The sequence below is a fragment of the Gobio gobio genome (assembly GCF_949357685.1).
Source record: "Gobio gobio genome assembly, chromosome: 23".
NCBI lineage: Eukaryota > Metazoa > Chordata > Actinopteri > Cypriniformes > Gobionidae > Gobio > Gobio gobio.
The window spans coordinates 27,495,309-27,639,487 of NC_137119.1; the positions used below are offsets into that span (position 1 = coordinate 27,495,309).

General features: G+C 38.9%; 2 long non-coding RNA genes across 2 annotated transcripts; both read right to left on the minus strand.

The window, feature by feature from the left end:
• Nucleotides 1-4,046: 4,046 nt before the first annotated feature.
• Nucleotides 4,047-6,452, minus strand: LOC307120068. Its single transcript, XR_013815742.1, has 3 exons — nt 6,329-6,452; nt 5,552-5,601; nt 4,047-4,149 (listed from the first exon to the last, which is right to left on the minus strand). It is a non-coding gene; the product is annotated as an uncharacterized lncRNA (long non-coding RNA).
• A 5,312-nt stretch (nt 6,453-11,764) lies between these two features.
• Nucleotides 11,765-85,078, minus strand: LOC307120067. Its single transcript, XR_013815741.1, has 5 exons — nt 84,939-85,078; nt 84,656-84,799; nt 78,416-78,509; nt 77,711-77,781; nt 11,765-11,893 (listed from the first exon to the last, which is right to left on the minus strand). It is a non-coding gene; the product is annotated as an uncharacterized lncRNA (long non-coding RNA).
• Nucleotides 85,079-144,179: the final 59,101 nt, after the last annotated feature.

Consider the following 144,179-nt stretch of genomic DNA (forward strand, 5'->3'; position numbering starts at 1 on the left):
ACTAAATTTGCCAGAGGAAAGTTGAAGTTAAGAGAATCAAGAAAGGCGAGCTTTGAGCTCTCTAATGTTATTCAAATATACTGACCCAAGTGCAGAAAAAAATCCTCTCTTGTTCCAGTCAAGGACATTATCAGGTCTTTCGTTTTTACATTCAATGCAATTTTGAGGTTGAATGATATTTTGCATGGGTATTGAAGGCAGACTAAAGGAACGCTTTAAGATAAGTGTTATTGGAGTCAGAGGGAATTTGAATGGACAGTTCATGGCATTGCAAAGACATTGATTGGACAATTTTCGTCTGAAATGCTTATGGTTGACTCCTTACATGTACCCCAAAATGGATCTGATCACAGTATCAGTCTCAGTGCAGTCATCTGTCCAAATGAGAGGAGGCACAGCAACACGGACTGGACCCTGCATCCAAATATGCATACTTCCCTGCTATACAGTATATACAAAGCATCATGTCAAATTAGTAGGAATTACAGACCCAAATCAAATCCATTATAAATGTGCATTCACTTAAAATAAAAATAAAACGAACTATCCATAATGATGTCTCCCTGACAAGCTTAAGGCCTCTGAGTGGAATGAACTGGCAATATTCAAACACAGATAGGAATTGAAAAAGGAACATTTCTTCAAATTAATGCCAGAGCCCTTTGAAACATGGAGGGTTTTTTTTGCAAAAGAAAGTGAAAGAAAGAAGAAAAACAGCACTGCTTATCTTTTAGTTTTGATTTAGGCTGAAACTCTCCGGAGGTGTAGTCAATCCCCATGATAACCAAGTATGAATCCTGATCTTCACAGCATAATTGCAGCTTTTGAGGAGTGAAACATGAGAGAATACAACACTGTTAGACATTTTATTGTATTTTTGCGGTAACTTACTGGCAGCACTATTGCCAGTAAGTTACTGTAATTGCCCCTTTACAGTAGCTTACCTGTAAATGTGTTTTACAGTATGATGCCCTTACCGTAATTTAATTTTACAGTATGATGCCCTTACCGCAATTTAATTTTACAGTATGATGCCCTTACCGTAATTTAATTTTACAGTATGATGCCCTTACCGCAATTTAATTTTACAGTATGATGCCCTTACCGCAATTTATTTTTACAGTATAATATTTTTTACAGTAATTTTACTGTAATTTATTTTACTTTTTATTTTACAAAATATGCATGTTAATATGTTATTACTTTATTTTGAATATTTTACATGAATGCAATAAAATAAATAATACATTTAATAAATTCCAAATAAGAGACTTGAGTCCATGTACATCAGTATATTTTTTATTCACCGTCACAATCAATTACAAAAAACAGAAAAAAAATAGAGAACTGAATTCATTACAACAAATCAAAGCAGAGATCATGACGATATGGCAACAAAAAATATGAACAAAATACCCCAGCTGGTCTTGGCTGGCCTCCCTACTGGTAAACTACTGATGGCTGATCTGAAACAAAACAGAGGGAAAATGTGTGAGAAATGGTTTATCTCATCTAAATTTGTTCATGGACAGATGAGGTAACAACTTGTGCAACAGCAGTTATTCATAGTTATACTTGTTATATTATTATTATTCATAGTTATACTTATATTATATATCTCTATCCCGAGGACAAGCGTGTGCGCTCTGGAGATTATCATGTGAAACGCAACAATACCCAATCAGAAAGCAAGCTGCTGACGGAAGACACCTCCCTCCAGCTCACGCTGGAACATGTAAAGGCCATGTTCACACCATCTCCATTACTTCATCTAAACATTTTCCTTTCCCCCCCCCCCCGCAAATTTTCTTTAAAAAGCATTCCATACACTATCAGGGTATATACAGAACTTCTTAAGTTGAATTTAATACCTTTTACTACCTTTTTTAATACCTTCAAAATATTTTTTAATACCAGCGCGACTTCAAGCTGCAACTATAGTAGCGTAAATGAAATATCTTTCCAAATGGAATAACATATTGCATCACAATGTAACGAGGTCATTATAACTTAACATCAGCTGCCCACAGAGATGAGAATAGAAATAAAGACAGAAGTGGAAGGAGACATCTTCTTCATAGTTCATGCAGTGTACAGAGCAATTTTCACGGCGCAATATAGATTTTTTTTCTTTTTCGTTTTAAATCATGAAGGCGAGTCAGTGGATATCACACAAAAACGTAATGTGTGCGAGAGTCGGTGAAGTCTCAAACCTGGTCAATTATTCACTACTGAAAGTGAACGTAAAATCTGACAAGCTTTCGGCGCATATTCTCACAGAGACAAGAGATATCTCTTTATTTATATAAATCTGCTTTAACATATGCTGATAACGTATAGCCTATAACTGTCTGAATTTATATTCTTAATATTTCTCTTTTGGCCCATATTGTGAAACAAATTAAAAGAGAAGTATAGGCCCATTTCGTGTTAAACAAGTTTTTTTTTAAATAAAGCTGCTCTTACTTTCTGATAATACTGATATTATTGTAGTGTTCTGACATATTATAGACTGATAATCATTTTAATTATAGGCCTATAATTCCTTGTTTAATTGTGCAAAATGTATTTAAATAATGAGGAGTAAGCTAATCTATCTATTCTTTTATTATGCAACATGTCGGTTGTGCATTGATGCATTATGAAATTATCACGGGAGCAAATTAAATGTATTATCAATTTAATAATAAAAGTAGGCCTACCCTAATAATAATAATAATCATTTATATACATAAATAGTAAATGCTAAATCTTCACTCATACAGTGAGCAGACAAGTCGCGCTCGACGATCCGAGCCATGGTGTGAGCATATAAACCGTGAGCTTTGGCTTTACATCGCATGCGATCTACTCGTACAGTGTGAGTAGATAACCTTGCTGAAATCGCACAGAAATCGCACAGTGTAAGCCAAGCTTTAAGCAACTTGCATATTTCGAAACAGCTCTTCAATGCCATAGATTCAAATTTAAAGAGTGGTGTTTAGTTGCAAGGTCTAAACACCACAGCACCTCAGCTCGCAATGTAGCGGTGGTGATAGGGCATAGCGTCTGCTGTCTGACGCCTGTCACGCACCTGTTGATGATGCTGCTAGACTAACGTTAGGCTACTGGCAGTGGTTTGAATCGGGAGAGCAGTCGGGGTTGAGGGCAAAGCAGTGGAGGTTGAGGTCGTTGATGCATCTGTAAAGCAGAACATTGATATGGGAAGCTGCTCGCTACGTCCGCGCATCCTAGCTTGGTGACTATTTGATTACATATGCGATTTGACGCCATTCACCCCCACCCAGGTTATATTAATTGTCTTCTTGCAGACGTGGCAATAAGCCTCGTGGCTGTTGCAAACTACTGGCCTAAGCCAGTCTTTAAATCGTGAGTCCTCCAGCCAGAGGTCCGAAAACTTGCATTTCCCCATGCTTTAATTACTGAATGGAAGCGAGCTCGCGTACATGTTTGTCAGCAAGCCAGCCGCGGACCCAGTTTGTTTCAGCGCGCGCGAACGAACACCACCTCACACGATATCGCGCAGGTCCTACTCTAAACATATAAATAAATCCACGCGAATTTTAGAAAAAAAAGGCCAAATTGACAAATTTATCTAAAAAAAATTGGGCTCGAAAATTTAATACCTCGTCAGATGACGTTTAGTACTTTTTACTACTTTTTAATGCCCTTAATTTTGGCTAATTTCATTTACTACCTTTTACAACCCCGCGGACACCCTGACTATAAGAGCAATTTCATGATATGATATACTTCATATCACCTGTGGTGTGGTAGGCAAACGTCACCTCCTGCTCAACTGACATCTTATGCTGCCTTCACGTGCTATAGGAATTACTGAACTAGTTTCCTAGTTAAAAAATTGGACATGAACGCCCTCTCAAGTCAAAATCTGAATGTGATGAGCTCGTAATCACAACTTCAGAAGTGGGAAGTAGGAAATTTCTAGCACATGAAGGCAGCATAAGACGAGGTTGGCTGAAAATTAAAAGATAAAAGTCTCTCAGAAATTGCAAATAATTAAATACTTGCACCTGTACATACTTGCATGATTAGTTTTTAGTTCAGGTTTTAGTTGTAGTCCAGCTTTGTCCGTTTCTCTGTCTATTCCTCAGTCTCTCTGTTTTCTGGTCACTGGTTGGATATGATCTGCATATAAAATAATGTATACATATTTTGGTAACACTTTACAATAAGGTTGTATTAGTTAACATTAGTTAAAGGGTTAGTTCACCCAAAAATGAAAATTCTGTCATTAATTACTCACCCTCATGTCGTTGGACACCCGTAAGACCTCCGTTCATATTCGGAACACAAATGAAGATATTTTTGTTGAAAGCTGATGGCTGAGAAAGGCTTCAGATAGGCCTCCATTGGCATTCAGTACATTGACACTTCCAAGATCCATGAAAGGCACTTAAAACATCGTTACAAAGTCTATCTCACCACAGTGACTCTACAATAATTTTACGATGTGACGACAATAGTTTTTGTGCGCAAAAAAAATCTAAATAACATCTTTATCCAACTTGTTCTCGACTTCCGTGTGTGCCTCCACGACGCATGCGCGAGAATATGACGCAGATCCGGCGTTCGGACATATGACCCAGAAGCGATTTGTTTACGAGCAGAGGAAGACGCGCGTGTCTAAGCTGTTGGATTCTACATTGATCGTGCTTTAGGTCTCGGCGTAGTTCTCAAAATGGGGCTTAAGTGTGCATTTCATGGATTCCCGAACGCCGGATCTGCGTCATATTCTCGCGCATGCGTCGTGGAGGCACACACGGAAGTCGAGAACAAGTTGGATAAAGGTGTTATTTTGATTTTTTTTTGCGCACAAAAACTATTGTCGTCGCATCGTAAAATTATTGTAGAGCCACTGTGGTGAGATGGACTTTGTAACAACGTTTTAAGTGCCTTTCATGGATCTTGGAAGTGTCAATGTACTGAATGCCAATGGAGGCCTGTCTGAAGCCTTTCTCAGCCATCAGCTTTCAACTAAAATATCTTCATTTGTGTTCTGAAGATGAACGGAGGTCTTACGGGTCTCCAACGACATGAGGGTGAGTAATTAATGACAGAATTTTCATTTTTGGGTGAACTAACCCTTTAATGCATTAGTTAACATGAACTAACCATGAACAACACCTCTGTTCAGCATTAGTTAATCTTTGTTAACGTTAGTTCATAAAAATCCAGCTGTTCATATTAGTTCACAGTGCATTAACTAATGTTAGCAAGATTTTAATAATGCATTAGTAAATGTTGAAATTAACATTAACAAAGATAAATAAATGCTTTATAAGTGCAGTTCATTATTAGTTAATGTTAACTAATGTAGTTAACTAATGAACCGTATTGTAAAGTGTTACACAAATTTTTAAGTGCATACAATGAATCATTTTTAATTACTTTGTCATGTTATGCAGTGACATATCCCACATGAGACTAAACAGTCACAACAAGATAACAAATAGATGCCAAGTAGGAAATGCAGGCAAATGCATTAAAAGACGTTAATCACATAATGTTAGTCAAAATATATACTTACAAAGCCAAAGATGCTCAGTGCTGTGGCTCTTTCTGGGGTGTTGTTAGCTCCTGTTGACACAAGAGAGAAAAATAAGAAATTTTCATTAATGTTTATTGACTATAATGGTGCCTAAATGTTATGCACATGATAATTCACAGATATAGGATGACTGCTAGATTGACCACTTACACAATCAAATGACTATCAACACTGAAAAAAGAGAGAAGACAATAATAGAGCCTTCAGTGGCATGTAAAAATGAATTCATATGAAATAATATAATAAATAAGAAGCCACAATGAACATACTTGAACTAATTATTATTTTACTTGAATATATATTAATCCTCTGGTGTATACACTGGCGTAAATGTTCTATTTTCGAGAGAGAGAGAGAGAGAGAGAGAGAGAGAGAGAGAGAGAGGGCGCGCGAGACAGCCTTTGACACCGCTAACGTTACTTCAAATGGCGTCACACACATTTAACTGTCAACGAAAATATGTAACTATAACTGGCCGTGAAAAGACGGAAACCATTGTTCGCGTAAATACAACATTTGGTACATAATGTACAATGCAGGTAACAGTTAGTCAATTGTATGCAAATTTAATGGGTTATGAAAGCGGTTCTTGAGGAAAATGAACAGTTCCCCGAGACTGTCATATACGTTAGTAATAGCAATTCGATATTATTATTTACTTTCTTCATATATGTAGCTATATTTAATGGATATTGGTTTACGTTTTAAAAGTATCAAAGACATTTGTGACAAATTTGTCAAATAAAAACTTCTTACCTCAGGAAAGCTCGCAGCTGGTGTCTGGCGATCCGATCCACAGGCAGGGACGTCCGTTATGCGCGCACTCGACACAAACCTCATTTGCGCGGGCTTGGCACGCGAGTAAACAATTTAAATTGTGTGAGGTGTAAGCAAAGTTTATAAATATATTTTTTAAACATTTAAAAATTACATTTATATCACCACACTTGTACTGGTATTACTCTGGCATTAAAATAATAATAAATAAAATAAAATTACGGATCATGAGATATAAAATGCTAACAGTAGGTGTGTGTGTGTAGCCTACCGTTAGCATTTTATATCTCATGATCCGTCATTTTATTTTGCAACGTACAGTTATAGCCGAAAAATAAACAAGTAATGAAACTTCACTTTGCCCTCAGCCTAAACGATTTGCCAGGGAACAAATTATAGATCCATGAGAGCAAATATGGGCCGTTAAATCTCCACAAGACTAATTATAGCTGGAGACGCCACAGAGACATCAGAGCCAGCGGCAGACGTCAGAAGGGCTAGCCGAGGAAAGTCTACTCTCGCCGGGTAAACAAGCGCTGAACGCCGCTGACTCACTGGAGCTCACATCTCCGAAAACACCAGATAAAATGTTAAAATAGGCACTCTTCTTATAAATAAACCACAGATTTGAGCTTTAAACAACTACATTACCGACTAAAAAAGTCTTAAAACTACGTTTTGTCACACATTAACAGTTTTAACACAAAAAGACGTGTAAACACAGCCCATGTCAGTCATTTCTCAACGAGAAGAGCCGCTGGCAGAAGCTCCTCCTATGAGGCGAATTCGAAATACATTTATAACACTAATACTTTACTCTATTTATTCTATACTCTATTTTTTCCTCTTTTTGAAAGTTGTGAAATCACTATTGTGGAGTTTTTCTTTTGCTATTTGAGCAAATGGGCACACAAAAAATATATAATTATTGTATTCTCTCATTCACCGCTATAAAATTAAACCCAACTATGACGACTTCCGCTCTGAGAAACCCGAAAATGTGAAAAGGGTAGGAGAAAATACTAAATATAAAAATTACTTCTTTGTCTCCCACAAAGAACTAATTTTACATCCTTCCATCCACATGTTTTTATTTAACTTTTAAACATCCAGTGTGTGTGTGTGTTTGTGTGTATTCTTTGTTTACAGTAGCACTACTGCTTTTACGTAAACAGTAAAATACTGCAAATTCCCATATACAGTAAGTTACTGTAAATTTCATTAAAAATACCCACAATGCAGTGCATATTACAGTAGCTAACCGTAAATAATATAAATGGTATTTTACTGGGCTTTTTTGCGGTAAGTAACTGTAAAATTGCGGTAAAGTCTAACAGTGAACGCTAACACCAACTTTTTATTTCTAACTTTTCCTACAGTGTACGAATCCCTGGATCTCTTATGAGTAAAGAAAGCTAAGCTATAATTATTGAAAAGCTAAGCTTGAAGTTACAGCTATTTTCGGGCACAGCTTTTTGCTGATGCCTAACTTGGCGGCGCTCGTTTTGAAAAGGGCGTGTTTGGTTAAAAATAAAAACGGTGCTTTTCCTTCTCATGAAGTTGGGAAGGAAATTGTCATTTAATTAAATGGTCTATAAAAACAACCGTTCGACTCATTTTGCAGCACATTACGTCATATACAAAGCATGAGGCCATAATTGTGTGAGAAAGGCCTTTTTGGACTAACAGGTCCTTTTATGAAAACGAGATGGTGCCCAAAATTGAGCCCGATAGCTCCTGCAGGGCTCTCAATGGTAAACAGCTCAAAACAGCTACGCCTCCTTCACCGCCTGGCACAGAGCAGAAAAACCCTACAAGCACGCCCCACCCCCGGGATAAACAAGTCTTTAGGTCAAGTCTAAAGCGGCTCGGATGCATTCCTGCCTGTTATTAATAAGGTTTTGGAGGATACCGCTACAGCTCGCGAATACTCAACCGAAGTGCCTGGCCTTCCACGTGTCGTAGCTGCGTGGTGGAGGCACTCTAACCCCTTTTAATTGCCCTAGAGGTGGGACGGGTTACAGAGGGCCATGCCTGGTGAAAATAATGCATTATTTATTCCGATCTGCCTGCTCCTCTATGAGCGTGCATCAGGGCTAATAGATTAATGAGGTCACATTAACATTTCTCTCACAGCCCGGAACAAGATGGCTGTTGATGGAAATTAGATTAAGCCGGGCTAGATTAAGCACATTTACTTCAATACAATCTCAGGTACTTTCTACTAACACTATATAATGGCATCGCAGCACGCATATAATGCGTATCCCATTACAAGCTGCATTTAAAAAATCAAATAAAACTATGTAATTTTTGGGCAAAAAGTAAGAAACACTCACCAAATGCATCATTACAGGCCCGCACGTCCGTTGTTTAAGGCATTAAGGTAATTTAACAATGTCAAGAGGAAAGTGTAATGGCCATGATGGATTTTTGTTTTTCTCATGGTCTATGGCTGATAATATTTTTATAGTCTTTTTCTTGTGTACTTAAGCCATTAAAGACTCCAAATGTAAGAAAATTGTCTGTCAATTTGTCAGTTATTTGCTCACTAAATGTTGTAGCACTTACTGTCATTTGTGGTGATCAATACTTAATAAATTAGGATGTTCACCTCAGTTTAAGACACGGATGTACAGCACCTTCTCGGGCCCCGAGGGGCCTGGACTGATGGAAGCTTCTCACTAATGTAGCCAAAGTGAGCCCTTTCTGTAAATTGCTTTTGTAAATTCAGTTGAGCTGAAATACAACTCAACCTCGACTTTCATTAAACGGCATGTTGAAAGTCAGAGAAAGCAAGAAAAAGCAAGGGGCGGAGGAAGAGGCTGGAAGACGTTTGCGTGCCGCCACTGAGTACAGTAATGCATCGAAGATTGTATTCTGTCCAAAACAATCCCATTTACAATATTGAATTATCAGGCAGAACGTCAATGATCGTAGTCACAGAGAAACACGCTCCCTATGTCCAATCCAATTAAATACGTTTGTTAAATAATATAATGATTGCTTTAACCATTCTCTCACTTACAGTCCATTCATTATGAATACTAAAAATGCCATTGTACAGTACTTGGGGAAAAGGTTACGGGGACCGATAGAATTAATTGTCCTGCTGAAGAAAAATGTCATGGGAACAATTAGATTTTTGTGATGCCCGATTCCTCCTCCCCAGCCAGTTAGTGGCATGGCGTTTTAATTTGTAACCCGACATGATAATATGCTGTTAGTGGGTAAAAGCGGCAAATATATTTCATATTGATTAAAAGAGCTAATGTTTCTCTGTGAGAAAAAGCTGCTTTATGCAGGTGTGGGTGCAACTGTGATTCATAATTACCCCAAATACCATCAGGTATAAATACTGAAGATTCAGACCAACTACTTTAACAGGCCTGTGTGCCTCAGCTTATTGACATGGATGGATGGATGGATGGATGGATGGATGGATGGATGGATGGATGGATGGATGGATGGATGGATGGATGGATGGATGGATGGGTAGAGGACAAACGGACGGACGACAGGTTATTAACATGGGTGGATGGATGATGGATAGATAAAGGATAGACGGACAGACAGGTTATTGACATGGATGGATGGATGGATAGATAGAGGATAGACAGACAGACAGGTTATTGACATGGATGGATGGATGGATGGATGGATGGATGGATGGATGGATGGGTAGAGGATTGACGGACAGACAGGTTATTGACATGGATGGATGGATTGATAGATAGATAGAGGATACACGAACAGAGAGGTTATTGACATGGATGGATGGATGGAGGGGTGGATAGATGGATGGTTGAATGGATGGATAGATACAGGACAGACGGACAGACAGACAGTTTATTGACATGGATGGATGGATGCATTGATGGATAGAGGATAGACGAACAGACAGGTTATTGACATGGATGGATGGATAGATGGATAGATATAGGGCAGATGGACTGACAGACAGGTTATTGACATGGATGGATGGATAGATAGATAGACGAACAGACAGGTAATTGATATGGATGGATGGATGGATGGAGGGGTGGATGGATGGATGGATGGATGGATACAAGACAGACAGATGGACAGACAGGTTATTTACATGGATGGATGGATGGATACAGGACAGACAGATGGACAGACAGGTTATTTACATGGATGGATGGATGGATAGAGGATAGATGAACAGACAGGTTATTGACATGGATGGATAGATATAGGACAGATGGACGGACAGACAGGTTATTGACATGGATGGATGGATAGAGGACAGACAGACGGACAGACAGGTTATTGTCCAGTCAATGAGCATGTGCACATCCCAGGACACTGCCTGTTTCTATGGCAACTGGAGCTTCTAACAGCAACTGCAGTGACGCGATGACTTTACCAATTGCCGATTGGCTCTTTTATTTAGAACAGTAGTTCTCAAAGTGTGTTACGAGTACCACTAGTGGTACTCAGGCTGCCTCTAGTGGTACGCAGAGGACTCACTTTATTAATTGAATTAATAATCTTTATTTAATTATTTTATTTACCTGTATGTAAGCACAGTGCAGTGTTAATGTACAAACTGTATTTACAATGTTAAAGTGGCTGACAACAATACAGATTCTTTAGGAATAAACTGCCTAGTTTTTTAACTGTGCAGAGCTGTAGCTGAATAGTTAGGCGTACTACTACTGTATTTTAATATTGGTCATTATGGTGGTACTTAGAGAGCCAAATATTTTCTGAGGTGTTACTTGGTATAAAAAGTTTGAGAACCACTGATTTAGAAGATGGTACTTATTTCACCATATTGTATTGCATTTTGACATTCTGTCTTCGCTTGTATGAATTATTACATTTTGATAGAGTGTGTTGACATTCATGCCACAGTGGAATGACTAACAAAAATACTGTAAGTTCAAATTAATTTTCAGCATCAAATTGATACACCATAAATGTATGGCCAATGCTGAATATTTAATATATATATTTTTATGTCATTTCTGTGAATATTGGTGTGGCTTATAATGTTGTGATATTCAGAGCTTCAGTGAACTGATCTCTACATGTCCTACATAAGAAAAGTGTGTGTTTTGCGGTACTTTGTCTTTTATGCCAACTAGATACAAAATCACAGCGCTTAATTAAATGGTGTTAGAGTTAAATTCGATAATGGTGCAGAGAGAAACCAAATAACATGAAAGTCACAAGATGCTCTACAGGTCAAAGTTTACAATTTTCATCGTAACACCATTTGGAAGTAATCAGAAACCTGCGTTGTCACATAACCCTGTGAATAAGGTGTCAGCGAGCTCCTTCCCTAGAAAAAAATAAATAAATAAAGCGTTGCTCCAGCAGATAAAATGTGTTCAAATTACAAAAGGAAAGGATGGAAAAATAACTCCAATTTACACTCATTTTCACCTTTTGTTGCAAGTTTTCTGTCGTGGGATTGGCTCGGCCGGGGAGAGGAGGCTATTCTCCGGGGAATGGGGCGTGTGTGCGGCAGGACAATGGACCGAGGCTCACACCAGGCCCGACGCGTCGCACCTGCTGAGAGAATAAATGACACACTTCGTTCTCTGCCGTTGTCTGGCTGGCATTTCACACACGCTCCAAATTCATCACCTTTGTCTTCAAAACAAAGGCAAAAGAAGAAGAAAAAAGGAGAAATTGCCTGGTCTGAGGTGAGCTTAAGGAAATATTTCCAGAGCCGGAGAGGGACAATAACCTTTTGTGTGCTTTGTGCTAGTACATAGACAAAAAGCCTCAAATACAAACTCGCCTTTCTCTGTTTGATGGAGGGAGAGAAGATCTAACTCCATCAGAGATGTTTTATGAAGCTTTGTATTAGAGATGACTCGCAAAGGCCTAGCGGTACACGTTTCTGGATGGCAGGTCTATTAATACTCTTCCAAGTTGTGATTGGAAATTAAGCTGGATGGACGTTTCCCAAAGGTCTTGTAGGAAACAGACAGCAGGTTGGATAGCATCTCATGAATCTGTGTACGAATCCGCTGGCTGCAATAATCAGACAGTGAGAAGTGGGGACTTTATGTGTGGAAGACAGTCAATTAAATGGGAAGCAGGACTAAAGAGGAGTGATTATGACCTGACCTTTAGCAGTGCATTAAAACCCCCAGCAGCTGAGATCTTGAGAATGAGGTGTCATCTCTGAGCAAGCCAATGAATGCAGACCAATAAAACTCGCTCGCTTGTACGAGGAGCAAAAATTATGTCCAAATATACACAGCCATTTATGTACAAACAATCCTACTAACTGGTTTATGCAAGCAAAAGCGAGCTGCACACGCAAATGTCAGGCTTTAACACACTCCTCGCTTAACCTGCAGTCACATCTTGTATCTCAAGAATCGTTTGTTACTCCACTACAAATTTAGTGCCTTTAATTCTTTCTAAAAGCCTTTTTACCAGCTGCAATTGTAATATTAAAAGTGTGCTAATACATGATGACCCACAATTCTCTGTGGTGATTCACTTTTGTAGATAATTTGAAAGTAATTCAAAAGTGTTTTCTGACATTTTCTTAAACTTAGGATAAATCATATTATAATCAGCTATGGATGGCTATATTTTTGCCATAGAGAATTTTTTTTATTTTTTTTATTCTATATTTCATTTAAAGGTCCCATGGCATGAAATTTTCATTTTATGAGGTATTTCAACATTAATATGAGTTCCCCTAGCCTGAATATTGTCCCCAAGTGTATAGAAATGTTGATCGGTGTAAAACCGAGTTCTGGCTGTCTTTCTCTGCCTTTGAGAAAATGACAGGCCAGACGAGCCAATCCTGAAGTCTCCTGGTTTGACGTCCAAGCAGGAACGGTAACCTCCCTTTCCTCCACCCAGAGAATCTGGCACGCCCTTGCAAGTGCTCGAGAGATCATTACTTGTGAACGAGTGAACGCTGGCAGTTTCTCAGTGTTTGGATGTACAAATGAAAACAGAAGTCTTTCTTCAATTCCTTCTGATCTGTGATCATTAATTTTTTATGTGTAGCTAATTATTTATTATTCGTGCACACACTGCGGCTTCTCTCCCGACAGAAAGGTGTTTTCTATCTTGTGAGTCAGTGTTTTTGTTCGTCCTCGTCGCGTCTATCTGTTCTTAAATGTGCATACAGTCTTTTCTGCTCAACACCAGCAGAGTCACATCTGTAGAGATAAACCTCACACACGCCGAAGCTCGGCCTTCAACATCCCCGACCCCCAGTACTGCATCTGGCCCACAGCGGAGGAACCAAACGCGGCGTGAGATTAAGCAGAAGGAGGGTAAGCGTGAGCATATCTGGGCTAGGCTAGCCAGCTTTCCCCACAATAAACTGGATTACATTCGATTACTGCTGCTGTGTCTTTGTTTGCGCTGTGTAACGTTACTCAATGCGCGTCACTGATGCTTTTCATATGATTGGAACATATCTAGAAATAATGCTATACTCAACACTTACTAACTCGTTCATCTCGCTGTAATGGTACATTGCATGTGTTGCAAAGTTGGTAGAATAATGATGAAGACGGACTCGGCGTGACTGGGACTCGTGTTTATTCAGAACTCTCAGATAGAAACACAATAAACTCGCGCTGACAGACAGCGCTCTCATAACTCAGTAGTTACTATAAATAACTTTGTTAGCAATCGCTCCGTCTCCGTGATGTCCGGTTTGCGAACGAATCATTCTTTTGAATCGGTTCTTTTTAGTGAACCGAACCAGTTCACCAAATCGGACTGAATCGTTCTAAACGGTTCGCGTCTCGAGTCAGCGCTGATCCACATGAGTGACAGTCCCTCCGACTAGAAATAAACGAATAACCTGAAGTATATGCTAGTACCTACAACAGTTCACCCTGAACTGAGACATGCTGAGAGAACTGATGAGAAGTGAACACAGGTCCATCCGTCTCTCTGGCAGACTCGTGCCTGCTCGTGCCTGCTCGTGCCTCATTAAACCACGCCCCCTCCGCTCATTTAAAATGCAAAGATGTCAGCCAATCACAACAGTGGGCGTTTTTACTGAAGTCTCACAGCAGACACGCCTCTTGAAGCAGGGCATTCAGCCACAGGGCAAACAGCAGTATAGAAAAAAATGCCTTTTATTTCAAAATTATGACATTTTATGATGTAAAAATCATACTAACAATATAAGTACACCTCAGGAAACACTATAAAATAATAGAAAAATGCCATGCCATGGGACCTTTAAACCTTCAAATGCCAAAACTTCAAGGGCCAAGAAAATACAATTCAATACATTTTGGGCAAATAAATATAATAAAAATAATGACAGGTGAAGTGAATAACACAGATTATCTCTTCATCATGTCACCTGTTAGTGGGTGGGATATATTAGGCAGCAAGTGAACATTTTGTCCTCAAAGTTGATGTGTTAGAAACAGAAAAAATGGGCAAGTGTAAGGATTTGAGCGAGTTTGACAAGGGCCAAATTGTGATGGCTAGACGACTCGGTCAGAGCATCTCCAAAACTGCAGCTCTTGTGGGGTGTTCCCGGTCTGCAGTGGTCAGTATCTATCAAAAGTGGCCCAAGGAAGGAAAAGTGGTGAACCAGCGACAGGCAAACTGTAGCTCAAATCGCTCAAGAAGTTAATGCCGGTTCTGATAGAAAGGTGTCAGAATACATAGTGCATCGCTGAACACAAAAGAAGATATTTTGAAGAACGTTTGTAACCAAGCAGACTTTTTTTAAATTCATCAGTATTTTTTCCCTACTATGGTAGTCAATGGTTGCTCTATCAGCTTGGTTACACACAATCTTCAAAATATCATCTTTTGTGTTCAGCAGAACAAAGAAACTCATACAGGTTTGGAACAACATGAGGGTGAGTAAATGATGACAGAATTTTCATTTTTGGGTGAACTATCCCTTTAATTCATGAAACTAAAACTTTTGATTCTTTCATAGACTATTAACAAAGCAAACCATTTAAAAGTCATCAATAGCATGTCTGCATAATCCAAATGTTGTGTCTGGCTTTGTAATAGGCCCATTTGCACTGAGGAGTAATGGCTCCATCTGTTAACACGTTGCAATTTTGTTGATTCATGAGCATATTCAGGTTAAAGCAAGTGATTAAGAGATCATGCATAATTTAGGATAGAACAACTTTCGCATTGCCATATATTGTATTTGAATTAAAAATTTGGCTTTCATATGGTATAAATCTTTAATATCAGTTTATCACTCCCCTTGGTTCTTAAGCAGTATACATTAACTTGTGTATTAAGCTTTTGTGTATTTTACATTTCAAGTAATGTTTTAAACTCCTTTTGTTCCCCATCTCTCTGTATTTTTGGGAACTCCTGCATTGCACAGAGAAGCTTCCTCATCCGCTGCCTCAAACAGGAGGTTTAAAACCAGCCTAATCCCTCAAAATGGTGCTCTAATTTCATAATCCCCCCCAGGAAAGTAATTTAGAACTGGCTCCAAATTTACAGAAATAAAAATGGGAAATTAATGCTCCAATGCATGGGTGGCTCTTACATTTTCTTCTTCTTTTTATTTGAAATTGTAGCAAAATTCTCGATCATCCTCAGGAGACATCCTCTCCTATCGCAAAAAGAGCTGATTAGCAGGATATTGTAATGCAGATAACAGCCTCTTCTCTGGTATTAAGCCTGAGGTTTTGTAGCTGGGGTTCTGTCTGTGAGTGGTGTTCCCCAGTGTATATATATATACACTTTTGGTTTCATCTGATCTCAATGCATATTGCTAAACTCAGAGGATTGTGGCGATTTAGCAGTCTATTTTGTGGGAACCTGGAAGTGGTCTGTCTTTGTGTTGGAAATACCTGGAATTGGTTGAAGAGGTTTAGGTTTTGTGCAAAATTCAGAATTGAAGAAGAATTGAACTGGCCACAACTCATGGGAAGTTGCATTGGAATTACAGGAAGAGGAATTCTGGGTAATGAAGTTTACCTCCACACCCTGGCTCAAAAAATTATTCATACATTATCCATCCAGCCATCCTGTAAAAAGAAGTTCAAAAAGTCCGGAAGATGATTGCTTCAAGTTTTTGAGTTCTGTAACTTATCGGAAAAAAAAATGCTGTCTCAGCCTTTTATTAAACATAATATAATAAATAATATAATGCATAATAAGTTATGTTAACCTAGCAATTAACATTACATTAAAATGAAAACCACCAAATTTGTGAGATCTCGCCATTTTAAGTTGCTCCTACTAAATAGCCTAAAAGTTGACACATTTTCTTGACTTTTTTTGTCTGACAAAATAGATTTTTTTATAGTGCATCATTCTAACAGTAATTATTCATTAAACTTCAAAACTTTTAATTTGTTTTCAAATGTTCGATCAAGGCTTTATCAAGGCAAAATTTTAAGTTTTGATGAACTTAGCTTTTAGTAAAAATTATAACATTTTCTGAATTTCAGTGAACTCTAATTCTACTTCCTTAAAGGGTTAGTTCACCCAAAAATGAAAATTCTGTCATTAATTACTTACCCTCATGTCGTTCGACACCCGTAAGACCTCCGTTGATCTTCAGAACACAAATGAAGATATTTTAGTTGAAATCTGATGGCTCTGAAAGGCCTCCATTGGCACAATGCACGGTACACTCTCAAGACCCTTAAAAGGTACTAAAGACGTCGTTACGAAGTCCATCTCACTACAGTGGTTCTACAATAACTTTATGAAGAGGCGAGAATAGTTTTTGTGCGCAAAAAAACCCTAAATAACGACTTATATAGTGATGACGATTTCAAAACACGCCATCATGAAGCTTCGAAGCGTTATGAATCAGCGAGTCTATTCAGCAGTTTGGATCGCCAAATTTCAGCAGTTTGGCGGTTTGACACGCGATCCGAATCATGATTCGACTCACTGATTCATTACGCTTCGAAGCTTCATGATGCCGTGTTTTGAAATCGTCATCACTATATAAGTCGTTATTTAGGGTTTTTTTGCGCACAAAAACTATTCTCGCCTCTTCTTAAAGTTATTGTAGAACCACTGTAGTGAGATGGACTTTGTAACGACATCTTTAGTACCTTTTAAGGGTCTTGAGAGTGTACCGTGCATTGTGCCAATGGAGGCCTTTCAGAGCCATCAGATTTCAACTAAAATATCTTAATTTGTGTTCTGAAGATGAACGGAGGTCTTACGGGTGTCGAACGACATGAGGGTAAGTAATTAACGACAGAATTTTCATTTTTGGGTGAACTAACCCTTTAAAATTGCAATTTTTCTCAAATGAGCCATTTTATTGAATTGCACTTAAAAGACTTGTTTTTGCTACCTTAATTCAAATTAAATTCAATGTTGCAAACAGAATTGAATTTAAAAGGCTCACTTAATTCAATTCTGAATGGCACACAACCCAACAAGCAATTTTGCTTTTAAAAGATGTCTAATAGGCATCCAAACACAGCTCTGACCTCAAGGCTAAAACAAGGCAAAATTTGGGCTGTCGTCTAAAAAATATTAAAAACTATTAAAATTTAATAGACGTCTAACCATAGCCCAAAAATAGACTAGTCATCAATTTCAAAGAAATTAAACCAAACACCTTGTAATCACTGTTTACTTTGCTTACATGATGGAATATCATACAGTTATTTTGGCAAAAATGACGTAACCAAATTCAAGGTTATTTTGCTAGAAGTGGGTTACTCATTGTCTATTGTTAACTGAGACAGTGAAATGACTGGGAAACCTGTTGAGGGTAGAGGTTCTTGGGGTTCACAGTGGTTTGGTGGTGGAGATAAATGGTTCACAACTGGATGAAGAACAAGGAAATGCACAAGAGAAAACTGAAAAGAATGTATACGTTCTCAATTTCTATTTTAAATTCATAGCTAGTATAGTTGAGGTTTCGCCCTTCCACACATTGTTGCTAAAGAAGGTGCGTGTCTGATTGGTGAATGTTGTGAAGTCCTGTCTTGATAGAGGAGGTAATCAGTGGCGTAGTCACTTGCCTTATTAGGTGGAATAATGGAGCTAAACGTCTGTATTAACACATCACATCGCTCTCGCCATCACAGCAGTCAATGATATATAAAAACCATTTATAATTATCCCCCTGCAATGAACTGTCATCAGCCCGTTTGGTATGAAGAGGAAATCTCATTTCCCTCAAATCACATTCATAGGCAGGGACTGGCAGGTAGCAGAGGAAATGCTGAGTGGGTTTTCCACAGGGGGAAAAAGACAAGGTCCAGGAGACCCAGCACAGAGAAGATAGCAAAAATATTATGCTAATGCCTCCACAGTGGGCTAATCACCACGACCCTGAATTAAAAGGCCAGATAATTAATTCCAGAGTACTAGGTTATCTACTTGGGCTATTGTCTCCACAAGAGAAAAGGAGAAAGGATTCATCCCTTTGTCTGTGTTTAACAAGACAGATAAGGTAGGCCTGAACTTGCCTGGCTTGGGCTGCTGGAAATTAGAGCATGGATGTGTAAAAAGAGGTTCCTTTTTATTGCAAAGATGAAAAAAAAAGGCAAACTGACCTCCTTACGATGTCCTTCTACATCCAGAAAAGAAACCGCGACTGACTTGTTTGGGCAGGAAGGGCAGCTGAAGTCCTCCTGAGAAGTGTGATATTGTGTGGTACTTTATTTATCTTGTCCTTCTGGCTTGACACAGCTTCTACTTTTCCAGGACAGATCTAATTTAAAGGATATGCGAAGGTCTTTTCGCTGGCCCGTAGGTGAATAATGTGAAATATTGGTAGCCAGACAAGAGTCACGTGTGGCCACACAAAAGAACTAATATGATTTACTGAGCTCATTTCCTGCTTTTCGGCCATATTTGAGGGAAAAAAAGAAGAAAAATTACAGGAAACAACAAGGGAATATCTCTTGCATGACCACCACAACTCAATATGTCTGAAGTATATGTGTTAAATACTATAGGCTGTGGCTCTAAAGCCTCTGGTTTAACATCATAATCATTCCTTAGCAACTTTTACAAGATGCAGATATGTAAATAACTGCTTCTACAACTTTATTAGTATTTTAAGGCATTATAAGCTTGATGAAGGCGTATAAAGCAGGCATCTTAAGTATGCTTCCTTTTTTTATACTTCTGGAACCGTTCCGGTACTGTTGCGCTCTATCCCAAATGAGAAATTACGTACTATACACTATGCACTACTCAAAAAAAAAAAAAAAGGTTCTATATGGCACCAAAAATGGTTCTTGGCTCGTAATCATAGGGGAAACTTTTTTAGTGCTACATAGCACCAATTTAGCACCTTAGTCAAAGAACCGGTGAAGAACCTCTGAAGAACCACTGAAGCACCAAAATTGGTGCTATATAGCACTAAAAAAGGTTCCCCTATGATTACGAGCCAAGAGCCATTTTTGGTGCCACATAGAACCTTTTTTTTAGAGTGTACATATATGTACTTTACTGTCTTGTCTATGAATTTTATAAGGTTATTTTGTCATCCAAAATCTGGGTCTGATAGCCTCTCCCCTTGTGCTATGTAAGAGACCATTAAGGGCAGGGTTGCCAGGTCTCTGCAACAAAAGTAGTCCAGTGGCCAGTCAAAAGTAGCCTTAAAATATCCCAATGCGATTTTGTCCATTGGGCGGCTGAATTTTCCACTGTGTTGGAGCTCCAAAATCATACGGGGGTGGAAATCAATACCCGCAGTAACACCGATTAAGGGCCAGCTTTACTAAACAGGGCAAATTAGCGCGAGATCACAATAAAAAAAAAAAGCGCTGATGGGAGTGGAAAGTTCTGTGCGTGATCTCCTGACATCATACAAATGAAAGAACACAGACGCAGCCGGATAATTTCCTAAATGACCAACGCAATCTACCAAGAGCAGCGAAAATTAGCGTCTGGTTTAAAACACTTTTTTTGGGGTGGTAAATAATACCAGTAAATTGACTAGACACCTTTACGTGATTCATATAATACTCTTCACCCATACATTTTGCGCCTGCAAGGGAAACTCCTAAAAATGCATTTGCAATAAGGTCAGCCGCAAAAAAACATTTTCAATGCAAATTTTTTACTACATATCTTCAGTAAATCCTGACAGTAGGCAATGGCAAAAGAGGGTTTGCGCTAGCACAAGCTGTTAGTAAATCTGGGATGCGTTCCGCGTACAATGACGTAACTCACTGCTGAACTACCATAGTACGATGCATCGTTGAAGAAATCAACTAGCTAGTCACGACTGTTTCCCAAAATGTCGCAAATCTGTTGTTCAACCACGTTGGTTAATGATGTCACGCAGGTGGTGGAGTAATAACTGTTTTTAATGAATTATTTTGGGATCGAATTCATGCTAGTTTTTTGCTGTAAATTCTGGACATGGCACCAGAGGACTTATTCTTATTTTTCTCAGTTATTTTGTTTTATTTCCAGATTCAAATAGGCTCGTTCTTACGTACTAGAGCACGTCCGCTCATGCGCTCTCTTCAAAAAAGGAGCTCTTGACAAACTAAAAGACATAAATGACATTTGTATGTATTCGAAATAAGAGATATAGATTGTACTAAAGGTCAGCTTGCTTATTTTGCTCAAGATAAGGATTTATTAAGTCCACATGTCATGCAAGCAAAAAACTATGCTTCTAACCACAGGTCGAGAGCAGTTTTTCCAACCATGCAAGTTTGCGATGCCGTTTGCGAATGTTCGTTCAAACTATGGTTTCGGGAAACACCGGCAGGTTGAACTTTGTTGATAACGACGGAACTTGCGACCATAGTTGGCTAACGATGCTTTTGGGAAACGCACCCCTGGTTAGTAAAGTGTGTAAAATTCCATTATTCGTTTTTTCGGTTAAATAAGTGCATCATTCTGGTATTTTAAAGGTGCTGTAAGTAAGTTTTTGACTGTACTAAAGCATAAAAATACCACAATATGTTTGCATTTAGGAAACATGCTGAGTTCACATACTCGTTTCTTTGTTACAATGCTACAGCCAGTTATTCTGCTTTGAAATGTGCGTTCTGTGTCGGAATGTCTGTTTTTGTTTTGGTCTGTGCGAAACCGCACATTGCCAATTGCCTCAACATCCATCTAAAAATCTCTATGAACGGAAGCACATTAAACGTGGATACATCAACTTACAGTGTGTAAGTCTCCTAGCCTTCCCTTGTCAGTTGCACTCGTTCCTGTTGCGTGTCCTAAAACCGGCAACCTGCGTGAGCGTCAAGTCTGAGGGGGCGGGGGCAAAAAATATTTTGAATTTTGACTGGAGTACTCATTTCAACCACTAGCTGTCATTCTTATAAACAGTACCTTTAAAGGGTAACTTAAGTGATTTAGCATTAAGCTTTGTATTTAAACTGGGTCATTTATGCAGTAGAAATGTGAAATTATTTTTGAATTTGGTGCCTTCTAGACTGAGAAAAGACAGAAAAAGTATTTTTGTCTCATGTTGATGAAAGACAACAACTCCCAGAATGCACTTGCTTCGCTGCCCTACGAGGCCACTCCATACACCGTCGTTTTGATCTTCATAGTAATACAATAATTTTGTTCAGTTAGGGAATAAACACTACAATTAAAAACTGAACGTGTCTTTTCAATAAAGTGTGAGTGAGCTGAACGAAAGTCACGTCACAGATGCAGCAGTGTCAGATTTCCTTCATCACGAAGAGCTGAGGTAACGTTAAGCGCCAGTCTGGCATGTTTTCAGATCGCATATGGAAGCTAAACTATCACAGGAATTCATTGAAAAGTTGAAACACTCACTTTACTCTGCACCGCGCTCCGTTATTATGATTGTCCGTGCGGCCGTCTGTGTCTTGGCGTGAGATCTCTCCCCTATGGGCGGGTTGATAACATGCGGAACAGCTCCATCTAGAGGCTGTAGTTTTAGCCTCTGGCCAAAAAATCCTCAGAAGACGCAAAATGACGATATTTGCGTCATCGGAGGAATTTTTCCAGAAATAAAATGCATAATTCTCTCGTCTCAGGGGGATATGAGGGGGGAAAGTACCATAATTTGAATATACTACGGGGTTTATACTTATACAAAGCCAAATGCTAAATCACTGAAGTTACCCTTTAAGTGCATTACTACTCTCACTATGACAAAATGGCACAGAGTAGTGCATAAGTACAAATTGTGATGCACCTTATTAAAGTATAGTTCTGTTAGCTTAACATGCTACTATCAATCTCCATTGAAATCAACTTGTTATGCCATGTGGAACTGCTACCTATGTAAAGTGTTCAAAATCAGTAACTTATGAGGTTCCATGAGAGTTAAGCTGCCGCCCTAGAAGTAAGCTGAGACCGCTTGCTAGATTTTTCCCACCGAGCTAACCTGACACAGTGTTCATATTAAGTGTTTAGCAGACTAACCGGATCAGTCACTGTCACTTTTATATCTACATTTTCAATGCAACAACACCTAGAAGTGCGTACTGATACAAAAAGAGCATTGTACGACTTTATAGTACTTAGATCTGCTTTTTTCCATACACAATCCTTGCTATAGAACCAGCAGCATTGTTTCTACCAAAGCCAGGCTTCAACAGGACCAGCTGCAGTTTGAAGTCCTTTTTCTTGGACAGGCTGTTAGTGGAGAACCTCTGCGCAATCCCATAATCCACTGTCCACGCTCTGTCAAATGCAAACCTGCCTGCGCCTCCCCAGCAGTGCCGTGGCGAGGTGAATTATTCATCTGTGCCACGGGGTGAGGAGTCAAATAAGCCCATTTTGTCAGCAGTGGGCAGTGGAGTTGATGAGAGCAGAAGCAGAGGCTGCTGGGAAAGGGGTGACCATCTCTGCCTGAGCTGTCGCTTCTGTTACCTCAACCAACAGGATGAGAGGGAGAGAGAGAAAAAGAAATGTAATGAGAGCAAGTCTCATGCATTATTCAGCAGTAGGACGTCTCACAAAGAAATATAGAAACACTGGGCAGATTTTTGACAAGGCAGGTCTGCAATCATGCACACCGCACTCCCAGAGGAAATGTGATAACTCTGGTCAGGAGCAGAGAGAGAAAGAGGGAAGGAAGAGTGAGGGGTGGAGGGGCATGTGAATGCTGGCCTCTACTGAGAAATGCTGAAGGCTTTTCAAATGAAGTGGAATTTACCTAAGCGTCGTGCGAAGCTTAGCAGCATCAGACTCACTGTTTACACCTGTTAATGTTGCTTAGCAGGCATTTACTTTGAAGTATCAGGCCCCGTATCCTGTAGTGGGAGAAATCCTGGGTTCAGAGTGTTTTTAACAGGTATAAAAACATAATATGTCAGGCGGGATGTGTATTACCTGACAAATTTACATATGTTAAGTGTAGCAAATGTAGGGCGATACATCTGCCTACAGTAAAGCGGATTAAAGGCTGAAGTGTTTGGCACCATAAACGCTCAACTAAATGAAATTTGCCGAAAAATTAATGCGTTCATTGTAAAGGTTGACTGTCAGAGAGAGGAAAACCGGGAGAGGAAAAGAAAACTGACACATGAAATAACTGTCGGGATGGAAGGGAAACAGCAAACAAAGAGAAAGGAATGAGATAATAAGCACAAGTTTTATAAATAGAACAAAGCAGGTGAAATTTTGACGTTTTAAATGATTACTGGCATAATCACATCCGGAGTTCTGTTGCTCTTCATTTGCAAACTGATATCCATTTCACATAATATTTAAAATATTATCCACAGACATCACCAGGGACAGTGAATATCCCATTGAGTTGTACATTTAAATTGACAATTTAAAACATTTATTAGACATTGCAAACTACTGCAGGGTCTACTTTGAAAGTGTAACTTGACAAGCTACTCATAAATTAAAGTAGTCAACCGTTTGAAAGTAGCTAGGCTACGTGCTACTAACAAAGTATGAAAACATATTGTATATAACCATAAATACATAAAACAATAAATATCTCAATGGTGCTTAGTGTAACTTGATTTCAATTTACACTGAATACCAGCACGAAAAATACAAAACACCATTTTTGTTTAACTTATAACTTTTTACTAAATATATTATTTTGAATTTTTTTTGTAATAATTATAATAATTCTCTCTAATCTCTAAAAAAGGCATAAAATGTGGTGCATAAATACAGCCACTCAAATAAATCAGTGAATCATTTTTAAACAGATCAGAAACCATCTGAATTCATTGATTCGAAAAAAAAATTTAAGTTTACAACTTCATTTTAAAAGTGACCTCGTATGCCTATTTTCACAAGATGTAAAATAAGTCTCTGGTGTCGCCAGAGTGTGTATGTGAAGTTTCAGCTCAAAATACCCCACAGATAATTTATTATAGCATGTCAAATATCCCCTATTTGGGTGTGAGCAAAAACACGCGGTTTTGTGTGTGTCCCTTTAAATGCAAATGAGCTGCTGCTCCTGGCCCCCTTTCATCTCGTCCCTTGCAACAGCAAAACTGGAGAATGTCATGGAGCCAAAATATCCGAAATTGTTTAAGGTGCTGTATGTACGTTTATGACAGTACTAAAGCATAAAATTACCATAATATGTTTGCAGATATTTAGGATACATGCTGAGTTCACATACTCGCTTCTCTGAAAAACAATGCTAAAGTCAGTTATTATACTTTGAAATGTGCGTTCCGTGGTGGGATGTCTGTTTTTGTTTTGGTCTGTGTGACCCCGCCCACTGACAATTTACCCAATAGTATTTCAACACACTGGGTTGCCAGTTAGCGGAAAAAAACAGCCATGAAATCCAGCAAACGCACTGGGTCAGAGATTGCAGATTCTACCAGACATAGAAAAAGTGGCAACCCACGAGTCTGAGGGGGCGAGAGAAACACCTCTCTAATATTTAGAATTTGGAGTGCAGTACCCATTTCAACCACTAACGGTTAATATTACATACTGGACCTTTAAGCCTTACATGTTCGAACCGCAATCGGACACTGATGGTTACAACTACAACAGGTTCATTTAAAAGAACCATCTAAACAAATGAATTCACTAAATTGAAATGTTCAATTCCAAATAAAAATGTTTAGTTTAAAGGCACAGTACGTCATTTTCGCTGCTAGAGGTCGCTTATTCAAAACAAAGCAAACAAAGTTATTGAGCGTGGATTCATGGGAGTTGTTGTTTTCGTCTCCACAGCTGATGGAAAGGAATCCAACAAACTCGGGCAGAAATCATGTTCATGGATGAGCTAATGTATTCATTTTGAATGAGGCCAATGGAACGAATGCTAATGAAAGACACCTGCGATACACACCGGTTTCGAGGCCAGTGGAGCTTTTATTATGGACTGCAGTCTGCCTTTTCCACTCTTTTCGTTGCGTATGTGGGGTAGCGCAGCGCAGTTTTTCATGGTTAAAATAAAAACAACCAGACTAAATACATTTGAGTGTGTTGAAATGTTTTAACGTTACTCCTTGCGTTCGCTCAGTGACTGGTGTGAGAGACGTGTTGCACTTTGCAGTAATCTAGATCGATATTAGAATATCATATTAAAAAACTGGATGACTTGTGTTGATAAAAGACATGCAATTAATTTTAAAATATATTTTATGATGGAGAAAGCTCTCTCTGATTATGCTATGCTAGCCACGTGACAAAATTGTCTCTGATGGTAAAAACATGGTACTCGTGGTAGATCAAGAAAACAAGCGATTCAAACAATAAGACTAATAGTACTGAGCTATATAACAATGATTATTTTCTGTTGATAAATGTATTCAAACAGTTGCTCGTCTGTCTAATAAAACAATATATTAATGTGTCTTTGGTCATTCCATGGTTTCTACGAAAGTAAAACTGTAAATCGAGGGAAATGCTGACACAAGGACACGATCCGTGTCCTAGTTAAAATGGCTGAGTTCGCTGGATTTAAACACTGTTGGAAACGTTTAGGATAATGTAAGGACACACAAGTCAACAAAACTTCTGTTTTAAAAACAGCTGAGCCAATTCAGCTAGGTTGTAGAATCATTACTTCTACTTAGCCACTCCCCAACTAAAAAGAAGCTGGCTTGGCTTGAGCTCTGTTCTGATCGGCTTACACTGATAGTTTTTCACACAACAGGTTACATAGTCAAAAAAGAGAAGGGAGCAACATGCTTTAATAAAAATGGGAACACTTTAAATTCATAGTGCCTGTGATATCCTCCCACGGATGACTATGAATGTGATTTAAACTCAGACGTAATGAAAATGTCAGCATTTTGCCTGCTTTTTCCCTCCCCAATGTTGACAAATAATACAAACATATCACCTGTTCCTCTAATGCAAAAAAAAACCAACCCAATGCATCAAAGTGCCATTAGGATTTTCATATTGCTTGGATTATTTAAAGCGTCTCACAGAACGGAAGCGTTCACTCTGTACAACACTGTAACCTCAGACACTAACAAACCGAATGCTCAGTTCTTTCGAATTCTTTACCCTTCTATCTTTCTATCAATCCTCCCAGTTGGATTGTGTTGACTGAATGGAATTCTCTCTTTCTCTCTCTCCTCTCTCTCCTCTCTCTCTCTCTCTCTCTCTCTCTCTCTCTCTCTCAGGCAGTGATATATGGCTGTAGGCAAGGGCTGAGATGAAGTGGAGAAAAGTAAATACTAATGCAATTATTCCAGCCAAAGTGTCTTATTGATATATAGGGTGCTTTAATCCTCTTTATATCAGTGCTTTCTATATTACAGAAAAAGTGTGAATGTAGTAATAAACATATAGCATTTTAAATATCTCTGCTTCCTCATTTATTTGCTATTATAGTGAAGAAGAGATGCGTTACATTTAATTATATCTGTTTTCTACTTTAGTCCACCAGTAAAAGATAACTGTTTTGGCCAGACAAATAAAGATTCAGTATATATTTCAGATTTAAAGAGAAAAATGTATTAAAAAAGAAAAGCATCATTTTCTAGCAATGTGAATCAGATAAATACAGTATGTTTTTTTAAAGCAAAAATAATAATTTGTATAATTATTATTTTTTTACTACAACTCTCAATTAAGGTCATTATGTTTAAATTTAAATAGCTGTCTCTTATATTTTGCATGCATCCGTTACTACATGATTTTTCCACATGACAAAAATGTTTTACATTTTGACACCCAGGAACTTTATTTTGAGCCTTTTTACAGCCTGATGGGATGACAAGCACATAATCTCAGGTCATCACAATTTTATTTTATTTTTTTGGTAACAGGTTTTAACAAAACACATAGGGCCCTATTTTAACGATCTGAAACGCAAGTGTCAAAACGCGAAGCGCAAGTAACTTTGTGGGCGGGTCTCGGCGCTGTTGCTATTTTCCCGGCGGGATAAATGGCTCTTGCGCCCGGCGCAAATCTAAAATGGGTTGGTCTGAAGTAGCTTCATTATTCATAGGTGTGGTTTGGGCGTAACGTGAATAAACCAATCCGAGCGTCATCCAACATTCCCTTTAAAAGCAGGTGCGCAAGTTCCATTATGGATTGCTATTATTATGGCGTATTTACCAGGCGCACGCCAGGAGCGGTTCACAGCCGAGGAGACTGATGTTCTTGTAAGAGCAGTGAAAGACAGAGAAGTGAAGTTGTAATGTTGTACATTATGGTAAAGGTGATTTCACAGTCTTTTTTTTTCAGTCTTTCAGTTTTTTCAGTTTTTCAGTCGATTTTTGTTCCTGGTTCTTGACGGACAAACCAATTTGTCAGATGTCCTTATATACATATATGTCTTGCCACTATTGGGCAAACAGGTCTTATCCTTAATTATTACAATTAGCCTGAATCATTTGTAAGCTAGATTTATGCCTATTTTTTCACATCTTCGTGGCACACCACAATGATTTCCGTCATCTCATGTGTTAATATTTTTTTAGTGTAACAATTTATGATTTGCAAAAATAACTGTTGCATCTGTGTAGATTACATGAGCAAAGTGTATGCGCGTTGTGCACGCTATACATTATGGTCAAGCATGCCCCCTTAAAATAGCATAATGAACAACGCGCAACGCGCCACTGACTTTAGACTAGGTTTTTTCTGGTCAGTGGCGCAATTGTTTAATGGAACAGCAAAATAGCACCAGGGATTGTTTGCGCCAGAACACGCCTCCTTTTTTGCGCTGAACCGCCCAGGGAGCGCAAGTTCATTCACTAGTTTAGCGACGTGCTTCTGTGGAGGGAAAAGCGTGCTTTGCGCGGGTGCAAAATAGGAATGACACATGCGTCGGTGTACAAAGTCAATTGCGCTGGGTGCAAGATAGGGCCCATACAATTATAAAATGAATAGAAAATGAAATATCCCATATAATATTTATTTGGATTCCAGACGATAATTTAATGAAGAACATCATAAAAAAAAAAAAAACACTATAAAAAAAACTGTCCATTTGTTGAATACACTAATTTCTGATGATCTTTATCTGAAGAACGTCTTTTTCTGGACACCATTCACTGACCATTTGTTAAACACCAAAAGAATCTGCATTCATTCAGAATCAAGTTCATTCATAATTGCAGTCCGAGTCCAAGCCTGAGTCCAAGTCCAAGTATACCCCAAACCTAAAGGGATAGTTCACCCAAAAATGTTCACCAATACCCCATAATTTACTCACCCTCAAACCATCCTAGGTGTATATGGCATTCTTCTTTCAGACGAATACAATCTGAGTTATATTTAAAAATGTCCGGGCTAATCCAAGCTTTAACGGGATTAAATGGCAGTCCAAAATTTGAAGCCCCAAAAGTGCATCCATGGCTCCAGGGGGTTAATAAAGGTCTTCTGAAGCGAAGCGATGCATTTGTGTAAGAAAAATATCGATATTTAACACAAAGTAAAATATCTAGCTTGTGCCAGTCCGCCTTCCGTATACAACTTACGTTACAAAAAACGTAACTGATGTTGCAAGTGTTTTGAACTGCGAGAGGTGTTACTTCACCAATAGACCATAAAAAATATCTTAATTTTTTATAAAATATATTTTATTCTTAAATATATAACTAATTAAAAGGCTTCAACACCTAACAATTCATCACGCACAGAAACCTTGCACACGGAGTCCGATATGTATTAATTAATCAGTTGCGGAAAAATTCACAAAACAAATCAAATGGAGTCTTCAAGCAGTGAGGAGGATTTTGTTTTCCTTTCTCTTCTTAAAAAGAGAAAAGGAGAGATTGCGTAGAGAGGAAGGAGAGTTCCACCTCCTTATCAAAGAGCTGCAAGATTATCCCGAGTGATTCAAAGTTTACTTTAGGATTGGCTCAGTTTGATGCTTTGCAATAGCAATACTGGAGCCACATAATATTATATATTGACACTTTGTTTGTCAAACAAGGCTTTGAGCTGCGAAACGAAGTGGATCAACTTGTCAGACGCAATTCTGGATTTTGGCGTTCGCCTCTCAAAATGCTTGCTACGGATGTGAAAAACGCAGAAAATCAAACCCAATCCGATTTTTTTTTATGACGGACAACAGTTTCGGAGGCAACGTGATTGACTTTCATTTGTATACACCAGGGATGCAACAATACAGTTAGTCCACGGTTCAATACATACCACTGATGGTGTTCGGTTCGGTTCTGACTCAAAAATGTAAATTCTGCCATCGATTACTCAAGCTCAAGTTGTTTTTGTAACGTACTGCTCTGAGACAGAAGGTAGAAGATCCAAATGCAGCTTTATTAAAGGGTAATCCACACTCATAGTCAACAAACAGGCAAGAGGTCATAACATGTAATCAGTCCAATAAGGCAAACAAGACAAGAGAGACAGGCAAACGGGTAATCCACGGAACAGGCAAGAAATCCAAAACCAAGAGACATGAAACCAGGGAGAATGCTCAGAAATGCAGTTTAGACAAACAAGACTTTGCAGTGAATGACAGAGTGAACATGGTTTATATAGGCTGGGGTAAAGGGGTAATGAGGTGATGAGACACAGGTGCAAACAATGAGTGATGATGAGTCCGGGCAAAGGATATTGGGTAATGTAGTTTGTGATGGAGTGACAGTCTGGGGTGGAGTGCCCTCAGGTGGTAATCAGGGGCACTCTCACTGGTGATTGTGACATAGCCCCCCTCCAGGCCCTCTTCCGCTACAGTTTAGGAGCGTCTGGAAGCCGCTCCTAAACTGTAGCGGAAGAGGGCCTGGAGACTCAGGCAGAGCAGGCAGCCAGGACGGAACAGGCTGAACAGATGACCAGGCTGGTGCAGACAGAGCAGGCGGCCAGGGTGGCGAAGGCGGCCAGGGCGGAACAGGCCAGGCAGATGACCAGGCTGGCGTAGGTATAGCAGGCGGCCAGGGTGGAGCAGACGACCACCACAGCAGCACAGACGAGGTTGAAGACCCCCACGGCGGAGTAGACGACCATCAGAGCAGCACAGACGGTCTTGAAGCCCATGGCGGCGCAGATGACCACCACAGCAGCGCAGACTGTCTTGAAGCCCATGGTGGAGCAGACGACACCACAGCAGCACAGACTGTCTTGAAGCCCATGGCGGATCAGACGACCATCACAGCAGCGCAGACCGTCTTGAAGCCCATGACAGAACAGACGACCATCACAGCAGCGCAGACAGTCTTGAAGCCCATGGCGGAGCGCTCTCGGGGCTCGTGACAGGAGGCGGCGGAGCCCTCCCTGGGCTCGTGACAGGAGGTGGTGGAGCCCTCTTTGGACTCAGGACACGGGCCAGAGCCCTCTCTGGACGCTGGTCAGTGGCTAGAGCCATTTCTGGATGCTGGTCAGTGGCTGTAGCCGTCTCTGGACGCTGGTCAGTGGCTGGAGCCGTCTCTGGACGCTGGTCAGTGGCTGGAGCCGTCTCTGGACGCTGGTCAGTGGCTGGAGCGTCTCTGGACGCTGGTCAGTGGCTGGAGAGCAGTGTGCGGCCCAAACACACAAAATGGCCATTGCTGTGACGTGGAGAAGAGGACAAGAGAGCAACCTCTGAGATGGATGGCACGGGCACCAGAAGGCTTGAGAGAACCGAGGCCTGTAGGCCAGATGGTGCAGATCTAGGGATGCCGCTTGCACGCACCGACGTCAGCGGTGTGTCCTCCAAGCTGGATGCCAGTCTCACTTGCATTGGGACCACCTTACTGGTTTCATGTTCAGCGTTCATGACAACCTGGAACTCTGCCTTGGTGTCCAAGGCAACTGAAGACTCTGGCATAGCATCCATGGTAGCTGAAGGTTCTGCCATGGCAACAATCTTGCCTGAAGACACTGGTGTGGCGGCCATCTTGTGAGCAGGTTCAGGCGGAGAAACCACAGGAAAGGAAGGTGCAGAAAACATGGGACTAGCAATCATCAGCACTGACATGGTGAAAACTGTGATGGACCAAGCTCTGCAGGCTTTGAAGCTTGATGCACAGTGCTTCCCCCTCTACTTCCCCAATAGTGTAGGAGAACCCACTTAAAAACAGTGCAAAGAACTTCGAGGAGCTTTGTGAATTAATATGTCCTTGAGAAGAGGGTTAAGCCCATAACAGAAAAAGTCAGCACAGAAAGCACAGTCTGGTAAATCAGAATCATTAGCAATGACCAGGAACCTCTGAATGTGTTCTTCAAGTGTGTGGTTACCTTGGCGCATACGGACTATTTCAACTGCTGGATCCATATTGGCGAAGTCTTCTGTAACGTACTGCTCTGAGACAGAAGGTAGAAGATCCAAATGCAGCTTTATTAAAGGTTAATCCACACTCGTAGTCACAGGCAAGAGGTCATAACATGTAATCAGTCCAATAAGGCAAACAAGACAAGAGAGACAGGCAAACGGGTAATCCACGGAACAGGCAAGAAATCCAAAACCAAGAGACATGAAACCAGGGAGAATGCTCAGAAATGCAGTCTAGACAAACAAGACTTCGCAGTGAATGACAGAGTGGTAATCAGGGGCACTCTCACTGGTGATTGTGACAATTTTACACCTGAATAAAGTTCTTTCTTCCATTGGACATAAAATATATTTTGAAGAATGTTGGAAAACAAACAGTTGCTGGTCCCCATTGTAGGAAATAATAATATGGAAGTCAAGGGCTACCATCAATTGTCTGGTATTCAACTGTCTGGGTTCAACTGAAGAAATGAATACAGGTTTGGAACAACATTAGAGTGAGTAAATAATGACATTATTTTAGAGGTGAACTTTCCCTTTAAGGACTAGCGGCAGCATGTTCACTAGCACTGCTGTCAATTTAAGACCTGCACGCATCTAATATACAGACACACGCCGATTTAACCTTCACTTTATAAATAACCGACTGTGTTTATGTTAACCTTGTGTGAATTTGACAGTATTAGAGCAGTAAGACGACTACTTAGTCCAGTAATCGCGTGTTTGACAGGCTTTTAGTGCGCACGCTCAGAAAAGCGCATGTTAAAACAGTGCATAAGCACGCGAATGAAATGTTTAACCGGCAAGGCTTTAAAACGCATGCAAATAATGACATTTCGTGATTGTGAGTATAACTCTACTACTAACGTGTGATGTGAATGTATGTTGCGTTGTTCAGTATATTGGGATGGAGGCAAATGATAGAATGTGTACTGTAGTACTACGATATTTTTTTCAAAAGCAGATTTTGGTGACATTTTAATCGTCCACAATCAAAAATCATGATATCGCATACCCCACCCACACCACAGATTTGAAAGATGATGGTGCGTGCTGCAGCCTCACTACACCGCTCTGTTAAAGTGTGAAATCTGACACCAGCAAGCGTGGCTAAACACCCTCTAACTTTAGTGCACAGTGATTGGATATTTGCTCATATCAGGGCGTAGACTCACAGGCACACTCAAACAGAGCCAATTCAGAGAGAAATACAAATAATTAATTAAAAGCAAAACCACGAAAAAACGCAATTCACAAGCGCGTATTGAACCGTGAATGCCGTACCGAACGGTTTTTCAGATGTTTCTAATGTGAATGAGCGGTTCCCAATGAGGAAGGAACAAGGCATAAGAGTGAAAATCTTACTCTACTTGATGAATTAAAATGTAAAAATGTATTCAAATATTCTATTTTCACAATGTTCCGATATTGTTTCATTAAAGTTTATAATTATTCTATAAATGTTAACATGTTCTTTAACATTTTTTAACAATTCTTTAAAATTCTCCCCCTCCCCCCTTTGCATTTTTCACAAATCCCACCCTGCATATTAATATACTCTACTAATATGACAGTGTAAGAAAAAAAAGGAATTCATGAATAAGAAAAAAAAAACAGTTTCAGGTGTACTCATAGATATCAGTCCTGAAGCAACTAATGTGAAACAGATTTCAGCTGTTTCTCATTCGAAGGACACAAATGCAGACTTAAGAGGGCCTACATCTCATGAAGTCACAGATGCACAAAAACAACAAAAAAGGAGCAGAGTGCAGTTTTAATAGCCAGTTCATAATTAGCAATCATAACATTGAACATTAGATGCTTTTAGAGACCGTCTTCAGGTCAAGCTCTGTTGTTTTCTTTAAGAACACGGCAATGAAGCGAATTAAATTAGATTGAATAAATGATGAGCTGAAAGTAGGTCAAGGGCTCTTCAGTAAACAAAACTGTAACTGAGTTATGAAGAAGGCGACTGATCTTGCAAAACCCCTCTATTTTGTATAATGTATACGTCCATCTTTCAAAACATGTTTAAGAGAGGGCCCTGAGAAGATCAAATCATAGGCAGGTCAAATACTGTTGTTACATGTATGCGTTTATAAAGGAAGACAAGATGGATCCTTGATTAAGTGTACTTGAATGCTTTTCAAAGAGGCCTCGTCAGTGTATCTGGTGAGGAAAAACTCCACATGTAAGAGCAAAAAAAGTTCAGTGATCCATAAAACTTCTCCTCTCCTTAGGCTTGCTCACTCTCTCTGTTTTTTTTTTTTTGAGTGAAGGGAATGTAATCTTAATGAAATGACCCTTTAAAGTGAGCGTGTGCCCTCACCTGATAAGTTATTCCTGACTCGCTTTTAAGCTGCTGTCAAACAATTTCCCTTGAAACTCTGCTTTGTTTTTTGGGGGGGCTTTGAGTGAACTCCCACCGGAGGAGGAAAGCAGTGTGCTGACACTGTACGGGAGGTGCGGGGAGACATCACGCAGCTGACAGAGCTTTAATTGAAATGACAGATTATTTTAATGTGTAGGAAAGTCATTAAAACTTGCACAGCATAGCAGCATCCATTATCCGTGCTGAAAATAGCTCAGCTTCTCAAACAGCTCGGTAAATATGCTAAAGTTGTAAAATAAGACTGGATCAGACTGCTTTGTCAGTCACTCCTTGCGTATCTGGGTAAATCAGCAGAGGGAGACGCTGAGAAATGCCCACATAAAAAAGTTCAGGAGACTGATTCAAAATGATGGTGGCAAGAACTTGATAAACTCTGTTATGCATAAGGTCTTAAAAGTCTCATATGGCAGTTTTAAGACTAGTGGTCGACCAAGTTTTGGAGACAAAGGTGGTGATTATTGATTTTGTTGACAGACCTAAATAAACAATTTAACATTTTAATTGTCTAAAAATATATAGCGTTTAAAAGTGTAGGGTCAGTAAAGGTTTTTTTTTTTTGGTAGATTTATCAGTTTCCACAAAAATATTAAATAGCTCAGCTGTTTTCAACATTAAAAGGAATTACACTGAGGGTGATCTATTGTAACTTGTAACTATAATTCCCATCCCTGTCCACTTTGTGGCGAGTGCGCTCTTGCTGACTATAAGTTACTGGTCAACGAAAGGCTTTTCTGAGTTGAAACACTGATTGAGCGATTATATGAGAGACATGATATGGATTTCGGTAAGTTGGAGTGCATCGTTCAGCATACTTTCTGATGTTCCTTCATGTTTATTTCGGTCTTTAACATAGTAAAGAGGAAGGGATTATCACGTTCACGTTCACTTTCACTTCGCTTGAACTGAGGTGATCTCTCGTGTGACATTAAAGAGCACCAAAACGGTATTTATTGTTTGAATTTTGTCATAAAATGGACAGAATTTGAAAGCTGAGACTTTGTTTTATATCAAAAGTATCAAAGCGTTTGCGATTTATTAGACAAACATTCATGATGAAACCTGAAGTGACTCAACTTTCTCTTCATAAATAAATAACGGAGTGTCTATTTACATCAAGTGCTAATAGGGTGCCCTGTTGACAAGCACTATTTACACTAGCTCCGCCCAACAATACCTGGTTGGGCCACACATGATTAAAAAAGATGCATGTGATCTAAATGTCTTCATTGGTGTAGTCAGTAGATTGTAAGGCTCATGGATCTAGGTTTTGACGCGATCGACCCGGGTTCGAATCCCCCTTTTGCAGAGCTCACTCTTTTTTTTCTTTTTTTTTACATAAAAATATATGCTTTAGTAGTAGACTAGATCCAGTCTTTGGCTTGCAACTACAAATGTCTGCGTTTTGCTCATAGACTGTAAAAAAGGTGAACAACGCACCTTCACTCTCTTCCATTGTAGAGGAGTGAAGCCGCCAAAGTGTCCAAATAAGGCGCTGACATCTTGGAGCCTGAGTCTGCGCAGTAGTGAGCATGAAGTGGAGCCGCAGTATCAAGGCCCCGCCAACACTCCCGCAGAATCCGTTAGTACAGTTTATTGCAGAACAACTCGTTATGTCAGCGTGAAATAAATAGTTATGGAAATGTAGAAATTCAAGTTGAAGCTCCAATCTCTTCCCGAAAATGGTGCCTCAGTGACTACTTCGTCACTTGAACCTGATAAAAACTACCTAAAATTACCATCTTTGGAAAAAACATTTTAAGTGTAATTTGATTGTTTAGTTTGTCTCGCATCCCGTTAGATTACATGGAGAGGGTGTGGCTTATGGGATATACTGCATACAGCCACCTGGGGGCGATCAAAACCTTTTGGCTTCACTTTTCAGGACTTGTGCGGCATACTTGGTCGAAAGTCTTCGACGACGGTACACTATAAATATATATTTTTTGCATTCTGATTCTGACATCCAAGGGCACAAGACATTTTTTTCTCTTATTCTGTGGATTTTGTCAATTTTTCTTGTTACCACTGTTTTTCTGCCACCACAATGCGAGCAAAGCTGCAAATCGTGACGTCGACACCAAATTGGTCTATACTGTTAAAATGAGGTCCTAACTCTCTGTGGTCATTAATAATCCCAGGATGTCCTTCGAAAAAGAGTAGGGGTGTAACCCCGGCATCCTGGCCAAATTTGTCCATTGGCTTCTGTCCATCATGGCCTCCTAATCATCCCCATTTACTGAATGGCTTCATCACTCTGTCTCCTCTCCACTAATAAGCTGGTGTGTGGTGGGTGTTCTAGCGCATATGGCTGCCGTCGCATCATCCAGGTGTATGCTGCACATTGGTGGTGGTTGAGAAGATTCCCCCCATTCCATGTAAAGCGCTATGAGTGCAGAAATAAGCACTATAAAAATGTATGAATGAGCACCAAGTAAGTATATTGGAACGATTTCTGAAGGATCGAGATACTGAAGACTGTTGAAAAAGCCTTCACACAATCGTATTGGTCAGCGTTTTGTGCACCATGAAGGATGTCCAAATAATGTATCTAGAAATCTCTAAAATGTGAACCGACAATTGATTCGCTTTAATATGGGACTAATTGCAGCAGACATGCGTAAATCAAGGTTTTAAGTGCAATCGGAGGCTGTTAGACAAGCAGCACCATAAAGCAGTTTGTGTTTCCAACCTGAGGACAAATGAATTGTAGATTAGAATTCAGCAGAAGCCCTAAACGCCAAAGCTCATTTAAATGATCTACTGGGAAACATTAAGTGTGATGACTGCAGTAACAATTGATCTAAACGAGCAAGGAAATGCGTTTGATTTATTTCAGTTGTTACCTGTTACTGGCGCTGGGGCTCTAATTTTTGTTTAGTTGTACCACACGTTTCTTACAGAGAGGTATGTATTTCTCAGGCGTGTTGATTTGTCTTTTATTATCGGGCACCGAAAAGATGACACGCTTAGAATTGAGCCACCATGCCAGCATTTCGCCCACCGTCCTTCAACCCTGTGCTCTGATGGACATTCAGGGTTGATTTTTGATCGGGGAATTGCTTTCCCGACAGCATCTCAATCTCTCTCTTAATTTAGGATTCCTTAAACAATCCCGCGGTGCAGCCTGGTGAATTATAGACACGCGGCGGCTGCGGCTGCATTTTGATCAACTGATAGGAAATTCCATTTTCGGCTGCGCAGTGTCTCTAAGCTCTCCACGCGGCTGCTTAAGACTATAAGCACCAGTGAGGGACTCACAATTTGGAGCTTATTTTCCTAGACTCCCATTGTCATTCAGCGGAGGTAAATATTTAAAGAGGGTATTGAGCAGAGCACGGCGTACTCTGGGACATGGCAGCAATGTATATGGAGGAGAGCGTTTTATTAAGAGCAATGGCAGTCATATTAAAGTAAAGAATGTCTGACATGGGCAGGAAATTGCCAGTATATGACACAATTCCTCAATATACGGCAGTCAGCTGTACTGTAATTTTCCAGGACAGATGACAGAGGCAGAAAATCCATCTAAAACAGCTGATTATAGTCTGCAGGCACATTCGACTTGATAATTATGCCGACCGTGAGGATTCTGACAGGGCTTGGGATATTTTCATTCTGATTTCCAAATTTGCGAATATTTGCAGGGAACTTGTGTTGTATAATCAAGAGAACAAATGCTATTCAAGGCAGCCATTTTCACCTTTAAGAGCTTTTGCTATTCAACCTCGACTCGTAGGTATATTTACCTTTCTACAACATGTAATCAAACAGGCACTGACATTAGCAACGGCCTTAATGTAAGTTAAAAGGCTGATCTGCCTCGGTTCTCACGGGCGTATGTTGGTCTGTACTTCAAATGGTGGTTGATGCACTTGCCCTGTTTATATAGTGTTCTCAAAGCAGCGATCCAATAAAAACAAACCGTATCCTGTACACTCGCCCAGGTTTTGCTGCTATTGGCATAATTCTTATCTTAGTGCAATCATTTCGGCTATAAGCTTGCATTCTCTTCCTATTTTTTTCTATTCATCTCTTCCTGCCCCTGCTGTTCCCTTCCTTAGGGCTTTGACTGTAGCTATTTTAAATCTATTTTATTCCAATAGTTATTTTTCTACCAATGGCTTACATTATCACAGATCACTCAAATTGTCTACAGTGACCAGTCTTCAAAAAATAAAATTGTAATAATCTATTTTCAGGCTTGAAAGACCAAAAAACTTTCCAAATATTTCCAGGCCCTATTGATTCCTAAAGGGTTTTGTGCCACATATGGTTCATGTAATACACACAATCCTGTTTAATTGAATGTAATTTGAGATGTTTCCACATTAAGGATTCAATTCAGCAGTCATATTCTGATAAAGAATGCATAATTGAAATATTACAGTTTTTAAAATACAAATTAATGGCCCTGCATGTTCCCAGTGTCTTCTTATGCCATTACAGATAAAAAAAAGTAGCAAGAAATAATGTATTTAATTAATATTCAAGCTGAGATAAACACATCCATGAGACTAAAATCACTAGAGCTGTAATGATCATTTCAGTTCATGGTCTGAAGCAAAATGGGATATAATTACAAACACTCATAATCCACTCTCATTCCCCAACGCAACACACTTAACACACGTCACAGTTTCAGACAATGGCTGTTCAACCTATCTTGATGTAAATGATCACAAATGATTTACATCTGTAAAACACTAAATGCAATAACATACTTTGTTTCATGAATAAACAATGTGGATTTGAAAGGGAACAGTGAACTATTATGGTGAATAGCTGTAATGTGTCAGAGAGAGGTTGAGGCTGTGATTGAGAATGATTTTAATGGTGACTATTATCCCTCTGCACATGCAATAATATGAGAGCTGTCATACCTTTTATCAAGATACTCCAGTGAACAAACAACATTTCTCATGTTTAATCTATTTACAGTAATGCGCTTTTTATCAGGATGTTTAATGTTTACCATTTCTTATGACCAAATCAATCCGGGGAGTAATAAAGAAAATGAAATGCGTTTAATCTGAGATATGGAATGTGTTTAATTCAAATGCAAAAAAATGCTGTCCATACACACCGAGTTCATGCAGAGCTCTTTGTGCCAGAGTTCCCCCCCTGTATTTATATGCCAATAGAGGGCAGCAGATGAGAGAGAGACAGAGATGACAGACAACGACAGCTGAGAAACGTGTTCTTCGCGTTTGGGTTTTGACATGAACGCTCTATTGTTACAGTAAGATAATACATCCCAACATGCAAATCCCTTTGCATTAACCAGCAATAAAAATGTCAGATTAGGATATTTTGTAGCATATTCAGGATCCACTCCTCTGCTCTCATGCCAGTACCCCGGCACACCTAAAGCCTATGTTTATTTGATGTTGAGCTATTAACTGAAGACATATCATCTTTAAAGTCTATCAATCGATTACAAATGTTATGGTTACATGATATGCATATTAATTAAACATCATAATGAGCACATTACTGTAAATAATTGTTTGTTGAATATCTTAATAAAAGGCATTCAGCCCTCATATTATTGCAAGTGCAGAGGGATAAGCATCACTTTTATATTACTGCTGTCAAATCGATTAATGAATAAATTGTGACACACATATATGTGTGTGCACTCACACATATATGTACAGGCATGTATAGGCACATCTATATATACACAAACACACATTTATTGATTAATCGCGATTAATCGATTTAACAGCACACTCACATATATACATATACATATACATATACATATACATATACACATACACACATACACACATACACATATACACATATACACATATACACATACACATACACATACACATACACATACACATACATATATACATATATACATTATATATATATATATATATATATATATATATATATATATATATATATATATATATATATATATGGCTAGATTCGAACCATGCCAGCTCAATTTCGGAGAACTCATACTGACCACCGGTTACTACACTCTAAATTGGAAGCCTTGCATTTAACCAAATACAGATAATAAACATCCACACTGAAAATTAACAACAGAGCCTCTCTGTGAACTGAAAATTCAGAGGGTGTAACATTATCAAACACAATTCTGCTCTCTTTGATCAAATTCCAAAATGGACGCCTCTTCCCCTGCACCCCGAGCGCGCTGTGACGGAGGCCATTTGTTAAAATGAAGTGAAACGTCCAAATCGAGATAATGACACGAGACAGACGGGCAGCGAGGAAGCCGTCTGAGAACATTATGGATTCAACCCCCACCCATTGGCGTGCTCTTCCTCGAAAAATGATAAAAACAAACAGGAAATTACTTGGTGCGAGCATTTTGACTGAAGAACGCACTTGTGTACGTAGGTGCTGTCTGTACAACGACAACGTGACGGTTCCACTCTATTTTTGAGAGAGAAAAAAATCACCAGTTGTCGCTCCTGTCTGAATCTCGGCGATCTGTCAGAAATCCCAAAGTATAGCTGCAAGTCTTTTTCCACCCCACTTACATAATTTACATAATTTCATGCATATTTTATACCAATGCATTACATCTTTTAGTATTGGTCACATTTCATTTGAGGCCTTTGTAATAATGTAGAATTTGTTTTAATGAATTATTCCGTTGCTACACAACCAGAGAGGCATTTCAAGTGCGTGTTAAGCAAATGCTACATCTCAGAATTATTCCGAGGAAAGAAGTGAGCATGCACATGATGTTCTTTATTAAAAATGCAATATTACATGCATGTGTTGCCATTATCATAATTACTATTTCATAAGTTGCTGTAATTAAGTCTTACAGGCAGACAGAATATGAAGATACACTTTAGCCCCTGCCCTGCCAACTCTACCTGCCCCACTTTAGGCAGTGAAAGCTGACCTACAGTGACGCACACACATACAGTACGAACAAAAGCACCACCCTAGCTTATATTAGAACAGCTTGCACTAATCCCCAATGGAAAATGATTCCTACCGAGCCAATTAAAATTAGCAGAAACACTGGGTGCATCCTCTTGAAATCTGACAGTTGCGCTGGGTTTGGAAAAGAAGAAAAAAAGAAGGTGAAGAAAAAAGGAAGGCAAAATACTAGAAAATGATGTTAAAAGTCATAGAAGCCCGAGGCTAACAAACTTTTCATTGCCCCCCTCCCTTCTTTTGGCACTTATCTCTCCTCCAATACTTTGCCCATCTAAATAGCTAACGATCTTTCCTGGCACGCTCGCGTCTGCGCTTAACGCAGCCCATGTGAAAGATGACAGGGAGGGGGGAGACGGGGGACGATGGGGGGGGGGGGGGCAATTGCAGCGTCTGTGGTCAGGCGCCCTGCCAGCGCAAACCGCTATTCCCCCATTCGACTGGCGGCACAAGTGCACCTTATTCAGAACCTACATATCCCCGGCTATTACGGCCTGGAACCCCGCCAAGCCAAACTTCTCAAGCATGCCAGAATCTAATGCCCTTTTTGATATGTGGCGGAAAAACCACCGAGGGCTTCTGCAGGGTCCACTAAATTCTTATCATTCGCTCTTCTTCGCGCCCTATACCCGCCTACATTCATATGGAGATGTCTATACGGCTGCTATCATGAACCTTAAACATGCAGGAAGCATACATTATCAAAAACAGGCTGGAAATGGAGGAAGAAGATAGAGAAGTACGTTGGCTTGATGAAATGGAAATGGATGGGGGACCTGATTGGCCCTCAGATAACTTCTGTCCGCTCCAGATGGAGTTCTCAGTTAGGCCCTGTCATCTCTCCTGCTCGGTCTTGTTTTGATGGAGCTGTCTAAATGAACTCATTTATTTTTTTCACCTGAATGCTCTAGTCGCTACTACAACGGGAAGACATGTACTGAGGGGGGGTCACAGTCAATTTGACTGCAGACCACTCTAATAGTCTACATAGATGAACTTAGCCATTCTAAAAGGTAGGAGCTTCTGTGCACACACCGGGGAAAATCTGTTTGATATTCGGTTAGACTGAGGGCCCGGGTGTTAGCTATCATCTCCTGTGAGCATCTGATAGAGAGATCGAGAAGATGAGATGGTTATCGGACTGTTTTCTCGCCCAGGAAGCAAGGGAGAGCAAGATTATCCCAGATATGGTTTTTAAACGGCAATGCGACCAAACAGTGAATTCATTTAACGCTAAAGTACATTTACTTACTGCAATGCATGCATTATAAGGCCATGCATAAATAATGCAAAAGCACAGAGATCACAAGATAGGTTACAGGACTTACTCTGACGACAAACATGAATTAATATACATTTTATATTTTTCTTAAACTGGGAGTACAGAGCGGAGAAAAGTAAAGGGATTTGTGGACATGGTTAGTTTCTTTTCATAATCTGCCTATTAGCACTAAACTGTGAAATTCACAAACCCATGACAGGGCCACTGTTACTGGCAAACTCACAGGGCTGTGGTTCGACTTCCCTAGAGAACGCTTTCTCTAACTGTCTCTCTCCTGTCTGATAAATCCATTTGAACGTCCCCAGCCACATTACAATGATAGAGCGGGAGAGTACGCGCAGATATTGCGTTAATAGGTGTGAAATTTTTATTGCAAGAGCAAGAGATGCCTTTATTGGTGCAAACTTTCAAAGATACATGTTTGATTTTAATTCTGCACACTGTCATTCTGGATTGCGCTGCTTGTCATTAATGGAGAGGGGATGCCAGGGCATGTAATTACATTTGTAAACACAAGACACTTTGACGGCACAACTTTGATGAGTTTACTGCCCTAATTTGGCCAGAGTTTCATCAGCTTGTGCTGATCTTCATAATAGACAATAGAGAAAATGTGAGAGAGAAACAGTGACAGAGAGTGTTTATGGATCTGACTGTACTACACAATTAGCTTCATTTACTGAAAGGATGAAAATCAATACATAAACTAAATGGACAAATTAAATAGTACATTTTTCACCATTTTCTAGTGGTTAAAATATGTATATATATTAGTGCTGTCAAACGATTAAAATATTTAATCGCGATTAATCGCATTAATGTCATAGTTAACTCACAATTAATCACAATTAATCGCACATTTTTATTTATTCTAAATGTCCCTTGATTTCTTTTTGTCCCATTATTTTTTCTTATTTTAATGCTCTTATCAACATAGAAAAGTGGATCGGCTTGCTTTGTTCAAATGTTTGTTTTATTGAAAACAACATTGGCATACTTTAGTGTTCGATTTCACACCAACATTCTCACTTGGAGCAAATAATCTCACACAATGTAACACTGCCCATCAATAAAAGGGTGAAACAAATACTTTGTTGCACAAACAGCCCCTTCAACAGCCCTTTCTAAGGGATCAAAACAGGGTGATACAAAATAAAATTACAAAGTGCACATGCAAGGTAAACTAGGACTCCGCCTATAGTGCAGTTAAACCAGGGGTCGCCAACTAGTGAACTCCGGTCCGAATCCGGACCGCGAGATGCGTCCATCCGGACCGCGAAGCCTTTTGACATAATGAAACAGTTAACGTTGCAATGCTCACTGTTACTACGTTCAGACCCAGACGCGCGGTCAAGCATGCAGTGAAGAAGAGACTGATGGTGCGCTCACACCGGACGCGAATGACGCGACATGCACACCGCTTAATTCGCGCCGCAGAATGTCTATTTGCGTCTTTGCATTGACTTAAATCACTCGCGCAAAACGCTTCATTCGCGTCTGGTGTGTAGGCTACGCACCATCAGAGCAGAAAGCAGCGCTCAAGACAAGCACTTTTAGTTGAAGACCCCTGAGTTAAACCATGGCTTAATACGTTTCTCATTTCGGCGTCTCACGCTTGCCATCCACGTCTACTCTTTTAATGGCCCAAACGAGTGCGGGCAGCCGCAGCGTGCCTGATGTTTTGTTTCCGGTCTAGCTACATCCGGAGTGGTGTTGTAGTTTTTCTAACGTTACTAGTTGTTGCAACAGCATGTGAAAAAACTACAAAGTTTGTTAGACCAAAAAGAACGTTAATCTCGCGATAAAAAAATTGACGCCGTTAAAATAGGTTTGCGTTAACGCCGTTAATAACGCGTTTAACTGACAGCACTAATATATATATATATTGTATATATTATACGTTATATATATTATATATATTATATGTATGTATATATATATATATATACATACAGTATATAATGAATGTATATAGAGCGATCAGTAATATACGTGCATCAATGAGCCTTGGCCGCCCATGACCCTGTTACCGGTTCACCACTGTACCTTCCTTGGACCACTTTTGATAGATACTGACCACTGCAGCCTGGGAACACGCCACAAGAGCTGCAGTTTTGGAGATGCTCTGACCCAGTCGTCTAGCCATCACAATTTGGCCCTTGTCAAACTCGCTCAAATCCTTACACTTGCCCATTTTTCCTGCTTCTAACACATCAACTTTGAGGACAAAATGTTCCCTTGCGGCCGAATATATCCCGCCCACTAACAGGTGCCGTGATGAAGAGAGAATCAGTGTTATTCCCTTCACCTGTCAGTGGTCATAATGTTATGCATGATCGGTGTATGTGTCTGTGTGCAGAAATTATGAATCCATTATTTTCAGATTTTATTCCTGAATTCAAATATGCTATTAGAACGCAATCTTGCCCAACATTTTTGCCGATTTCGGTCTTTGTCAAATACATAGAAACTGCACTGCAAGTCTAGCATTCAGTTTTTAAAATCGGTACTTTTGCACATCCCTGCCACATATGCATGAATATATCCTCACATTTCCCCTCCTTTAAGCAAAGCAATTAGACTACAGTCAGCGCATGGACTCAAGGCTAGATTAATTTCTCCACACTGATAACAAAACACCCCTGTCCTAAGATGTCATTAGCTAAAAAATTGAATTATATGATTTTTCTAATATGGAGAATGAAGTGCTCACTGATCTTCATTCATCAGGTTCCATCTCCAATGAGTGGGCTCGGGGGAGATTTCCTCATTCAGTGGGAATCTTTCAAGGTTGAATAAAAGAAATGGTGGTGGGTCCCTGAGAGAGGGAAGTGATCATCATTTTCACCTTCAACTTCTCTTTGATGTGGCAGAGTCAATTTTTAATCAGCTACCATCGGGCCTGGCTTCATTTCTCCTTACAAAGTCCTATTACTCCCCACTTTCTGGGAGGAGGTGATAAGGACAATGCTCTCCTCTCTCCCTCCGTAGAGCTTCACGTATGATGAGTCCCTTTGGAGAGGCTTGATAAAAAAGAGGGGACTGAGCTAGTAAGGATAAAGGTCACCTCTCTTTCAGGATTAACCCTTTGCATCCCACTCCGGCTAACAGGCGAAGAGGATCTTGCAGGAGCCTGGGGAACTCGGGGGTTAACGCACCCTCAATGGGCCGGACCCAGCAGCCGAATCCGCCTCGATCGCAGATGCTGATTGTCAGCCGTTGTTTAAATGAGCTTGATCTTGACATGTGATCACGCTGAGCGTTCAGGTTCAACTGAGTAAGAGAAGGTGAAAAGAGCCCACCAATCCCCTGCCCCCAAAGGGCAGCTGTGACCTAGGCAGGGTCATGGAGTGGTTTTACATTTCTCCCCTGCCTCTCTTCACTAATCAGGACTAGTTAGGCTTCTCCATGCATGATTCTTTGTCTGGAAATGAGCGCAGACCATGACCCTGCATACAAGTTCACATTCAGATACCATAAAGCTGCAGTTGGTAATCAGCATAGAGTGGCCCAATCTAAGCTCAGCGTGGCCCAGACAGACATCTCTCCACCATCATTTACAGTCCAATCAGGTGCATATACCCTGCATCTGTCTGCCTTTTCTCCTTTCAATCTTAAAAAGCCAATTTAACGAGTGCTGCTCAGGTTAGGCTGGCCAATACCTATAATGTTTAACTTCTGTTATTTCCTACAGAGGCATATTGCCACTTGTTGTTCGACTATAATATTTAAAACTACTCTTTACAGACATTTTCTTTTCTTTTTTTCTGATGAAACAGGAAATTTGGGCTGGACACACTTTTTGCTACTTCTAATCATAGCAGGTGGTATTAGGAGAATCGCTTGGAAGACATTCAGATTCTAAAGAGCATTTGATTTAACAAAAACCTGTCCTGTGTTACAGAAAGACAGTACATCTGAAATGCATATATCTGCTAAAATGCCATCATTCAGGAGTGCACTACTGTAGCATATCGATAGCCTCAAATCGAACATAGCTTAAAAACAAAAACCTGAAATATATATATATAACACAACACCAAAATAGCCAGCCTATTAGACAGACAGAGAGCAAGAGTGCAAGAGAAAGATAAAACGAAAAAGGGCAAAAATAAAAGTGTACAGTGGGTGTTCTTGAATGCAACACAGATCTGTCATGATGAATTCAGACTCCTACGACTGTGGAAATATCTCTCGCACAAGCACACAGCTGGTTTGATGATTCCCCTAAATGTCTGTCATTGGTAAAAGAGCAGAAATGTAAGGCCAAGCTGGTGTGCCCATCGCCCATGTTCCTCGTCTTAACGTCATTCGAAACAGCCGAGTTCAAGGTGAGAAAATGAACACATGTGTAATGCATTTGCGTGTGCGTATGGCATGAAGGCCCCGGAGTTATTTTCATTTCCAATGGTGAAATAAAATAATGCACCATAATCTCATGGGTAATTGTCAACATCCCTGGCTGGAGAGGGCTCCCACAGTTTGCGTAGAGAAAAAAAAAAAAGCTAATTTTGGGAGGGACGAAAGTACTGCATGGCAATATTTTCACGGTACCATCATTTTCCAGAGGACCACACGCACTACGACCACATCTTCATTAACTCAAATTATAGCAGGAAGTCAGGGAGGAGACGATACGGTCTCATTTTTTTCTTTTAATAAAAAGCGCTCGCTATGTTGAAAATGAGAACTTATGTTCGAGAGCGGTTTTTTGAGGCGGGACGAGGGCAAAATTAATCCCCCTGCTAGGCTAAAATGAGTTAAAAACACATCAAAAGCCAGCTTAACCTTAGAAACCCTCATCGGGTTTTAAACAACAACAAATGATGATTCCACACCATTGTTTCCAAGAGACTCTTTCTTCCCGGTACTTTTGGCTTTGGCTTGGAATCTTAAAAGCCTGTGGTTTTATTTTTAATGACTATGCCATGGATGTGAGGCTGAGATGTGTGTGCATGCATTAAAAAGGAGTATTTTTAACTGTGACATTGCAAATGACTAATACCACTAACAAGCCATGTCTTCCCTCATTAAAATGTATAATCCTTGGGTTAAAAAAAAAAAAATCAGTTGGTTAATGTTGCTTCGCCTCTTGCGGATGAGAGTGAATGCCACACTAAGAGTCCTGCATCTCCAAACAGTCCCTCATTAACACAGTGAAACGGCTTCTTTTCTTCACAGAAGGGCCATTTCAAAGAGCAGTCTTAAAAGTCTATTTGTTTAGCCAACAGAGCCTGGTCCTTTTCAGTTTTTTGCCTATTATTTATTCCATGGCATTCACTAACATTCGAGACATATTTATACTTAAGGGTGTCTATATGCATGTATGTGTGTGAGTGACAGTGAAAGAGAAAAGGAGAGATTGTGGAGTATAGCAGTTCATTGAATGATCAAACAGAAAAGCAATCAGCTGTTTTCATGAGATGCAGGAACTTATAAATCGCTATGTTTTTATGCCTCCTGTAAATACAGCAAGGTTTTTAAATAATGACAACAAAACTACAAGCTATACATGTTTAGTGGTGCTTGCTACAACAAAACATCATTACCGTTGCACGTTCTTACAGTTAGAGACCAGTTATAGTCCGTAACTTTGTGTTAAAGCCCCCTTGCAGGCAATAATTTCCCTTTAAATTCATCATTGATAATCAAAAGGACATATTTAAACGTTTTTGTTTTTTTAATTTCTTCATGCCTTAAAATAACTTTTGGAATGTATGGAAGCTTGTTTCCGCCACAGAATAAAAAAGAAAAAGATAATTGCGACTTTTTATCCCACACTTTTTTTCATACAATGTGAGATATAAACTCGCAATTGCAAGATAACATCAGAATTGCGTGATATAAAGTTTCAATTCGGACTTTTTTTCTTGCAATTGTGACATCATGACAATTTGTGTTTATATCTCCCAATTCTGGCTTCTTTTCTCAGAATTGTGAGATATAAAATCGCAATTGCAAGTTAAAAAGTCAAATTCTGAGGGAAAAACGTCAGAATTGCGTGTTTATATCACGCTGTTTTGATAAAAAAATATGTAAACTTGCAATTGCGAGGAAAAAAAAATAGTGAGATAAAAAGTCGCAATTACCTTTTTTAATGTAATTCTAAAAATAGTCCCCACATCCACTTAATCACACTTGGAAATTGGGGATGGGCTCTTTTAACTTGGGCAGTAAGCAAACACCCTAGCAACCACTCAGAACACCATAGCACCCGCATAGCAATGTGATGAAAACCACAAACAACTGAATACTAATCACCCAGAAAACCCACATTTCTGCATAGCAACACCCTAGCAACAGCATATATAGCAATACACAGCAGAGTTTTGTTATGCTGAAAACATAAAGGATCACATTTGTTTTATCGTCTCATTCTTTATGAGATAAAGAAGTTTAAAAAAAAACACAACATCCCAAGGCAACACATTAATAATATAACAGCATTTTGTATGAAAAAGACTTGCCAAACAATACTGCAGACAATGGTCTTCACACACATGGCATAACTGTAAATGATCATATCTATGCTAATCAACCACTGCCATCTTCATTAAAAAGGAAAGGGAGTTTTAAGCAAAAGAAAAGAAATTGGCCAGCCATGGTGGCAACAAACTGCCCCAAAATAACAATGTATTATTAACATGCACAGTGCAGGCAAAGGGTGAATCATCCCTTTGCTTATTTATGAGTAGAATCACTAGGCGCAGATGAGAGCTCATTTTCTCAGTAAAATATATGGCCTCAGACCCCTGACTGCAGTGCACACAAGCATCCGCACATACAGGAAATCATACCTTTTACAACTACTAGAACTTCTACATGAACAAAAACTATATATATATATAGTCCTTGTACTGTTTAATCAAAATGTCATAACTGTACCTTCCGGTAAAAACGACATCTGTAATCATTTTGGGAAGGGGGTCGGCATAAACCTCGAACCCTTCAAGCTTGCATACTAAATATCCAATTAACAACCGAAGCATAGGTCCCTGCGCTTTTTTTTTTTTTTTCGCCGATGTTACACTTGGATGTATATCAAAATGCAGAATAAATTCCTCTGCTTAATCTTGGCTTAAATCCACTCGACAACCTATTAACGAATATACACGTTTATAGTTTTACCAAACTCTAAAACAATTATCAGGCAAGATTTTTAAAAATACTTATCAAGTAAATTAACTGGAAAATTTTGGGGCCTCTAAATATTGTTACTGACAATGGGGGACCTCGGAGTCAAAGAACGACAGCTTTAACATTGTTCCACTGTATACATTGTCTCAACATCCTTTTTCATTCTCACTTCCTTTCATTTTCCTTCCTCTCCTATTGATACAGCAACATGGGATCATTTTCTCCAGGCTGTGGATATTTAAAGGTCATAAGGGTGTTCTTAAAGGTACAGTACCTGAATCAGGTTCTGATTCATTTGGGTCACTTCATGGAGAGGTCACAGCACACTCTGCATGTCTGAGAGCTTTCTCACAGGTGTGTCAACAGCTCGTTTCTGGTTCCAGGAGGCCGCGTTCAGATGAGGTGCAACGTTTCTCTCTCTTCTCGTACGTGGTGGCAGGTCAGAGCCGAGTGTAACTGGGGTGGGTGTGAAGGCTCATGGGAAAGGAGAGAGAAGGGTGAGATAGAGAGTTGTGCACTGCCTGCTAACAGCTGCCATTCCAGCTGTGTTGTAGACTTCTCTCCTACTCCAGCTTCCTGTTCTTCTGGTTACTTTTGCTGCACAGCTGCATGGACATGCACCGGCTCCTCGTTACCTACACTGTTTATGGAATTATAGCACATTTGGTCTAATTAAGCACACAGTGTGTGTTTATGCATGTCAGAATCCACTAAAGGGAACAAGGCAATATTTACACAAGCCTCTGCCTGCCTGGGGCACAGCGGCTCGCCTGTGAATATTTGGGGCACGTGTTGATCGTGTTCCACAAAATTGCACGGGGCACATAATGAAAATTGCAACGCTGTTGCTTTGCTTCATCGATTTGTTGATCAACCTCCGACAGAACTTGACATTCATAGCTAGACAGAGTGCTTGGAGGGGGCAACGGTTCCAAACATGTTGGAGTAAACATGCATGGCATTTAGGAGCCATTAATCGGCAACCATTATGCCACGGGTACATTTCTCACGGCTGGTTTCACGCATAAGGCTTTGGAAATGCAAATGGGATATATAATCTGTTTTCTTGGTCGTGTTTTGTTTGGTATGAATGCATAGACATGAGATAATGTGCAATTTTCACATGAAAATGACCAATTTAAGAGATTAGAGCTGTTAATTTACAGCCGATTTCCAGCGTGAACCATGAAACAAAACAAATAATAGCCTCCAAACGTGATTAGAGAATCACTTCATAGAAAACACTGACAAGCCTTTGATATGGCCTTCTGAGTGGCAATAAACCATCCTAGTAGAACAAGTTATAATACAAAGATGTGACAACAACACAAAGCAGTCTGAACACAAGATTCAGACTGTCTACTAAATTAATGAATTTGAAATATTTTTTAGATATAATACTTGTTGTTGAGCTTGAATGCTAATTAAAGAATGTTCTGGGTTTAATACAACTATTGGTGTCTTAAAGGTCCTGTTTTTCGTGTTTTTTTGAAGCTTTGATTGTGTTTACAGTGTGCAATATAACACATATTCATGTTTCGCGTGTAAAAAAACAGTATTTTTCACACAATTTACTTATCTGTATACCGCTGTTTTCACTGTCCTCAAAACGGCTTGAAAGATTTTCCTGTTCTATGAAGTCCCTCCTTCAGAAATACGTAACGAGTTCTGATTGTGCCAGCGGTTCCCGTGTTGTGATTGGACAGCAGCTTGCAGAGCGCACGTTACCGGAAAGGTCACGCCTCTCACCATAACGGGGATGCATGCGCTCAATGATCTCTAAGTACAGCGTCCCTGGGAAAGCCAAACAAAGGTGACTTGACTCCGGGATGAAAATAACAGCGTCTCGACGACATGGCAACAAACAAACTATACGAACGCAACCGAACGCAACACTTCCTATTCTCCACGCGGGAGCAACAAGACCACGCCCCCTTTTCGCGCGTTCTTGTGGGCGGAGGTTAGTCGACATACTGCTCTACTGACGTAATTAAAGTAGGAAATACCAGGATGTAGTCCTAACCAGCCGTTCGCTGTAGGCTTTGAAAGGGAACTTCTGTTAAATAAAATATCTCGCTTGGCATTGAACTTTGAGCATTATAATTTTACAGGTATTATAAATGCTCTAACAGCAACATTACACACTAACTAAAGTTTGAAAAATGGGATCACGAAGAACAGGACCTTTAATGTCAATTACCAATATTTTACTTGTCCTTCAGGGGGATTTTTTTATACGTTTTTACTACTTGTAAAGTTCAAGACTGGTATCAGACAATTGTGATAGAATTGAATATTAATTTTGTCTGTGCAAAGGTACACTACCATTCAAAAGTCGGGTGTCGGTAAAATCTTGAGTCTTGAGCATCAATTTTATTAAAAATGTTTTAAACCTCATCCTTCCCTTGGATCATTTTGATCCAAAATAAATAATTGAGAGTTCATCGGAGTGGTCCAAGACACTTTTGTCGCACTTGAACCACGAATGCAAAATTTTTTTTTACTGGATTCAAGGAGTTTTGTAGCCTGATGCTATCATACTCAATTCTAGTCAGAATATGAGTCTGAAACTGCTCCATTGGGCTGTGATTATGAGGCGTGTTTCAACCAAACAAGGAAAGACCTCAATTGGATATACCTACAACCAATCTGTGTAAAAAAAACGCGGTCTCTGTAGTCAGCACAAGCTCCACAAACGGCAAAAAAAAAAAACTTGGGCAGTCTGGACAACGAAACATAATAAACAGTGCTCCAGCCAATAACCGACAAGAATGATTTGGGGGTGGAGGTTTGGGGTTAGTGCGCGTGCACATGAAGGAGGGTGTGTAGAAGAGAGAAGCATAAAGAGGGAAGTTCGAATTATATGATTTTGATATGGTCGACACACGACCAAAGAGACAACGTTCTGATGAACAACTTGCAACGAAAAGGGAAAAGGAGAAGGAACGCGCAAAGTCCCGAATTTACATTCGGAAAAGCCTTCGAAAGGTGGCGAGAACTCCGGCGGCAGAAGGGCTTCCAATCAGGAAGCACGGAGGGGAGGAGGAGGAGGGAGGGTCTAGCTAGCCTCTGTTTTGTTTGACAACACTTCGAATGTCAACAAGAAGTTACTCCACCCAGGATCGCTTAGAACACCTTTAAGGATACACGGAGTACTTACCAACACGATCATCATTTTTGAAAGAAATAGTAAAGGTGAATGCATATACGACCAAGTTCTCCATCTAGGATTAGAATGAATTCAACCCAAGCGGTCTTTGGTGACGTGAATGATTACATTACTGTTGATCATCATTCCATCATCGTATTAAGCCCGCCCAGACAATTTGATTGGTCGCAACAGCTCTGGTTTGGGCATAGTTGCTCCACAACGGATCAAGTCCAGACTGAATTTCCCGAACTCAAATGTTGTGGGCGGGGCTAGGTTCGGTTGGTATCCAGGCTAGGAGTTTTGAGGTTGAATTTTTAAAAAGTAACAAATCCTTCCCTCACGGGTCAATTTGACCCCTGTAGGAATGAATGGAATGGGTAGAATGCTTCAGTACACATAAAAAACTGCTCAAAATTCTTACTATAAATGCTAAAACTACCAAACAATGATTTTAGAAATGTCTACATGTGTTTATGAAAGCATGCTGAAGAGAAACTCACTTTAGGACCCAGCGGAACAGCTTATTTGCTCCATATAGAGCTATAAGGTCATCTAGAGATCATATTATCTTTTTCCACAAGAGGTCAGCAAAGACACCCAATGTAAGATATTTTGCGCTGATTTTGAAATGAAGTTGAAAGAATGTGAAGAATGTAATTAAATAACTATGTATTTATTTATTGGTTAAATCTAGTAATTTAAAGCTAAAAATAAATAAAAAAATAACCAAAAAACTTGCTTTTAAAAAAAGAAAAAATATTATCAGAATGAAATAAAATAAGCTTTCTGGACAAAGAAAAAAATAAGTATAATTTTAGTGCTTCGGGTCATTTTGACCCATGAGGGAAGGAAAGGCCATTTCACACCAAAAGTGCAGCTCAAACAAACCTTTCAGCTGTTTTTCCATTCCGGATCACAGAAGAATAGGCAAAAAAGAACACAAATGTGATGTTTATCTAAAGTAATTTTTGCCTATTCATAGTTTTCATGTGTTGTCACACGCTTATAGGAACGCCCACCTGGAGGGCAAAACAAGGCAAGGCTCCATTGCCCGCTAGTCATTTTCACCAGGTTTGTAGTCAGTATTAATGCGGTAAGACAGTGATATTAAAATACCAAATTCAATATACACCTTATTGATGTTGCATACTTTGTACATGAAAGCAGACGAACACAGAATATTAGTGCAACACAAGGTTTCTCGTTAGGTGTTTTCCCCATCGAAACCCATTATAAAGAAAACACGTTGCGTTCATATTCTTGCCTCATCTACTCGCCTGTATATAGTATGCATCATCAAAAAGGTGTAAACTGAATTTGATCTTTTAATATCACTGTTTTAGTACATTACAGCACTTTAAGGGTGGGTTGCACTAATGATTCTTTAGCCTGTCTTCAGTTCACCTCCGTCTGCTGCTTGATCAGCTCTATAGCGGTTTTACTGCGTAATTAATCTGTGTTTAAAATGAAGTGGTGCAACGACTCGATTTAAAATAAAACCCATATCAACAAATCCGTTAAACTTTGCTTAATTTAATCCTTATTGGTGCAACTCACCCTATAGTGTTTTTCACGTTAAGCGTTTTAAAAACGTCCTGCTGTTTTCAGAGATTGAAATACTGCAGCAGGTGCTGTATATGGATCGTAAGTGCCCAAAACGTGCATCTTGTTCACATATTTTTGTTTTAAGATGGAAATTTGACAGGCTTGTGCTGCCGTTCTATGGAGTTCTATGGCGGTTTTACCCTCCAAGGCTCCGCGACAGTCACGTGACTGAAAACTATGGATTGGTATGGTTGAATTGGATCATCGAATGTGAGCAGCAAAGACATTGGTTAACAAAATTAGATTAAATACATAAAATATATTTGGATTTTTATAAATTAGTTATTGTGAGTTTGTGGTCACTGTTTTTTCCCCCCTTTTTGAGGAATACTGAATCTGTTTTTTTGTGCAAGTGAGATGAGTAAATGCATGATCACATTTAGTCTAGAACTACAATAACCATACACAGCGCACACAACGCCTATGCACTTACTCTCGATTTCTCTCAACACAGGGACAAGAGAGCTGTCAATCAATAAATTTAAAAGTAATCTGTTACTAGTTACTTGAAAAAAAGTAATCCGATTACGTAACTCGCGTTATTTGTAATGCATTACCCCCCAACACTGGCAGGCTCTTCCACTTTTTTTTCTGTAAATGATTCTTCGGGCATGATTATAGCTATAAATACAGGACGAGCAATGTAAGAGACATAGAGATATGCTCTCCTCTTCTAATCAAAGATCTGAGACGATAATCTGTTGATACTGCAGGTGCATTATTCTCACACTGCGATTATGCCCATCAAATTATGGCCTCTCATCACAAACTTCATTTGCACTTCAGAGGTTATCTATCTAATCAGATGTCCTGGGGATGCTGTGATTACAAGCCTATCTAACAGTAATCAATAGAGTGGCCACCAGTGGATGGTTGACAGTTTGTGAAGTATAATCATACGCAGGTCTCATCTGCATAATTCCTCTCATTCTGGACATGGTTTGATCAGCTCGTACTTTTTATTACATGCTAAACAACTGATTATACATAAGGGTTTCTCCCACAAGGAATGTTAATGAATTAACTTGATGACCCATCTTAAGGAATATCTCATTAACTGTGCATTCAAGAGTTCAAGAGAACGTTTTCACATAATTATACAACAGCTAATGACATTCTCAAATATTAACCCAGGTCTATAAAGAGGCAGAGGTCTTTCCCCTGATTAACTAACCTTGTTAGGTGTCATTTTCCACATCAAGGTGGAAATGAGCGATGAAAAAAGACAGATTGGCTTCGCGTACCACAGGGAATGTCTGACATGTATGACACCAGCCACTCGCAAAAAATAGCTCATTCAATTTTTTTCATCGAGTATAAGAAAATACAGGTGACATTCAATTACTCATGATTTTCTTGGACAGGCTGGGTTCAATTAAAAAAAGTTAACAAGATATAGATTTGTATGAACTTTGGTTCTCGGGAAGCTTCCCGTGCCAGTGCTGTCATAGCAAATACACTATTAATTTAATTCCATGCAGGCCTAATCACTGAAGTATAAACAGAGGGAAAAAACACTGATGGATCATAGTCAGTCAACAGTATGATATTTTTGGCCGTAACTGCATTCAATCTAGCTCATTTCATTCATAAAAGGATGTGAATTATGGGCTGTTATGAATAGAGAGTGCAGAAATTAGAAATCAAATCCTGTCTGACTTTATTCTTGCCCTGCAATCTATGCAGATTAGACAGGGGCAATTTAGTCGCAGCTGCCATGCTCATTTTCCTGCCATTACACTGGAATGAAGTAAGACATTCCATTATTATTTAGAGCAGGAACGACGGCTAGGGGAAGTTGCTGAAAATTACGCTTTTTTTTTTTTGGCCTGACTTAGTGCGGTGCGGTCATTACTTCAAACATCTTAGTTTAAATCAATATCAGTAATGATTCATTCTTTTGATTAAGAGGCAACTCCATCTGTAGGTGTCAGGTAATTACCGCGATGACCTGTAATGAGAATATTTCACAAGACTCCCACTTCCACTTTTCCTTTCTATCTACTCTCGCTCTTTTGCAGCTGTAATTACCTCCTGTTCTGTTGAGAGCTGTCCACAGTTATCAGTCACTGACACTGGACTCGGGGCAGGGCTGCAGTGGCGAGAGATGCGGGGTCCTACTGTACCTGATCCAAACCTCATTAGACACATCAACTGATGCCGAGACAGTGGATCAGACAACAATCAGGAGGATTTTAAAGCCCTTAGGGAGAAGGGAAATTTCAGGTGATGCCTTTACAACAACTTCCATAAAGGGTTTTTTCTTAAAAGAATAACCAAACTCAGACCCCCAACAGATGAATCCAGTTCTCTTTGCATTCACACAATTCCTGGTCTAAAAAGTGAGCTCAGATCTTATTTTGCTTCATTCTTTAAAAATTTATTTTATTTATTTGATGTATTTCTTTTTTATTCATTAACAATATAATAATAACAATAATAATAATACACATTATTATAAACAAATTATTATTAAAAAAAATTCTGAACCCAGTTTGTTTTGCATTCACACTGTTCCTGGACTTAAAAGTGGTTTCAGATCTTTTTGCTCCATTCTTCATTTATTGTATTGGTTTTTGAAACCCAGATTAATATTTTATATTTTTTTAATTATATGATTTTTTTTAAATTAATTAATTTAAAACAACAAGAAAAATAATTATTATATAAATAATAATACATATTATAAATAAATTCTTAAAAATAAATCATAAGCATAATAATAATAGTAACATAATATTTAATTTAAAAATTATTATTATTAAAAACAAAATGAGATCAGTTCGGTTTTTAATAAATTACAAATAAATCATAAATACATAATAATAATAATAGAAACATCATTTTTAACTTATAAATGATTTATTTATTATTATTATTAATAATAATAATAATAATAATAAAAACATCCGTTTTTGTATTTGCACTATTCCTGGACTTAAACATGGGCTTAGATCTCATTTTGCTCCATTGTTCATTTACTGTAATGGATTTTTTAAATGTTTTTTTGTATTCATTTATTCATTAAAAAAATTTAATTATTATTATTATTATTATATAAATAATAAATATAAATAAATGATTATAAATAAATCGTAAATATAAAATAATAAAAAATAATAGTAACTTAATATCACACTTTTAAATTATTAATATTATTAAAAACATAATGCTCCAAGATCAGTTCACTTTAAAAGGGTCTGAGTTCATTCACTCTGCAAAATGGTACAAAATCTGTCAAAGGGACAGTACCCGTTAAAAAGGTTCTAATATGTACCTTTGAGGTACTAATATGCACACTTCTGATGTTTTGAAAGGGTACCTCTCGAGTGACAGCTTTTGTACCTTGTTTTCTGAGAGTGTAATTTGGAACATTTACATAAAAAGCCAGATTTCTTACTTTCAGACCTCTGAAATGAACCAAGTGTGAAACATATTATAATATTGTATAAAAAACAAGTATTTAATCTACTTTAACAGCAATCCATAAGCATATATGACTAGTACATGGCATGTTAAGATAAGAAGGCATTTAATGTTTTAGAGCAGCATTGTGAAGTATTTTCACCCTTCTTTTTCAAAGTCTCAGCATGGCATGAGGAACATAAACATTTTATCTCTATCAAAAGGGAAACCTAAATGGGAAATGTCACACTTTTACTTACTCCTGATAAGATTCCTTCTCTTTTCCTTCTTGGGCCTTTGCCATTTATCTGAGGAAATGAAACAGCTTTTAACAGTTTTTTTTTTTTTTTTCTCAAGTGGATGTCTTTCATGGATTTGAAATCAGACAGCAGGGTGGACTCACGGCGGGCCGAGTGACTTCACCTGCTAGTTAAGACAGGAACAGCTCTCACGCTGGGTCGTGTGGGCTTTGTCAGGAAGACCAAGAGAGTTTCTTTGTGAAAAAGGAGTTTCATCTACTGCCTTTAAAGGTTTTTGAACTGCAGTTTGGCATTAAGGGCGAAATGGCATTGCTAAAGTGCTCAGCTGTGCTATCAACTGTTCGCAAGGGGAATGGATTTAGTTACATGTGCACCAGAGCAACCTACACATCAGTGTTACCATCATCATCATAAAGAGCTCCGAGGCCTTTGCAACATACCTGTCTGCAAACTTTAACGGCTTCCATATTGGATTTCAGCTCTGATGGAACCTCTTCAATTTGACTGAAGTTACAGGCAACTAGATTATCATCCTGAATCCTGTACACGAGAGAGAAATGAAACCAACAAGGCCATCAAAATTGCTGAGGAGCTCTGTTAAGGCTTTCAGACAAAAAGCATTATTAAGACCAAGGATTTAGGACAAGACATGATAGGAGGAAAATAGCTTCTTTTAATCAAAATACAACAAGATCATTCTTTAAAGTCCCCCTGTAGTCAATAATTGTATCCCTTAAAGCTACACTGTGTGATATTTTCCCCCATCTAGTGGTGAAAAGGTATATGACCATCCAGTGAACTTTAGTTTCTGTTCCTCTCAATTCCGATTTCGTTTCAACTCCTACGGTGGCCGATTTAGTCCAAGATTAACATGGCTTCCAGTTCGACCTCGTCCACATTCGACACGGTGCCTGTGGGATATTCTGTGCCCAGTGGGATGGTTGGAACTCAACTGGCCTAATTATTCGGCTAGAAAGAACTGCAGCTAATCCAGAGTGAACTTTGATGCTAGTAATGTTTATTCAGTCATCCAATTGCAAGGCATAAACAGGTTTGCGTGGATATGTATGTAGCAAATTAGCTCTATATGAAATATTAATAATAAATAATAACTGGTTATAATTTATTATGAATATTTGGATTAGTTAATATAATTAATCTACTGTCGTAAATTAATTTTACAACCAATGAACCTATTTGTCCCATGAACACTCGGGATCAATTGTTTATTAACTCTAAGAAATGTACATTCCGGGGCATGGGAAATGTCTTTCTTAATTTACGATACTACTAAGAGCAGTAACCAAGATCGAAATGATTAGTGACTCCAGTTATGAGCTTGAGACACGGACAACTTTATGTGTAACATGAAAAAGATTTTATTAACTAGTCTAAACACTTAAACTACTCTAACATACACACACATACATGCATACAGTTTACCAAGGGAAAAAGAGCTGAAGCAGAATACAGGGAAGCAAGAAGTTACAGCATTGTCTGAAATTCAGCAGATCAACAGCCTTGAGCAAACCATCAGTTTAGTTCTAAAATGCCCTTCTTTAAAAGGGGTAAGGATACTTAATGTATCAAATAATGAGACTAAGTTTGATACTTGCATGTCTCGCCCATTTGAATTAAACTGTCCTGATGCAATTTGTTGAGGCTCCAGTTGATCCTTGCTGATGTGGTCTTGATGAGAGAGAACCAGTGGTAGTCAGTGTATCTTTGGTGAATGGAAAGACAAGGCCGCAGCCTGGCACAAGCTTTGGTGGGTCCTTAGAGGCTTCTAGTTTAGCATCATCTTCACGTCAGCATTTCAGAAAAAGAAAAAGCCCCAGCTAAAAGCTGATCAGTTACTTTAAAGCGTGAAGATGGCACACCCCCTGGAGGTGCGAGATCCAATGAAAAGATTTCCCTTTGGAGGGAAATTTTACGACCCTTTGTGTTCTAGCAGGGCATTTGAATATGTACTTTCATTGGTTGTTTAAGAAAAGAATCTTTAAGATTCTTATAATACTAATGCATCCCAAAGTTAGCAACATGTAATGTAAATTAACAAATCGGAGACGAAGATTGGCTTTTTTTAGAGACCAAACATGCCTCACATATAATGTTGGTTACCCATAATATGCAAAGTCTGAAACATTAACCCAATTGAGTTTACAAGAATACAAACGCCACATAAAAGGGAAAATCATGAGATGGGAAAATTGGATACATGTTTACACATTTATCAAGTGGATATATATAGACTATATATATAGGATTAACATGCTTTTTATTCCTCTAACTCTGCAAGAGTTTATGTGAGAGTCACAGCTCTCAGGACATTCTTTTCCGTCGTAAAACCCAGTCTCAGTGTGTGTCCTGTAACAAGACACTGCGTCCTGCCAGGGTGTTAGCTTCATTTGGGGAACGTTTGACAGTCCTTATTTGGGAGAGTGAGTTTGCTGGATTATTCATTAAATAAATGCATAATATGTGTGTGTCTGATTGGTCCAGACGCTACATATTCCCCCCTTTCGATCGTTGTTGTCCCTCTCAAGGACAACCACGAACGACATTGGAAGTGCAGAAAGATCAGACACACCTCTGTCATACAAGGCTGGAAGGCCATGGTGGCCTCTGGTTGTTTTTGTTTCCTTGAGTGGTGGTCGTTCCATCGGGTGATGTAGACAGTAGCCACGTCCAGGTCTCTGCAGCAGGTGCCGAGGCAGCAGGTGCCTTGAAAGTGTGTCACCTGTCCTTTGAGGCAGGTGGTTGTTTGTGACTGCAGGGAGTGGTTATGGGTATTGTGTAGTGTGAAGAGAGTTTCAGACTGACCTAGTGTTGGTAGCACAAGGGCAGCAGGTGGTCATTAGCCCTTTGTTCTGCACCAAGGGACCAGGAGTCTGAAGTCTGCAGTGTTACTCTTCTCTGGCTGCGGTGCTGACTTAAGCTTGCCCAAGCTGTGTTGGGCAAGAGTAAGAGGTTCGTTCTTCCCAGTACTCCTCAGGGGAGTTCTGATCACGGAGCTCTTTTACTAGTGCTAGTATCTCTTGTAACTCAGAAGCAGGCGTGTCCAGCTGTCTTTGTGCAGCCTCTGTTTGGCACCTGTGTGAAAGGTGTGGAGGAGGATGTTGTTGTTGAAGACTGCTGTGGGACGTCCTGTGGTGTTTGCTGGGTGAGAATGTTCTTTTCCATGGCTCCTCCCAGCGGTTGGTCTTGAGTCTAGATCTATGGCCATGGTGATGGTTTTGCCCTCTGCTGGCTAGCTTTTTGTTAAATGCTTTTGCATTGTGGAAATTCTGGGTGCCTTCTGGTGCCAGCTTTGGATTCTGGATTTTGCCGTTCAGAATCACTGGGATCTTACAAACCCTTTTTGAGGAGGCCTTGTGTTTGTTAAAGGCCTTCTGTGTCAGGTCACGCAGTTGTTGGATAGGCATTGTGTTGGCCCAGGCCATGATGCCTAAATGATGACTTACGATAGGGTGGAGGTTTCGGAGGAAAAGGCTCTTGAAGCTGGTGTCCTCCTCCATCCCAGATTCGTTGCGAGCTCCGAAGTAAGCTCGTCTGAGTCTGTGATAGTAAGCATAGGGAGTTTCATGCCGACCCTGTTTGGTGTCTAGGGCAGCGATCAGTTCGTTTTCAAACTCTGAGAACTCCTTCATAATGGCTTGTTTCAGCTGCTGGTAGTCAGACTTGATGTTTTCTGGCTGCCGGGCCAGAAAGCTTCGCACCTCTGGGCTGGATGTTATCCAGATCAGATAGAGTCTATCTTGATGGTGCACACTCTTCAAAGACTGCAGGTGAAAGTCAATGTCTCGCAGGTAAGCGTAAACGTTGTTGTCTCCTGCAAGCTCTGGTGTAAATGCAGGGATCTGTCTGGCCGTTCGGTTGAGGTCTTTGAGTGTCACTACATGTGTCATTTCAGGATTCGTTTGAATCAGTCCTTTTCCTTCTGCGGCTGCAGAAGCTTTAAGGAAATTGTCCGATGACATGTTAAGCAGAGGGGTTTGTCTCCCCCCTTGGTAACTCTGTGCTTGGCTGGGGGAAGTTTCTCTGCGGATTGCAGGTGGGGGAGTGAGATGTCTCTCCCGCTGTGGTTCTTTTTGCAGCAGGTAAGAGCATCTCAGTTCTCGTTGGACCATGTCAAGTTCATCTTTGGTGTTGTCCAGCTGCTGGGTCAGTGCCTCAATTTCAGCTCTGGACACCTTCAGTTGACCTTCACAGGCCATGATTCTGGCATCTTTTTCCAAGATTTCAGAATTTGCTGCGTTTAACAGTGACTTTGTGTCAAAGAGTTCCTTTTCCAGGTCCTCTCTGGCTGTCTTTTCCAACTGCTCTTGTTGTTTAGCAGTTGTCAGTGCTGTTTGAAGACTGTGGATTTCCACCTGTGTCTCTCTTCTGCCAGGGTCCTTGTGTCTGTCCTGAGCCTCCATCTCTAGCTGGTCTATGCGGCTTTTAGCATGTGTCAGCTCCTTTTGGGACTCTGTGATCTGGAGTTTGAGGTTGTTTACCTCCTCTTTCAAACCTGTGAGGTTGTGGGCCAGGAAGATAACCTCAGTCAGATATTTGTGGTCATACCTCTGGTTTGAGTCAACTTTCATTAGTTGTCTTCCCTTGTTATCCAGTTGCATTTGGCTCTTGTGCTGAAGGTCGTCAGCGGCCGTGGGTAAAAGGATGTTCTTCAAAACACCTAGCCAGTCCTTTTGGTCTGCCATCTGGGCAGTTAGGCTGAGCATCTGCAACATTCTGGCACACTTGTGGTGAGAGTAAGGGCAAGAGACTAATGCAAGATCAAACAGAATTTGGAGCTAAGGGCAAAGTGAGACAGCTAGGTGTATAATGTACAGCTGGGTTTTGCCAGGTGTGGTTAGCAAGTGAAACGTGTACCTGATTATTACTATCTTAGCTGCAAATAGCAGGATGCTCAGATTTGTGTGGATCTGAGTGGCTTTGCTAGAAGAGCGTAAGCCTAGATTTAATAAATGACTTAAGATGGTTCTTGTGGTCAAATTATTTCTCAGAACTTACTGATAGCATACAACAGGCTTGATCTCTGAACAAATGAAGAAGAGAAAGAAAGAGGAAGAGGAGAGCTTTCCGATTAGATTGTGTTTATTAGTGGTACTCAAAATTATGCCATAGCAATCGTCTAGATTACTTGTGTAGCTGGCTCATAAAATTAAAGCAACTGTTGGAAATAAACAAATCTAGAAGGAAAGTTGTCTAGTTACTTTTGCGGTTTCATGGGGAAATGAAACCACAATAGAACAAGAGGGTTAAATGAAAAATTAATAGCTGACTTCTATTATGATTAAATTTAATAAAAAGATTTAAAGTGATTAAAAACAGCTGACTGATCTGGTATTGGGAATAATCAATTGCACTTATGATCAACCATTAGATTTGCTTTGGACATCATTCTATAGTTGGTCACAGCTGCTGCATGTTCAAGACCATACCATGTGTTTGTCCCTCCATAAAGTTTGAGTCAACGTGCCATTGAAAGTTCCCAATAACTATAAAAATTCTTCTCTAGCTAAACAGTTTACATGTAATTAAGTTTAGATTTAATTAACAAAGTAACTGCACATTTAGCTGAACAGCGTTCAGTAAGGAATGCACCTGAAAAGTGCAGGTGAAATTAGATGAGAAGAATTAAAGTTAAGATAAGAGAAAGTGAGAATTCAGAAACCAGAAATGGGGTTAAAGGAAAATGGTTTTGATCACTTCACACTGCATACACACAAGCTGTAGTTAAAGGCTTCATGTAAATGATGCTAACAACTAACTGTTGAAGTTATTAGTTAGCTTAGCCTAAGCTGAAGGGCTGCTAGGTTGGGTTAGCTTAGCCACTTCGGCTGTTTGTTTACAAAATGGCGTCGGAAGGTAACACATATGCTATCTAGAGTTAGCACTTCCTGTGACAAGTCGTTGTCATGGGAACCAATGCACTTCAGGGTTTCAGTGAGTGAGACACAGTTTTGATCACCAGGTAGCTATGCTTTTTAAATGCACGGATAAAGTTTAGATGAATGACATCAGTCTAACTATAATTTGTAAGGCTTCTACACTGTAAAAAGGGGAGCATCGCCCATATTTACATTTATACAACACTGTACTGAGATTCCTTCGTCAGAAACAGGTTAAGCAATACTGCATTTGGAATTCTTTAACCAAAGCAGAATAATCAATTCTGGTACAGTTTATATGCCGCTGAGCTGAGATTCCTTCGTCAAAACAGACTTACGCTTTAATACTGAAATTAGGGTTTCTTCGCTAAAATCATATTAACCTTACACTGATACCATTTGAAAATATGCTTAAATGTGTTAAGACTTTTTCAATTACAGTAGAGATGTCAATTCAAATCATTATTTATCTGCATTCACATAAGCCAGCAACTAGCAACCTTAATGCGGTATCGCATGTTGTGTCCTATTCTGACTAGAATTATCAAATAAATACACACTTTTAGGTTGACAGTGGTTTAAGCTCATAACCTTTGTTTAATCATGCCCGCATTCTCCACCATTTATGTAGCAAATTAGCTCTATATGAAATATTAATAATAAATAATAACTGGTTATAATTTATTATGAATATTTGGATTAGTTAATATAATTAATCTACTGTCGTAAATTAATTTTACAACCAATGAACCTATTTGTCCCATGAACACTCGGGATCAATTGTTTATTAACTCTAAGAAATGTACATTCCGGGGCATGGGAAATGTCTTTCTTAATTTACGATACTACTAAGAGCAGTAACCAAGATCGAAATGATTAGTGACTCCAGTTATGAGCTTGAGACACGGACAACTTTATGTGTAACATGAAAAAGATTTTATTAACTAGTCTAAACACTTAAACTACTCTAACATACACACACATACATGCATACAGTTTACCAAGGGAAAAAGAGCTGAAGCAGAATACAGGGAAGCAAGAAGTTACAGCATTGTCTGAAATTCAGCAGATCAACAGCCTTGAGCAAACCATCAGTTTAGTTCTAAAATGCCCTTCTTTAAAAGGGGTAAGGATACTTAATGTATCAAATAATGAGACTAAGTTTGATACTTGCATGTCTCGCCCATTTGAATTAAACTGTCCTGATGCAATTTGTTGAGGCTCCAGTTGATCCTTGCTGATGTGGTCTTGATGAGAGAGAACCAGTGGTAGTCAGTGTATCTTTGGTGAATGGAAAGACAAGGCCGCAGCCTGGCACAAGCTTTGGTGGGTCCTTAGAGGCTTCTAGTTTAGCATCATCTTCACGTCAGCATTTCAGAAAAAGAAAAAGCCCCAGCTAAAAGCTGATCAGTTACTTTAAAGCGTGAAGATGGCACACCCCCTGGAGGTGCGAGATCCAATGAAAAGATTTCCCTTTGGAGGGAAATTTTACGACCCTTTGTGTTCTAGCAGGGCATTTGAATATGTACTTTCATTGGTTGTTTAAGAAAAGAATCTTTAAGATTCTTATAATACTAATGCATCCCAAAGTTAGCAACATGTAATGTAAATTAACAAATCGGAGACGAAGATTGGCTTTTTTTAGAGACCAAACATGCCTCACATATAATGTTGGTTACCCATAATATGCAAAGTCTGAAACATTAACCCAATTGAGTTTACAAGAATACAAACGCCACATAAAAGGGAAAATCATGAGATGGGAAAATTGGATACATGTTTACACATTTATCAAGTGGATATATATAGACTATATATATAGGATTAACATGCTTTTTATTCCTCTAACTCTGCAAGAGTTTATGTGAGAGTCACAGCTCTCAGGACATTCTTTTCCGTCGTAAAACCCAGTCTCAGTGTGTGTCCTGTAACAAGACACTGCGTCCTGCCAGGGTGTTAGCTTCATTTGGGGAACGTTTGACAGTCCTTATTTGGGAGAGTGAGTTTGCTGGATTATTCATTAAATAAATGCATAATATGTGTGTGTCTGATTGGTCCAGACGCTACATGTACATAAATGTGGTTTCAGTGAGAGAACAAATAAGGATGGTAAATATACATACACAGTTAAGAACTGTATAACTATACTTATACATTTGTATAATGTAACCGTAAACCAGAGCTTATTGTACCATATATAGGCGCTAAATGCAGCTGCATTAAAAGGAGCGGAGCTGCCGCTGCTAACAAGCGGTGTCTGGTTACAAAAGTGTGTGCGGCGCTTTAACGTTAGCACTGCAGTGCGCTCTGTATAACAATTGTTAATATGCCGATCAGACCTGATACATATTTCCATCAACATACATTACAAGCAAATATTTTCTATAAACGAATAAACATTGTTGATAACAAAATAACTGAATGATTATTCAAATAGGTGAGCATTACGCTATTGTATGTTGACACAAAAATACTTCTGAGGTGACATCAACTGAATTACGCGATGACACACTCTGAAACACATCTACAATGACAATAACGATTATTACTTACGGAGTTATTAACGCACAGAAATACCACACAAGGAAAAACAGACTTTTGAGGAATAAACAAGCCAGGAAAACTCCTTATAACTCTGTTACTGACGCTGCTGAGATGAAAACTCTCTGCACATGCACCAGACAAGTCTGAACAAGTTGACGCGCACATGCGCGAGGCAGAGAATTTTGTACAGTGCCATCGAGTATTAAAACCGGTTAAAACGCGAAAAGCGAAGCTTGAATTTACGGGTATGTCCCTCTTTGGCTAATGTACTTTCAAGATGGAGGGGCAACATGGCGACCACCGTTAGATCCCATTACCTAATGTATTTTCAATGGCATATTATAAACTTACGAGAATACTTTATTACTTGAAAGAAGTAAATATACATTAATGAGCACATATATTTTTGAAAGAACTAAGTGTTTTTAGCTAAGAATAGACTAAAAAAGTTACACAGTGTAGCTTTAAAATGCATATTTGATCACCAAAATGACATATTTAAATGTTTTTTTCCTGTGAAAGTAATTTCTTCATGCCTTAATAGCTTGAATGTAACTCTACAGCCTTGCTTTGTTTAGTATACGCTGAACCCTGAATATGTAAATTAGCCCCGCCTCCACTCACTCAAGCTCAGAGATCCACTCACTTTACTGTAGTAAATGCTACACTCTAAAATAATGGTGCTATATGGCACAAAAAGTGGTTATTTGGCTCGTAATCATAGGGCAGGGGTGTCCGAACTTTTTTAAAAGGGGGCCAGATTCGATGTTGTGGACATACTCGGGGGCCGGTCCCTTTTCTATATATATATATATATATATATATTTTAAATGTATATATTTATTTATTTATTTATTTATTTATAATGTATATATATTATATAAAAATGAAATATGTTGTTTCTTGGAAACATGACAGATTTGACAAAAGCTTGAACTGACAGTAGAGTAGCTTGAGATAGGACACAGATGTAAATGTATAGATATTTAACAATATCTGTAAAACTTTCATCAACCATAAAGTGTTAATGGGTGAAATTTAAATATTATTACTGAGTTAGAACTCTATTCTTATTTAAATTTAACAAGTGCTCTATTAAGATCACCACAGATACTTTTCTTACTTGGTATTTCTGTCTTTTTTCCAGTCCAAATAGACACTCAGCAGGTACACATTTGTTCAGAGCTTTTACGGTCTATGGTTCAGAGTCAGAGCTTGCGAGTTGCGCAGAGCACAAGAAGCGCTGTTTCGTTCCGCTTTTGGCGCGGTTTCCCTGGCCTAAAATCTAGTACTGCCACCTTGCGTTGACATCGTGAAACTGCACGATGTGTAAACTATCTGTAACTACACCCCTGTCATAGGGGAACCACTTTAACCCCCTCGAGTCGGCGGTTGCGCCGGCGCGATAGACTTGCTTTTTTTTCTTATCAGTGCCAAAGAGACTCAAATAACTCTGTCGTTTTTATCATTCAGGCAAGTGTTATACATCATTATAATCTGTTAAGTTTCAATTTTTTGTGTACAGTCACAATACAAACAAAATGTTTCACTTCTTGCAAAATAAAGAAAACAAACATGATGCGCGATCTGCAGCCTCTCTGTCAAAGACGTTCATTCAGATAGTCCTCAGAAAAGGAACTCTAGTTTAGTGAATATTTGTCTCACAAACATGAGACATATGTCTAAAGAAACGTTGAAATGTCAGGTTTTAAATAATGTAAACCAAATCGAAAACAAATATTCTGTGTTTATGTAATCTGTTTGAAAACAGATAGATGTCAGTCACTCGCGAGCCTCGTCATTATCCGGTAATGCGACCACGCCCACGGAGGGCGCGTTCTATTGAGATCAAAATACTGACGACCCAGAGTCGACGCCCACATGAACTCAAACACATTGAGTACTGCTATAGCCTACTTCAGCAACATCGTTTTGAGACGCGTTGAGAAATAATCCTGGATGTATTCTCCTCAAGAAAAGCTGTTCATTTCTTAGAGCAATGGATTCAGGGCTGATTGTAAGGTAAGCTAAGTTTATTCTGTTAGCATCTGTGAATATTAAACGCAAAAAGAACATAAAATGTCATACACGCAAGACTGTTTAGACAAGATTTATTTGGCCTGTTTTGGACAGATTATAATGTGTTTATTGTAAAAGAGCCTAGTGTCACATCAATAAAGCTGTATAGCACCAAATCTTGATGCTTTAGTGGTTCTTCAGCGGTTCTTCGTCTGAGGTGCTATATAGTACCACTACCATATACAGAACATGTTAAGATATGGTGCTATATAGCACCAAAAGTGGTTCCCGTATGATTACGAGCCAAGAACCACTTTTAGTGCCATATATCACCTTTTTTTTTTGAGTGTACACAATGGCAAGTGGAAATACTGGTTTAATTCAGCCATATATTTGAACCAGAAACTGATCCAGAAGAAGTTGTGGAAAAGTGAATTATGAGTCATCTACAAATCGATGTATCAGAATGTTAATGCATTTTAGCCTATGTATCGCTCTCTACAACGTCGGACATATAACAGTAATTAATATGATTAGCCTTTTTCTTGTCTACGTTATCAACCAGCTAATAATGTGTTGCTAATGTTACATCAACCATGTTAAAGTTCGTCATCTCAATCTGCCTTCTAAAAATCAGCATCCTTAGAAATGCTTTGAACAACTTAGAATGTCAGTGGAGAAAGGCATATAGTTCATCATAACATCGTAATATACATACATATACATAATTAACCCGTTATATTGCTAAATGTACCTGATTTTTCATATCAACCAAAAAATATAAGTCTTCTCTTGAGACTCCCCTTCAGAGAATAGTTAATGATATGCTAAAGCCCGCTGGCACATTGACGTGATTGGTTACGACGGCATTTGTGACAGAGAAAAAAAGTGTGATTTCAAATTCACGTTTTTGAGACGTTGTCTTTGGTTCACTTCAAGGCCATTTTAAGGAGAAAATACTCAGTAATGGTGTTGACTTATGAATTTGCACACGGTTCTACACGGTTACTCTACATAGACATATAAACAACATTGAAAACTAGATAGGTCTTCAAAGAAAATGTTAGGGGTGTTTGCTTGTGTAAAATCTGTTGCCGCAACTCTATGGAAATCCAGACATACCAACAGGAATCCACGCAAATATTCTGGAATTTCCCAACACAGATTTTGCAGCAGGTAAAAATTGCTCATGCGCTGACCAACAGAAAGCTGCTTGGTTTGAAAGCGACTTCTGTGTGAGCTGTGCTTCATGATCACTACACTATAGACAATAGACTATGTACCATTTGCCCATAAAATTTAGCTGAAATGTTGCTAACACAAGTCAGATAAGAGCCCATTACCCTTATATGGCTTCGGCTCCTCGTGTAATGTACGTTTCTGAGATTATTCTTCAGTTTTTGTTGTCCACCAGGTGAAAATTACATGTTTGATCACTTAGTAACCTAGCTAGCATTCAAGTGCAGAGAAGAAGAAAAAAAAAGAAATACTGTATATTATGCCCAAAGAGTTAAATCCCTTGTTTAAATCCCTAACCTTCAGTTTGAGCAAAAATAATAATGATGCTAAGAAAGCACCGCTAATAAACACGGACATGGAGATTTCATAAGAGGCCTAATAACACTGAAACATGTTGGGGCTTGAGAGTCTCAAAAAAATGTACTATCCATTAAAATGTTTTAAACATGACATCTCTTCTGTTGTCTCTGAATCTTTTAAAGGAGTTGGCCATCTAATTAATCGTCTACAGCACACTGAGCATAACATAACCTTCTCTTCCAGACTTCCAAACAGACCATTTTATGCTCAAATGATCTTGTACAGAGGAGGACCGCATTAGCATGCAACTTTTTAAATACTTTTGTGTTTTATGAACGCCGCCGTAAAGCTCTGCCTACATTGCCTATTAAAGTACTTCTAATCTTAATTTCCTTGTACTGAGTAACCCAAGTCTTTCATCCTATCTTAGTAAAGAGCAATGAACAGGAAGAGGACCATCATGCTTGAGTTGCATATTCATCTCTAATGAATTCCATATCCCCCACACAAACTTTATATCCTATTAGTGATAAAGAACGTGAAGGAGGAAAAGAAGAAAGCCAAGATGCAACATGCCAATTATGAAGATTTCGTTTTTTTAAAGAACACGATTCTGTTTGACAAGTCATAACAGTCCTCTTCAGTAAATGTTATCTGGTCATTTTCAAAAGACTGATATCAATTGATTAGATGCAAAGACCATGATTTGCACGGCCATGGAATAAAAAAACAAGATCAACTAGAGCTTTTCTTAATAAAGACTGTAATAACACGGGCCTCGCCATGTCCCACAGTAATGAGAACCCATTTCCTTGCACACCAATTGCATGTCTAGAGAAAAAAAAAAAGAAACGAAAAGAAATTAAAAGAAAAGATGGAAAAAAAAAACCTTGTGCTTGATTTTCAGACAAAATTAGAAGACCAGAACTATATGCTGCTCCAAGCTTTCACCAGCCAAATGTTTAATATCTGCAACATTTCTGCCAGACATTTTTTTTTTTTTACTTATGTGAAGTTTCAGCTAATAAAGTACTAATTGCACCTTCTCTGCTTTCTGTCTTTGGCATTCTGGAACGGGAAAGAGTTTGCATTAATTCTGATGTATTACAGCTGTACGTCTGAGCTGTTTTTTAGGACAGCAAAGCATTTTGAGAGCCAAGTTAGTCATCGTCTTCCTGGCTTAGCGTGCCAACCCTTAATAAACAAAGTTGAGCCTGAAAGATCCCTCTGGTCTATCTTGTCAAATAGTTTTCTAATTGAAACCCTTTTTCCCTTTGTGCAAAACTAAAGTACAGTACTTCATGGGGGGCAAAAAATAACTAGAACCAGAAAGAGACATGGGGCATCTTTAGTGAGTAATCGCATACACATAAGATTTGAATACCCTTAATTCATAAACGTGGTCTGCTATATGTTTGCCAACACTGAAATATATGATAGTTGTTTAGCACTTTTTACGTAAGGGAATATTTCTCAGGGTAGGTTTATTTTTTAAATGTCACAAAAAAGCTATTGAATATGTTAAATGATACAAGTAAATGTGTCCTTGCTGCTTTGCTGAAACCAAAAAGTATTAATTTAGTATTTATAAAAAAAAAAAAAATCTGGCACCAAGATGTTAGAAACAAATCCTTTAAGTCCTATAAGTTGCGAGGTGGGGCCTCCATGGATCGGACTTGTTTGTTCAGCACATCCCACTGATGCTCGATTGGATTAAGATCTGAGAAATTTGGAGGCCAAGTCAACACCTCAAACGCTTGCTTCTCAAACCATTCCTGAACCACAGCCACGAGGGAATACCGTTTCCATGAAAGGGTGTACATGGTCTGCAACAATGCTTAGATAGGTGGTACATGTCAAAGTAACATACACAACCCAAAGCAACACACTGCCTCCGCCGGCTTGCCTTCTTCCCATAGTGCATCCTGCTGCCATGTGTTCCCCAGGTAAATGACGCACATACACACCCGGTCATCCACGTGATGTTAAAGAAAACGTGATTCATCAGACCAGGCCACCTTCTTCCATTGTTCCGTGGAAGTTCAGTTCTGATGCTCACTTGCCCACTGTTGGTGCTTTCGGCGTTGGACAGGGGTTAGCATGGGCATCCTGACTGGTCTGCAGCTATGCAGCCCCATACACAACAAACCAGCATTAACTTCTTGAGCAATTTGAGCAACAATAGCTCGTCTGTTTGATCAGACCACAAGGGCCAGCCTTCGCTCCCCACATGCATCAATTAGCTTTGGCCGCCCATGATCCTGTTGCTGGTTCACCACTGTTCCTTCCTTGGACCACTTTTGATAGATACTGACCACTGCAGACCGGAAACACCCCACAAGAGCTGCAGTTTTGGAGATGCTCTGACCCAGTCGTCCAGCCATCACAATTTGACCCTTGTCAAACTCGCTCAAATCCTTACACTTGCCCATTTTTCCTGCTTCTAACACATCAACTTTAAGGACAAAATGTCAATTTGCTGCCTAATATATCCCACCCACTAACAAGTGCCATGATGAAGAGATAATCTGCGTTATTCCCTTCACTTGTCAGTGGTCATAATATTATATATATATATATATATATATATATATATATATATATATATATAATATATACATATATACATACACACACTCAACTAAAGGATTATTAGGAACACCATACTAATACTGTGTTTGACCCCCTTTCGCCTTCAGAACTGCCTTAATTCTACGTGGCATTGATTCAACAAGGTGCTGAAAGCATTCTTTAGAAATGTTGGCCCATATTGATAGGATAGCATCTTGCAGTTGATGGAGATTTGAAGTGAAGTGAACTGAATCCAGGGCACGAAGCTCCCGTTCCACCACATCCCAAAGATGCTCTATTGGGTTGAGATCTGGTGACTGTGGGGGCCATTTTAGTACAGTGAACTCATTGTCATGTTCAAGAAACCAATTTGAAATGATTCGAGCTTTGTGACATGGTGCATTATCCTGCTGGAAGTAGCCATCAGAGGATGGGTACATGGTGGTCATAAAGGGATGGACATGGTCAGAAACAATGCTCAGATAGGCCGTGGCATTTAAACGATGCCCAATTGGCACTAAGGGGCCTAAAGTGTGCCAAGAAAACATCCCCCACACCATTACAGCACCACCACCAGCCTGCACAGTGGTAACAAGGCATGATGGATCCATGTTCTCATTCTGTTTACGCCAAATTCTGACTCTACCATCTTAATGTCTCAACAGAAATCGAGACTCATCAGACCAGGCAACATTTTTCCAGTCTTCAACTGTCCAATTTTGGTGAGCTTGTGCAAATTGTAGCCTCTTTTTCCTATTTGTAGTGAAGATGAGTGGTACCCGGTGGGGTCTTCTGCTGTTGTAGCCCATCCGCCTCAAGGTTGTGGGTGTTGTGGCTTCACAAATGCTTTGCTGCATACCTCAGTTGTAACGAGTGGTTATTTCAGTCAAAGTTGCTCTTCTATCAGCTTGAATCAGTCGGCCCATTCTCCTCTGACCTCTAGCATCAACAAGGCATTTTCGCCCACAGGACTGCCGCATACTGGATGTTTTTCCCTTTTCACACCATTCTTTGTAAACCCTAGAAATGGTTGTGCGTGAAAATCCCAGTAACTGAGCAGATTGGGAAATACTCAGACCGGCCCGTCTGGCACCAACAACCATGCCCCGCTCAAAATAGCTTAAATCACCTTTCTTTCCCATTCTGACATTCAGTTTGGAGTTCAGGATATTGTCTTGACCAGGACCACACCCCTAAATGCATTGAAGCAACTGCCATGTGATTGGTTGATTAGATAATTGCATTAATGAGAAATTGAACAGGTGTTCCTAATAATCCTTTAGGTGAGTGTATATACAATTAAAAATACTTTTCTTTCTTCTGCTAAACACAAAAGAAGATATTTTGAATATTGGTAACCAACCATTTGATGGGCCCCATTGACTTTGAAAAATACATTTTTCAAAATATCTTCTTTTGTCTTCAGCAGAAGAAAAAAAATCATACAAGGAACAACTTGAGGGTGAGTAAATGATGACAGAATAGACATTTTTGGGTGAAATATCCCTTTAGGGAAAAACAACTACACTTTAAACACAAATCTCAGAAGGAATTTAAAGGCTAAAATTCACTAGACTTTTACGCAACCCATGCTTATTCAAGATATAAAACACTATATTTGACACTTCTCATCCGGGATGATCGCTTATCCTGACCGAAGCCACCAAACCTCACCACATGCCTCTCCATTTCCAAATCCCAATCAAGGGGCCTTGTAATTTCACTAATTAGCCTGTGATCTGTTGACAACTTGACTGGATTATGGGGCGGCTGATGCTTTCTGGTTTCTGAGCGTCTGGTGTTGTGTTTGGAGTAATCCACGCTTGTAATCGTTTTCCGTTTGCTAATTAAGAGCAGATAATTGCGGCTTGATTTAACAGCGTTTTGCTGACTGTTGACAATTTGTTGCAGGCGTGTGCTGGTGGAGGCAGCTGTTAGGGGAAGGCGGGAGGCGAGATGAGCTTTCATACACAGCCGTCTGTGTCGGAACGGTTCCCTAACACATGCTGTCACTCTAATCAGCGACTATTAAACTTCAGCTAGGTTTCACGATTTGCAAATAACATTACGGGATGTAGCAATTTGTCCATTTCAACATATTTATGGGGGATATTTTTCAACAAGGCATTCGCATGACTTCTACATATGTTGAGGTGACATTATATGTCATCGTATTTGCATGATTCTGTTATTTGTGCTGTAATTGTTTTGTTTTCCAAGAATTCTCGATACAAAACAATACAGTGTAGCAAAGTGTAATTTCGGAGAATGCCAGCTGCCCCTGTTTTGAACAAGCCAGCTGAGACCCCTTAGAGATGACCACAACATATATATACGGTCAGATCTGGACACCCCTGAGTGTCTCATCCATAATGCATTGGCTCCAATAAAGGTGCCGATTAGAGGCTAATTTTAGCAGCTAATTCACAGCGGTACTCAAATATAGGAATTTTCATTTGCATAGATATAAAAAATGAATGAACCACTGGATATATAGTCTGACAACAGGACAAGACTTAAAGACATCTAATAACAAACTCACCCTAACTCCCTTCCCAGTGCTCTTTTATGGAAGTGGCAGGATTGAGATTTTAAAATTGCATAATGATATTATACTGATATATGAGTCCAAGACTGACACCCATGCAAATAATATGACTTATCTCGGCTCACGTATACACACGCATACAAGCTGTATTTGAACCACAAGTAATGAAAAAGAAAATGTAGAAAGAAAGGCAGGCGTTTCCTTCAACTGCCCTTATCGGCTCAATTTAGATTATTATATTCGCTTTTATCTACATCGGATCGACAGATTTATATGAAAACCGTATTGGCAATTATTAAAATAGACAAGGGAACAATTCATCTTGCCGTCAAACTAAACCATCATTAAACTGACTGACAGCCGGAGGCTGCATCTGAAGCCAATCAGAGGCATGAGGTATGAACACAAACCCAGGTGGGTCATTAAGCATGCACAGAGGGCAGTTCATGAGTCCTAATGAGGGGTCAGGCTTCAGGTGGGTCACGGCTGGAGGCAGGTTTTCTATCTCATCACATCACTCCTTTTAATCTTCTATTCTCTTAATGAAACTAATAGAGGAGCTGTCGTTGATTAATGATGCTCGACAGAGGCTGGGAAGTATTAGTTTGGAATTTTATCTGTCTTTATTTCCTCCGGAGCTACGGCTGTTCATTATTTATGAATGTGACTTCTTTTTTTGATGGACAGATGGGGTTGCAAATCCTGTGATGTCATTATTGACTTAAAGGGACAGTCCACCTGAAAATGTAGTTCCAAACCTTTTTGACTTTCTTCTGTGGAACACACCCACACAAACAACCTTTATGTTGGGTTTTCCATGTTTTACGGGGACATTCCATAGACATATTACACATATTTATACTGTCCAAACTATTTATCCTATCCCCCTACACTAACTCTACCCCTAAACTTTCCCATCACAGACAACTTTCTGCTATTATATATTTTTTTGTATGATTTATAAGCTTGTTTCCTCATGGGGACCAAAAAATGTCCAAATTTACCGGTATACTTGAGAAGACATTTTGTCCCCATAACGTAGGGAATTCCAGGACCACACACACACACCCACCCACAGATATTCTGCAAAATCTTTTTGTCGTAGTAATAAAATATGTATGGACAAAAATATATTCTTTGATGTTTTTTTATGTATCGAAGAAGATATTATGAAGAATGTTTTTGTCCATATATACTGTACATACACTATATTGCCAAAAGTATTGGGACACCCCTCCAAATCATTGAATTCAGGCGTTCCAATAACTTCCATGGCACCTAAGCATGCAGACTGGTTCTAAAAACATTTGTGAAATAATGGGTCGCTTTCAGAAGCTCAGTGAATTCAAGCGTGGTACTTTAATATGTTGCCACCTGTGCAATAAGTCCATTCGTGAAGTTTCCTCACTACTAAATATTCCACGTTGACTGTTAGTGGTATTATAACAAGGGGAAGCAATTGGGAACAGCAGCGACTCAGCCACAAAGTGGTAGGCCACGTAAAATCAAAGAGCGGGGTCAGTGCATGCTGAGGCGCACCGAAGTCGCCAACTTTCTGCAGAGTCAATAGCTAAAGACCTCCAAACTTCGTGTGGCCTTTAGATTAGCTGAAGAACAGTGTGTAGAAAGCTTCATGGAATGGGTTTCCATGGCAAAGCAGCTACATCCAAGCCTTACATCACCTAGTGCAATGCAACGCGTCGGATGCAGTGGTGCTTTACACTCTAGAGCCGTCTAGAGCATGCTCTCTGGAGTGACGAATCACACTTCTCTGTCTGGCAATCTGATGGACGAGTCTGGGTTTGGCGGTTGCCAGGAGAACGGTACTTGCCTGACTGCATTGTGCCAAGTGTAAGGTTTGGTGGATTGGGGATTATGGTGTGGGGTTGTTTTTCAGGGGTTGGGCATGGCCCCTTAGTGTAAGGAACACTTAATGCTTCTGCATACCAAGACATTTTGGACAATTTCATTCTCCCAACTTTGTGGGAACAGTTTGGGAATGGCCCCTTCCTGTTCCAACATGACTGCGCACCAGTGCACAAAGCAAGGTCCATAAAGACATGGATGAGCGAGTTTGGTGTGGAGGAAGTTGACTGGCCTTCACAGAGTCCTGACCTCAACCCGATAGAACACCTTTGGGATGAATTAGAGCGGAGATTGCGAGCCAGGCCTTCTTGTCCAACATGTGCCTGACCCCAAAAATGTGATTAACACACACTCCTAAACCTTGTGGAAAGCCTTCCCAGAAGAGTTGTTATAGCTGTCTGTCTGTCTGTCTGTTTATCTGTCTGTCTGTCTGTCTGTCTGTCTGTCTATCTATCTATCCTAATCTAATCTGAGATGATCATTAATCTTGGCCGGAGCCTAAACCTCACCACATTCATACAGGTTTGAAATTACATCTTTAAGCGATCCCTTTAAAGAAGGAGAGGGGCCAGGCTGAATAATAGCTTGTTGCCTGAAACTGAAGGAATGGGTGAAGTGTATTACATCCATGCATTGATGTAAAAGGCATACGTGACCAATGTCTATGCGTCGGAATTGGGTACTCACACGTCCACCTCCAGACGACCTCATAGCTGATTAAGAAGTGGTTGCTGATTAGAAGAGTGACTGTGGATGGCCTGAGTGATAGAGCAAGCAAAGAAAGAGAAGTTCATTAACTCTTGGTGCATTAACAGTGATGAAATGCAATACAAGCCTCATGAATCCTCCCAGCCAATCAGAACAGGCGAAGAACAGTGAAGGCGACATGAAGGATGGCCCCGTAGAGGACAGCACTGTGACCTTGCGGCTCATTAACTCTTTTGCATATGCACACAGGAACCGGGGGTGTGCCGTAACATGAGGTGAGATGTAACACAATCAGTTTAACCAATTATACATGAGCTACGGTGTGCAATCACTATCATATGTACCACACGGCCTTCCTGATGTGACAGCAGAAGGTGTAAGATTGTGTAAAAATGCAAAGGCAAAATTTACTGATATCATCGGGTTGCGTGTGGGAATGTAAACATATTTACTGAATGTCGAGACATTCACCTGATAACAACTGTGAGAAAAAATATAGCAGCTTTTCAAGTTTGTTGGCATATCTCAAAGCAAACATATACAGCTTAGGATTTAAAAAATGAAATGAAAAAATACATCAGCAACAGATACAGTTAAGAGATCAGACAGAGATCAGATCCCCCCCATTTAACGTTGTTATAAGTGAAGTCAGTGCTGACAGAGCTGGTGACAGATTACTTTTACCTTTAACCATGACTGCTTGGCCTCTTTCTCATCTGCCTGAGCTCTAAGGGTCCTCGGTGCCTCCTCCAAGGCATCTCAGCTTGCCTGCAGAAGACTGTCGCAGAGAAAAAACACACACACACAGAATACTTGCTGTAGCTTTCCAAATAAAGATATACATAAAGATATACAAAGGTAGTTAAAATACTGCCAAAATAAAGATATACAAAGATAATTAAAATATTATTGAGGAACCCTTAGAGCAGGGGCGGGGAACATTGATCCTGGAGGGCCACTCTCTTGCAGAGTTTAGCACCAACCCTAATCAAACACACCTGAAGCTAATCAAGGTCTTCAGGATTACTAAAGTTACAGGCAGGTAAGTGTTTTTTTAGGGTTGGAGCTAAACTCTGCCAGAGAGTGGCCCTCCAGGATCAACGTTCCCCGCCCCTGCCTTATAGCAATAATTTTTTATTTTTTGGAAAATGCAAAAAAGGCTCTATCACTTCCTAATGATGAGGACATCACTGAATGTGCCCAAAGATAAGTTTTGTCAGACTAAACAAATGTATCTAACGATAAATATATATATATATATATATATATATATATATATATATATATATATATATATATATATATATATATATATATATATATATATATATATATTATATATAATATAATATGTATGTATGTATGCACTACCATTCAAAAATGTAATAAAAAATAAAAAATACAGTAAAAACATCAATATTGTGAAATATTACAACAAATTTGAGATAACTGGTTCTATTTTAATATATTTTAAAGTGTAATTTGTTCCTGTGATGGCAAAGCTGAATTTTCAGCATCATTACAGTGTCACATGATCCTTCAGAAATCATTTCAACATTTAAATATTTTCTTTGGTGATCAAAGAAACATTTCTTATTATTATCAATGTTGAAAACAGTTGCACTGCTTAATATTTTTGTCGGATTCTTTGATGAATAAAAAGTTAAAAAGAAAAGCATTTATTTGAAATATAAAGCTTGTTTTGTAACATTATAAATGTCTATACTGGCACTTTTATATAGTGTATATTTCCTGAATTTTTATTATATTCACTTGTGAATGTAAAGAGCAGTATTAAACAAAGTTGGCATAGTGACTGTATTTTTCCATTCAACCCTCAGTCCTTTTCCAGTCAAGGCAGGAATATTTATACATCTGTTCATAATGGTCAGTAGAAAAGCACACAATGAAAAGCTCAATACATCCTACAAGTAAATTACCGTAGGCAAGTCTGATTCTTACAAATGGCTGCCTTCCACGTCCACTATCCAGACACCATGGCTGCTACCCCCAGTGAGGTGGGACGTGTCTCAGCTGTTTTAGCTGATGATCTGATGTGACAGTCTCATGATGGTCTTAGTCACTAATGGAAGCCAACATTCCTCAGCATCTCCACCCACAAACAGGGCTTCCTAGAAACTCCCGACAAGCTTAATAAAACATCAATAGTGCCAAACCCATTGTACAGCGAATCAATCCGAAGCATCAGCCGGGCTGCAGCCTGACAGGCAAGATGTGATGGCACGAAAAACTCCCTACGCTCCTCCAGTCTCACTGTAGGGACCACGGGACGCTGCGGCCTGACACCAGAATTCATCACGTGGCTTTGATCACACAGAGGGAAGCACGCGACGTGTCACAGCTGCACGACGAAAGGCTGCATCTGTCAGATGTTGCTGACAGTCCCGGCCCGCGCACTCAGTACGGAGAGGTACTGATCTCTATAAGTGGTGACTGAGAGGTACGCTTACTGACGGATGAAGGTGACCCAGTTTGTAAGGAGAACTATTAGCATAGTTTTTTTGTAGCACTGGGAGAGAACAATGTAACTTTTGATAAACAAGTGGGGAATTGAGGACAGCATCTGAACTTTTGTGTCAGTGATTTGTTCCTCATATGTACAGTTAGAGCTTCTGAATCTTTCACACCGTCGATTTCTCTGGCCTACTAAACTGTAAGATTAGCATATATCTGGAAAGACAATATTAGCCATCTAGTAGCTATAGGGCAACTTTTATCAAAAGGAAGGTCTGTTCACTTGGCGGCCATATTTGCAACACCTCCAGGCAGCTATTTCGGGCATCCAAGACCAAGTTCTACAGTGTACTTGAATGGAGGAATCCTGAAATCTCAAAAACTGCTTGCCGAACTCTTAGCAATTAAATAACATAACAAAACCTGACATAAACTGTCCCATTTATGTTGTATATTGTGCTCAAATAGCGTTAAAAAGCGTACAGACCCCTGGTTTCACAGACTAGGCTTAAACCTAGTCCCAGACTAAAATGCATGCTTGAGCTGTTTTAACTGAAAGCAAATTGCACTGGCATATCTTAAAATATGTCAGTGGCAGTGCTGTTGTTTTGTCTCAAGATGCTCATCAAGAGGCAAATTTATAAAAGCTATTCAAATATCCTGATTGAACTAAGGCCTAATCCTGGCTTAATTTAAGACCTGTCTGTGAAACCAGGCCTGAGTGTTTCTATACCAACCAGATCTTCTAACAGCCGCTGCAGTGAGGCAATGACTTTGCCTATTAGAAACCGGCTCTTTTATTAGAAGGCAGGACTATTCCGCCATATTGCGTGCTGTATTTTCTCCCATTCATAAGAAATAAGAGTGCACCATCTTTGTATATCTAAAGACTTTGCTTAACAGAATTAAAGGTGCTGTCATTTTTTGTAACAATAATTTCTCCTACTCCTAATTTCTTACAACTTAGTAAGACATCCATAAACAAGTTTGCATCAGTGCTGTTATTGTTAACTAAAGCTAAAATAAAAATAATTTTCTGTAATTGAACTAAAGCTTAAATAAAATAAAATATGGTCTGGTTTCACAGACAGGGCATAGATTAATCCAGGATTAGGCCTTAGTTCAATTAGGACATTTACAAAAGCTTTTATAAAAGAGCCTTAGGGAAAAAAACAACTGCAGTGTGTAAGAGTGGACACCTACAGGTGTTCAGGCTGGAGGGTTATCGAATGACTAAAGAAACTTTATCAGAAAAATGGAAGAAAACTGTACATTTCTCGTCTATTTCCACCCACTGCAACTTATACCAATGATCGGAATAAGTGCAGTTACAATAGCAAAATATGTGGGAGAGCGTTGCTATAATGTGACTATATTGTATTGCAATAGGGAGCACTTCAAAATCAATACCAAATCAAAATTAGTTAGCACAGTATTTGTAATAGAAAGGATTTAATGACAAATTCTAGTTATGGTTACACTTAAAATAGATGTATATAAAAACGTATACCATTAATTGTAATGTTACCTGAGAGAGAGAGAGAGAGAGAGAGAGAGAGAGAGAGAGAGAGAGAGAGAGAGAGAGAGAGAGAGAGAGAGGGAGGGAGAGAAGGAAAGCAAAGAAGAGAAGGCCCAAAGACCTCAAGAGCCAGATAATAAAAGAGAAAGAGCAACAGTTACAACTTCTTTTTATCTCTCCTTGACCATGTGACCAAACTCAAAAATGACCCATTCAAACCCAAACTGACCAATCAGACCAAAACGTGAGACGTTCAAACTAACCAATCAGACCTAGCTTCCCCCACTGTAAAGGTGTGATTTCTTTGTCTTTAGGAATTCCAAACGGCCCTTATGATGAGAAAGGTGAGGATGGGGGTTGACAACAGTAAAGCAAATGTCTTTGTTCAATTTCAAATATCAAATATCTTTGATTATTTTCAATTCCTTCATGTGCATCGAAACAAAACAATGGCAGTTCAAGTTGCTTTCAGTTGAAACAGCTCAAACATGCATTTTAGTCTAGGCTTAGCCTTGTCTTTGAAAACAGGGGTAAACCTATTAGATAAAAACTTTAAAATAATAAATAGATCGACATACAAAAATTACTAAAACTAAAATGAAATTAAAAGCTAAATAGAAACAATAAAAAAACACATAACAAAAAACTAAAATTAAAAATATAAAAAATAAAAGCTAATTCAAAATAAATTGTTATATTGTAAGTTATAAATTGTAATAAAATAACACTTATTTGCAAGACGGGGCTGACATGCCCACTTTTGTCATTGTTTCTCATATGATCAGGAACGGTTCAAAAGCACAATAAAGCATCATTCAAGTGGTCCATAAAACCAGTGTGCTATAGTGCTAGAAAAACAATTTTTCGTGTGGCCTTCAGATTAGCTCAAGAACAGAGTGTAGAGAGTGTGTGGAGTTAACAAAAGTTATCATAAACATTGTAATGAACATTGTAATGCAGAACACAACAAGTGCAGAGCTGAAAAGGGGCGGGGCTACATAAGGTCTATATTCCAACTTTTCTGAAGAAACAAGACCCCCCCCCAAAAAAATTACATTACATAAAAAATAATAATAATTATCATGATTTGTTTATTATCTTATCAATTCAATGCCTTTCCATTATCTGCATCCATTTAAATATAATGCCTTTAAAAAGTTATAATATGGCTCCAAAGTCACAGCTAAGGACACTTTTTAAAGGTCCCATGGCATGGCATTTTTCTATTATTTTATAATGTTTCCTGAGGTGTACTTATATTGTTAGTATGATTTATACATTTAAAAAAATGTCATAATTTAGAAATAAAAGGCATTATTTCTATACTGTTATTACCCCTCTGGCTGAATGCCCTGTTTCAAGGGGCGTGTCTGCTGTGAGACTTCAGTGAAAACGCCCAATGTTGTGATTGGCTGACATTTTTGCATTCTAAATGACTGTTAGATTATGTTGCGGAGGGGGCGTGGTTTAGCAAGGCAGAGAGAGTGAGACTGACTGGGCACTCGTGAACCACGGAGAGCTGGAGGAAGTTTTATTGTACTGAGTTGTTGAGAACGCTGTGCTGTTAGCGCGAGCTTATTTGTATCTGAGAGTTTTGAATAAACAGTCCCAGTCACGTCGACTCTGTCTTCTTCCACCTTATTCTAAAAACTTTGTCACACATGTAATGTACCATTACAGCCATCGAGATGAACAAATCGTCAAAGTGTGGATTATAGCATTATTTTATGATCTATTCCTATCACATGAAAAGCTGCAGTGATGAGCATTGATGAGACAGGCAGTCTGTTGATCGCGTGAATGCAGTGATCTCGTCATTGCAACGCATTTTCTCTCACAAAATGCTTTCACCACAACTAACAGCAAACACGACATCAACATGAACACAGTAAGAGCTTCGCTGTGCTGCATAACAGCGTCATTCATTATAACAGCAGTTTGGGCAAGTGTGCAGATACACTCGCGACGTGTGATTGACAGATCCGAACATTATAAAGAGAGTGTTCTTTGATCGCTCTCTGTAGTTTAATCATTTAAATAACAAATTTGTTTCATGCTACTAACAGAAATGATTGTTTTAGTCCCTGGCTTGATTCACTGATGCACTACGCTTAGGGCATCAACACGGCGATCATTAAACGATCTAGAAAGAAAGTCTGAGTGAACTTGAATGATTAGCTACACATCAGAAATCACTGATCACAGATCAGGCATTAATGAACACTGTTACTCACTGTTTGTGGCGGGGCTGTCGAATCCATATTGTAAAGTCTGTTTGTAAAGCCTGTGCTGACATAAACTGAATCCATTTTCTCCGAATGCTCTGGGCGGGCAAAACAGAGGAAGGGGAGGTAACCTTTCCTGTTATGACGTCATAACAGGATCAGCTCGTCTGAGCTCTCATTTTCTCAAAGGCAGAGAAAGACAGCCAGAACTCGGTTTACACCCATCAAAATTTCTAGCCACTTGGGAACCATATACAGGCTAGGGGAACTCATATTAATGTTAAAAAACCTCATAAAATGAAATTTTCATGCCATGGGACGTTTAAGAATCTTATGGTGCTTCTTTTCCTTATTTTGGAGCATTTGTTATATGGAAAAGAGTGGCAAGTGCAATCTTCAGCATTTCTCCTTTTGTGCTTCACAGAAAATAATACAGGCAATGACATTATGAGTAAATGATGACAGAATGTTCTATTTAAATTGAGGCAGAGAACACAGATTCTAACTACAGAGATGACTATTATGTTTTTAGCATACAAGGATGACATCACTATAATGAAGAAACCAAGACATAGAGGTGAGTTACAGAGTGGAGCAATAACATCTGTGCTATCATTAAACAAAGCTGCAAGAGTTCAGGGGCAAATGAAAAACCCATCAACCATCTGGAGGACAAAGAAAAATCGTATAATTGTTCAAACTTACGAAAAACTAAAGCCAGAGTGCTTCAGTTGGCCGTTGACTCCAGTTTCAGACAGCAGAACTAGATCCAGAAAATGTAAATTCCAGGAAGCATGACATCTGCCTCTCTCCAAAGTTTAGGCCTCATCTGTTACAAATTATTCCCATCTATGGTGAGGAAAGAGGGGAAAAAAGTTAAATGCATTAGAGATGGAACTTTTATATAACATGGTTTGCAGCGGCTACGCTCAAACTACTAATTCCTCCAATACACTTAATGGAAAAGAAGAGCTATTCATTTCCTCACAAACACGTCCATTAGGAGCAGAGATGGCTGGCTTAGGAATCTGTGTTGATGTGCTGCTCTTTACGGCATGTAAAAGAGAAGCTGAACTGATTGGCAGGGCATGCATACATGCATTCTCTCTCTCGCTCGCTCTATGCTCTATTCTCTGGGGTAAAATTATCTTTTGGAGCTGTGCCAGCTGTCCTTGTTGAAATGGCAAAGGAAAGTGGACATGTTCTTGTCTGAAACCAGCTCCAGATAAAGTGATTATGTCTTACATTATGCCACACTGGGATTTCTTCATCATGCAAAGTATAGCAGGGAAAAGAAAAACGGAGGAATGAAACATAAGCAAGAATTAAAATGAGAGTGAGATAAATGGTTACAGTGCTATCAGCCATCTTGTAGCAGTTCATATCATCCATCTGGACTCAGTCACAAGTCGCCAGCCATTTCAGCAGATGGGTTATTAAAATTATCTGAAAAGATACACACAGAAGCGGTATGCCATTTCAAATTGAGAGGGGACATACCACCTCACATTTATAAACCGAAAGCAACTCGATAATCAAATCAAATAAAGAAAAAGATTTGTATACATTTTATTTATTTAGTAAATGAAAATGAGAAATGTTGTTTTTTATTTCAGTTCATGTTTATTTTATTTAAGTAAATTTTTTTTAATGGGTTTTAGTATAATAAAGTATAATAACCCTGCACATGGCTTTAAAACATTCCTTCGGATACTGATACATCCTCTTCACTAATAAGAATAGAAAATGCCCTAACTAATGCTTTATGGGTTACAAGTGTTAATCTATAACTCAAATGAAGTTGTAAATGAATACATTGGACTTGGGATGACATGATAGATGGGCGTGTTCTCAGTAATTTCCTTTCATCTCATTGGATCAGACTGGAGAGAAAAGAAATCTGTTTTAATAAAGACATAATCTTATTTAAAATATATTTGAGATCAATTCCCCAATATCAAATTTAGGGATGAAAACTGAAGCAGTAATGGGGAGACCGCGACAATGGGCTGAGAGATGGAATTGGGAATTGGATGGAAAAATAGAGGCATTATTCATAATACGTTCATCTTCCAGTGCAAGCAGACTAGCTTCATCTCTCTCTTCTCTCTATCTTTCTTCTTTCTACAGTTCTTCACTCTTATAATGGCCATTCTGCATCCTCATTTCCCAGCTAACAGCACAGATCACATCAGAGCCGTCCATTCATTTGGTGCAGTCTGAAGAGAGCTAAGGGTGCGGAGAGCGAGAACGGGAAGCTCTAACGCGTACACGGGCTCAATGCATGCTCTGTGTCAGATTCCTTGACCATCTAAATGAGGGGTGCAGAATAGTATCGCTTCGACATACGGCTAACAAACCACTTGGCTTTCAGGCCTTTTGATTTTGTTTGAAAGCGGGAGACAATCCTCAGCCAAATTGACAAGATGGTGCGAAGCCAAGAAAGCAGTGAATGAACAGCCCTCAACGAACACCATTAGCCAACCAGAGAGCACCTCAAACTTCTATAGAGTCTTCAGCTTGTCCAGCAAGTGACTGCTTGGATTCATTAACAGGAAGCTGTAAATTGAATGGAGCGATGTTATGTCTCCTGCTCAAGTGTATCTTATGCGAGATGGTGAAGGCGACTTAAAAGAACCTCAGACAATGAATGACGGCGAGAGCTGTTTAGGATAAACGAAGCAGAAACCGATAAATAGACGTCTGCTTTGTCAGTGATGGTGGTGTTCAAAATCTTCTGTTCTGTTCTTTGATCCGTCTAGCCTCTCACCAGCAGATCTAATGAACACAAAATAGCAAAGATGAATCCTGAAAATTGAAAATGTAAAGTATCCATAATGTTTTCTATAGAATGGGTGGCAAGTGCTGTGCTAATAATAATATACAAAAAATAAATAAATCAAAAGGTTTTAGGTTAGCATGCAATAAATGGACATTGGACAATGCATTGCAAGCTCACATTCATTTTGAACACTTAACATGTCCTAAGGTTATGGAAGCTTGGTTCTACCACTGAATAAAAGATTTGAAAAAAGGTAATTGCAGCTTTTCATATCACAATTCTGACTTTATTTCCCCTCAGAATTGTAAGATATAAACTCACAATTCTGAGAAAAAAATCTTTATAACTTGCAATTGCGAGGCTATATCTTGCTATTGTGACTTTATAACTCACAATTGTGAGTTTATATCATGCAATTGCTAGAAAAAAATAAAAAATTGTAAGATAAATGCAATTTTTTATATTTTTTTTATTCTGTGGCGGAAACAAGCTTCCATATGTAGCAAACCTGTAGTCTGGGGGAAATTATTTCTTAATGAGTTTTTAATTAGTCTTTGCCTTTTCAATAAAATTATCTAAAAATGCTTAAATCAGAAAATAAAAGTTGATTAAGAAATTAAGATCTATTCATAGATTCTATGTTAAGTGTACTGCACTCACTTCACTGGTAGATTTTTAATTATTAATTAATTATTACTTAAAAAAGTTCAAAATGCACTCATATTAAAGCCCCATTTTTTGAAACCCTATGCAATCTTAAAGGGTTAGTTCACCCAAAAATTTTAATTCTGTCATTAATTACTCACCCTCATGTCGTTCCGAACCCGTAAGACCTTCGTTCATCTTCAGAACACAAATTAAGATATTTTTGATGAAATCCGAGAGCAACACAACAACCATTTTCAAGGCCCAGAAAGGTAGTAAAGATATCGTTAAAATAGTCTCCAGTGATTCAACCTTAAAGGTCCTGTTCTTCGTGATTCCATTTTTCAAACTTTAGTTAGTGTGTAATGTTGCTGTTAGAGCATAAATAATACCTGTAAAATTATAATGCTCAAAGTTCAATGCCAAGCGAGATATTTTATTTAACAGAAGTTCCCTTTCAAAGCCTACAGCGAACGGCCGGTTTGGACTACATCCCTGTACTTCCTGCTTTAATTACGTCAGTAGAACAGTTTGTTGACTAACCTCCGCCCACAAGAATACGCGAAAAAGGGGGCGTGGTCTTGTTGCTCCCGCGTGGAGAAGAGGAAGTGTTGCGTTTGTATAGTGTGTTTGTCGCCATGTCTATATATTATATATATATGGGGATGATTAGGAGGCCATGATGGACAGGGGCCAATGGGCAAATTTTGGCCAGGATGCCGGGGTTATACCCCTACTGTTTATCGGAGGACATTATTTTAATGACCGCAGAGAGTCAGAACCTCGGTTTAACGTCTCATCCGAAGGACGGTGCTTTTTACAGTACATCACTATACTGGGGTGTTAGGACCCACACAGACCACAGGGTGAGCACCCCCTGCTGGCTTCACTAACACCTCTACCAGCAGCAACCTAGTTTTCCCAGGAGGTCTCCCATCCAGGTACTGACCAGGCTCAGCCCTGCTTAGCTTCAGTGGGAAACCAGTCTTGGGCTAAAGGGTGATATGGCTGCTTGGCACTTTTTGTGTTCATATTGTATTGCAGACACTTTTGCTGATATTGAGGTGGGATACGGGTAAAGTTTGGGACATGTGTGGTGGTATGGGTAAGTTTAAGGGTAGAGTTAGGTGTAAAGGATGGGTCAACAGTGTAATTATACATTTAATAATTACAGATGTAATTACATGTAGGTAATTTAAAAAAAAGTAAGTACAATGTAAAAACATACATTGTGCATTGTATGCAAAGGGCATTGTATCAAATTATTAATTTAAATATTAGTACATACCACCTAATATAAAGTGGGTCCAGTAAAGTTGTTTTTGTTTGTTTTTTTGCTCACAAAAAGTATTCTCGTCGCTTCATAACATTAAGGTTGAACCACTGTAGTCACATGAACTATTTTAACGATTTCTTTATTACCTTTCTGGGCCTTGAAAGTGGTCATTGTGTTGCTGTCTACGAGGGGGCAGAAAGCTCTCGGATTTCATAAAAAATATCTTAAGTTGTTCCCGAAGATGAACGAAGGTCTTACGGGTTTGGAACGACATATGGGTGAGTAATTAATGACAGAATTTTCATTTTTGGGTGAACTAACCCTTTAAGGCTGGGACAGTTTAGCAAAGCTTCTGCAAACTTTTGAAGGTAAAGAAGGTCCAAGCATCACTTACTCAAGTCACTTTCAAACCAAGCAGTATTGTATTGGTCAACACAGCAAATTCATGTGTTTATTGATCAAAACAAACTTGAATCCGCTGCAAAAATCTGCTTGATATTTTAAATGGAAAATTAGACAACAATATTGTGCCAGGTAGCTTACTAACACATTTAGTTTAGCTTACTTGCTCAGGAAGATTCTCTTTCAAATGTTGCTTTGTCATTACAATAGTTGACCTGAACATTTTTTTTACAGAAATTGTTTGGTATAGTCCTCCAGGTGGCCACGCTGAGAACATAATTTGTATTTGCGTATCATTATGAATTGTGGTCTGACACATTTTGGAATGCAATGGCACAGAATTGCGCTTGCATAGCTAAACATGAACTGACTAAATGCTTCTATTTCGGGTTTCGCTGCAGACTCAGCAAAACGAGCTGTGAGAGTGTCGAGAGACTTCACATAATCTCCAAAACAAACTCTGACAACTCTCAAACATAAGAGTTCCATGTGTTAAATGATGAGATTTTACTTGCTGGGTGCTGCAGTTCAGCTTAAGGTGTCAACAAGGGCCTTTCACCGCATTCATATTCCTTTGCTCCAAATTATATTACTGCAAAGACAAACATTGAAGACAAGGTCATCATGGAGTATGTTGGATTTGAAAGACAGTACTTCGATATGATGCAGTTTTTTTCAGGATCGGCGACGTCATTCGATTTTGAACAACATGGCACAAATGAAACTCAATAAGCGTGTGTGAATGTTGTGGAGTTTAGACCCCAGGAAGGTAATCGTGGGCGATAAAGCATTACTAAACAGCATGTAACAACAATGATCCGAGACTCAATGGCTTTCATCAGAGCTGATTGTATCATGATTGGCCTTAAATTGCAAATCAAACACTGTAGTTGTAATCAGAGCAAGAGAGAGATACAAAGGGAAACAAAGCATAGCAAATGTGTGCCTTCTCCAAGTACAGACTAGGAAAATGAGGACGGAAAGTAAGGTTGACCTCTAAAGATAGCCTGCCCTGCTATTTAAAAGGGCTGCATGGGGATTCACCGGGGCTTTGATATTTTTCTTTTGACATTTCTTAATTAACTAGCCAAATTAATATAATTCTTTATTATTCAAACAAACCACAAAATGTGGGTGGTCTAGGAAGGTTGTCGTGCCACCGGGCCGCACATCATTAGGCAATAACCCTTCAATGAGCATTACCTCAGACATCACCATAAAAAGCCATTGTTCGCCATTCAAAAGTGATATGAATTATGCGCTGAGTTTTATGAAGCTCATTTGCAATGAGGTCTTGTCGATGTGCTTGGAGGGCAAACGTGTTTAATATGAACGGTAATAGCAACCAGGGGAGGGCTGAGAGAAATGGGGAAAATGAAGGAAAACGGGGAGAAGAAAATAAAAAGAAATGAGCAAGTTAACTACAGTATACCGCATTAGAGAAAGAGGGCAAGGCTTTATGTTTAGGCAGCTGCTATTTAGATGGTGTAAATAGCTTATTTTCTTAGTGATAAATGCTATTTACACTAAGTTTAAATAGCAATAGGTTCTATTTACACTAAGTGAAAGTAGCGATAGATTCTATTTACACTATGTAAAAATAGCAATATTTTCTTTGCAATAAGTGTAAATAGTAGATGCTATAAATAGTGGCCGATACTATTTGCACCTCAGTGTTGTTGTACATTAAACGGTATGCAATAATAACAGTGTAAATTATTAAAGGGTTAGTTCACCCAAAAAGGAAAATTCTGTCATTAATTACTTACCCTCATGTCGTTTGACACCCGTAAGACCTCCGTTCATCTTCGGAACACAAATGAAGATATTTTAGTTGAAATCTGATGGCTCTGAAAGGCCTCCATTGGCACAATGGCACGGTTCACTCTCAAGACCCTTAAAAGGTACTAAAGACGTCATTACAAAGTCCATCTCACTACAGTGGTTCTACAATAACTTTATGAATCGGCGAGAATAGTTTTTGTGCGCAAAAAAACCCTAAATAATGACTTATATAGTGATGACGATTTCAAAACACGGAATCATGAAGCTTCGAAGCGTTATGAATCAGTGAGTCGAATCATGATTCGGATCGCGTGTCAAACCGCCAAACTGCTGAAATTTGGCGATCCAAACTGCTGATTCGACTCACTGATTCATAACGCTCCGAAGCTTCATTATTCCGTGTTTTGAAATCGTCATCACTATATAAGTCGTTATTTAGGACTATTCTCGCCGATTCATAAAGTTATTGTAGAACCACTGTAGTGAGATGGACTTTGTAACGACGTCTTTAGTACCTTTTAAGGGTCTTGAGAGTGAACCGTGCATTGTGCCAATGGAGGCCTTTCAGAGCCATCAGATTTCAACTAAAATATCTTAATTTGTGTTCCGAAGATCAACGGAGGTCTTACGGGTGTCGAACAACATGAGGGTAAGTAATTAATGACAGAATTTTCAGTTTTGGGTGAACTAACCCTTTCAATTTTCATAAACCCTGCCCCCAGGAACACACAACAAAAAGGGTGAGGCCATGTTGGGCTGCATGCTTTAGAGAAGAGGAAGAGTTGTTGCAGTAGAGCACATTTGGGAGTCTGCTCAAGCTGTTGCATCTGTCTTTTCACATGTATTGCAATACAGTACGTAACACAAATGCAATAGCATGTCATAAAAGCAAGATTACAACATAAGATTAGCAGAACATGCTAATCGGTGACTTGAAGATAGTTAACTCCACATCAGCTACGTGAATTCATCAACTAATCATTCAGAAACGTCCTGTTGCATTCTACATGTTGTCACTTCTTCTTGAGTTTCTCCATCATTGTCTGACTCTGGTTTGAACATGAAGGCTGAACAGTTTCTGACCTTTTTATTGAGTGTTGCATGAGGTAATCGGAGAGCTGACACAAGCTCTTGAAGCTCCGCCCTCTTCTTGAAAGGAGGCTGGAAGCAGCAGCTCATTTGCATTTAAATGGACACACACAAAAAACGTGTGTTTTTGCTCACCCTCAAAAAGGGACAATTTTAACATGCTATAAAAAATTATCTGTGATGTATTTTGAGCTCAAACTTCACATACACAATCTGGGGACATTAGAGAATTATTCTACATCTTGTAAAAAAGGGGCATTATAGAACCCCTTTAAATGGATGCTGCCCCTTTGGGACAATAAAACCCTCCCTACAACTACCCCTAAACCGTAACTGATGAACAATTTATTAGTAAATACACGTTAGATAATTCATTTCCACTTTTCAAATATTTTCCTAATTTTTATTGAAAATAAATGCCTTTCCGATCTGATATGTGATGGAAAAAGGGAGTAGAGTGAGTTCGGCAAAAGCCGGAATCGAACTTGAGTCAGTTTGTGTCAAAATTTTCAACCCCACACCTTACCCCTACACTGTAAAAAAAAATTGGGGGGGAAAATTGTGTAAATTGATCATTACATATAGGCCCAATAAATGACTTCCAAATAATTATCACCATGCAAAAAGATGCATTGTACTAATCATAGCTTAAGGTCTTCACTCAAAATTAAAATTGTATATTCACCGAACATATTTAATTGTGCTCAGTCAATCTATGAAGTCAAAGTGAAAAATCCATGTTGGCTGAACAAGTCCTCCGTCCGAAAAACGGTATACGCATGCGCAAAATGCGCTTGAAAAAACCCGTTTGTGTGGAGATTTCAAATACGGAGACGCGGCAGCGCGAGTGGAGCCGAACCAGCAGGTGCTGAAGACCGAAACAGACATTCCCAAGAGAATAGAGATATTCATCTCACAAAGACGTTGGTGAGTATTTAGCACTGAAATTATTCTCCAGAGTTTTGCTTTATGACCGGGTGTGAAGTTTAAAAGACATTTTGTAGAATCACGAGTTCATGCATTCATTGTTTTCATGAGTGTGTTCTCGTTTACCACATAATTATCTAATGGTAGCCTGTAGCCAATAGTTTTATTTTCCTCATGTCTTATATGTCAAAAACAATAGGTAATAAGGAAATTAAGTCATTTGTGTGATATGTGCGGCATGCGACTGTTGAACACGGTGCGTTTGGCGGCGGCCTCTTTCAGGGCTTAAGAAGTTATTGCCTTTTAATATCAAACACGTCAAGCTCGTGATTTTCTTATGTCCATTCATTCGTCTCATCCTCATTATATAATGAAGAAACTTCTGTTCTGTCTCTTGCCAGATGTGATGCAGGGGAGCTTTGTCATTAATGTTAGTTTTTATTTTTATTTGCAGGTTTTTAGCATGCAGTGCCGCATTTTCTTCACCACAACAAGACATCCTGTTATGCAGAAGACTTCTTGAATGTATTCAGAGTTTTTCCTTATTGAAAATAAGGTATTTTCACCCAAATATCCTGTGTTGGAATTTACTTGTTAATAAAGTAATGTAATAAAATGTCAACCCTGTTGTCTGTTTCTGTATTTTGCTTAATATATTTATGTTTTTAGTCATTTTTGTCTTTTGGGACAGTGAGAAATAAACAATTGTTACTACAAATTAAAATATTTAATTGGACCAACCACACAGTTTCACTGTAAAACATTTCTCCAATTCAAAATTTTCTAGTGACTTTTTAGTTAGCTAAATTGAAAAATTTAGATGTGATCGGTCACTAGAAAATTTTTAATTGGAGAGGTCTGACATTTTTTACAGTGTTGGTAAATTACATTTTTCCATTAGCTCAACATATAATTTCTAATTGAGCCATGTTAACAGGCTGTTGCCACAATGGATAAAATTAAATTCACAGAAATTCAATTTGGCCAATTGAAAATTTTAGATGTGACCAGTCACTAGAAAATTTTGAGTTGGGAAGATTATAAATTTTTTCCATTGGCTCAACATATTATTTCTAATTGAGCCCATGTTAACAGGCTGTTGCCACAATTGATAAAATTACATTTACAGAATTTCACTTGGGCCAATTGAAAACTTTAGATGTGACCAGTCACTAGAAAATTTTGAGTTGGGAAGATTATAAATTTTTTACAGTGTATACTGTTGCTACTGTTGGCAAAATACAGTATCTTCCGTAATTTTGTCTGGCCCAACCAGATGTCAGTGGGCGGAGTTAGTGTAAATAACCTCTGCCAACAAGGCGGGCTATTTGCACAAATTATGTTCGCATTTCTTAATTTCCGCCTATTGAACATGCTGAATAGGAGTTAGAATGTCTAAGTGACGTGCTGTGCAGTGTGAATTGGCCTAAAAACAAAGCCAAAACGAATGAATCAGTGTTTTGAAGGGCTCGGTTAATCAGTTCAAAACGAGTGCAGTGATAGTTTTTGACGATTAATGATAAGATTTAAGTTCACTTTACTTAATTGTAGAAGCTGTTCAAAGAAAATAATCGCATTTGTGTTAAACGAAGACCCTCTACAATGGGCTGGTTTAGCACAAAGTACTCACCTTTCACTGTGCGTGTTTTGACTTCTGCAAATCACTTTGGTAGAATGCAGATTGCGTTAGTAATATTCATCAGCCCTGCAATAGTTTGCCATTTCTCCCTGAGGGGAGACAGATGTAATGGGATGCGTTGAAAGTCGTCTTTGACTATTGTAAGTTGATTTTATCAAATAAATAAAATACTTTACATCTAAATAGCATATTGTTAATTCCCCCCTTCCCCCAAATAAACACTGAATGACCATGCAACAATGTCTGAAACACCACCAGTTCAATATGAAAAATATGCATTTTCATTTATACATATTTGCAATAGTGTTTTAGTTCTATTTAATTGTATTATTATTTATGCCCTGCTTTCGTTTTGAATCTTTTTGACTATAATGGCTGTTTGGGCGAAATTATGAAAAAAGTAATTTCAGAGCAAAAACAAAGAAATCCAGAAATCATTTAAATACATTTTTTTTTTACTATATCCCCTGAGTAACCTACCCATGTGACTCACAAGAGGGGGCGTGAGAATTCTGGGAACTTTGGAATTTCGATGAGAAACTTCTGGACACGGTGTGTGCGCATTTAAGCGTGTCCATGTTGAGGTAGCTCCACATACTTCTGCTCTTTGATCCAGCGACTGAGGTTGCTGACCAGCAGTGTGCACTCCTGGCAGAGGTGAACGGTGTCTATGTGGGATTCCTCCGGGGCCCAGCTTAACCGCTGCAGCTGTGCGAGGGAGAGACAGGATCAAAGCACACCCAAAAAACACACATACATACACACACGATATGAACACACACTCTCTCCATCACTAATAATAACCACCTCGGCCCAGAATCCAGTCTCCTCTCTCGCTGGCCCGGCTCTCTGCTCACATAATCAGGGTTTCCTTCTACATGCTATTAATTGATTCAGTATGCTTGGAAGAAGTGGTTCCCGCGTTCCCATGTCTCAGATTTTCTTGTTTATTATGCTAACCATACACGAGACTCCTGCACTCTCGAGGGGGTGGAATTCTAATCAGGTGAATTCAATTACAAAGCTCCTGATCCTGATTTTCTACTGGGCTCCAAGTGCACAACAAGTCCTGGTGAGAGCGCATATTGGTGTCAGCTTAAACTTTTTTCTTTTGGAGTTATTTTCTCTTTTTTTTGCTCTCTGGCTCTCCTAGAAGGCATGCATGTATTAAACATTTTGCAAATGGTCGAAGTTCATAACTGGATTCAATCAAAATACAGGAGACCCCACCTGAAACAAAAGCAGACTGCACAGACTAATGTAGAACAAATGTTCTTAGTTTCAACCTCATGTCTAGTGCTTTTTAGTGGCCAAGCTGAAATACATACAGAAGCATTACATTTAAAACACTAAAGAGTGTACAGACAATGTAAGTGTATAATTTCTTGAATAGTAAAATAGTAAAATTTCTATTGGAACTTTTCTACATATTAATAAATAAATAAATAATTGGCAATTTTCCCCCTTTTTAAGCATAAATCTTTCTTAATTTAGTTTGATGAAATGCTTAAAACAAGAAAAATCTGCCATTAACAATAAAAATAAACAATTTAAGATATATAATTGATTTTCTTTTAAGGATGCTATATACACACGCACACTATGGTGTAAAATTTTGGGGTCTGTAAGATTTTTGTTGTTTATTTTGTTTATTTAATTTTCTAGTGTTTTTTGTAGGCTATTATGATTTTGCCACAAATACAATAACTTGGACTTGAACTTGTACATTACCGTTTGAAAGTTTGTGGTCAAATTTTTTTTTTTTTACGATTATCAAGGCTGCATTTATTTGGTCATAAATACAGTAAAAACAGTCAAATAAAAAATACATTTCAAATATATTTTTTAATTAATTTATTTATTATTATTAATTATTATTATTATTATATACAAAAGAGCAGCCTGGACATTCTCCTAAACAACCTTTTTTTTCTTTACAGTAAAATACAAATGAAACAGCACACATTCAAACAATATGAGTATAAGTAAATAGTGAGGGCCCTATCACGCAATGTGTTTTTTGCTAGTTTCAGCCCGACGCAGGTATCATTTTCAATTCCTGCACCACGTTGTTTAAACAGCAAATGCATTTGTGCTGGTCTGAAAACTAGGTGTGTTCAGGCGCATTGTTGGCGCGTTGCTATTTTGAGGCAACTGAAAACGACTGCACCATTGACCAACTGAAACCTGGTCTAAAGTCAATGGCGCAAAACGTTTTTGTTATTTAAAGGTTTTTGCGTGTTAGTAATATGTGCCTATAGGCGGGTCCACAATGCGCGTTCACACACACAGGGATGCGCAGCAGCACACAAACATTTTTTTTAAGTATGAAAAATTAAAGGATTGAAATGTAAAAGATTAGTGTGTACATAAATATAAAAATGCTTACATGTCATAATGGATCGTCATTGCATGTATCAGAATTGGCTTACCTATTTGAAGTAATGACGAGCAAGCAGGCGTCATTGGACAAGCAGATCCATTCAGTTTTGCTTGCAAATTCCATCATGTAAATAACGAATCCGCCATAGCGCAAGTGCAACTAGCTTTTAAAGGGAATGAGATCTGAGACTCTGATTGGTTTATTGCACGTTATGCCCAAAACACACCCATTACTCATTAAGAGAATAGGGACAACCCCATCTTTCCCATCTTAAACTAGCAAAAGTGTATTCGGACACACCAAGTGCACTTGCGCCACGCGCTTTAGACCATGCGCTTAGATCGTTATAGGGCCCAGAAAGTTCAATACGTTTAAGAAGACTTCACACCTACAATCCCATACCAGAGACCAGTACCCAAAACCCAACATATGCCGGAGTCCTTTCAGCAGGGGAGAGCATGAGACATGCAAGCAAAGAGAAAATTGAGACAGTGAAATTGAGGGATAGAGCAAGAGTGAAAAAGGAAGTGGGAGAGGAAGAGAGAATCCCCTCTGAAGGTTCTGTAAGCCATATGTTGTGCACATAAAGCGCCGCTGTGTGCCGAGGTGATTCATGACTCCAGTAGACAATCCTAATATTTTTCCAAAAGCTGTTAGGACGTTGAGACAGTCACTGCATACTCTGTCTAGACACCACTTGTCTGAATTACGCAGTTCGAAACACTCATGAAGAGAGAGGGGAACTTCAAATGATGACTCAATTCAATCGGCGATTCATTCTTCTGTCTTCCTTCCATTTTTCCATAATGTGGCTATTCTCAAGCTACGTGTCAAATGTTTTTATATGGTTTTCCAACTAATGGCTAGAGGCTGTATGAACACTGGACCTTGTGCATATTAAGTTAATGGAGGCAGTTCTATGCATGGCTGCACTGTGTGAATATATGCTACATCCAGCACTCCATGTGCTGATTATATAGATCGAGAGAGAACGATAGAGAGCAAATGAGGGAGAGGGGGAGGGAAAAGAGAAGGAGAAACAGATAGACAGAAAGAGAAAACCGAGACCGAGAGGTGGCAGCTCATGATGATTAAAATGGAGATTAAGCAATTTCAGTTATCAGCATGTGCATTTGGTTTGCAGTTATCTCACCTCCTGTAGGTACGTCTCAGTCATCTCCAGAGAAACGCTGCTACAGAGCAGTATGTGTGCCTGCATTTGATCTTATATTCTAACACGCAACGCAACGAGTGCCATAAAACTGCTAACAGGTTTTCCAGGGATTCTTTTGAATAGAGCGTTCAATGTTTAGCTGTATTAGGTTGTGAGCCGACTATATACTAATTTACAGCTTGCAGAATCGATGAAAAGAGATGTATATCCCTAAAACGTATCATAGTTTCCACCATACCTTAGTAAATCTCATAAAAACCAAGATGTCCAGGTCAGATTTAACCTCAGGATCTATACAAGAATGTTTGGTGTCACACATGCACTTACAATAAGGTTCCATTAGTTAAGGTTAGTTAACAGATTAACTAATATTAATGAGCAATACATTTGTTACAGTTCTTATTATTCTTCGTTAACATCCATTAATAAAAAAAATTACAACTGTTCATTGTTAGTTCATGTCAATTCAGGTTCACTAACTAATGTTAACAGACTTTTGATTTTAATAATGTATTAGTAAATGTTGCGATTAACATTAACTGAGATTAATAAATGATTTAGAAATCATTGTTAGTTCATGTTAACTAATGTAGTTCACTAATGTTAACAAATGAAACCTTATTGTAAAGTGTTGCCGAATGATCCTTTTAGATTTTCTGAGATTGTCATGACAATGAAAGCATATTCTTCCTCAATTCTAACTACTGTAGTGCAAAAAAATATTCTCATTATCATAATGCCTAAAATACCCAAATTATATTATAGTAAGTAAAGTATTAACCCTGACAGTACATATACTGTATATTAGATGATGAAAAACTTAAACTACAAAATTAGAAATGTTGTCTTGGCTACTAACTAAAATATGTTTATCTTGAAGCAGTAATTTTTTATCAGGAAATAAAATAAAATAAAACAACCATACATAATAATGTTGTAAAAAGTAAATAAATACAAATGACAAAGCACAACACAATTGCTGAAAATGTAAAAATAAAACCTTATTCAAAATATAAATAAAAACTATAAAAGTGTTAAAATAACTTCCTACTGTAGAAATTCAATCAGACTATTATGGTTTAATAGGGAAAAAATGCATTACATAATGAGCATCTTCATTAAGCATTCATGAGAACTGCAATAAAACGTAATAGTAAAAATGGCCAGATGCATTATGGTAATGAGAATTTGTTGGGAAAATGTGCTTATTTGTTGCAAAAATAAGAATATAAAAAATAAAAATCATGTCAGTGCAAAAATGGCTACAATGTTCAGTTTTCATGCATATGTCATTTGTATGTTAATACCAAAGGATGTACCTCCGAAATCAACAGAAATGTCATGGTTGTGTTGGTGGCCTGGAGGGCAGCCCGCAAACAGGTGTACAGTGTGAGTTCAACATCTAAAAGTATGAGATGGAAAGAAAAAAAAAAGTAAGATTGAGAGTATAGTTGTTTGACCTGTGACCTCCTGTGTCCTGAAGTCAAATTCCTCCAACAGTAGGTCCCAGTTCTCACTCTCTGGATGCTGCTCTGACAGGCTTTCTGAAGCCGCCTCAGCTGTAGCTGTAAGCTACACTCACCTTTGTACCTAAACACACACATATACACACAGAGACTTGAGTTTCTTGTTCAGAACTTTTTCATTTTATTGTGCATTACAAAGCAGGACTGCGACAGTACATAGTATCAGATGGAATTACCATGGTGCTTTGATATACTGTATGGGTAGTTGACATGAAATACTCTGGAATGTTGGTATGTCCTTTGGTGTGACTCGGTATAATTTGTCTAAATCTATTATAAACTCACCATGAAATCAAAGTTTTTTTATGGAATATTGCAGTATGTATTATAAATGATTTATCACATCATTATTTATGTATTTTTGCACCTTGGTAATCTTTAGTCATAATAACTTCTCCTTCTATTTGCAGCAACATCTGTTTTCTTGTCTGACATGTTTTGGGCGCGAGGGCGGGATAATCTGTCACTCACATGAGATCATCACAGAAAATAATCCAATCAATTCTGGTTCCCAAATTCAAGTCCCGCCCTAAATTTTTTTCTTGTTCAAGAAGCAGTTTCAGATATACACTGTAAAAAATAAATCCATAAAATAACAGAAAAAGTACTGGCAGCTCATTAACTGGACATTTTCCAGTAAATGTACAGACTTTTCCGTTAACCCTAACATTGAACTAAGTGAACGCATTGAAAATTTATTTTTTATAATGATTATGCTTGCATGTCATAATAATTCAGAGACTAAGAAATATTTATATTTTTAATTTGATTTTATTTTTATCAAATTGTCAAACCACAGGACCATTTAAAATAACCGGTAAAGTCAAAAACATGCCTAAAAGGGTGAAAAAACTTGATATAATAAATAAAAACAATGATGTAATTAATATAATATAATATAATTAATATAATATAATTAATACAATTAATATAATATAATATAATATAATATAATATAATATAATATAATATAATATAATTAATATAATATAATATAATATAATATAATATAATATAATATAATATAATATAATATAATATAATATAATATAATATAATATAATATAATATAATATAATATCATATAATATAATTAATATAATACAATACAATACAATACAATACAATACAATACAATATAATTTAATATAATATAATTAATATAATATAATATAATTAATATAATATAATTAATACAACACAATACAATACAATACAATATAATATAATATAATATAATATAATATAATATAATATAATATAATATAATATAATATAATATAATATAATATAATATAATATAATATAATATAATATAATATAATTAATATAATACAATACAATACAATACAATACAATAAATATAATATAATAATGATCAGTTACATTCCTTCAGTTTTACATCTATACAAATTTTAACCTAAAATTGATATTGATTTACTGTAAAGCAAATAAAAAAAAAATGACAAAAAAAAATGTTTGTAAGTAGATCTGCATTTTGAGGTATTCACATTATGATGGAACAAGCTCCACATCAAATATCTAATTTCTGTACTAAATATACTACTTGTATGAATCTAAATCACATTACTATGTTAAAATCATGGTACAATTTTGTAAGGAGAAGCAAAATGTCTCAAGTGTCCGAATTTGAAGGTGCCAGACAGCTACACTATATTCAACAAGACAATAACAACCAGTGAGCCCTCGTAGTGACAAATCCATCAACAGAAACAAAAAGACGAGACCAGACCACCCTGATTTACAGTGTGTGTGTGTGTGTGTGTGTGTGCTCTCTTGGATGCAGTGCAGTGACAATGGCACAAGCCACCTCTCAAAGCTGTTAAGGGCCTTTCTTTCTGCGCCACATAAAGTAAGACATTAATTCAGTATTAATTATACAACACGTCAAACTACATCTCAGTCCCGGCTCCCCCGGAGTCTCTCGAGCGTTCTTAATGACAGTAATTACCACTCATAAAAAGACCCATCTAAAATTAACATTTCTTCTCCGCCTTGATAGAGAAAATGTAAATAGCAGTGAAGTACAGATGTTATGATTAGGTCCAAATTGCACATCGTTCTTTTGTTTCCATGTGTGTCGGACAGAACAATGGCAACTTGACAAAAGCACCACAGGCCAAATTTCTCAAAGGAGGGGGAATGCGGACCACTTCAGGAGGGAACCTGTTTAACATTTAGATTGTTTCTCCTAATGGGGGGTGCAGGGCAAGTTGTGTGTGTGTGTTTGTACAGAGTTCTGTGAAGCAGCAGCGTGTACAATGAAATAAAAGAGAAGATAATGTTGTCCACTAAAGTAAGATTTGATTGCACATCCCACAGAACAGGGGGTAACATTGTGTGCGATTATAGGATCTCTTTCTTTGTAGCTGACTTTCACCAAACAAATGTGCTTGAGACGGTTTCAGTTTGGATAATTTAGCATCTAGCATTTAGCATTAGCATTGTTATGGGCCGCAACTAAGATGACCTTCTAACCAGTTTCTAAGAACAAAGCTGAAAATCATTAAACTGAGCCATCTTGTCCCAGTACTGAGTTAAGATAAAATGATTGCATTTTGCAGAATATGAAAGATAAATCAGTTATACACTTTTCAAAAGTTTGTATATATATTCCATTGATGGCAAAACTGAATTTTCAGCACACATTACTCCAATCTTCAGTCACATGATCCTTCAGAAATCATTCTAATATGCTGATTTTGAGCATATGATAAAAACAGCTCATTTTCAGGATGAATAGAAAGAGCAAAGGAACAGCATGCAAATCTTTTGTAACATAACATAAACTTATTTTATTTACTGAGAGTAAACTCTCTAATTTACTGTCACTTTTGATCAATGTCAATCCTTGCTGAATAAAAGTATACATTTATTTAAAAAAAAAATCTTACTAATGCCAAACTTTCGAACAGTACTGTGTTTTTAATGAATGTAAAATACATTAATGCAATGTAAAATAATATATCAAATATTCTGTTAAGTTAAATTAAACTGAATAATAACAAACACACAAAAACAATTAATGAGGTACATCTGAATTACATTATTTAATTACATTAACTATTTATAGGCCTTTGTTTTTAATTGAAAGAATGTCATAATAGCAATAAACCATGAATTCAGATCAAATTCAATGAATATTTGCTAAATCTAAATGTATTACAAAGACAAACAAATGTCTCCCACACACACACACACAACACTCACTCATCGTCCTTATAATAAATGCTTGAATCTAATTCAGTAAAAAACAAACCTAAACAGGTAAGTATAAATGATAGGTTAATACCATACATACACTATTTACCCTAAAGTCAACAGCATAAGCAGAGAAAATATGCTCAAGTGAGACTTTCAGGGCTTGTAAAAACATGTATCGAATGCAAATGTTCAGTTTGGAGCCTTAAGTAAACTGATAAGACTATTTCCATCATCGTAGATGACAAGGCATATCTCCTCCCAGCCTGTCTGTTTCTCAGTCTCCCTTACTGATGGTTAATAAATATGGGAGTGCTAATCTGGTACGATTTTCTCTGCCCTGGCTACGTCCATCACGCTGTCACCTGCCCCCATATGTTTGACAGTTTATTCTGCCTCATCAAAGACAACACAGCAAAATCACTTTCCCTTCTGCAGCCAAATCCACTCCTGGGTAATCACCAATAAGTGGCTTTCTGTATGCACAACTACAGAGAGAGACGGAGGAGAGAGAGACAGAGAGAGAGAGACAGCAAGAATCAAACCAAGAAGAGAGATTAAAGAAAGGCGATTAAGAGAGAAGGAAACACACACAGCGTTCTCTATAGTGTGACAATTACTGCTGCACTACAGAGTGCTTTAAAGGACCTTGTCTAATGTATGTTAAAGGCGGGCTCAGCCCTTTTGTTAATATATCCCATATTTTTCACAACTGTGCCACACATGCACATTCACACTCTCAGATGCAAGCCGTCACCTCCCAATGTTTGCACATGGTCGCCTGCAAAGGCTCAAAGCCACAGAAATTATTCTATGGCAACAGTCTAATGAGATTTCACAAGTGTGAAATCAAGAGAATCTATAGATCTATCGATTAGAGCGGGACAATTGGTCACATAAATTCACAGACACATCATCACAAGCTCCAGAAGGAAGTAAAGAGCTGTATTTAGAGACAGCTGAATGACTGCCATTTTTCTTTACAAAACGCAGACGGTGTTTCCGAAATCGCAAACTGTCTGAGTAGGTACTACATTTGGATTTGAATTTAATTAGCGACTGTTAAAAAAGTATTAAAAAAAAGGGTAGAATAAAATTCGGATGTACTATATCCGCCATGTTGTCATGTGAGGAGCATTGCATCAGTAGTTGACGTGTATGGGGAAAACAGTGTTTTCTCTAAACACTGAAGCCTTATTGGTGCCATTTTCATCAGAATTTTTTGACTGAGTGTGCAGGAGCAGTAGCATGGCAAGCTATGCAATGCTCATTCCCTTTATCTCAGGGAACCAAGGTTACATTAGTAATCGAAATATTCCCTTTTGATGCAGTTCACTCACATTGCATCAGTGGCTGACACATATGGGAAACACAAGGGCCTCAGTGGAAGGGAGAGCAGAGAGTATTATGACCTGTGCTCTGAAGGGTGTGGAAGGCAAGATGCATCCACTGGAAGAGCCTGCAAACCGCCAACTTGCTTCACCGATGCCAAAGCTAGCAGAAGGGCAGTCTTTAGCGATAGAGGCCGAAGCTCCTGTGGAAATGCAAGTATTGATGCAATCTCTCAAGATAGAGGGTCCATATCCCAGGCTGAAGACCAGATGGAAAAATAGACAACTTTTGGGCGTATAGGCACCTGGTAGAAGGTGCCCTTGCCTAGGAGATCGTTCAGAGAAAAGGCATGAAGTCTCCCGTCATGTGGCCATGGATGGAGGCTCCACAACTCGGGTTGGTGATGCCAAAATGTCCCTGCCGCTTGGGAAGGGAGATCCCTCCAATGGAATTGACTATGGGGCAGCTGTTAGCAGCTGAGGGGCAGTGAGCTTTTGCTTAATATGATCCTGAACCCCAGACTTTCCAAGTGGCTGAGGAGCAAAGATCTGCACGCGCATAGCTCCTTCAATTGTACTAAAAGCAACCAATCGTCGAGGTAGTTCAGGATGCGTACTCCCATCTGTCTCGGGGGGAGAGGGCTGCATCCACGCATTTCGTAAAGGTGCGCGAAGCTAGGGACAATCTCGATGGTAGTATTATATAATGGTCAGCCACCCCTTTGAATGCGAATCTCAAGAACGGTATGTGATGAGGGTCTATCTGGATATGAACGCAGGCATCTTTCAGATCCATTTTCGAATCCTATGGGCAAATCTGCAGATTTGTTTTCAAGTTAACATTCTGAATGGCCGACTTATAAGACATCTCAGATCAACTCAAATCGAGGATGGGCCTGAGGCTGCCATTCTTCTTCGGAAAGAGGAATAACAGTGAACCAATCAGGCTTCAGTATTCAGAGAAAAATGTTCCCCACGCGTCAGCTACTGATGCAATGTGAGTGAACTGTATAGAAAGGGAACTGTATTTTTATATAGCCCTACAGAATTTTTTTTTTTCTATTTGTAGTAGTCACCACTCAAAGTTACTTATTTACAGCACTTTCATTGATCCAACTAGAAATGTTATATGCAACCAATCACAGGGTTTTTTTTTCTTTTCTTTTTTTCAACTGAAGAGACACTTTTTACGGCATAAGGACATGATACTCTATGTGTTCAATTACAGAAAAGTGAAGCATGTGAATATCAGAAAGGTCTTTTCATTTAAATGGTAGTTTATGTTTGACTTACAAAGCAGATGAGGATCTGTAGCATGGCACGACTTTCTACATGCCAGTTTTTAATCTTGGCAGTGGCATTGAATAGGTGCTGAATAGTGCTGTAGAGCTTTGTGGAGTTAAGCACCTTTAGATAGCTGTTTGCTCGTAAGACCACTCAATCTCTCTCTCTCTCTCTCACTCACCCATACACACATACACATTCACCCATCACTGCCTTTTTGCATATTAAACCTCTTTTTGCACTGAAAAACCAGTGCCGACAATGCAGATGCAAGCTGTCTTGTATATCACCCTCCTTGCGCTCCCCCTGCGACACACACATACACACGGATCCCAAAGTGATTTGTGTCAATTTTCTTTACCTCAGACTGAATGGTTTCACATCTGCATGGATTAGAGAGAGGCAAATAGAATGGAAGGGATGTCACTCCGCCACTGAAATAAAGACAATTCGGTTGTATCATGTGTCAACCTCTGGTGCTCGGGGATCAGGGATTAAACAGTAGCTATTGACACCGCAAGCTCGAAAATGGGGAGGATTCCACATTCACCAAAGATACGGGTTAAAGAATTATTCTAATCCAAAACATACAGATAGAGATGGAAAGAGTGGAGAAAGAAAAAAAGAGAGACAGGCTGGAGATGAATGTGTGCATGTGTGCAGAATTCTCTGGTGGATGATCACTTCCTGGAATCTTAACCAAAGATAAATCTATAGAGTGTACGTGGAAAGCATGATCTACTAAAATTAGTAGCAATATTAACAAGGTTTTTACATTTTCCAAAAAAAAAAAAACATTGTGAGTGCCGCTTGCCTGTGCAAATCTCTGAATGCTAGAATGTTCTGGATGGTTGCCAGGGCATCGCTTTGTGGTTGCTAAGGTTTTGTAAGTGGTTGATTAGATGTTGCAATAGAGTTGCTAGGTGGAAACTTGCGGGCACAAACTAGTAAAATTTGTTACCATTATGGGATAATTATAATGTGTTGGTTATACAGACAAATAATTACAGTGTAAAGTCAACCTCTAATAATGAACTCACTCTTAAAATAGTTTTGGTAAATAAAATGACATACCGAATGACATAACCGAGTCGATCTCTCTATGCTCTGTATACTGTATATATCGAATTTTATTTAATTATGCTGTTCGCAATGCGTCATGGAACTGTAGTTCTTTCCATTCACTAAAGCCGTTAAGTACACTTTTTTGTCAGATTTTCAAAAATGTTTTGCTTAATATCAAAGTTTATAATGTTGTCATTCATGTCGTAGCTGGTTGGCTTGGTTCATGGCTTATAACGCTTTAACAAAGACTTTTTTTTAAATCCCTATGGGAAAATATAATGGAAAAAAAATCCTTCCGGAACCAACAATGCTGCAAAAGAGGACGGGCACTGTTGAACTCTAAAAAATATTTTTTTTTTTTAAATGGCAAATCTGATTTCACACCTCTCCTCTAACAATGATTATTTGAGGCATCATTTAATCAGTAGCATTTAAATCGTAGGACACATACGGCCAGATTTACTAACGGCAAACCCTTTTTTGGCGTTAAAAAACTATGTCAGGACTAACTAACGACACACAATGAAAAATTGGCGCTGAAAAGGTGTGGACAGGTTTTTTTTTTTTTTTTCGGCTGACCTTATTGCAAATGCATTTGTCTGAGTTTCCCTTTCAGGCCCAACATTTATTTGAGGAGAGTATTTAAATGAATTATGCAAGGTGATTTAATAAGTTTTGCGCTAGTCAATTTACTGGTTACAATTTACTTTTTACAAAACAATTTACAAAAAAACATGTCTTAAACCAGACGCTAATTTGCGCTGCTCTTGTTAGATTGCGTCTGTGTTCTTTTTTAATTTGCGCATTATCAGTAGATCACTCGCAGAAATTTAGGAAAGTGTCTCCTCTGCAAAAGTAGTGGGTTTATGATTATGTTATTACCATGTGACCTTCTACAGGTTTAAAAGAGTAATGTGACAAGTTATGCCGTTTTGACAAAGTATACAATTGTGAAAGCAAAAGTGACATGTGAAGGCCAAGTATGGTAACCCGTACTCTGAATTTGTCCTCTGCATTTAACCCATCCATGTTAGTGCACACACATTAGGAGTAGTGAACACACACACACACACAAACTGCAAACCGGGGAGCGATTGGGGGTTAGGTGAAAGGGCACCTCAGTCATTTCCTGCCAGTACTGAGAATCGAACCAGCAACCTTGGGGTTACCAGTCTGACTCTCTAACCATTAGGTCACAACTGCTCGTGTAAGTGTGATGCTCTGCTAATAAAGATAAAAAATGAACATAAACTATTAGACATATGGCTTATGTTCAGCATTTAAATATTGAATCATATACAAAAGGCTGAAATAAGAGGCCTCGGGCTCCAGCATGCACGGGGACGCATCATCAACATAGTTATGACATGAATTAAAATACTGCAGCCATGTATTGTTAAAGAGAGCATTAAACATTGATCTATTCCACTAATTAAAAGCCTCTGCGGATGATGAATTACTTAAATATGTATATTTATAATGACACTCTGCTGAATTAAACATACAAGTTTGACAAGTAGCAAACGTGATGGAACAAGACTTGCCCTTATTTACGTGAGTATGTGCGTGTCCTCGTGGCACCGGCACAGTTACATTTTAAAAACTAAGAGTGGGCAGAGAGCATGCGATTCCTTACAGATAACACTAATGGATTCGTTAATTGCTCCAGTACCAGCAACAATTTTCATGGCGACCACCTAATGCCTTAGTAACGGCACTTCAGTGATGAATAATTGGCGGGATGGAGACACAGGACGAGAGATACTTTAAAACAGGGCTGGGTAAAGTAATTAAGCGAGCCCCGATACGACAAGTCCAAAATGCCCTTCACGAGAGCGTGCTGTAGGGCTCTTCCTCACAGCCAATCAGCTCTCGGGAATGGCATGTCCTTCCGTCTTGATATGTGTGGCCTTTTTCAATCAGAGAGGATGAGTGTTTTCAATCAGGAGCGGATGGTAAATAGACCTCAGTAAAAGCTGATGCGTGATTGCAAAGGGAAGGGGGAGGAGGTGCATCCAACCCCATTCTGTGTTGCACTACAATAGGGTGAAAGCGTGCGCTCGGCCTTCATGACTGTTGTGCACGGTCCATGTGTTCTTCGGGCCTTTTGTATCATTTAAACTCTTATTCAATTGTCTTTACTGGACTGACTTGACTCATTTATTTCTAATGTTGGATACTGTTAGCTGTACTGTACATAAACACCTAGACTGAAACATGTTTATACAAACAGAGGAAGAACAATGTTAGAAGATTACTGTGAGTTGACCTTTAAACCTCTGAATGAAGACAACACACAATAAGCGTCCGTCTATAGCTAAAGAAAGAACACGTGGAAGCTGAGGAGGACATGGACAAAAGAAGGGCACTTGTATACCTTTGTATGGAGAAGAGATGCAACTGAAGGTGCAGGTTGGCTTTGAGTTCTTCTGGTGTTTGGTTCAGCTCAGGACTTTACTCTCAACCATGACCTTGCATTTGCAAAGCCCAGTTGCATGCAGGAAAATAAAGAACAAAACATTACAATCAAAAATACAGTAAAAACATTAATATTTGTTAAATATCACTATCATTTCAAATGTAATTTATTCCTGTGATGGCAAAGCTGAATTTTAAGCAGAATTATAATAATCTAATTTCTTAATATTACCAATGTTGAAACCAGTTGTGATGCTTGTTGTAGAGATTATAATATTTTTTTTCAGGATGTTTAGATGAATATAAAGTTCAAAAGAACATTTGAAATAGAAATTGTAATATTGTACGATGTCTTTAATGCAACCTTGCTGAATAAACTATTAATTTAGTTTTAAAATGACATTCTGGAAGGGAAGTGAGATGTAAGAGACTTAAAGGATTAGTTCACTTTTAAATAAAAAAGTTATTATAATCATAATAACACTTATTATTTACTCACCCCCATGTCATCCAAGATGTCCATGTCTTTCTTCCTGCAGTCGAAACGAAATTAAGATTTTTAATGAAAACATTCCAGGATTTTTCTCTATATAATGGACTTCAATGGGCTCCAAACGGTTCAAGGTCCAAATGACAGTTTCGGTACAGCTTCAAAGGGCTTTAAACGATACCAAACGATACCAGACGATGAATATCGGTCTTATCTAGCGAAACGATCAGTTTCTGCGAGAAACCGAGCAGTATTTATGCTATTATTGCTAAGTGAGGTCAAAATACGACCATGGTCATAGATGTATATGTAGATGCCTCATTAGCGCCTGTAGGGATCAGTAGAATGAGTCATCTATGATCGATATCTATGACCACGTTCGTATTTTGACCTCACTTAGCGGAAGTTATGGCGGAGGGCAGAGATGATCACGTTCGTCTGATAAGAGGTGAAATAAAAGCATAAATACTGCTCGGTTTCTCGCAGAAACTGATCGTTTCTCTAGACAAGACCCTTATTCATCGTCTGGTATCGTTTAAAGCCCTTTGAAGCTGTACTGAAACTGTCATTTGGACTTTGGACCGTTTGGAGCCCATTGAAGTCCATTATATGGAGAAAAATCCTGGAATGTCCCTTCTTTTTGACTGCAGAAAGAAAGACATGGACATCTTGGATGACATGGGGGTGAGTAAATTATCAGCAAAAGTTTATTTAAAAGTGAACTAATCCTTTAAAAAGCAATAAATAAATAAATGAGATAGAAGTGATTCAGTAGATGACAATAATACAACAAATGGTAGAAATGAACCCCTCATCCAGCTGACGTCCATCAGCTTACGTCTGAACTTAATTGCAACAGTTACTCATCTCCAATTGTCTTTCCATTACTTCTGTCATTTTCAAACATCAGTCTGGAAGGTCATTCTTTGATGGACCAAGCCACTGGATGACTAATCTCGCCAAGCCAGACCTTCAGATTGAACTTCATCGTAGCTTTCATTGGTCAAGAACTGCCCAAGAGGACATTTGACTGACATGTAACGATTCCAATCACAATTTGGTTTGTTCCGCATCATGTTTAGGGGCGTGCAAATGTTAAGTCGATGTCCCTACAAATTATTCATTCATGAACGTTTGGAGCCGCAGACTTGACATACTTTTGAAAATCCAGCCTTTAGTTGATCATGCAAGCGCTCATTGTCACAGTTGTAAACATGACGCCGTTCGAAGGTCTGGACACAGCTAAACCGTTAAAGAACGCAAGACGCTCGTCTTGCCTTCAAAACTCCTGAAGTGTTTCCAGATAAGTGTGCCATATGCATCAGACGTTCAGCCAACGGTCCGTGGGCGTGACGTCTAAGGCTGAGACTACTGGATTACTTCTGAATCTGATGAGTTAAATGTGTCTCAATTAAGTTTCTGAGGTAAATGGAAACTAAAAACTAAAACAGACGTCAATACATCATTATAATCAGAACCGAGTGTACTCCTGCCACAAACCTCTTTGCATGTTCTGCAGCTCTTCTATCTCACCTGACAGGCTGGACACTGTAGACTCCTGCACACACAGCTACTGTACAGACACACAGAGTTGAGGAAGCAAGTGCAGGAGCTTATGCAATCCACAAAAACAACATACAATAGTTTTTCCTGCCTGACAACTTACCCAGAGATAATGAGGTGTGTGTATGCTTTTGTCGTGTTGTAGGATCAGCAGGGAGCCACAGAAGGGATGCAACTAGGTATAGGGGACAAACCGCACGTTGTTATGCAGTTTTAAGATGGTACAGAAAGTGCTTTTCCTCACATAAAGCCCTCACTGATTTGACATATTAAAATGATGACTGTTATTAAGGCAAGGTTCATTAAGCTGAATATACTTACCAAACTGATGTCACAGTAGGAATGCCTGCAAAGACTCTCAATAACAGCCACCAAAAGCAATCGCTGTTGTATGAGTATTTAAAATTAAAAAAATTAAAATTGCATAAAACATGCATATTCCAAAAAAGAACATACTTATATGCCACCAACAATTTTGGACACTTAAGTCACTCTCAACCAAAATTGTGTACATTTTATCTGATAACAAAAAACAAGAAACAAGGAATTATTTAATGAGAAATACAGTAAAAACTTTAATATTATGAATATATTTTTAAATGTAATTTATTCCTGTGACGACAAAGCTAAATTTAAATCAGCAGTCATTACTCCAGTCTTGATCCTTCATAAATCCTATTTATAAAAATTAATAAATATACAAAATAAAAAAATAAAATATTACACATCATGGTCTGCCATCTAGACACCACAAGCTTTGAAATTGTATCATTGATGCAATGCAACTGAAAAAAAAAAAAAAGTGTGGTCTAAGTGTCAAAATATGTTATGGTTCCACTGTATGGCTAACAAAGAAACACTCATGAACAGGCCTAGCATCAGCCCTACAGCGAGGAAAATTCATCTCTTTTCAGATATTGCTCTCGCAGTCAACCATAAAGCACACACTCTGACACACTGACATAGAGAAGACCACCGACAATATACATGTAAGAGTGTCCGGATAATTAAAATATCACTTCTGCAATTACTGCCAAATGGCCATCGTTTGGCTGAGGCTTCACAAAAGCAGGCGGCAAAATGTCTGTCCAGTGGAGGTAATTCTGAACTAATTCTGCAACACTCAAAATCCACTTAGAAGATATAGCAAGTAATGGCTTTGACCCAAGCAGATGAGGCTGTTTCAAAGCCAATTCCCTTTGGATTCATCAAGCTTGACCATTTCTCCAGCCATAATAATCCTCTGGCAGGTTGGCTTCATATTGCCAGGCTGGGGGACAGACAAGTTTAATGCCCCATAGAAAAACACTCACGCAGGAACAAAGAGAACTCATGAACCAGGCACCGTGCCTACATCAGACAGGGCCTCGTCTCTGCTCACCCTGACCGCTATTAGAGAAACCCCCTGCAATTATCTACAGCCCATTTATAGTTTGCACTGACAGGACAATGTGTATTATAGAACGAGGACAGAGGTTGTCTTTGGAATGAAATATGTTGATAGTAAATTAATACTGAACTCAACATATAAAAATGAAAATGAAGAAGAGCCAAAAGTATTGCGCTTGCAGCACAGAATTATTACTTCAAGGTGAAAATTGCTTCCTGTTTTCATATCAGAAGCTGGAAGAAAACAAGTGTTTATTGTTTATTCAAACAAGCTTACCCAAGAGAGAATAGAGAAACTCGTCACAGATTAGGAGACACAGACAGCTCCGCCTGTGTTTCTAGTGGGTGTGGAAGAAGTGTGGACTTCCAGGTAAGATATGATATCTAAAATGGGAATATATATTTTATTATGTATAAAACGTCTGTTACCATGCTATAAAATACAAAACTGTGTATTTAAGAATAAATTTAATAATAACAATTATTATAATGATTATATTTTACAGAAAACAAATCATTAGAAATGTCTAAGGTTTTATTATAAAATATAAAATTATGATTAAAATGACTGTTTTAATTTTTGTCAGGAAACCGTATGCATCCACTGAGAGAGAAAAGAAAGTACTGTACGTTTCTCTACACCGAATCTATCACTGTACACATAAATAAAAAATAAAAAAATTCTGCCTCATTCTGTGGTGAAGCACGTCAGATCGCATCGTAAAATTATCATAAGTTATTTCAAACACTCGATTAAATGTTCTCTTTTGTTGGACAACATGTTTGTAAACGATTCTCATTACAAGTTTGGAAAGATGTTTGGCACATGTTGCTTTTGGCTTTTCGCGCCGTTGGTCCGTCTGGTTTCACACTCAATTTGACTCCTTCGAACCCTGGTGCATTTGCGTTAATCTCATCACAAACGTGCACGGCGCATGATAGAAAACAGGCCACGGTAAATATATTGTGTGTTTTTATTAATTCGGTGCTGTTATGCGCTGCTGAGTAAACGACACTCGGGTTTACTGTATGTGTGTCACATGAAGGCGGCTTTCTGCTGCTTGCAAACAGAGTCTTTTGAGGACACAGTAGATTGCCATTCATATGTCGGCCTGATTGCACTCACTATGCACAAATACACTGCGGGCTCACTCTCGCTCATATCCAAGGTATCAACACTATCATCCCTTACATGTGTTTTATTGAACTAAAGACATCGTAATCGGCGAAAACACAAGTGCAGGTTATTTTTATTCCTGAAGAAGTGCGCACCCGAGTCCATTGCTTTCACATTCAAGTGAATCGCGGCACAGTTCGAGTGTCAACAAACTCATACCGCCTCCTTCAGGTAGTCTCGGGTTCGGTACCTCAGTGCGCACAGAGCTCCGCATGACAGTTTCGAACTAAACTGCCAATGACTCAATCTCACAGCGTTTGCAGAGAGACTGCGAACCGATCGATCCGCTCTGAACCTGCACATATATGTTGCACTGTACAGCCCTGTCTGAAGGTGTGCTGTGGTATATGGCACCAAGATGTTAGCAGCAGATCCTTTAAGTCCTGTAAGTTGCGAGGTGGGGCCTCCATGGATCGGACTTGTTTGTTCAGCACATCCCACAGATGCTCGATTGGATTGCGATCTGGGGAATTTGGAGGCCAAGTCAACACCTCAAACTCGTTGTTGTGCTCCTCAAAACATTCCTGAAGCATTTTTGCTTTGTGGCAGGGCGCATTATCCTGCTGAAAGAGACCACAGCCACAAGGGAATACCGTTTCCATGAAAGGGAGTACATGGTCTGCAACAATGCTTAGGTAGGTGGTACGTGTCAAAGTAACATCCACATGGATCCACTGTTCCGTCCTTGGACCACTGCAGACGGGAACACCCCACAAGAGCTGCAGTTTTGGAGATGCTCTGACCCAGTCGTCTAGCCATCACAATTTGGCCCTCGTCAAACTTGTCAAAATCCTTACGCTTGCCCATTTTTCCAGCTTCTAACACATCAACTTTGAGGACAAAGTGTTCACTTGCTGCCTAATATATCCCACCCACTAAAAAGTGCCGTGATGAAGAGCTAATCAGTGTTATTCATTTCAACCATCATAATGTTATGCATGATGCCGGTCTATATATATATATATATATATATATATATATATATATATATATATATATATATATATATATATATATATATATATATATATATATATATATATATATATATATATATATATATATATATATATATATATATATACTTCATATATTAAAAGCAGGGGCGGATCCAGTGATTTGCGGGCCCCAAGCAAAATATACAAGAATGGGGCCCTATCCAAATGCACATTTACAGCCTTGAGGTTCCTTTCACTGTTGTGATGATTGCTACTGTACGACCTTGTCCCTTAGTGGTGTCCATTTTATTTATTTTTTCATGTACGTTTTAAATAATTGCTTTCGGCATGTTGTAGATCCCTTGTTCACGTGTAAACGGGTTTTAACAGTGTTAGAGTAGGTTGGACACTAGGTGGTCATTTGTGGTAATTTTCACTGCAAAATTGTTTGCACAACACAAGGCTATCTAATTCTAAACTTTAAGATATTTTTTCCTCACAAATTTAAAATAAACTGAAAGAAATTATTACACGCATAAGAATTATTTCAACCAAAAATGTGTGTGCTTGTGTGGAAAGTAATTGCGCATGTGTCATCTACTAGGGTCCTAGAGTGAGCGCTATTTAAAATGCTAAATATATTATACTGTTGCTCCGTATTTAATTATAACTTAAGATGCATGATATTTTCATTTGTAGGGCCCTATGAAATCAGTTTTATTTTTTGTCCAAATTCTATAAAACAAATTCCAGATTCCTTTTTTTCTGTTTAAATTTTTTCTGGATGGTTATATTAAATTATTTGAATCAAAAAGCATGTCTAATTAATTGAAATCATGAAACTTGATTAATCAGCAATTTATTAAAAGTTTGATTTGTTTTATGTATTTACATTTTTCTGGTAATAAAATGAAGGCATACAACATTTATTTTTTATTCCAATGAAATTTAAACAAACCCTGTAATGTTTGTACATTCAAAGTGCTACACAACAGAGGTTTAGGCCTACTGTTAAAATTGTTACATGAAGACATTATACTGTCCAAACTTTTAATTTGACGGGTTGCCTTGAAGATCTTTTTCTGTGTGTATATATTATTATGATAGTTTCTCTCAAATGAAACAGTACAATGCTCGTGAAGTGTAGGGCCCTATGATTTCCGCGATGTAGAAAATCCGGACGGAATCGTGGAATCCAGTCATAAAAATGGAATTTACTGTTTAACGTGGAATTATATGTCATGGAATTTGTCAAATTTTGGATGAATAAATCCAATGCAAGTCAGTACACATCGATCAATTCGCGAAATGGACTAGTGTAAGTGAATATTAAACGGCAAAAATAGTATTTAAATATGAATTCTGCATGTTTTGTCTCTGTGAATGAATTGAGCAGACGAGCACCACGAGCGTCGCACGTGCTTCTGTAGTAAACAAAACCGTGCGTCTGTACCATTCAATGACAAGTGACATTTCGTTTTTATGAATAGATTCTGTGATCCTGTATGCCTTTTCTGAATTGCGGAAATCATTGGGTGCTAATCAGTCCGCGCTGAACTCGCATCTCGTATATAAAAAGCATTTTAGGGGGCCCTTGGCTTTCGGGGGCCCCAGGTGGTCGCCTACCTTTGCCTAATGGTTAAGTCTGCCCCTGATTAAAAGACATAATGTTACACTGTTATTTTCAACTTTCTATTCATGAAAAAATCCTGAAAAAAATGTATCATGGTTTCAACAAAATATTAAGGGCAGCACAACTGTTTTCAACATTGATATTTATAAGAAATATTTCTTGAGCACCAAATCAGCATATTAGAATGATTTCGGAAGGATCATGTGACACTGAAAATCAGCTTTGCCATCACAAGAATAAATTACATTTTAAAATATATATATAAAAAAATTGAAAAGTTGTTTTAAGTTGTATTATTGTATTTAACCCGGTTGACGGAGGCACTGGATCGATAACTTAAAGTGATCCATAATTTTTGGTCTAAATTTTACAATATTACTATTTTGTACTGTATGTTTGATCAAATGCATGCAGCCTTGGTGAGTACAAGAAACTTTTTTAAAAAAGGAACCTTACCAATCCTAAACATTTCAACAGAGCTGTACACACACACACACACACACACACGTCAGGTTCGCTATCTTTGTGGGGACTCTCCAAAGACGTAATTGTTTTTATACACACTGTATATTCTATCCCCCTACACTAACCCTACCCCTACACCTAAACCTACCCTAAACACAACACTTTCTGCATTTTTAAATTTTCAAATGCATTAAGCCGACTGTCATGGAGACCTCAATTTAGGTCCGCACTGTGACACAAGTCTCCATGCTTTACACCACTGCATCCGACGCTTTGCATTGCACTTGATGATGTAATGTTGGATGCAGGTGCTCGGCCATGGAAACCCATTCCATGAACTTCTCTATGCACTGTTCTTTAGCTAATCTGAAGGCCACACAGAGTTTGGCTGCCTAGGTGTTTGATCTTATACACCTGTGTCTATGTATGTATGTATGTACACTCACCTAAAGGATTATTAGGAACACCTGTTCAATTTCTCATTAATGCAATTATTTAATCAACCAATCACATGGCAGTTGCTTCAATGCATTTAGGGGTGTGGTCCTGGTCAAGACAATCTCCTGAACTCCAAACTGAATGTCAGAATGGGAAAGAAAGGTGATTTTAGCAATTTTGAGCGTGGCATGGTTGTTGGTGCCAGATGGGCCAGTCTGAGTATTTCACAATCTGCTCAGACAAAGAATGGTGTGAAAAGGGAAAAACATCCAGTATGCAGCAGTCCTGTGGGCGAAAATGCCTTGTTGATGCTAGAGGTCAGAGGAGAATGGGCCGACTGATTCAAGCTGATAGAAGAGCAACTTTGACTGAAATAACCACTCGTTACAACCGAGGTATGCAGCAAAGCATTTGTGAAACCACAACACGCACAACCTTGAGGCAGATGGGCTACAACAGCAGAAGACCCCACCGGGTACCACTCATCTCCACTACAAATAGGAAAAAGAGGCTACAATTTGCACAAGCTCACCAAAATTGGACAGTTGAAGACTGGAAAAATGTTGCCTGGTCTGATGAGTCTCGAGTGTCTGTTGAGACATTAAGATGGTAGAGTCAGAATTTGGCGTAAACAGAATGAGAACATGGATCCATCATGCCTTGTTACCACTGTGCAGGCTGGTGGTGGTGGTGTAATGGTGTGGGGGATGTTTTCTTGGCACACTTTAGGCCCCTTAGTGCCAATTGGGCATCGTTTAAATGCCACGGCCTACCTGAGCATTGTTTATGACCATGTCCATCCCTTTATGACCACCATGTACCCATCCTCTGATGGCTACTTCCAGCAGGATAATGCACCATGTCACAAAGCTCGAATCATTTCAAATTGGTTTCTTGAACATGACAATGAGTTCACTGTACTAAAATGGCCCCCACAGTCACCAGATCTCAACCCAATAGAGCATCTTTGGGATGTGGTGGAACGGGAGCTTCGTGCCCTGGATGTGCATCCCACAAATCTCCATCAACTGCAAGATGCTATCCTTTCAATATGGGCCAACATTTCTAAAGAATTCTTTCAGCACCTTGTTGAATCAATGCCACGTAGAATTAAGGCAGTTCTGAAGGCGAAAGGGGGTCAAACACAGTATTAGTATGGTGTTCCTAATAATCCTTTAGGTGAGTGTGTGTATGTATGTATGTATGTATGTATGTATGTATCTATCTATCTATGTATCTATCTATGCATCTATCTATCTATCTATCTATCTATCTATCTATCTATCTATCTATCTATCTATCTATCTATCTATCTATCTATCTATCTATCTATCTATCTATCTATCTATCTATCTATCTATCTATCTATCTATCTATCTATCTATCTATCTATCTATCTATCTATCTATCTGTATCAAAATGAATTCAGCTCGTTTTCAGTCAGAAAAGCTAGGGACCAAAATGCCCTGGAAAAAAGAAGCAATACTAATTAGGCTCATTAGTTCATGTTTGTACAACAATTATTACTTTAAGTTATCAGCAAAAACAGGGATTTGATATTCTTCCTAGCAACAGAGCACAAAAATAAAGATCTAATAAGATGAACGGCAAATGTTCTCCAGTAAGTTATTGCAACGTGAATCCTGGACAGGCAAACCGTATTTAACGCATCTGCCAGTTAAACACCAAGAGCGAAAAGAAAGTTAGCATACATGTAGAAATCGCAAAAGCTAAGTGTTGCACTTTGCTAGTCCAAAAAGGCCTGTAGTGCTTATTAAAATCATTCGATAAAGCCGTAGCAGGCCGAGAGGCAGTCTAATATTAACACCTAATAAAAGAATGATATAAAAGTTTATTGCAGTGAAGTCAGGCTAAATTAAAACACCAGTCCCACAGGTGCAACGTGGGTGGGAGAACATCTGCCCTCGTCTTGAGAGATTTGTGACATTAATATAAATGAATTTGGAAAACACAGTGGGGAAAAAGAAAGAACGAGAATATTATTTTCAAACTTCATGCTTGCGATTACAAATCTTCACCTATTTGTCTCGCCCTTATTCTTTTCCTTCCTCCAGAATCTCATTTGGAAATCATCGGATGGTGAAGAGGAACGCATTCACTTGATGCGGATGGCGGGCTCATTCATGGTAAATGTGTATTACCTTTAATGGGAGCCGCTAATTAAAGTGTCTGAGGAAAGCAGAAAAGTGTCTCATCCTTTACGCCATTAGATGAGCAATATTGCAGAAAATGCACGCTTACATTAAAACAAATCATTCTGCTGAGGTTGCATTTAGTGCATGCAGCATTAAATCAGCATTATTACGAAGCAGGTAGTGCATGGGGTTTTTTTTTAAACTAAATGACGCATAGGTGCACTTCAAAAACTACATCAATTAAAACATAAAAAGGTGGAAACCACATCTAAATAATGTGATTAGTTAATTAAACCCTCAATAGCACAGTCAGCCTCATTTAAAAGCTTTTAAATTAGTCAAATTATCCAAATTGGCAGTTGCTGTTGTCTGGAAGTGACTTTGCTGTGAGTGTGTATAATGACTGTGCTGATAATGTCAATAGCCATTACGGTGAGGGACTGTAGTTTTATGATGGCCATAAGCCTGCTGCATTCGGCACAGTAATAGCGGCCTGAAGGACACGGAAATACGGCACTGCGACCTGTGACACCGCCGCACCAACCAGGAACATGCCAATCATGTTTGCATTTAGCCAGTGCCTCTCTATCCCCCCCCTGCGCCCGCTTTCACCCATCATCTCTCAGCCGACTGTGCGTTTCCAAAGGATTTTTAATCGGTACCATTCCAGCGAGTGGGACCAATCAGGGTAAATGAAGATCAATAATGAGCCAATGGGTACGCTTTATTTGGTAGATGAGGTGAATCATTAAAACGCAGCGTGCTAATTTGACAGCTGATGCGCCAGGGTGGGCACTTAGGAGTAATGATGCCATCAGAGCAACAGACAGAAAGAGAGAGAGAGAGAGACGGCTACACAAACTGCATCATTTCACACAGGAGCGAAAGAGGGCGAGAAATGGACTCTTTAAAATTCTTTTGACATTTTAATGTTATGAATCCATACACACATCTCATCAAGCTATTACATGTAATGAGGCGACTCACGTGAACCGCAACACGAATGGAGATGATTGTGTTTAAAATGATGTGCATTATCCCAGCGGCCGCTTGCATGACGGATGAACGGGACAGAAAAAATGCACACGTACTCGCACAATGAGAGTGAGAGAGGGCACTCGACACTGTCTGGTGAACCACCTGCCCATCTCACCCTTCTGTGTGTTTAAAGTATTCCCCATGAAACGTGTGTGTGTGTTGAAGAATGAGAGCTGGAGAGCGTTCCGGGTCTGTATTGATCCTGCAAGCGGATCAGTATCCTTTTCCCACTGTGGTCACTGAATAGGACAAAAGTTCAATACAAAAAAATCGGCTGCTCATCCAGTTCTCACAAAAGCAATTTGTAATATAGATTTATCTGGGCTGCCGACAAAGCCAGCTGCTGTTTTTACTATTTAAAAGCTTTGATCGCATAACCGGAGATGCTTCATCTTTTTTAAGGGTTGGTTGACGTGATTCGTTTGCAATGTAGGTGGCAATTTTACCTAAAATAAACACAGCTATGGATTTCTTGAAATAAAAGAGGAAGCAAATGGATTGAATAAATTCAACGAGCCTGTCTGCGGTGGGCATCACTTGTGCTGCTAAATCTACAAGCACTTAATCCAGAGCTGCTTTGGCATTAATGATGAATATTTAAAACCTTACTTTTGACAGCAATTGGGCCTGTTTCACACCACTCGCACAAGGAACATGTGTGTAGCAATGCCGCGTAACCGCAACAGCAGGCGTGTCTGGGGCTCTAAAAAAAGAAAGAGATTTATGGGTTACTACATTAAGTATTCACTTAAAATCAGACATGATGTAGAAAATGGCAGTGCGTCATTGAGAAATTTTACTTGAAAAATGTAATTTGCATCACATTTACATCAAAGAGGTAATTAATCTCCATGGAACTGAACCGAAAATCCCAATATGAACCTATAAACACTCATTTCATATAAATTTGTCCAGTCTCATATGTATGTTTGTGTGCCTGTTGCAGCAAGTGGAACTAGCATGTTTTAAATAATGTGCGTTCATTCATTTAGTTACATCCTTATAGCATGTTTTAAATAATGTGTGTTCATTCATGTAAAGCCTATGTTGTGAAAGATCATGTTGATAAATACATACATTCTTCTCAAAAAGAAGCTCAGCACTGAAACTCTACTTAAGCAAGGCTAATGCTATTCCTGCTATGAAACCTATCAATATGGTTAAGTAGTTGGCTCAATTTTTTTTAAAACATTATTTCAAATATGGTTAAAGATCATGTCGATAAATAAACTACCAGTGCACTTTCTCTATATTTTCCTCAAAAATAGGGTCTGCAACTCTATTGTAGCTAGGCTAATGCGACATAGCCTATATGCTATGAATCCTGTTAAAGTGACTTAAACTGTTTTTGCTCATATAATGACAGTCATTGGGGTTCAAAGAAGCATTGGAACCTTTTCGACTTTCATTTTTGTCCATCTTATGATAGTCAATGGGATCCGTTTTTTTCTTCTTCCAAAATTCCTTATGACTGAAGTTTTGGAACGTAATGAGGACAAAAAAATGTCTGAGGAATTTTTTGGGTGAACTAACTCTTTTATACGGGCGAGTACTTTGCCCCATTACTTAATTTTCACCTACTGTATTGTGAAAGATGATGATACCAGCATTGTGAATTGTTACCTGCTAATATGGGTGCCAAAAAAAAAGTATGGTTATGCACATGGTGTGAAACAGGCCTGAGTGTGCGCGAGTATGGAGGCACAGAATGGTTTCCTTTCAAGCAAACAAAGGCAATGAGGTAAATAAATCTGTTTTTTCCCAAACGAGAGAGTGTTGCTGTGTGAGATGTGTGAAGTGAAGGTGTGAGGTAGCTGATTATAACTCTATCTCTCTCTCAGCTCTAGCTCACTCTCTGTCTCTCTTACAGAGGTGATGAGAGCGCTGGGTGGTCGATATGACACTGTCTCAGCCCGCCGTAATTAGCGAGCGTATGCAGGGTCCATCACAGATCAAACGACACATAAAAATGATCCCGATCTCTCCCAGTCATGGTTAAGCTACCTCAAGCTTTACCTTTGTGAACCCACTGGTGTATTTAGCTTACCTCACACCTCAAAGAAAAGAAAAGGAGGGAGAAAAAGAAAGAGAGGACCATTAATTATTTATCACTGGAAGTTTCTAACCACGAAAGAGACAGAAGGAGTTGAAGGGAATTTAAATGATTTCAAAGGAACTTGCAGAGACCAGGATTAATGAAGTCTCAGGCTTTGTGAAGCGCCTACCTGACAACAGTTATCCAATCTGAGACCCACATGTACGACATTATGAAATATTACATGTTGGAATTAAGACTCTAAAGTACCTTTCCACATTTAGTCCTCTCATACCAGAACAAGATAATCCTTGTGCTGTCACATGACATTCCCCGCTAATCAGAGCCGAGAACATTGCAAATCCTCTAGTTCACCTCCTGCCGAGGAGAACCGGCCTGCTGACAGGCCCTTCAAGTGCATGAATAAATAAACAAACAAGCCACGGTCACGGCCCCATGGCGAACGTGCTTGCATGTGTATGTTGGTAGGTGTGTGTGTGATCCGTAAAAGCTGGGACTTGGACATAGCTGACCTTTAAGGCTGTGAGTGAGAAGTGTAGGAACAGACTTCGCTGGCCTTTATGAATGTTTGGGGTGTCACACTTGCAGAGTGTAAGCGAACGGAGGCTGTGTGTGTGTCGTTCTCACCTGCTCTTTGGCTTCGTCTCTTCAAGCTTTCTAGAAGCGGGGAGTCAGATGGTTTTACCTGGAGCACTCTGAAAGTCAGAGCATCTGCGTTTTTCTTGTTCCATCGGCAGCATAGCACACTAACAGCCCCTGCAACTGCAATATCAACACTTGTTTTAATGAACTATTAGCCATCGGAATGATAAAAGATGAAATTTGAGAAATATTGGAAAAATAACGATTTAAAATATTTTGAATATTAAAAACAGATAGATTGAAATGATTTCACATCATTAAAGTTACTAAAATCAAGATATTTCAAAGAAGAATCCACCTTGGTGGTCTTGAAAAACCTAGAATGAAAAAAATTTACGTATAAATAATTTTTACTCTGAAATTGATAGCAAATTTCACAAAAAACAGCAAGTAACACATTGAATTAAATGTGATTGGTGAAGTAGAAAGACTGAAATAGTACTCCAATAATCGTTGTTTTATTTAAAAATTTGTGATGTAGGCTCATTTAAAGGGGTCATGAACTGGCTTTTTAAATTTGTTTGTACTGTTGTCTGAGGTCGACTTATGACGTTCGTGTGGTTTTTACATCCAAAAACATCATGATGAATAAGTAGCAGGCTATTTTCTACCCTGGTTTCGAGCCTAGCTCTTAAAACGCTCGATTTTTATGGGCGTGCCGCATTGAAGACTTGGAATTAAACGGCCACTGCTATGATTGGATAACAGTTTTGCATATTATAATGAGCTTCGGCTCCCTTACAAGTGGGGAATTGTTTTGAAAACTTCCAATGTGGAGGAACAGCAACCGGAATGATTCCCCACAGGGCTCGCAAAATGAAACAAACACAACAACACACGCACACACACACACACACACACACACATGTGCGCGCTCACCCACAGTACATGCATCAGCAAACTTCACCTCAGACAAATCAGCATGTTCAAAACTTGTGCGATTGTATATTTCCTTCAAATTACCAGTCAAGAGAGTGAACAACACACATCAAGAAGAAATTTTATTTTCACTATTTAAGATAGTGCCAGCCCTGGCACATACATGTCAGAGTCTGATCCCGAATCGCAGGACAATGAACCAACAACACCTCAAATACAAAGGATACTCCAGCCTGTGACAGCGTGGAAGTTATGTTTAGTTAGACACGTACATAATCAGTAGATATCAAACAACAATGCAATGCAATGCAAACAACAATAGCAATACAATACTATCACATATAAAAAAAAAATTGTACTCTCATAATTGTGTTGCATCATTCCTGTCAGATCCAGAAGCCACTACAGCATCGTTTTTAATCTCATCCTGTATGCAAATCCAGTCTCTTGTTCACAAACGAATCCACGGTGAATGTTTCAATGTTTGAAAGATGCCATAAGCTTTATTGCTTGGAAGTTCAATCCAGTTTAGCTGTTATTTATCTAACATTTCATGTCATTACATGCGCGAGTCGGTGGGCGGGGCTACAAAATTAGGTATTGGTCTTGAGGCGGCGTTTCACTGCTCTCTGACGTCACAGGTAAGAACATTCGCAGATCGATCGTTTGCTGAGCCAGCTGTCAATAAAAGCTTTTCTTTGACTAACAAGGAAGTTTTCAGCTCTGAAACTTACAGGATATTCTTATATTACGATGACCTTTTGTCAAAAGCTCAAGGGAAAATTGATTTCTCAATTCATGACCCCTTTAAAAAGTGTTATTTCAAGACCTAGAAAAGGCATGTAAATTAATAAAATCTTAAAACTCCATGGGCATTTTTATTAACAATAATAAACCTTTCCTAGTGCTAAGATCTTAAATATTGTAATGGGTAGAAATTGTGAGTGAAACATTTTTAAAAAATCATTATCCTTAATCCTTATGCAGTAAATCACAAACAACGATAAAAATCATGGGGCAAAAAAGTTAAAGGATAGGGTATACAAATGTTAAAGACAAGCAAACAACAACAATTATAAATATAGCTGCGAGCAGCCATTAACGGGGCCAAGCGCAAAGAACAAGACAAGACATGCCACCATGGCTGGGAGGGTTAGACCAACTGAAACAATGAGCAATTAAAGGCATTTTAAGATGATTTTAGGCAAAAATGGCTGAAAAATCATATATACAGTCACTAATAATATGATTTAATGGTTTGTCACTTTTGACCAATAGGTAGCGCAGTAACGAAATTGATGTGGTGCGGTCAGAGTGAGATGACAATGACAAAGGCAAAGTTTGGTGTCAGTATGTCGAAGCATTGCAGAGATACAGCCTCAAGAGTCATTTTGGCATCATGGCTCAACTTTGTCGCTGCAGTATATGAAAACGGTTTTGTCTGTTGACACGAAATTAATAACTTTTTGCTGTAATAGTCTGAAGATGTTACGATTCGATTTTGGTGAAAATCAGGCAAATAGACTAGGAGGAGTTCGAAAAAGTAGGTTTCTGAAGGAAATCAAAATGGCGAACAGAATGTTTGGCCAAATATGGCAAAATTGGGATCTATGTTCTTGGCATGACCCAAGGAATATATTGAAACCATTTTTATGACAATAGTCAAATTTAATCAAAAGTTATTAGCATTATTGGAAAATTCACTATAACTTTTGTCCACAAGGTGGCGCTGCCTTGAAACTTTTTGTGTACTTTCAGGGCTTGGTGACAAAGACACACACCGAGTTTCGTAACGATACGCCAATGCGTTTGTAAAACATAGCACTTTCTGACAAAATTAAAAATGGCCGACGCCCAAAATGGTTGATATGGGAAAATTGGGTATGGTTTGACTCGGCATGATGCCCCGACTCTAAAGAGACCAGTTTTGTGATATTTGGCTAAAGCGTTCTTAAGTTATAATCCAAAATATCCAATTTCTGTATCTCTGGACCACTAGGTGGCACTGCGCCGAAACGCTGCAGGCAGCCTCAAGTCATGGTTGGCATAACACACACCAAGTTTGGTAAGAATATGCTAAAGTGTTTCGGAGATAAAGCCTGACTTTCATTTTTGCATGCACTTTGTCGATTTAATTCGAGCGTTGTTCAATAACAGTTTTGACTAATCATCTCGAGTCTAATACGCTTTTGTCAGCAGAGTCTGAAGATGATCTGGTTCAATTTTCCTGCAAATTGGAGCAACGGCCTAGGAGGAGTTCGCAAAAGTAGTTTTTTCGGTTAATTAAAAATGGCGGGAAAATTATTATGACGGAAAGTGACGTCATAGGGTGCAATCGAATCGGCTTGAGCCAAGGAATCAGAGGAAAAAAGAATTTTGTTTCTAGCCCTTATGGTTCAAAAGTTATTAGCAAAAACATGAGTCAAACTTTGGACAGGTGGTGGCGCTAGAGGGATTGTTTTAGAGATTCCAAAATTGGTGTGGTTAATGCTGGGACTGTCCTCTATCTGTGTGCCAAATTTCACAACTTTCCCGCAAGCGGTTCTATGGGCTGCCATAGACTTTCGGCGGAATAATAATAATAATAAATATAGCTGCGAGCAGCCATTAACGGGGCCAAGCGCAAAGAAGAAGACAAGACATGCCAACATGGCTGGGAGGGTTAGACCAACTGCAACAATGAGCAATTAAAGGCATTTTAAGATGATTTTAGGCAAAAATGGCTGAAAAATCACATATACAGTCACTAATAATATGATTTAATGGTTTGTCACTTTTGACCAATAGGTGGCGCAGTAACGAAATTGATGTGGTGTGGTCAGAGTGAGATGACAATGACAAAGGCAAAGTTTGGTGTCATTATGTCAAAGCATTGCAGAGATACAGCCTCAAGAGTCATTTTGGCATCATGGCTCAAATTTGTCGCTGCAGTATATGAAAACGGTTTTGTCTGTTGACATGAAATTAATAACTTTTTGCTGTCATGGTCTGAAGATGTTACGATTCGATTTTGGTGAAAATAAGGCAAATGGTCTAGGAGGAGTTTGAAAAAGTAGGTTTCTGAAGGAAATCAAAATGGCTAACAGAATGTTTGGCTAAATATAGCAAAATTGGAATCTATGTTTTTGGCATGACCTAAGGAATATATTGAAACCATTTTTATGACAATAGTCAAATTTAATCAAAAGTTATTAGCATTATTGGAAAATTCATTATAACTTTTGTCCACAAGGTGGCGCTGTCTTGAAACTTTTTGAGTACTTTCAGGGCTTGGTGACGAAGACACACGCCGAGTTTCGTAACGATACGGCAATGCGTTTGTAAAAAATAGCACTTTGCGACAAAATTCAAAATGGCCGACACCCAAAATGGTTGATATGGTAAAATTGGGTATGGCATGGCTCGGCGTGATGCCCCGACTCTAAAGAGACCAGTTTTGTGATATTTGGCTACAGCGTTCTTAAGTTATAATCAAAAATATAAAATTTTTGTATCTCTGGACCACTAGGTGGCACTGCGCCGAAACGCTGCAGGCAGCCTCGGGTCATGGTTGGCATAACACACCCCAAGTTTGGTTAGAATATGCTAAAGCTTTGCGGAGATAGAGCCTGACTTTCATTTTTGTGGGCACTTTGTCGATTTCATTTGAGCGTTATTCAATAACAATTTGACTAATCATTTCGAGTCTAATACGCTTTTGTCAGCAAAGTCTGAAGATGATCTGGTTCAATTTTCGTGCAAATTGGAGCAAAGGCCTAGGAGGAGTTCGCAAAAGTAGGTTTTTCGGTTAATTAAAAATGGCGGGAAAATTATTATGACGGAAAATAACGTCATAGGGTGCAATCGAATTGGCTTGAGCCAAGGAATCAGAGGAAACAAGAATTTTGTTTCTAGCCCTTATGGTTCAAAAGTTATTAGCAAAAAAATGAGTCAAACTTTGGACAGGTGGTGGCGCTAGAGGGATTGTTTTAGAGATTCCAAAATTGGTGTGGTTAATGCTGGGTCTGTCCTCTAGCTGTGTGCCAAATTTCACAACTTTCCCGCAAGCGGTTCTATGGGCTGCCATAGACTTCAATGGCGGAATAATAATAATAAGAAATCTAACGATTACAATAGGTGCCCGCACCTTCGGTGCTTGGCCCCTAAATATAGCTGCGAGCAGCCATTAACGGGGCCAAGCGCAAAGAACAAGACAAGACATGCCACCACGGCTGGGAGGGTTAGACCAACTGAAACAATGAGCAATTAAAGGCATTTTAAGATGATTTTAGGCAAAAATGGCTGAAAAATCACATATACAGTCACTAATAATATGATTTAATGGTTTGTCACTTTTGACCAATAGGTAGCGCAGTAACGAAATTGATGTGGTGCGGTCAGAGTGAGATGACAATGACAAAGGCAAAGTTTGGTGTCAGTATGTCGAAGCATTGCAGAGATACAGCCTCAAGAGTCATTTTGGCATCATGGCTCAACTTTGTCGCTGCAGTATATGAAAACGGTTTTGTCTGTTGACACGAAATTAATAACTTTTTGCTGTAATGGTCTGAAGATGTTACGATTCGATTTTGGTGAAAATCAGGCAAATAGACTAGGAGGAGTTCGAAAAAGTAGGTTTCTGAAGGAAATCAAAATGGCGAACAGAATGTTTGGCCAAATATGGCAAAATTGGGATCTATGTTCTTGGCATGACCCAAGGAATATATTGAAACCATTTTTATGACAATAGTCAAATTTAATCAAAAGTTATTAGCATTATTGGAAGATTCACTATAACTTTTGTCCACAAGGTGGCGCTGCCTTGAAACTTTTTGTGTACTTTCAGGGCTTGGTGACAAAGACACACACCGAGTTTCGTAACGATACGCCAATGCGTTTGTAAAACATAGCACTTTCTGACAAAATTAAAAATGGCCGACGCCCAAAATGGTTGATATGGGAAAATTGGGTATGGTTTGACTCGGCGTGATGCCCCGACTCTAAAGAGACCAGTTTTGTGATATTTGGCTAAAGCGTTCTTAAGTTATAATCCAAAATATCCAATTTCTGTATCTCTGAACCACTAGGTGGCACTGCGCCGAAACGCTGCAGGCAGCCTCAAGTCATGGTTGGCATAACACACACCAAGTTTGGTAAGAATATGCTAAAGTGTTTCGGAGATAAAGCCTGACTTTCATTTTTGCATGCACTTTGTCGATTTAATTCGAGCGTTGTTCAATAACAGTTTGACTAATCATCTCGAGTCTAATACGCTTTTGTCAGCAGAGTCTGAAGATGATCTGGTTCAATTTTCGTGCAAATTGGAGCAACGGCCTAGGAGGAGTTCGCAAAAGTAGTTTTTTCGGTTAATTAAAAATGGCGGGAAAATTATTATGACGGAAAGTGACGTCATAGGGTGCAATCGAATCGGCTTGAGCCAAGGAATCAGAGGAAAAAGGAATTTTGTTTCTAGCCCTTATGGTTCAAAAGTTATTAGCAAAAACATGAGTCAAACTTTGGACAGGTGGTGGCGCTAGAGGGATTGTTTTAGAGATTCCAAAATTGGTGTGGTTAATGCTGGGACTGTCCTCTATCTGTGTGCCAAATTTCACAACTTTCCCGCAAGCGGTTCTATGGACTGCCATAGACTTTCGGCGGAATAATAATAATAATAAATATAGCTGCGAGCAGCCATTAACGGGGCCAAGCGCAAAGAAGAAGACAAGACATGCCAACATGGCTGGGAGGGTTAGACCAACTGCAACAATGAGCAATTAAAGGCATTTTAAGATGATTTTAGGCAAAAATGGCTGAAAAATCACATATACAGTCACTAATAATATGATTTAATGGTTTGTCACTTTTGACCAATAGGTGGCGCAGTAACGAAATTGATGTGGTGTGGTCAGAGTGAGATGACAATGACAAAGGCAAAGTTTGGTGTCATTATGTCAAAGCATTGCAGAGATACAGCCTCAAGAGTCATTTTGGCATCATGGCTCAAATTTGTCGCTGCAGTATATGAAAACGGTTTTGTCTGTTGACATGAAATTAATAACTTTTTGCTGTCATGGTCTGAAGATGTTACGATTCGATTTTGGTGAAAATAAGGCAAATGGTCTAGGAGGAGTTTGAAAAAGTAGGTTTCTGAAGGAAATCAAAATGGCTAACAGAATGTTTGGCTAAATATAGCAAAATTGGAATCTATGTTTTTGGCATGACCTAAGGAATATATTGAAACCATTTTTATGACAATAGTCAAATTTAATCAAAAGTTATTAGCATTATTGGAAAATTCATTATAACTTTTGTCCACAAGGTGGCGCTGTCTTGAAACTTTTTGAGTACTTTCAGGGCTTGGTGACGAAGACACACGCCGAGTTTCGTAACGATACGGCAATGCGTTTGTAAAAAATAGCACTTTGCGACAAAATTCAAAATGGCCGACACCCAAAATGGTTGATATGGTAAAATTGGGTATGGCATGGCTCGGCGTGATGCCCCGACTCTAAAGAGACCAGTTTTGTGATATTTGGCTACAGCGTTCTTAAGTTATAATCAAAAATATAAAATTTTTGTATCTCTGGACCACTAGGTGGCACTGCGCCGAAACGCTGCAGGCAGCCTCGGGTCATGGTTGGCATAACACACCCCAAGTTTGGTTAGAATATGCTAAAGCTTTGCGGAGATAGAGCCTGACTTTCATTTTTGTGGGCACTTTGTCGATTTCATTTGAGCGTTATTCAATAACAATTTGACTAATCATTTCGAGTCTAATACGCTTTTGTCAGCAAAGTCTGAAGATGATCTGGTTCAATTTTCGTGCAAATTGGAGCAAAGGCCTAGGAGGAGTTCGCAAAAGTAGGTTTTTCGGTTAATTAAAAATGGCGGGAAAATTATTATGACGGAAAATAACGTCATAGGGTGCAATCGAATTGGCTTGAGCCAAGGAATCAGAGGAAACAAGAATTTTGTTTCTAGCCCTTATGGTTCAAAAGTTATTAGCAAAAAAATGAGTCAAACTTTGGACAGGTGGTGGCGCTAGAGGGATTGTTTTAGAGATTCCAAAATTGGTGTGGTTAATGCTGGGTCTGTCCTCTAGCTGTGTGCCAAATTTCACAACTTTCCCGCAAGCGGTTCTATGGGCTGCCATAGACTTCAATGGCGGAATAATAATAATAAGAAATCTAACGATTACAATAGGTGCCCGCACCTTCGGTGCTTGGCCCCTAAATATAGCTGCGAGCAGCCATTAACGGGGCCAAGCGCAAATAAGCCAATATAACATGCCAACACGGCTGGGAGGGTGAGACCAACTGCAACAATGAGCAATTAAAGGCATTTTAAGATGATTTTAGGCCTTAATGGCTGAAAAATCATATATACAGTCACTAATAATATGATTTAATGGTTTGTCACTTTCGACCAATAGGTGGCGCAGTAACGAAATTGATGTGGTGTGGTCAGAGTGAGATGACAATGACAAAGGCAAAGTTTGGTGTCATTATGTCAAAGCAGTGCAGAGATACAGCCTCAAGAGTCATTTTGGCATCATGGCTCAACTTTGTCGCTGCAGTATATGAAAACGGTTTTGTCAGTTGACACGAAATTAATAACTTTTTGCTGTCATGGTCTGAAGATGTTACGATTCGATTTTGGTGAAAATCAGGCAAATAGTCTAGGAGGAGTTTGAAAAAGTAGGTTTCTGAAGGAAATCAAAATGGCGAACAGAATGTTTGGCCAAATATGGCAAAATTGGGATCTATGTTCTTGGCATGACCCAAGGAATATATTGAAACCATTTTTATGACAATAGTCAAATTTAATCAAAAGTTATTAGAATTATTGGAAAATTCACTATAACTTTTGTCCACAAGGTGGCGCTGCCTTGAAACTTTTTGTGTACTTTCAGGGCTTGGTGACAAAGACACACACCGAGTTTCGTAACGATACGCCAATGCGTTTGTAAAACATAGCACTTTCTGACAAAATTAAAAATGGCCGACGCCCAAAATGGTTGATATGGGAAAATTGGGTATGGTTTGACTCGGCGTGATGCCCCGACTCTAAAGAGACTAGTTTTGTGATATTTGGCTAAAGCGTTCTTAAGTTATAATCCAAAATATCCAATTTCTGTATCTCTGGACCACTAGGTGGCACTGCGCCGAAACGCTGCAGGCAGCCTCAGGTCATGGTTGGCATAACACACACCAAGTTTGGTAAGAATATGCTAAAGTGTTTCGGAGATAAAGCCTGACTTTCATTTTTGCATGCACTTTGTCGATTTAATTCGGGCGTTGTTCAATAACAGTTTGACTAATCATCTCGAGTCTAATACGCTTTTGTCAGCAGAGTCTGAAGATGATCTGGTTCAATTTTCGTGCAAATTGGAGCAACGGCCTAGGAGGAGTTCGCAAAAGTAGTTTTTTCGGTTAATTAAAAATGGCGGGAAAATTATTATGACGGAAAGTGACGTCATAGGGTGCAATCGAATCGGCTTGAGCCAAGGAATCAGAGGAAAAAAGAATTTTGTTTCTAGCCCTTATGGTTCAAAAGTTATTAGCAAAAACATGAGTCAAACTTTGGACAGGTGGTGGCGCTAGAGGGATTGTTTAAGAGATTCCAATATTGGTGTGGTTAATGCTGGGACTGTCCTCTATCTGTGTGCCAAATTTCACAACTTTCCCGCAAGCGGTTCTATGGGCTGCCATAGACTTTCGGCGGAATAATAATAATAATAAATATAGCTGCGAGCAGCCATTAACGGGGCCAAGCGCAAATAAGCCAATATAACATGCCAACACGGCTGGGAGGGTGAGACCAACTGCAACAATGAGCAATTAAAGGCATTTGAAGATGATTTTAGGCATTAATGGCTGAAAAATCATATATACAGTCACTAATAATATGATTTAATGGTTTGTCACTTTTGACCAATAGGTGGCGCAGTAACGAAATTGATGTGGTGTGGTCAGAGTGAGATGACGATGACAACGGCAAAGTTTGGTGTCATTATATCAAAGCAGTGCAGAGATACAGCCTCAAGAGTCATTTTGGCATCATGGCTCAACTTTGTCGCTGCAGTATACGAAAACGGTTTTGGCTGTTGACACGAAATTAATAACTTTTTGCTGTAATAGTCTGAAGATGTTACGAATCGATTTTGGTGAAAATCAGGCAAATAGTCTAGGAGGAGTTCGAAAAAGTAGGTTTCTGAAGGAAATCAAAATGGCGAACAGAATGTTTGGCCAAATATGGCAAAATTGGAATCTATGTTTTTGGCATGACCCAAGGAATATAGGAAAACCATTTTTATGACAATAGTCAAATTTAATCAAAAGTTAATAGCATTATTGGAAAATTCACTATAACTTTTGTCCACAAGGTGGCGCTGCCTTGAAACTTTTTGTGTACTTTCAGGGCTTGCTGACAAAGACACACACCGAGTTTCGTAACGATACGCCAATGCGTTTGTAAAACATAGCACTTTGTGACAAAATTCAAAATGGCCGACACCCAAAATGGTTGATATGGGAAAATTGGGTATGGCATGGCTCGGCGTGATGCCCCGACTCTAAAAAGACCAGTTTTGTGATATTTGGCTAAAGCGTTCTTAAGTTATAATCAAAAATATCAAATTTTTGTATCTCTGGACCACTAGGTGGCACTGCGCCGAAACGCTGCAGGCAGCCTCAGGTCATGGCTGGCATAACACACACCAAGTTTGGTTAGAATATGCTAAAGCGTTGCGGAGATAGGGCCTGACTTTCATTTTTGTGGGCACTTTGTCGATTTCGTTCGAGCGTTATTCAATAAGAATTTGACTAATCATCTCGAGTCTAATACGGTTTGGTCAGCATAGTCTGAAGATGATTTGGTTCAATTTTCGTGCAAATTGGAGCAACGGCCTAGGAGGAGTTCGCAAAAGTAGGTTATTCGGTTAAATAAAAATGGCGGGAAAATTATTATGACGGAAAATGACGTCATAGGGTGCAATCGAATTGGCTTGAGCCAAGGAATCAGAGGAAAAAATAATTTTGTTTCTAGCCCTTATGGTTCAAAAGTTATTAGCACAAATATGAGTCAAATTTTGGACAGGTGGTGGCGCTAGAGGGATTGTTTTAGAGCTTCCAAAATTGGTGTGGTTAATGCTGGGACTGTCCTCTATCTGTGTGCCAAATTTCACAACTTTTCCGCAAGCGGTTCTATGGGCTGCCATAGACTTCATGGCGGAATAATAATAATAAGAAATCTAACGATTACAATAGGTGCCTGCACCTTCGGTGCTTGGCCCCTAATAATAAGAAGAAGAAATCGAACGATTTCAATAGGTGCCCGCACCTTCGGTGCTTGGCCCCTAAATATAGCTGCGAGCAGCCATTAACGGGGCCAAGCGCAAAGAACAAGACAAGACATGCCACCATGGCTGGGAGGGTTAGACCAACTGAAACAATGAGCAATTAAAGGCATTTTAAGATGATTTTAGGCAAAAATGGCTGAAAAATCATATATACAGTCACTAATAATATGATTTAATGGTTTGTCACTTTTGACCAATAGGTAGCGCAGTAACGAAATTGATGTGGTGTGGTCAAAGTGAGATGACAATGACAAAGGCAAAGTTTGGTGTCAGTATGTCGAAGCATTGCAGAGATACAGCCTCAAGAGTCATTTTGGCATCATGGCTCAACTTTGTCGCTGCAGTATATGAAAACGGTTTTGTCTGTTGACACGAAATTAATAACTTTTTGCTGTAATAGTCTGAAGATGTTACGATTCGATTTTGGTGAAAATCAGGCAAATAGACTAGGAGGAGTTCGAAAAAGTAGGTTTCTGAAGGAAATCAAAATGGCGAACAGAATGTTTGGCCAAATATGGCAAAATTGGGATCTATGTTCTTGGCATGACCCAAGGAATATATTGAAACCATTTTTATGACAATAGTCAAATTTAATCAAAAGTTATTAGCATTATTGGAAAATTCACTATAACTTTTGTCCACAAGGTGGCGCTGCCTTGAAACTTTTTGTGTACTTTCAGGGCTTGGTGACAAAGACACACACCGAGTTTCGTAACGATACGCCAATGCGTTTGTAAAACATAGCACTTTCTGACAAAATTAAAAATGGCCGACGCCCAAAATGGTTGATATGGGAAAATTGGGTATGGTTTGACTCGGCGTGATGCCCCGACTCTAAAGAGACCAGTTTTGTGATATTTGGCTAAAGCGTTCTTAAGTTATAATCCAAAATATCCAATTTCTGTATCTCTGGACCACTAGGTGGCACTGCGCCGAAACGCTGCAGGCAGCCTCAGGTCATGGTTGGCATAACACACACCAAGTTTGGTAAGAATATGCTAAAGTGTTTCGGAGATAAAGCCTGACTTTCATTTTTGCATGCACTTTGTCGATTTAATTCGAGCGTTGTTCAATAACAGTTTGACTAATCATCTCGAGTCTAATACGCTTTTGTCAGCAGAGTCTGAAGATGATCTGGTTCAATTTTCGTGCAAATTGGAGCAACGGCCTAGGAGGAGTTCGCAAAAGTAGTTTTTTCGGTTAATTAAAAATGGCGGGAAAATTATTATGACGGAAAGTGACGTCATAGGGTGCAATCGAATCGGCTTGAGCCAAGGAATCAGAGGAAAAAAGAATTTTGTTTCTAGCCCTTATGGTTCAAAAGTTATTAGCAAAAACATGAGTCAAACTTTGGACAGGTGGTGGCGCTAGAGGGATTGTTTTAGAGATTCCAAAATTGGTGTGGTTAATGCTGGGACTGTCCTCTATCTGTGTGCCAAATTTCACAACTTTCCCGCAAGCGGTTCTATGGGCTGCCATAGACTTTCGGCGGAATAATAATAATAATAATAAGAAATCGAACGATTTCAATAGGTGCCCGCACCTTCGGTGCTTGGCCCCTAATAAGAAATCTAACGATTACAATAGGTGCCTGCACCTTCGGTGCTTGGCCCCTAAATATAGCTGCGAGCAGCCATTAACGGGGCCAAGCGCAAAGAACAAGACAAGACATGCCACCATGGCTGGGAGGGTTAGACCAACTGAAACAATGAGCAATTAAAGGCATTTTAAGATGATTTTAGGCAAAAATGGCTGAAAAATCATATATACAGTCACTAATAATATGATTTAATGGTTTGTCACTTTTGACCAATAGGTAGCGCAGTAACGAAATTGATGTGGTGTGGTCAGAGTGAGATGACAATGACAAAGGCAAAGTTTGGTGTCAGTATGTCGAAGCATTGCAGAGATACAGCCTCAAGAGTCATTTTGGCATCATGGCTCAACTTTGTCGCTGCAGTATATGAAAACGGTTTTGTTTGTTGACACGAAATTAATAACTTTTTGCTGTCATGGTCTGAAGATGTTACGATTCGATTTTGGTGAAAATCAGGCAAATAGTCTAGGAGGAGTTCGAAAAAGTAGGTTTCTGAAGGAAATCAAAATGGCGAACAGAATGTTTGGCCAAATATGGCAAAATTGGGATCTATGTTTTTGGCATGACCCAAGGAATATATTGAAACCATTTTTATGACAATAGTCAAATTTAATCAAAAGTTATTAGCATTATTGGCAAATTCACTATAACTTTTGTCCACAAGTTGGCGCTGCCTTGAAACTTTTTGTGTACTTTCAGGGCTTGGTGACAAAGACACACACCGAGTTTCGTAACGATACGCCAATGCGTTTGTAAAACATAGCACTTTCTGACAAAATTAAAAATGGCCGACGCCCAAAATGGTTGATATGGGAAAATTGGGTATGGTTTGACTCGGCGTGATGCCCCGACTCTAAAGAGACCAGTTTTGTGATATTTGGCTAAAGCGTTCTTAAGTTATAATCAAAAATATCAAATTTCTGTATCTCTGGACCACTAGGTGGCACTGCGCCGAAATGCTGCAAGCAGCCTCAAGTCATGGTTGGCATAACACACACCAAGTTTGGTAAGAATATGCTAAAGTGTTTCAGAGATAAAGCCTGACTTTCATTTTTGCATGCACTTTGTCAAATTAATTTGAGCGTTGTTCAATAACAGTTTGACTAATCATCTCGAGTCTAATACGCTTTTGTCAGCAGAGTCTGAAGATGATCTGGCTCAATTTTCGTGCAAATTGGAGCAACGGCCTAGGAGGAGTTCGCAAAAGTAGTTTTTTCGGTTAATTAAAAATGGCGGGAAAATTATTATGACGGAAAGTGACGTCATATGGTGCAATCGAATCGGCTTGAGCCAAGGAATCAGAGGAAAAAAGAATTTTGTTTCTAGCCCTTATGGTTCAAAAGTTATTAGCAAAAACATGAGTCAAACTTTGGACAGGTGGTGGCGCTAGAGGGATTGTTTTAGAGATTCCAAAATTGGTGTGGTTAATGCTGGGACTGTCCTCTATCTGTGTGCCAAATTTCACAACTTTCCCGCAAGCGGTTCTATGGGCTGCCATAGACTTTCGGCGGAATAATAATAATAATAAATATAGCTGCGAGCAGCCATTAACGGGGCCAAGCGCAAATAAGCCAATATAACATGCCAACACGGCTGGGAGGGTGAGACCAACTGCAACAATGAGCAATTAAAGGCATTTTAAGATGATTTTAGGCCTTAATGGCTGAAAAATCATATATACAGTCACTAATAATATGATTTAATGGTTTGTCACTTTTGACCAATAGGTGGCGCAGTAACGAAATTGATGTGGTGTGGTCAGAGTGAGATGACAATGACAAAGGCAAAGTTTGGTGTCATTATGTCAAAGCAGTGCAGAGATACAGCCTCAAGAGTCATTTTGGCATCATGGCTCAACTTTGTCGCTGCAGTATATGAAAACGGTTTTGTCTGTTGACACGAAATTAATAACTTTTTGCTGTAATAGTCTGAAGATGTTACGATTCGATTTTGGTGAAAATCAGGCAAATAGACTAGGAGGAGTTCGAAAAAGTAGGTTTCTGAAGGAAATCAAAATGGCGAACAGAATGTTTGGCCAAATATGGCAAAATTGGGATCTATGTTCTTGGCATGACCCAAGGAATCTATTAAATCCAGTTTTATGACAATAGTCAAATTTAATCAAAAGTTATTAGCATTATTGGAAAATTCATTATAACTTTTGTCCACAAGGTGGCGCTGCCTTGAAACTTTTTGAGTACTTTTAGGGCTTGGTGATGAAGAGACACACCGAGTTTCGTAATGATATGCCACTGCGTTTGAAAAACATAGCACTTTCTGACAAAATTCAAAATGGCCGACACCCAAAATGGTTGATGTGGGAAATTTGGGTATGGTCTGGCTCGGCGTGATGCCCCGACTCTAAAGAGACCAGTTTTGTGATATTTGGCTATAGTGTTCTTAAGTTATAATCAAAAATATCCAATTTTTGTATCTCTGGACCACTAGGTGGCACTGCGCCGAAACGCTGCAGGCAGCCTCAGGTCATGGTTGGCATAACAGAAACCAAGTTTGGTTAGAATATGCTAAAGGGTTGCGGAGATAGAGCCTGACTTTCATTTTTGTGGGCACTTTGTCAATTTAATTCGAGTGTTTTTCAATAACAGTTTGACTAATCATCTCGAGTCTAATACGCTTTTGTCAGCAGAGTCTGAAGATGATCTGGTTCAATTTTTGTGCAAATTGGAGCAACGGCCTAGGAGGAGTTCGCAAAAGAAGGTTTTTCGGTTAAATAAAAATGGCGGGAAAATTATTATGACGGAAAGTGACGTCATAGGGTGCAATCGAATTGTCTTGAGCCAAGGAATCAGAGGAAAAAAGAATTTTGTTTCTAGCCCTTATGGTTCAAAAGTAATTAGCACAAATATGAGTCAAACTTTGGACAGGTGGTGGCGCTAGAGGGATTGTTTTAGAGATTCCAAAATTGGTGTGGTTAATGCTGGGACTGTCCTCTATCTGTGTGCCAAATTTCACAACTTTCCCGCAAGCGGTTCTATGGGCTCCCATAGACTTCGTGGCGGAATAATAATAATAATAAGAAATCTAACGATTTCAATAGGTGCCTACGCACCTTCGGTGCTTGGCCCCTAATAATAATAATAATAATAATAATAAGAAATCGAACGATTTCAATAGGTGCCCGCACCTTCGGTGCTTGGCCCCTAAATATAGCTGCGAGCAGCCATTAACGGGGCCACGCAAATAAGCCAATATAACATGCCAACACGGCTGGGAGGGTGAGACCAACTGCAACAATGAGCAATTAAAGGCATTTTAAGATGATTTTAGGCCTTAATGGCTGAAAAATCATATATACAGTCACTAATAATATGATTTAATGGTTTGTCACTTTTGACCAATAGGTGGCGCAGTAACGAAATTGATGTGGTGTGGTCAGAGTGAGATGACAATGACAAAGGCAAAGTTTGGTGTCATTATGTCAAAGCAGTGCAGAGATACAGCCTCAAGAGTCATTTTGGCATCATGGCTCAACTTTGTCGCTGCAGTATATGAAAACGGTTTTGTCTGTTGACACGAAATTAATAACTTTTTGCTGTAATAGTCTGAAGATGTTACGATTCGATTTTGGTGAAAATCAGGCAAATAGACTAGGAGGAGTTCGAAAAAGTAGGTTTCTGAAGGAAATCAAAATGGCGAACAGAATGTTTGGCCAAATATGGCAAAATTGGGATCTATGTTCTTGGCATGACCCAAGGAATATATTGAAACCATTTTTATGACAATAGTCAAATTTAATCAAAAGTTATTAGCATTATTGGAAAATTCACTATAACTTTTGTCCACAAGGTGGCGCTGCCTTGAAACTTTTTGTGTACTTTCAGGGCTTGGTGACAAAGACACACACCGAGTTTCGTAACGATACGCCAATGCGTTTGTAAAACATAGCACTTTCTGACAAAATTAAAAATGGCCGACGCCCAAAATGGTTGATATGGGAAAATTGGGTATGGTTTGACTCGGCGTGATGCCCCGACTCTAAAGAGACCAGTTTTGTGATATTTGGCTAAAGCGTTCTTAAGTTATAATCCAAAATATCCAATTTCTGTATCTCTGGACCACTAGGTGGCACTGCGCCGAAACGCTGCAGGCAGCCTCAGGTCATGGTTGGCATGACACACACCAAGTTTGGTAAGAATATGCTAAAGTGTTTTGGAGATAAAGCCTGACTTTCATTTTTGCATGCACTTTGTCGATTTAATTCGAGCGTTGTTCAATAACAGTTTGACTAATCATCTCGAGTCTAATACGCTTTTGTCAGCAGAGTCTGAAGATGATCTGGTTCAATTTTCGTGCAAATTGGAGTACCGGCCTAGGAGGAGTTCGCAAAAGTAGTTTTTTCGGTTAATTAAAAATGGCGGGAAAATTATTATGACGGAAAGTGACGTCATAGGGTGCAATCGAATCGGCTTGAGCCAAGGAATCAGAGGAAAAAAGAATTTTGTTTCTAGCCCTTATGGTTCAAAAGTTATTAGCAAAAACATGAGTCAAATTTTGGACAGGTGGTGGCGCTAGAGGGATTGTTTTAGAGATTCCAAAATTGGTGTGGTTAATGCTGGGACTGTCCTCTATCTGTGTGCCAAATTTCACAACTTTCCCGCAAGCGGTTCTATGGGCTGCCATAGACTTCGTGGCGGAATAATAATAATAAGAAATCTAACGATTACAATAGGTGCCTGCACCTTCGGTGCTTGGCCCCTAAATATAGCTGCGAGCAGCCATTAACGGGGCCAAGCGCAAAGAACAAGACAAGACATGCCACCATGGCTGGGAGGGTTAGACCAACTGAAACAATGAGCAATTAAAGGCATTTTAAGATGATTTTAGGCAAAAATGGCTGAAAAATCATATATACAGTCACTAATAATATGATTTAATGGTTTGTCACTTTTGACCAATAGGTGGCGCAGTAACGAAATTGATGTGGTGCGGTCAGAGTGAGATGACAATGACAAAGGCAAAGTTTGGTGTCAGTATGTCAAAGCATTGCAGAGATACAGCCTCAAGAGTCATTTTGGCATCATGGCTCAACTTTGTCGCTGCAGTATATGAAAACGGTTTTGTTTGTTGACACGAAATTAATAACTTTTTGCTGTCATGGTCTGAAGATGTTACGATTCGATTTTGGTGAAAATCAGGCAAATAGTCTAGGAGGAGTTCGAAAAAGTAGGTTTCTGAAGGAAATCAAAATGGCGAACAGAATGTTTGGCCAAATATGGCAAAATTGGGATCTATGTTCTTGGCATGACCCAAGGAATATATTGAAACCATTTTTATGACAATAGTCAAATTTAATCAAAAGTTATTAGCATTATTGGAAAATTCACTATAACTTTTGTCCACAAGGTGGCGCTGCCTTGAAACTTTTTGTGTACTTTCAGGGCTTGGTGACAAAGACACACACCGAGTTTCGTAACGATACGCCAATGCGTTTGTAAAACATAGCACTTTCTGACAAAATTAAAAATGGCCGACGCCCAAAATGGTTGATATGGGAAATTTGGGTATGGTTTGACTCGGCGTGATGCCCCGACTCTAAAGAGACCAGTTTTGTGATATTTGGCTAAAGCGTTCTTAAGTTATAATCCAAAATATCCAATTTCTGTATCTCTGGACCACTAGGTGGCACTGCGCCGAAACGCTGCAGGCAGCCTCAGGTCATGGTTGGCATAACACACACCAAGTTTGGTAAGAATATGCTAAAGTGTTTCGGAGATAAAGCCTGACTTTCATTTTTGCATGCACTTTGTCGATTTAATTTGAGCGTTGTTCAATAACAATTTGACTAATCATCTCGAGTCTAATACGCTTTTGTCAGCAGAGTCTGAAGATGATCTGGTTCAATTTTCGTGCAAATTGGAGCAACGGCCTTGGAGGAGTTCGCAAAAGTAGTTTTTTCGGTTAATTAAAAATGGCGGGAAAATTATTATGACGGAAAGTGACGTCATAGGGTGCAATCGAATCGGCTTGAGCCAAGGAATCAGAGGAAAAAAGAATTTTGTTTCTAGCCCTTATGGTTCAAAAGTTATTAGCAAAAACATGAGTCAAACTTTGGACAGGTGGTGGCGCTAGAGGGATTGTTTTAGAGATTCCAAAATTGGTGTGGTTAATGCTGGGACTGTCCTCTATCTGTGTGCCAAATTTCACAACTTTCCCGCAAGCGGTTCTATGGGCTGCCATAGACTTTCGGCGGAATAATAATAATAATAAATATAGCTGCGAGCAGCCATTAACGGGGCCAAGCGCAAATAAGCCAATATAACATGCCAACACGGCTGGGAGGGTGAGACCAACTGCAACAATGAGCAATTAAAGGCATTTGAAGATGATTTTAGGCATTAATGGCTGAAAAATCATATATACAGTCACTAATAATATGATTTAATGGTTTGTCACTTTTGACCAATAGGTGGCGCAGTAACGAAATTGATGTGGTGTGGTCAGAGTGAGATGACGATGACAACGGCAAAGTTTGGTGTCATTATATCAAAGCATTGCAGAGATACAGCCTCAAGAGTCATTTTGGCATCATGGCTCAACTTTGTCGCTGCAGTATACGAAAACGGTTTTGTCTGTTGACACGAAATTAATAACTTTTTGCTGTAATAGTCTGAAGATGTTACGAATCGATTTTGGTGAAAATCAGGCAAATAGTCTAGGAGGAGTTCGAAAAAGTAGGTTTCTGAAGGAAATCAAAATGGCGAACAGAATGTTTGGCCAAATATGGCAAAATTGGAATCTATGTTTTTGGCATGACCCAAGGAATATATTGAAACCATTTTTATGACAATAGTCAAATTTAATCAAAAGTTAATAGCATTATTGGAAAATTCACTATAACTTTTGTCCACAAGGTGGCGCTGCCTTGAAACTTTTTGTGTACTTTCAGGGCTTGCTGACAAAGACACACACCGAGTTTCGTAACGATACGCCAATGCGTTTGTAAAACATAGCACTTTGTGACAAAATTCAAAATGGCCGACACCCAAAATGGTTGATATGGGAAAATTGGGTATGGCATGGCTCGGCGTGATGCCCCGACTCTAAAAAGACCAGTTTTGTGATATTTGGCTAAAGCGTTCTTAAGTTATAATCAAAAATATCAAATTTTTGTATCTCTGGACCACTAGGTGGCACTGCGCCGAAACGCTGCAGGCAGCCTCAGGTCATGGCTGGCATAACACACACCAAGTTTGGTTAGAATATGCTAAAGCGTTGCGGAGATAGGGCCTGACTTTCATTTTTGTGGGCACTTTGTCGATTTCGTTCGAGCGTTATTCAATAAGAATTTGACTAATCATCTCGAGTCTAATACGGTTTGGTCAGCATAGTCTGAAGATGATTTGGTTCAATTTTCGTGCAAATTGGAGCAACGGCCTAGGAGGAGTTCGCAAAAGTAGGTTATTCGGTTAAATAAAAATGGCTGGAAAATTATTATGACGGAAAATGACGTCATAGGGTGCAATCGAATTGGCTTGAGCCAAGGAATCAGAGGAAAAAATAATTTTGTTTCTAGCCCTTATGGTTCAAAAGTTATTAGCACAAATATGAGTCAAATTTTGGACAGGTGGTGGCGCTAGAGGGATTGTTTTAGAGATTCCAAAATTGGTGTGGTTAATGCTGGGACTGTCCTCTATCTGTGTGCCAAATTTCACAACTTTTCCGCAAGCGGTTCTATGGGCTGCCATAGACTTCATGGCGGAATAATAATAATAAGAAATCTAACGATTACAATAGGTGCCTGCACCTTCGGTGCTTGGCCCCTAATAAGAAATCGAACGATTTCAATAGGTGCCCGCACCTTCGGTGCTTGGCCCCTAAATATAGCTGCGAGCAGCCATTAACGGGGCCAAGCGCAAATAAGCCAATATAACATGCCAACACGGCTGGGAGGGTGAGACCAACTGCAACAATGAGCAATTAAAGGCATTTTAAGATGATTTTAGGCCTTAATGGCTGAAAAATCATATATACAGTCACTAATAATATGATTTAATGGTTTGTCACTTTTGACCAATAGGTGGCGCAGTAACGAAATTGATGTGGTGTGGTCAGAGTGAGATGACAATGACAAAGGCAAAGTTTGGTGTCATTATGTCAAAGCAGTGCAGAGATACAGCCTCAAGAGTCATTTTGGCATCATGGCTCAACTTTGTCGCTGCAGTATATGAAAAAGGTTTTGTCTGTTGACACGAAATTAATAACTTTTTGCTGTAATAGTCTGAAGATGTTACGATTCGATTTTGGTGAAAATCAAGCAAATAGACTAGGAGGAGTTCGAAAAAGTAGGTTTCTGAAGGAAATCAAAATGGCGAACAGAATGTTTGGCCAAATATGGCAAAATTGGGATCTATGTTCTTGGCATGACCCAAGGAATATATTGAAACCATTTTTATGACAATAGTCAAATTTAATCAAAAGTTATTAGCATTATTGGAAAATTCACTATAACTTTTGTCCACA